The 112,500-nt window shown below is 40.4% G+C and overlaps 7 protein-coding genes and 1 long non-coding RNA gene across 9 annotated transcripts in view; 3 read left to right on the top strand and 5 right to left on the bottom strand.

Moving 5' to 3' along the window:
- Positions 1 to 1,883, top strand: part of LOC127622725 (SH3 and multiple ankyrin repeat domains protein 3-like) — a 236,979-nt gene extending 235,096 nt beyond the window's left edge. The window contains 1 exon segment of the mRNA XM_052096777.1: positions 1,116 to 1,883. Coding sequence (XP_051952737.1) covers positions 1,116 to 1,665 — 550 coding nt within the window. The 3' untranslated portion in view covers positions 1,666 to 1,883.
- Positions 1,884 to 15,439: 13,556 nt separating this feature from the next.
- On the bottom strand, positions 15,440 to 20,750 carry LOC127622772 (outer dense fiber protein 3-B). Of its 2 annotated transcripts, none has more exons than XM_052096862.1 (7): positions 20,714 to 20,750; positions 19,426 to 19,542; positions 19,139 to 19,342; positions 18,918 to 19,019; positions 17,837 to 17,958; positions 17,609 to 17,749; positions 15,440 to 15,648 (listed from the first exon to the last, which is right to left on the bottom strand). In XM_052096862.1, exons 2-7 carry the CDS (start codon positions 19,535 to 19,537, stop codon positions 15,556 to 15,558), a joined length of 774 nt encoding a protein of 257 aa, XP_051952822.1. In that variant the 5' UTR covers positions 19,538 to 19,542; positions 20,714 to 20,750; the 3' UTR covers positions 15,440 to 15,555. The 2 variants fall into 2 exon arrangements, with proteins under 2 accessions (XP_051952822.1, XP_051952823.1); XM_052096863.1 differs by lacking the exon at positions 20,714 to 20,750 and adding an exon at positions 20,393 to 20,611.
- A 7,406-nt stretch (positions 20,751 to 28,156) lies between these two features.
- On the top strand, positions 28,157 to 30,041 carry LOC127622773 (NAD(P)(+)--arginine ADP-ribosyltransferase 2-like). Its single transcript, XM_052096864.1, has 3 exons — positions 28,157 to 28,250; positions 28,690 to 28,794; positions 28,871 to 30,041. The coding sequence occupies exons 2-3, from the start codon at positions 28,744 to 28,746 to the stop codon at positions 29,579 to 29,581; spliced, it is 762 nt and encodes a 253-aa protein (XP_051952824.1). The 5' UTR covers positions 28,157 to 28,250; positions 28,690 to 28,743; the 3' UTR covers positions 29,582 to 30,041.
- Positions 30,042 to 41,734: 11,693 nt separating this feature from the next.
- Positions 41,735 to 42,637, bottom strand: LOC127622781 (uncharacterized). The gene is made up of 3 exons (XR_007968009.1): positions 42,573 to 42,637; positions 42,272 to 42,333; positions 41,735 to 42,177 (listed from the first exon to the last, which is right to left on the bottom strand). It is a non-coding gene; the product is annotated as an uncharacterized LOC127622781 (long non-coding RNA).
- An 8,738-nt stretch (positions 42,638 to 51,375) lies between these two features.
- LOC127622778 (ADP-ribosylation factor 4) lies at positions 51,376 to 59,729 on the bottom strand. Its single transcript, XM_052096869.1, has 6 exons — positions 59,539 to 59,729; positions 57,638 to 57,718; positions 57,189 to 57,298; positions 56,272 to 56,343; positions 55,981 to 56,106; positions 51,376 to 52,690 (listed from the first exon to the last, which is right to left on the bottom strand). Exons 1-6 carry the CDS (start codon positions 59,603 to 59,605, stop codon positions 52,604 to 52,606), a joined length of 543 nt encoding a protein of 180 aa, XP_051952829.1. The 5' UTR covers positions 59,606 to 59,729; the 3' UTR covers positions 51,376 to 52,603.
- Positions 59,730 to 60,823: 1,094 nt separating this feature from the next.
- Positions 60,824 to 71,676, bottom strand: LOC127622780 (ADP-ribosylation factor 4-like). The gene is made up of 6 exons (XM_052096871.1): positions 71,444 to 71,676; positions 71,108 to 71,188; positions 69,657 to 69,766; positions 69,320 to 69,391; positions 66,108 to 66,233; positions 60,824 to 63,146 (listed from the first exon to the last, which is right to left on the bottom strand). Exons 1-6 carry the CDS (start codon positions 71,508 to 71,510, stop codon positions 63,060 to 63,062), a joined length of 543 nt encoding a protein of 180 aa, XP_051952831.1. The 5' UTR covers positions 71,511 to 71,676; the 3' UTR covers positions 60,824 to 63,059.
- Positions 71,677 to 78,362: 6,686 nt separating this feature from the next.
- Positions 78,363 to 95,596, top strand: LOC127622764 (transmembrane protein 116-like). Its single transcript, XM_052096846.1, has 12 exons — positions 78,363 to 78,547; positions 78,703 to 78,746; positions 81,452 to 81,515; positions 82,719 to 82,859; positions 88,571 to 88,678; positions 89,497 to 89,543; positions 90,494 to 90,619; positions 90,720 to 90,765; positions 90,851 to 90,922; positions 93,448 to 93,586; positions 93,735 to 93,805; positions 93,929 to 95,596. The coding sequence occupies exons 1-12, from the start codon at positions 78,518 to 78,520 to the stop codon at positions 94,079 to 94,081; spliced, it is 1,041 nt and encodes a 346-aa protein (XP_051952806.1). The 5' UTR covers positions 78,363 to 78,517; the 3' UTR covers positions 94,082 to 95,596.
- Positions 95,597 to 101,774: 6,178 nt separating this feature from the next.
- LOC127622750 (neuropilin and tolloid-like protein 2) overlaps positions 101,775 to 112,500 on the bottom strand; it is an 18,998-nt gene continuing 8,272 nt past the window's right edge. The window contains exons 3-10 of the mRNA XM_052096823.1: positions 110,784 to 110,927; positions 110,334 to 110,582; positions 110,181 to 110,228; positions 107,731 to 107,858; positions 107,413 to 107,641; positions 105,344 to 105,457; positions 104,946 to 105,076; positions 101,775 to 102,999 (exon numbers count right to left, since the gene is read on the bottom strand). Of these exons, the coding sequence (XP_051952783.1) occupies positions 102,502 to 102,999; positions 104,946 to 105,076; positions 105,344 to 105,457; positions 107,413 to 107,641; positions 107,731 to 107,858; positions 110,181 to 110,228; positions 110,334 to 110,582; positions 110,784 to 110,927 (1,541 nt within the window). The 3' untranslated portion in view covers positions 101,775 to 102,501. The remainder of the gene's footprint in view (positions 103,000 to 104,945; positions 105,077 to 105,343; positions 105,458 to 107,412; positions 107,642 to 107,730; positions 107,859 to 110,180; positions 110,229 to 110,333; positions 110,583 to 110,783; positions 110,928 to 112,500) is intronic.

The following is a 112,500-nucleotide window of genomic DNA, read 5'->3' as shown; positions in this document are numbered from 1 at the left end:
TTAGATTTAAGTTCTCTTGACCTGTTCCAGTAAGGGCGTACAGTAAAGACAGAACTGACATAACTATATAACACTTTGGTGAGGCTGCAGTCAGAATATAATCCACAATGTTCTTTAAATAATCTGAAAAAGTGAACCTAGTCTCATAGAATCACATTTACATTACTACATTTTTGCAGAATGATTTGTTCGTGGCTCGTTGAACGTTATCGCAGCAGTTTCCTGATGAAATGAACACTACAACAACAATTAATTTTATTAACGGCAGATTATCAGTATATAAATACTTACTTTTCCCTCTGTTCTTAACAGAATGCTTTCTTATGACATCTAAACACTTTTACCCCAGTGCATGATTTGAACACGGTTGCTTTAGAGATTGTAGTTTTCATCACACGTTTGCTTTTTCTGACACTATTAGTTAGTTTGAGGTGTAAGGTTTAGATTAGGAAGGTATATTTTATGGATTTAAAACTCAATAGAGCATTAACCTTACAAATATGTTTGGAAAAAAACCTTTAACTCGCTTTTAGCGCCACACAGTGGACATTACCACTCAGAACTGCAGCAATATTTGCAATGATCCACGTACTATCATTTTGCAAAAATATTTCCATGTTTTCGAGTGATCAGGCAGGGAAAATCTCTCTCAATCTTGTTGAGCTTTCAATGTTAACTCTACTCTTGAATTCTTAACCCTGTTAATAAACCTGATGGGTGCTCAACATACTGACCATGAAAGAAAAAACCTCTAAAACCTTAATGTTCAAGCAGGAAGATCTGATTTCACTGTCAAGACATGATCATCTTTGGAGCATATGATGTAGACTAGTCTTACTGTCTGTGCTTCACAGAGCTGTAACACCTTCACACTTCTACTGTTATGGCTGGCCGCATAAATAAAGCTCACATTCACTAACTGGTTTAATCTGTTTGCAATCTAACTCAAAGCATAGAATCCTAACAGAGCTGATGCTGTTACTAAAAGTTGGACAAAGAGCTACTAAATAGTATTGAAAAGAATATAATATCTAGGCTCAGTCCTGCTGGTTCATTAAAAAATTTGACATGCACCTTCTCTGCCCCCTCCTTTTTATCTTGTTCCCTTTTTGTAGACTCTTCAGCAGTTTAGGGGAGCTCCATACAATCTCTCAGAGAGGCTACGGCACCACCTACACCATCCGACCTGGCAGCCGCTACCCAGTGACCCACCGAACGCCCAGCCCTGGTTCCCCAGACCGCTCAGACCCTCTGGGACCCATCCGGGGCTTCGGACTGGCCACTTCCCCCACGACACCCCCCACCATTCTCAAGTCATCCAGCCTCAGTCTCCCTCACGAACCGAAAGAGGTGCGATTCGTCATGAGGAGCTCCAGTGCGCGGAGTCGCTCTCCCTCGCCTGCCCCCTCCCTGGGCATTCCCTCCCCTCTGCTCGCCCTCCGGCCGTTCCACCAGAAACCTTTACACCTTTGGAACAAGTACGACGTGGGCGACTGGCTGGCCAGCATTAACCTGGCCGAGCACCGCGAGCGGTTCCAGGAACATGAGATCGAGGGTTCCCACCTGCCCGCTTTGACCAAGGAGGACTTCGCAGAGCTGGGCGTGACACGTGTCGGTCATCGCATGAACATTGAGCGCGCCCTTAAACAGCTGCTGGAAAGTTGACCCTTCGCTTCCCTCTGTCTGTAGCTAAACACTTTTTCTTTTTTCATTTTTGAGACGTTTCTTTCTTATTTATTTTAACTTGCTTGTCTTTTTTAATTTTTCTTGTGATTCTTAAAGGCATAGTTCACAAAAAATTACAATTCTGACATCATTTGATCACCCTCATGCCATTCCAAACCCAACTTTCTTTCATCTGTGGAACATGTGTGCCATGGGTGGAAATAACGACGCTATGTAGGATTATAACAAACTAAGGGTGAAGAAATGACAGAAGTTTCCTTTGTGTGAACTATCCCTTTAAAAAACCACACCCATTTCCTAAATCTCATTGGTGGAGTGGGCGTAGCACTCTCATAAGCCCATCCCACCTCACTGCTAGCAGCCAATCACAAGGGTGTTGTGTGTTTTGGGAGGGGCTGTGAATTGCCTGATCAGTATGGCTTTATTCACACTGGACAGAAATCTGATTTGTTGTTCCAAATCTGATCTTTAGGACTTACTGTTTTCACTTTGCAAGTGATGAAACCAGATCTGTTTGTTTAAACAGTGTAGTCCAGCGGTTCTTAACCTTTATGCAAGTGTGACCATCCAATTTTAGATGGATAAAGATTAACATAGCTTAAATTAAAACAACTTCAATGATTCTGGAATGGTTGGGCTTGGATGGAGGATACAAGGCGGTCCAGTCGTGGCTATGTATCGCAAACTATTTTCAGCCATCAGTATGGCTCTGTACTTGTTATTCTGGTATACCAGTGATGAAAAACCAGCCAGAGATGGGTCAATGCGAGTGGGAGAAGTTTTTTCAGTGCCATGTCACTCAGTTCTCGGTATTCGGCGTGCACGGATATCCGAAAATCTGCCAGTGGCTTCTCTGTGAACCTCTGCTTCAGGGCCATTTCTGTTGCCATGTCAACCAGCGACTCTTCTGGCATTCACTGTCAGTGATGTCTTTGCAAAAGTGTTTCTAATCCACTCTTCTGATACAGACACGGCTTGATTTTCAGGGAAATATTCACGGAATTGCATTTTCATTTCATTTAGGTGAGCCCTGATAAACAGACGCAAGTTGGCTTTTGACACAATGTTCTCGTTCAGAAAATCGTCCAATAACGGGAAAGCATCAAAGTTATCATTGTCCATGCGAGTTCATAATGACGTGGCTTATTTTATTTAAGTCTGCTGGAAATGTCAGCAAGGTAGGCCGGAAGTTTGAGCTAGCAGGGCGTTTTCCTCCAAACGAAAGATCCTCACCTCCTCTCGGAGCTCATAGAGTCGACTGGGAACTTTTCCTCTGGAATGCCACCGTACTTCGTTATGAAACAGCTGCTGCTGGTGTTCTGCGCCCATCTCTTGACAGAGAACTTCTAAAAGTTGCATTATCGTTTTGATCGCGTTGACTGTGCGGACAGCTTCATCCATCGCTGTTTTAAATCGGGTGACATTATCTTAGCCGCAAGGGCTTGTCTATGTATCATGCAATGCATCCACACTGCAAGTGGAGCGACAGCCTGTCCTTTTGTCACCAATCAACTGTGGTTACAGTCATTGCCCATGCACCGTCGGAGCAAATTTCCACACAGTTCTTCCAGTCAATGTCATGTTTACATACACAGGAAACCATTTACATTTGTGCATTTGGCAGATGCTTTTATCCAAAGCGACTTACAGTGCCCTTACTACAGGGACAATCCCCCCGGAGCAACCTGGAGTTAAGTGCCTTGCTCAAGGACACAATGGTGGTGGCTGTGGGGATCAAACCAGCAACCTTCTGATTACCAGTTATGTGCTTTAGCCCACTACGCCGCCACCACTCCATATGTGGCAAAATCCAATGTGGCAAAAAGTTGCACGTTCAGGAAGACCGCAACAAAACAATAAATCCTCCTTAATTTGTCGACATTTTCGTGATTATCTGCTCTTTCACATCTGTTGCCATTCGACCAATTCGATTAGCCATAGTTTCGTATGGCACTGGAATCAATGCTAATTTACCACCGTCTCTTTAGCGCAAGGTAAGAACAAATTCTCACCTAAATTGCAGGGCTTCCCAGTTTTGGCAATCCAATGAGAGATAATGAACCAGGTGCGAAGAGCTTTCTTCAGGAGTGATTTTTTACCATGTAGCTCCTGTAGTTTTCGCTGAAAAAAACTCAAGTCTCTTTGTCTGCAGCGATTCGTGTTTAGTATCCAAGTGCCTAAGCTTTTTGGAAGGTTTAAGGCTCTCCTTCGCTAACACGCCGGCTGGATCGAGCATCCCCCCATCGCTGGTCTGAGTGAAGCCATATCTTTCCTTTTGACTCATTCTCCGCTGAACACTTTTTAGTGTCAGCACCAATTAGAAATCGCTTTATATCTAATCAGCAGTCCAACTATGATGGGTATGAACCACAAATTGCTAAGCCCTTGTGACTTCCAATTAGCAGTTAATTTATTTAATGTCACCAGTAGATGGTGCCATTACGCGAGTATTTTATACAATCCTTCAAAATAAAAGTTTTCCTTCGACCGCTTTGTGACCCGCCAGGTTAAGAACCGCTGATGTAGTCGACATCATACATTTACATCTGGATATTATACTGCATTTTATTTATTTGTGTATGTGTTGTAGCCGAAACCACTGACCCGTTCATCATTGTTCACTATGTAGCAAATATTACATAGTTTATAGATAGATGTACTGCGCACTTGACACTTTGTTTACACTACGGAGGGCAAAATGATATCATTAAGTGAATATTTCACATTTTAATTAAATTATTAAATGCATATATATATATATATATATATATATATATATATATAATCACTAAATAAATCTATAAACATCCCTTGAATTTCATTTTAACGTTAGTTTACATCAATTTTCATTTTAGCATTATGTTTGGATTGATTTTTCATCTAAGCAAGAGCTTCGTGTTTTGTTTATGTTTTCTATTTTCAGAGTTACGGCTATCGGCACATAACACGATGACAGTGGGCATCACCTATCAAAGTAATCGACATTATTTTGTGCATTTTTTAGACAAACATACTACTCAACACTGCTAAGAATTGTCCACACACATACTGGAAGCGTTATTAATGTTACTATCATTTACAGCATTTATCTCTGCCAATATTTTCCTTACATTTTCTATCTGGGTTAAAATTATGTCATTGTCAACGTTTTGATTGGTAGTTTTATCTGATGGAGTAATAAACAAGATATCTCTTACTATATCAAGCTCAACCATAGTTGAAAAAACGTGCCTATACTCACAAACCAGAAATTGATAACCGTAACCCTGAAAATGAAAATCTTGTTCCTGAATGAAAAATCAAACCAGATAATGCTAATATGAAAATGGATGCTAACTAGAGCTAAAATGAATTACAAGGGACATTTGATTAATTTTGTACATATATTTTTGTTTTTTGATTTTATCCATTTCATTATTTATATAATGCTTTATTTAATTTGTTATTTAATTATTTAATTCTGAATGATTTGGCCCTCCATATGCATTGTGTCCTGAATTCTGAAAAATATTTGAAATAGATATTTCACTATATATATATATATATATATATATATATATATATATATATGTGACACTCCTGTTCTACCTGCTCCGTACGGGACTCGAACCGGCGTCACCGGAATGGGAGGAAGGTGCGCTAACAAGGAGGCTAAAGGCTACAGCCTCTAGCATCAGTTGCTAGTGCACCTGTTAAAGTCAGGAGAGTGAGGTTTAAACATATTGCACAGCTATCTATCAGCTGGCAACCGTTAAACTCACTCCCCTAAACCTCACTCCCTTCTGAGTCAATGCACCATTGTGATGCTCCTGTTCTACCCGCTCTGTACAGGACTTGAACCAGCATCTCCAGCATGGGAGGCGGGTGCGCTAACAAGGAAGATAAAGGCTACAGCCTCTAGCATCAGTCGCTAGTGCACCTCTTGAAGTCAGGAGAGTGAGGTTTATACACATTGCACTGCTATCTACCAGCTGGCAACCATTAAACTCACCCCCTAAACCTCACTCCTATCCGGGTCACGGCACCATTGTGACGCTCATGGCCTACCCACTCCATACGGGACTCAAACCAGCGTCTCCGGGATGGGAGGTGGGTGCGCTAACAAGGAGGCTAAAAGCTGCACAGCTATCTATCAGCTGGCCACCGTTACACACATATATATATATATATTATATTTATATTTATTTATTTGTTGTTGTTTTTTTTGCCGCTGTAAGACTACAAAAAAAACTCAACAGATCTGAGTCAAGTAAGCTCCAAAGACAAAAAAAAAAAAGATCATATTTTTACTGCCTGTCTGAACAAAGCCCATGTAGGACTCTCATACTTAATAATTAAGTTTCATTAGCATGAAAAAACCTTAGTTCCTCTCCCTGATTCCCTTCCCATCCAGTTTTTCCTTTTATCTGCTATCTGCATGCGTCACTCATCCGGAAAAAGGAGGGATGCTGTTGAGAAAAGGAAGTTCCGTTGCCTTTCAGAGTATTTTTTTAGGAAGTGGATGAGCAGAGTGGGCGTGGCCGGATCCTCTCTGTATGCTGCCCCCTTCTGGCTGAGGGACGTACTACACTCGGAGAATGTTTAACCAACACTAGTGGCTTTTTCATAATCAGACTCTTCCTTTGGGTCTCCAAAGGAAAAATGACAATAGCTAGAATATCTCAATGTATTTAAATAGCTTTGAAAATGGAGAGAGACCGCAACAAGAGGACGGACCGTGAGAAACCCACGCTTGTGTCTCTCCCTAGATGATTTATTCCACCAATAATTTACTCATTTTTACCAATTATATACATATATATTTGACAGAAAAAGTATATAGATATATAAATATAACATTTTGTCATAAATATAAAACTTATATATGGTATTATAGATATAAAATATGATTTTTTTGATGGTTATCCTTTTATGACGGATTGTAGCATGAAACATTACAACACCATGAGGAATGACATTGGACTGATTTGTTTAATTTGCATTGCCCCTTATTTGATCTTGGTTGTGCTGGCTTTATTTTTCAGAACCTGGTCTTCCATCTTTTATTGAACATCCCACAGTGGGGTGCGTGCTGTGTTAATGCATAAAGAGACGGTTCACCCAAAAATGACAATTATGGTATCGTCATCTGCGGCGCACAAAATGATGCTGCATGTTTGGCGTCTCGTTTTGTGTTCCACTTTTCCCAAAAAAGCTCAAATGGGTTTGTAATGACACAAGGGTGAGTAAATGATGACATATGTATGATCCCTTTTGGGTGAACTATCCCTTAAAGGTCTTCTCCTTCATGACTATACAGTAACACTCTCTCATGCACACAACCACACCAGTTTCCTGTCAGAATCTGACTTTGCTTAATCAAAAGTCTGTTTAGTCGTCTTAATCCGGTAATAAGAATCAAAACTCTGCAATAAGTGTGTGTGAGCAAATGTGTGTGTGAAGTGTGCATGACAGATCCACTGTGGGACGAGAGACTTCTCTAATATTGCAGCTGACCTCGATGGTACTGACCGGTGTTCCACAACCCGAATCTATAATTGTAAACGATTTTCAGAGACACTACATGGCTTATATGTTTAAGCACTGAAGCATTGGCCTTTTTTATTTCATTCAATTTGTATTATTATTATTATTATTATCTTATTAATAGGTGGATTTTGTAGCTCGTGTAATAAGATGCTTAGAAGAATTTTTATGAATGCATTTTAGAATGACAATTATTTAAAAGATGAAGCTTAGGACAGAAGATTTAACAAGGGGGAGATCCTAGAGATCCTACAGCTGTATATATGGACAAATAATGAAATATTTGCTTTTTATATCAATCACAAGCAATGTAAATATGATAGTTTTCATATAAATTTTTAAAAATCAAAAATTAAACAAATATATAGATCTATATATTAATGTTTGGCATATATGCATAGTTAACCACCTGTCGAAAAAGGTGAGGATTTTACTCTTTGTATGGAGTTTGGGGATGATTTGCACAAAACAAGGTGCTAGCATTTCAAGCCATTCCCATGTCGAATTCAACCCTCCATAATGGGCTCAACAAATGCATATATGCATATATATATATATATATATATATATATATATATATATATATATATATATACACACCTGTTTAAAATGAAACCTAGGGACATGCAAACACACAGATAACGATACGCTCATCTCTCCTTCAGCTCAGTGTGTGTTTGTGTGTCTGCCTTCAAAACCAATAGAAGCAACATCATTTGCATTTGAAATCAGAACAAACAGCCACGGACAAAACCACCGTCCCGATGTGTCCTTCAGATGAGGAACTCTCTCTAGAGATGTGCTTGATGAGTCAGGCTGTAACAGAATGTAGGAAATGTAAACTAGACGCCATCTTTAATTTGACACATATAAGAACAAGGCCGTGAGGGGTGGAAGTAAAGCCTGTTTGATATGGTCACATTCACGCTGCAGGTAAAAACAGGTGTTGAATGCCGAATGTTATTCTGCACAAGACAGTGTTTGGATTTATATGGGACTGATATCGTCTAGGTTACTACGTCTCTGATCTATGAGAAAAGGCCAATGAGAAATTGGCAGACAGAATTTGCATCGCTCAACTATCCAAATGTTGACCTTTGACGTACAGAGATTTTTGTTGCCCGTAGCCTCATTTTCATATGTGTCAAATTAAGTAATGCATATTAGGTTTATTACCTCATTCTAGATCCAGGCCTCTAACTTGAGTTATTCGGCCTCTGGAAGTAATAATTTTGCTCTTTATCAGAGAATCTGACCTCCCCTCATCAGCAGGGTGGTGAAACTGCTGCTCTGTGTTTGTGAACCTAGTCTGTTTGACTGTACAAGGGCTTAATTGCAGGTGTTTTGGGGCCATTTGGAGTCTGGCCTTTACGAAAACTGTGAATCTGTCCAATGCATATGAGCCCTTATTAGACACAGAAACATGCAAAGTTGATTTCTTGTTTGCGTGTTAAAATATACGGAAGCCCTGAACCACAAGGTGAAAAAAAAAGTGAATTAAAAAAATAATAATTTTCTCTCTTCAAATTTTTTTTTTCTCTCTTAAAAAAATACAATTCTTTTTTTTTTTTCTCTTCACAAATAGATTTTTTTTTCTCTCTTGGAAAAATAAAAACTATTTTTCTCTCTTCACAAATTGTTATTTTTTTCTCTCTTCAAAAAAAAATATTTTTTTTCTTTCACAAATTGATTTTTTTTTGTCTCTTAAAAAAAAAAAAAAAAATTCTCTTCACAAATATTTTTTTTCTCTCTTCACAAATAGTTATTTTTTCTCTCTCTTCAAAAAAATTTAAGAAAGAAAAAAATATATAATTTTTATTTTTTTTCACCATGCGGTTCAGGGCTTCCGTAAAAATATAACAGTTCAGTTGAAAAAAAAATACATGCACTGTCTTCTTTTTTGTGTAAAATCTTCACAGAAACTCTTGTAAGTTTTGTCATGCAATTTGGAGATGGCCTGTTGAATTTTCCCTTTCTGATTTACTAAAAAATGATCCCTCCATTAAGCTTATCCAGAGGGCAAATGAAAGAGTGTGTGCGTGTGTTTGTGAATCCCATTTTGGAATTGGCACTGCATTTCTGAGCCATATGTACTACAAAATTTCCTTCTACCTTGTGAGATGTGATCATCATCTCATACACATCACGACATGCTTTCATCGTTCATGATATTGACTTTACGTTGGAGTACATTACAGAGTAATTAGATGCTCTAGCAGGAGATGAAAGACAATGAAGACAAGAACAAATGTGCCAAAAAGTAATTATCGTTTTCAGCTTTTCAGTTTAAAGCTGTTAGAATCAGCATGACGGTGCCACCTCCTGGAAATCTTGAGTCTATTTTTGTTTCCCTAATTTATATACATTATTAATATTGTGTTTTTTTAATTATTCACACTAGCCCGTAAGTGGCCTGACTTATTGAATATCATGGACCTGTTCTTTTCTGAATTTAAAAATGTCTTTTTTTTTTTTTTTCGGGCTTGAATTGCATTAAGTAATAAGTGACTGGCTGCACATTTTATGGACACTCTCCGTGACCTTTACCCTTTACTCTTCCCCAATGTAGCGAAGACATCAGGGGTTCTGCATATTTAAAGGGAATGAAAATTGCAAATGACTTCTTTGTAATTTTACTCTATTTTCGAAAACTAATGGCAGGACGAAACATGAAATAAAACACATCATTCACATGTTCTGTATGGTTATCTATCTTGTTTTCTGACCAAACAAAAGCACAATAAAAATGACAAGAAATGCAGTATGCACTACTGTAATGAGCATTGTTTTTGGTGGGTTCATTGTGCTTTGAGCTTTGCTGGGTTGCGACCCATTACTGCCTTTAAATGGTAAATGGTCTGCACTTATTTAGCACCTTTTTAAGCCTTAGCGGTATTCAAAGCGCTTTACACTGCGTCTCATTCACCCATTCACACACACATTCATACACCAATGGTGGCAGAGCTGCTATGTAAGGTGCTAGCCTGCTATTGGAGCAACTTGGGGTTCAGTGTCTTGCCCAAGGACACTTTGGCATGTGGAGTCATGTGGGACGACCAACCCTGCGATTAGTGGCCGACCCGCTCTACCACCTGAGCCACAGCCGCCCCTTTAGTACCATTACTGATGTTGCTTAAAGGAGGTACCGAATACGACTTAAAGAAACTCTTAAAAAGTATATGTGGCAGGGCGGAGGGCGGGGCCGTGTTGTGATTATACACACCCGGTCCCTTATCAGGTTAATTAAGCCTCTGAGAGGGATAAAGGTCGACTGCGGACGGATGTGCGATGAGAGAGAGATCGTTTACGGACATGTCCATCATGTGTGTGTGTTTGTCTTTTGTGTTAAGTTATTCATTAAAATATTATTTACATTGACAAGCCGGTTCTTGCCTCCTCCTTTCCATTGGACTACGTTACACTGGTGCCGAAATCCGGGATTTCCAAGTACGCCCCATGGAGTCCTCCCAGCTGGCCGAGATCCTCCAGTCTCTCGCCGGGATGCATCAAACACACACATGACGGACATGTCCGTAAACTATCTCTCTCTCATCACACTGCCATCGGCCTTTATCCCTCTCGGGATAAACAAATATTTGATTATATCTTTTCATGTGACAACACTGAAGAAATGACACTTTGCTACAATGTAAAGTAGTGAGTGTACAGCTTGTATAACAGTGTAAATTTGCTGTTCCCTCAAAATAACTGAACACACAGCCATTAATGTCTAAACCGCTGGCAACAAAAGTGAGTACACCCCTAAGTGAAAATGTCCAAATTGGGCAGAAAGTGTCAAAACTACTTTACATTGTAGCAAAGTGTCATTTCTTCAGTGTTGTCACATGAAAAGATATAATCAAATATTTACAAAAATGTGAGGGGTGTACTCACTTTTGTGAGATACTGTATATTAATATTTTTTTCCACTTTTAATGAGTTCGTTTTTTTAACCAACATCAAAGTTTTGTTTTTTCCCTCTTCCAAATTTGAATATTTTATATTAATATTATTTTCCACTTTTAATGAGTTAATTTTTTTAACCAACATCAGTCCTGATCATAACTACCAAATATTCATTCATTTTCATGATTTTAACCCTTTAAATGCCAGTTTGATTATATCAGCCACTGTGGTTTTTACACACATACACACACATTTCTAAATACACACATACAAAACACACTCTGACATCCATACCAACACACACACACAATTTTAGCTGCATCATTTATTCATTTGGCCTGCAGTGCCCTATAATACAGCACACAGAAAATAGGGGAAAAGCTTGTATTTGCTCCACAGGCTAAACATGAGGAAAATGGCGCCATCTGGTGGAAAATATAAAACATTACAATTTTGAAGCCTGGGCTCCTGAATCAAAGCATAATATCATAGAATTCTTTAAAGGCACTGGGATGAAATATTGCCATTTTAATGGGTTTCAAGGTCCTGAGTGTAACTATTTTGTGTACTTTATAGATGTATTATAGGAAGTGAGGTTGAAATATCAAAATACCCTAACAAATGCACACCTTTGGCAAAATGCACACCGTTGGCATTAACACATCCAAAATGAACGAAAAAATTAAATTAAAAAAAATAAAAAATATCCCGAAGGTGACACAAGGGTTAAACTAGTGAGCTCTGTGGGTATTTTACAATCAGATGGGCACTTTTAAATCCTCACCTTCACCACGTTGTCCCATCAGCAGCAGAAACAAAGTAGAAGGGCGGGTTTTGTTTCTTAGCAAAGTTGAAACTCTTTTAGGTCACCTTCATGTCAGCTTATAAAGAGAGCCAACATTGCAGAAAAGAAATTAAGAAATTAACACTTACATTAACACTTCTGATAAAACTTGTATATTATTTGAGCTGTAAAGTTTTTTAAATCACAGTTTTTACAGTAATTTTAGGGTGTTACATCATCGTGGCAGCGAAGTTGTAAAATTGCTTTTAACTTTACGTTGAAAAGGTTTGTAAGTAAGGGATAATGTACAGTCAGCTGGTTGTTATTGCAAAATAAATCCGGACAGGGTGATCAGGACCCCAATGCGAAGTTAATAACACAGCTAATAACCAAATACATAAAAAAAAAATTTACTTTAAATATTGATTTGCATTGAAATTCTGTAATAATGTGAGATTCATTAAATCACTGAAACAGCTGAAATCCACCTCCTGAGTTCTGTTGGTGTTTATTTTGTAATTAACGACTGTCTGACTCCTCATTATCCATCTTATTACAAGACTACTTACCAAATAAATAAATAAATGCACATGAAACATTGATTTGAGTTGAAATTCTTTCATTAGCTTACTTGTAGAAGTAGGAAAGATGACTCGCAGTACCCGGATGAGCGGTCTGATACGAGGATGTGCGGTTGTTACTCAAGAGATATCGGACCACTAGATGGCACCATTGACCAATCAGAAATGAGCATCCAAAGTGCCATGTGTTAAGTGATTTCATCACACTAAAATCATGTTAGCACCCATATTTGTGGCCTCAAATGCTGTCGATTGAGCTTCACTTGTATTGAACCCGGAATATTTCTTTAAATCACAATCGTGAGAAGCAACAACCTTTTGCAAATGTTTTCACGCACTAATATAACCCTTTTGGGAGGATAGCCGTAGTGAACAGGGTGAGCCATAGAATTCAGAGGATCAGGGTGCAGCTAGACTGGGACAAGGGGAAAGTGATATTCACCGATTCGGCACGTAATATCGCTCTGCATGTTTTTAAACGCACCTTTACTTATTCTCTTACTTTTATATCCATTGCAAGCTACATCTGCTGAGAATAATACCAGGCAAGACGACTGTTGAAGCACACGTTTAGAGCGAATGCAACATTTGTTTTAAAGTGGTGAAAGTTTCAATAGGTAAATGGTCTGCACTTATATTGCGTCTTTTTAAGCTTAGCGGTTTTCAAAGGGCTTTATACTGCGTCTCATTCACCCATTCACACACACCAATGATGGCAGAGCTGCCATGTAAGGTGCTAGCCTGCCATTGGGAGCAACTTGGGGTTCAGTGTCTTGCCCAAGGACACTTCAGCGTGTGGAGTCGTGTGGGCCGGGAATCAAACCACCAACCCTGCGATTAGCAGCCGACTCGCGCTACCACATGAGCCACAGCCGCCCCATGTTTAATAGGTAAACTGTTCTAAACAAAATAGTAGCCTAAAACATGTGTTATGTAGTCTAAAAAGATTGTTTGAACAAAACAATTTAATGTTGTAGCTAGTAGAATGGTTGTGTTAGTAGAAATATCGGTTTTACCGATTAATCGGTGTCAATAGTTGCTTTTTGGCACTATCGTTATTGGCTGTATTCTATGCCGATAGTTGTTTTACATTATTAGTATTCATTTGTGTTCCTCTGTGGCCTGCACTGGAGGTTGCTAGATTTAAAACGGTTTCGTTGTGATCAACGAGGGGTGCTTCAATGATCACTGACTGCATCACTTCAGTCTTCTACGATGGACTTCAGAGTAGAGCTCGACCGATAGTGGATTTTGCCGATACCGATAACTAAGGTGGTGGAAAAGGCCAATAGCGATTAATCGGAAGTTATTTTATTTATTTTTTTTATGATTTATAGAATGATAAAAAAAATCTTAGTCTTTCCTTACTATGACAGACACAGAATTGAAGCTACAAGAGCTACAAATGAATAAAATCCCCAAAAGCAGTTTATTGTGCAACCAAAATCCCAATAAAAACTTTTTAGTGCTTTAACTATTTAAAAAAATCATACTCGAGGACTCTTATTTTGTATTGATAGAGACTTGGCTTCCTTACAATGCTCTATGTAAATATTTACCAAATTAAGCTTTTTACAGCCTCTATATTCATCCGATGAAGAGTTTTGTATGTGTATATTTTAACAGATGAGGTTTATTGATAAAGAATATAAAAGGAGGTTAAAAAAATATCGTCAAATATCGGCATAGATTTTTGCAGATAACCAATGGTGCCAAAAAGCAACAATCTGCACTGATTAATAGGCAAAACCGATATATCTGTCTAGCTCTACTTCACAGAGGATGACCTACTGCCAACTCCAATCCTAAGACACGGGGAACTGTCCACCATCTGCACCTCGGGCTTAGGAATGAACCGACCTCCGCCAGCATCATCTTGGTCATAGTTCTGCAGTCAGTTCAGGATGGACTTCACTTAATCACTCATCTTAAGAGTTTGTACAAAATCCTTTAGTTTAAAAACATTATCCATGACATCTACTGTTACCTTCATCAAACAAGACTTGTACTACACATACAGGTAGGTGACTAATAATGCTGCTATATTCATGCTGGTCGGCCAGAGAGGAATGGCCAGCCCCCATTTTATAGGAAGGTATTGTAATAAGCATTGATCAAGTAAATTGTTGGGTTTCCATCCAAAATGTTTCGCATTTTCAAAGCACATTTGTAGAAACTAGAGTTAAGAAAATACAAATTGTTGCATGTGTCCATGCACTATGTAATGCACGTTATCATGAGGGAGCAGCTGAATGACCTCTTCCTGCTTTGGGGACGGTCTTATTTTATTTTATTTATATTATTAAATGCATCCACAAGACACCACAGAAAAAGTGTGATATCTGAAATAGCTGTGATGCCCACACACTGCCAGTTTCCACATACTGTACCTGGGAGCGCCCGCTCTCAAAACTGTTCTGGCGGATTGTGAGGACCAGCTGTGGGCTAAAAACTTCCGAATGACAAGCGCTATGTTCAAAGAATGGTGTGCCAAGGTCAGACCTTTCGGTGGCCTAGTCAGATCAAGCTATCGCACACTCATAACACATGCACGAATGGTCAAAAAACGGCATTGTTTTGCAAATAAACGTTTCCATCACCTTTATGCAAAACTCTGTTGTTTTAGCGCCTTCAATTTTAAGCAAATTTAGAAAGTTTATTCGCATATCAAGCGTTTGCATTCAGGATATCTTATGCAAAATTGTTGGAAACCTTCCTAATGTCGTTCCTGTTTTTCCACTTGTTTGCACAATGAAATATGAACGCCTAAGTGCCTATTGACAATAATGAAGTTCTGCATCTTGTTGCAATGATCTACCATCTTATTTGAATTACACAGTAATCATCAGTGCCATCTGCCACCGTGATGCGGTTAAAGCTAGCTCGCTACGATACATTTTGGAACAGAGCTTTTTCTCGTCTCGTTACTGTGAGAACAGCACATTTAGAGACACTGGAAGCCTTATTTTATTGAAATGCCATTATTTCAAGCTGTATTTTGGCAATATCATAACATTACATGACAGATTGAAGCTCATTGCAGCGCAGTTTATTAAGACGGCAATCTCCTGTTTAGTCAGCAGCATCCACAATTATGGGAGCAATGTACTCGGAATGACGAATTCCAAAGGAGAAGCTGGGAGCTTTGATTCCAGTGAAGGCAACCTGTTCAGAAAGACAGAAACAAGTTATAGTAGAGCAACTGAAGTGGTTTCAGTATGGACTAAGTTAGGAAATGCAAAAGGGAGACTGGGCTAATTGCCACTGGTGTAATAGGTTTATATTTGGTGGTCACTTTCTGTGTAAGTCTTGGCCAAAAGTAGGATTTTGTGTATTTGCACGATATTGCCCATTAATATAGAGAGTGAGCTCATTGAGCACATGTTGGCCTTTAATGACAACTTGTCCCAATACCAGGGCACGTGGTCACAATGGAACCTACCATTAAACCAGAGGTGCATGTTTCGCATGAACATTGGGTGGTGACATAGAAAATCTCAATCATAAACCCTAATAATAATAATGCTTTTCTAGGCACTCAAAGCACTTTACATAGTATAGGGGGAATCTCCTCAACCACCACCAGTGTATTTGCACCAGCATCTACCTGGATGTTGCGACGGCAGCCATAGTGCGCCAGAACGCCCACCACACACCAGCTATTGGTGGATAGGAGAGAGTAGAGTTATGTAGCCAATTCAGGGATGGAGATTAATACGATGCCATGGTAGATAGGGGCCAATGGGGGGTATTTGGCCAGGACACCGGGGTTACACCCCTACTCTTTACGAGATGTGTAATTCTCTGGGACTGGGATTTTTAATGACCACAGAGAGTCAGGACCTCGGTTTAACATCTCATCCGAAGGATGGTGCCTTTTTACAGTATAGTGTCCCCGTCACTATACTGGGGCATTAGGACCCACACAGACCATAGGGTGAGCACCCCCTGCTGGCCTCCCTAATACCACTTCCAGCAGCAACCTTGGTTTTCCCCAGGAGGACTCCCATCCAAGTACTGGCCAGGCTCAACCCTGCTTAGCTTTAGTGGGCCGGCTGTCTATGGAGGCGCTAAAAGGGGGCGCTATATGTTACAACGTTAAAGTATCTGTAAACATAATCAGGCATATGAGGTGTCATTTGAAAGGTTAGAATCTGAACGTTTCAGACATATCCATCAATTCTGCATTTACATTACTTAAAATAACAAAATAAAGCCTCAAATCATTCACGTTTAAAGTTAGCGCCCCCCCTGAGGTAATGGGATAGAAATATTTATATACAAATAAAATTCCTTCAAATGGCACCAAAATGGGCAGGTCATATATCAAATGAAAGCTCTCATTCTCATGAATGTGACTATACAGTTATTTATTGCCCTAGTGCGACACTTCGAAAGATTTTCACCAAAATCATGGTGAAAATGATTTCTGAATGTCATCAAATACAAATGTCTCATTTATGCTCGAAAAACTTCTGCTGTAAGCCCCAAATAGCCAAAAAATGTATATCTACATTTACATTAGGACGTTTTCTAAAAATAAAATTAGCCATTGTTTACTTGTCTGTGAGCTTGTTTGGCTGAATAATCCAATGTTATATCTTAGATGTCCAGAAAAAAATATGCCATCCAGAAGGAAAAGCATGCAAAACAATCATCAGAACAATATATTTTCGACTATTGATGATGCAATCATTTATATCAACGCAAAGGGGAGGGGGAGGGGGAGGGGGGGGGGGATCTCAGCTTTCTAATGACTCTTATAACTTTATAATTGAGCTTATAGTCCACTCAGAGGCCAAGATAATCAATCAAACAACAAGAAAATTAGACTGGATGTCTGTGGACGAGCACTAAAATGCATTAGAGCGCCACCTACATTTCAGAACTGTATATTGTGATGAATGTGTCAGAGAAAAAATATTGTTTCTTGCCATTTAGCGCAATAAAATTAGACTTTACAAAGTGAGGTTGCGTGAACGGAACAAGAATTACATTACGTTTTTTCCAATCAACTTTTCTGTTTATCATAAGATTATAAACACATACAATATTATTTATGAATGATTGCGTGTGACAACTAGCCCCAGTCTCCCCTACATGTGGGTTATTGTGTGGTACGGACCATTTCTGGATGGTGGGCTCCAGGTCCTGGTTTCATGGTAGTGTCTCCAGGCATTAGGTTGCGACCAGTGATGCTGTATTGAGGGGCCTTATGTTTGTACACACAAGAGTTCACCACATGGTAGGTCCCTGGACCTGGAGTCTGAAACCAAGAAAATTATTGTCAACCTCTTTGCGAACTAAACACTAAGAGCTTTGCTTGTAATATGATGTCCTGATGCGTCCACACCTTTCGTAGGTCTTCGTGGAAACTGCCGATAGCACTACGACCGCTGAGTGAGATGTTCGGGGCAGCTGTTTTATCCACAACTTTTGGCCCGATCACTGGGGGGAGCATGTATGCAGCCGGTCCTGGGGACAAAAAATTAATGACTTCTGCCTGAGCTGCTCTGCCCTGCAAAGACTAAACGCAGTAACTTAAAAAAATAAAGAAAAGTTTTAACCTGAAATTGGACGATGGTCTGTCCTGTGACAGAAGGGTTTGCCTCAACTCTGCTCAGATTCAGAGAAAACCAGCCTGATCTCATGAAAATGATGTGACTGTGGCAGCATTCACAGGTATCGTCCCAGTTCTGAGGTGAAATGTCCACTGTGTGGCGCTATAAGCGTAATAAATGTCCTCCCAAACAGACGAGGTGTTTTTAATAAAAAGAAAATGACCTCCGTACCCTAAACCTTAAAGGAGTGTTCCGGGTTCGATACAAGTTAAGCTCAATCAACATCATTTGTGGCATAAAATTGATTATTAAGTAATTGCTGATTTTACAACTCCGTTGCCATGACGATATAATAATAATAAATGTTTTTAGAAAGTTAAAAGCTTCACATTTCTGCCTTTAAACTCTCCAAAGATTGGCCCCCATTGACTTCCATTGTAAGTGTCTCACTGTAACCTTGATTTTGGCTTGCACTAAAAAGAGTTTAGATGTCATAAGATAGCATTGTGTGAAGAACAGGGTGAAATGTAAGTGTTTATGAACTGATAATCTGCCGTTTTATTTGCAAAGTGTATAAAAGTCATTGTTGTAGCGCCTCAAGTGTTCATTTCACCAGGAAACTGCTGCGATACCGTACAACGAGCCATGCGTGTAAAAATCATTCATTTCCAAGAGACCTGGTTGGAGAGAACTAGAACAGAGTGAGACTATTTAATAACCCACATTTAACTGAACAATCCAAAAACTTTGAAGCCATTTGCTCAGTTTCAGTGTTGGCGTAGTTACTGCGTTTTGGCTTTGAAGCGCATCAGTGTTTTGGTATGTTCCAGCAAAGTCCCACTAGTGTTGCTGTGGAGATCTGTGGGCATCTACCTGGTGTTTGGTCATTACGGAACAATTTAGTCCTTGCAGACAGTGAGAACGCAGGAGCCGAGTGAAAGGTGGTCTTTGCTGCATTTTCAGGGGAATAACTGCCTGAATAAAACAAAACAACAGCTTTGACTTGCATGTCCAAAGTCTCTGATTTTGTTGATATTCATTTCCATACACACACTGAAAAAAAGTGTGTTATGTGTTTATGATGTGTTAAAGACCTGGGCCAGGAGTTTGGAAGGGCTTGATATCTCTGCGGCGTCCGTAGACAGAGTATGCGGGAGTCCCGTCAAGACCCACTCTGGTGATGTTGGAGGGAACAAGGTATCCAGGCCCCGGGGAACAGTTGGACTGGAATTCACGATGACGTGTGCCGAAGCTAAACGCTGGGCCTTTCAGCATCCGTGGGTCGTGGTTGTTCATTCCTGCACAGAAGAGAAAACTCAAAATTGTGATTTACACAGTGTATTTATTGTAACATATGTTGCATGTGTATGCGTTTATGTACCAGTTGCGCCTGGAAGAGCGTATGTTGGCCCTGGACTATTGTACATAGCAGCGATGGGACCCCGTGGCCTGTGGGGCCTCCAAGAACCCACCCATACATCCACAGGTGACATGACTTCTATAGAAAGAAACAATAGGCAAGGATTTTCAGAATTAGTTAGATACCAAATGTATACATTTTAGTTTTTTTTGCAATGGTACAGTGATATTACGCTACTTTGTATACAAATAATTGATTTGTACCATGCTACTGAATATATATATATATATATATATATATATACATACATACATTCATACATACATAAAAAAATTCTATATATTTATTTGTATTATTATCATTAATTTACTTAATTAAATTTTATTTATAAAATAAAATAAAAAAATTATATGTATGTACATATATAGAGAGAGAGAGAATTTTGCAACAAACAAAAAAAAAAAATATATATATATATATATATATATATATATATATATATATATATATATATATATATATATATATATATTTTATTATTATTATTATTATGTATTTACTTATTTTGGTCAAGGAAGCTATATATATATATATTTATTTTTTGCAAAATTATAATTTGACTTAAAAATTACGTTTAATACATACATACATACATACATACATACAATATACAAACATAATTTGTCTTATTATTATCATTTATTTATTTATAAAAAAAAAATTATATATATATATATATATATATATATATATATATATATATATATATATATATATATATATATATATATATATATAGAATATTGCACAAAAAAAAATAATATATATATATGATTTTTTATTTTTTGCAAAATTAAAAAAATACTATCAAATTAAAAAAATTACGTTTAATGCAATAGCTGGCAGCCATTGCATACGATATTGTGTCTGCTATAAAATTCATCTGAAGAAAATACAGTATGCAGAAAACCAAAGTATAGTAACTTACCGTAAGTAAAAGGTAAATGTATAGAAAGTGATCTAATTTTACAGACGCCCGTTTAAAATAGCCTTAACATCACTTCATCTCTTGTATATTAAATCTAAGCTATTTAAATCATATAAAGTGTCGATATACTCTATATCTCCACTGTTGCCGATTATTAATGAACGAAATCTAAATAAATGAATCACAACAGATGTCATTTGCCGTCATATAAACTCTCTAATCCAGACAGATGCGATGAAATTCATTTTCTAACATATTATTTTCAACCTTATTGCCCTAATAACTCAAAATATCTTAAAAACACCATCACAAAAGTCGCACCTGAAGAGCCCCGAACGAGCAGCTACTGCGATTGTTTTTGATACTTTATGATTGTTTTCTTTTGCATCACTATGACGCCGTCGCCATGGTGATGTGCTTTGATGTGCGTCTGAGTGACATTCCAGTGCTGAGAAGACATGATAGCTGCTCAATGTCTCTGTCTGCATGCAAATCCAGAGGGACTCCATTAATTATTGAGCAAATCAAGGCACAGTCTCCGTGGAGATTATGTTTTGAACGTTAGTTTAATACTCATGGTCCCTCTGTCTTTACACCTGAATAGACGTACTTTCACACATTAACACATTAAAGGAATATCCAGTTTGTTACAAGTTAAGATCCATCAACATCATGAGTTGCATGATGCAAATAATAATAAATAGAAAATTCTACTCGTCCCTTCCTTTCTTTAAAAAAAGCGAAAATATGGGTTCCAGTTGGTTAAGTGAATGGTTAATATTAAAGGGATAGTTCACCATTCTCTCATCATTTACTCACCCTCATGCCATCCCAGATGTGAACACAAAACAAGATTTTTAGACGAATATTTCAGCTCTGTAGGTCCGTACAATGCAAGTGAATGGTGACCAGACCTGTGTAGCACCAAAGTTCACATAAGGGAAACATAAAAGTTCTCCAGATGACTCTGGTTGTATAACAATATAATAGGTGTGGGTGAGAAACAGATACAAAGAGCACCTATAATGGTTTTTAAATGTGCCTAATTTTGTTTTAAAGGTCACATACAATAGATTTACATGCATCCAAGATCAATTTTTTTTTTTTTTTTGTTTGCTCATAACTTTACCTTCTTTCCCCGGTGTCAAAAACGACTCGTTCAATGATCCGATCTAAAAGATTCATTACAAACAATAAACAAATGTTTGTTTACAGTGGCCCCAAAAAGTATTTGGACACTTGCAGACTTAAAAAGGTATGAATTTCACTGCAACTAAAACAACATAATGAAACAGGTGCCATTTATTTTAAACAGAGACTTTTCAAGCAATATGTTTCATTTACATTTATGCATTTGACAGTCACTTTTATCCAAAGCAACTTACAGCGCAGTTATACAGGGACAATCCCCCCGGAGCAACCTGGAGTTAAGTGCCTTACTCAAGGACACAATGGTGGTGGCTGTGGGGTTCGAACCAGCAACCTTCTGATTACCAGTTATGTGCTTTAGGCCACTACGCCACCACCACTCCACACCACCACTTTTGTTTCACAAAAGGAAGGTTTAAAAAGACAAAACAAAGATGTGCTGTTAAAAATTATGCTTACACCTTGTTGCCTTGAGGTGATTGCAAAACTACGAAGATTAAGTAAGTTCTGAGAAAAGATACCACTTGCTTTCATATTATGTTAAGGAAATTAAATGTAAAATTTTTTTAAGTGTGGCTCAAGTGTCCAAAAAGTCCAAAATCAATTTTAGAGCCTCTGTAAACACTGAAATACAAATGCATGAACCGATAAGTCATACAATTATCCAAACATTGGTTCTTTATACAAATCTCTTTTTTAGTTTAATGCTGCACAGTGTTGTAGAATTCAGGTGGTGTTTGTGTAGGTAAAGCTCTCTCATTGTAGCTCTGAGGACCCGCAACAAGGTGCCGTTTCTCTCGGTTTCCTCTGAAAGGCACCGCACAAGGTAAACCATACACAAAGGTTGTTTATTTACTAGCATTGATTACTAAATTAAAATAAATTTGTATTACACACACTTAGATTTTCTCCCCAATTTGGAAAGCCCAATTACCAATGCACTCTAAGTCCTCGTGGGGGCGTAGTGACTCGCCTCAATACGGGTGGCGGAGGACGAATCTCAGTTGCCTCCACGTCTGAGACCGCCAATCCGCACATCTCATCACATGGCTTGTTGAGAGTGTTATCGCATAGACGTAGCACGTGTGGAGGCTTCACGCTATTCTCCGTGGCATCTACACACAACTCACCACGCACCCCACCGAGAGCGAGAACCACATTATAGTGGCCACGAGGTGGTTACCCCATGTGACTCTACCCTCCCTAGCAACCGGGCAAATGTGGTTGCTTAGGAGACCAGGTTGGAGTCATTCAGCACACCCTGGATTCAAACTCGTGACTCCAGGGGTGGTAGCCATCATCTTTAATCGCTGAGCTATCCAGGGCCCCTCACACATTTGTTTTTCTAAACTCTTAACCTAACCCTAACACAAAACATTTTGCATAGATTTTTACACACACACACACACACACACACACACTTAGTCTTGTCAAAGCTCGAATGAGTAACTGTAGTATAGCAGGTTCAAGCTGTGGAGATTGAGCTGCAACCTGACCCACACAAACCAGCAAACAGCAGATAGTGTGTCGCTGCGACTAATGCACAAACACACAACACATAAAGAAATCTGTTAGATGCAGCACATATTTAAGAGGCATATTTTATAAGTTGCAATACATTTGTTTTTATAATATTTGTTTTGTCAGACTCTCACCTTGTGCAGTATGTTTAGAGTGTTTAATGCAGGCCAGGTGAAGGTCAGCCTCTCGATGTCATCTTTATGCAGAATGAGGTGTTTGTTTTTCGCTAGTTTGTCTGTTAATTTATTTCTTCTTTTGCCCTTGTTTAAATGTAAAAAACTCAAGATGAAGATGAAAAGTTTTATGTTGTGGGTGGCTGCATATCTTGTATTGTTCCTGGCAGCGGCTGGTTTGGGAGTGAATGCAATGAGCGGCTTCCTCGTCTACACTCCTACCTCAGTGAATTTGCCAGATGATTGCAGCATACTGCTCAGGATTCAAAGGACAAAAACATGCATTAAGACTTCATCACAGAAGCGAGGATCGAGAGGAGGGGTTCTCCAAAGACTTAAAAGAAGAGGCAACAGACCTCCCTTACCGGTAATTACCCCATCTAACGTATGCTTGTTACAGAGTAAAATGGGTGAACTGACAGTCAAATATCAAGTCAAGTCAAGTGGGTTTTTATTGTCAATCCTCTATATAGCTTAGTGTAGAGCAGAGGAGGGCGGGGCCGAGCTGGAACGACACTGTGCCCCATCAGCCTGATGGGGCATGCAACGGATAAAGACTGCCGGTGACGACAGTTCGAGTGAGAGAGAATTACAGGCAGCTGCCCTGTATGTGTTTGTGTGTGTCTTTTAATTTAATTAGATATTATTTATATTGTTAAGATGGTTCTCGCCTCCTCCTTTCCCCTGAACCCCCATACACTGGTGCCGAAACCCGGGAGGGAGGAGGGATGCCCATCGTAGAGTCCTTGACACTTCCGTCCACCCAGGGGAGCATCGCTGCCATCTGCCGGGGGATGGAGTAGCCCAACCGCCCGGACGAGGAGAGCAGCTGTCGTCTGCGAGGTGAAGAGGGACGGAACTCCCCGAACGCCTGGTGCGATGGAGCTGCTGCCAGGGGTGAAGGAGTGCCCTGCCGTCCCCTAGAAATGCAGAGGGGTCGAGAGAAGACCGCTGACAATGAGGGGAGGAGGAAAGCGAATCCCGACCGCCTGGAGCGGTAGGGCCGCTCCGTGTTGGCCTTTCCCTCGTCTACCTTGTTTTGTTGTTGTTGTTGTTTTTACCCCTCCTGTCTCCTCCCAGGTCGAGGAAGGCGGGAATGACCAACCGGAGAGGAGGGGGGGGTGTACGTCATGCCCAGTATGTGGCTCACTAAAGTCCTTACAATGTCTCTTAATGAGAAAAAGGTTATGATTTGGTTAGAAAGAAAAGAAGGGAACTCAGGGGACAAATTAAGAAAAGCTAAGTGAGAATATAAGAACAAGATTGAGAGTGAGGAAGGTCTTAACACAATGATGGGAAGAGAGAGTAGTAAACAAAGATATCCTTTACATAGTGCATCCTTTGCAGAAGATCTGAATATATTCTACAGTAGGTTTAACATTAGGGAGTGCACTACTGAATGTGATAGGGTGTGCCTTAAAATTCCTTCATATAGTATGAGCCCATTATTCTTAGAGCACGACATCGGCCTCTTTAGCATTAAGCCAAAAAAGGCACCTGAAGGGTTGAAGGGGCGAGTGTTAAACGACTGCGTTTTTCAGTTGACCAGCTGTTTCAGCTTTTGTTTAACAAGACAAATGGTAAATGGTCTGCACTTATAAAGTGCCTTTTTAACCTTATAGGTATTCAAAGCGCTTCACACTGTGTCTCATTCACCCATTCACACACACACACATTCGTACACCAATGATGGCAGAGTTGCCATGCAAGGCGCTAGCCTGCCATTGGGAGCAACTTGAGGTTCAGTATCTTGCCCAAGGGCACTTCGGCATGTGGAGTCATGTGGGCTGGGAACTGAACCACCAACCCTGCGATTAGTGGCCGACCCGCTCTACCACCTGAGCCACAGCCGCCCAGGACAACAGTTCCCAGGACTCGCTACAGTTAACTGATTTCAGACCCATTGCACTTACATCTATTTCGTGCAATGCATGGAAAGTGTTTTAACAAAACATTTAATTTCCTCTGTGACTAAAGATTTAGACACCCTCCAATTTGCATAATAAAGAGCAAGGGCTGCTGATGATGCAACTTTAACTTTATGTAATTGAGATGCTGAACATATACAGCAGACCAGAATTTTATTTTTAGATTTTGGTTCAGACTTTAATACAATCAAGATAGACATTCTCTTACAGAGATGACTTGATTTACAGGGTAATGGAGGCCTCGTCTGGTGGATAAGAGATTTTCTTTCCAATCGTCCATAAAAAGTGTTTGTTAATGGTAAATTGACAAAGACAATTATTTTGAACACAGGTTCATACTTTTTCCTATTAGTTTAGTTTGTCACTACTGAAACTAAATCTCTTATAGAAAGAGATTGGATGTTTTTGCTCAGGTGGCCGAAATGTTCACCCAATAGAGAAAGGTTTTGCTCAGCAAGAACAAAAATGAGCGGGAACGTTGGTCAACATAGTCAAGTTTTCCCAACGATAGATGTTAAGTTCAACATTGTTATCTTTTGAAAACAGATGAGTGCTGATGACAGCGAGAAATAAAAGAAGAAGTATATTTCGTTATCTGGAAGATTACAACATACATTTTAATGTAATTTAGTGAACTGTGCACTTCAGGTCAATTCTGTCCAGCATGAACACAGAGCCATACTAGAGATCTTTCTGATTTCTTCTTGTCTTAAAAACAAGTTTTAAAAAAAGTTAAGTTTCCAAAACCTTCTGATGTAATCAGCCTAAATGAAGCCCTTCTGTGTTTACTTCTCAATCGGAGTTAAATGCTAATTGAATGATACCATCTCAAATGACCTTCTGTTGTCTTGTAACCTTCTTCCACCCTCAAATCGATCCAAACCTGTGCTGGTCGTATGTGCTCGATTTGTGCCGATAAAATGAATACTTTATCTGTTTCCATTTCTTAGAAATAACTAATATGATTCGGGGCTATGACGTCACTTTGCACCCCATGTTGTCTAAATCGCTCCAAAACCCTACGCTGATCGGTTTGTGCCAGTTTGTCCCGTTAAAACAAACATTGTAACTTTTTCCCCTTCTTTAGATATAGCAAAATATTTTCGGTAGTGGTGACATCTTCTCCACCCCACCTCGCTCATATCGATCCAAACCGGTGCTGGTCGTACGTGCTCGGTTTGTTCCGTTAAACCAAAGCATAGTATCTGTGGCAGGGCGGAGGGCGGGGCCGGGTCGTGATCATACACACCCGGTCCCGTATTAGGCTAATGAAGCCTCTGTAGTTTGAAGGTCGACTGCAGGGGATCGTGCGGGAGAGAGAGATCGTTTACGGACATGTCCGTCGTGTGTGTTTGTGTCTTCTTTCATTGGCTGGGCTCCTCGTCCCCCGGCAGATGGCCGCGGCTGCTCCGTTGGGGTGGACGGTAGTGGCGAGAACTGTACTACGGCGTATCCCTCCTCCTTCCCGGGCTTGATGGGATCAATGGAAAGGAGGAACCGGCTTTTCAATATAAATAATAGTTTAATGATAAACTTAAAAGAAGACACAAACACACACATGACCGACATGTCCGTAAACAATCTCTCTCTCTCCCGCACGATCCTTTAAACCTCAGAGGCTTGATTAGCCTAATACGGGACTGGGTGTGTATGATCACGACCCGGCCCCGCCCTCTGCCCTGCCACAGTATCTTTTTCCCTTCCTTAGATATAGCAAAAATGTTTTCGGGAGTGGTGACGTCATTCTCAGCCCCATGTTGTCTAAATCGCTCCAAAACCCTACGCTGATTGGTTTGTGCCGTTTGTCCCGTTAAAACAAACATTGTAACTATTTCCCTTCCTTAGATATAGCAAAAACAATTCCGGGAGTGGTGACGTTATTCACCACCCCATGTTGTCTAAATCGCTTCAAACCGGTGCTGATCATTTGTGCCGTTAAAACAAACATTGTAACTATTTCCCTTCCTTAGATATAGCAAAAATGTTTTCGGGAGAGTGACGTCACTGCTCTTAAAAAAGTTTTTTTGTTATATTTAAAAAACGATCACTGTGTAGGTTTTTTCGACAGCACAAAACAGCACAAATCGAGCACAAACGAATGACGCCGGTTTGGAGCGATTTAGACAACAGGGGGTGGAGAATGACGTCATCACTCCCGAAAACATTTTCGCTATACCTAAAGGAAGGGAAAAAGTTTGTTTTAACGAGACAAACCGAGCACGTACGACCAGCAGCGGTTTGGATCGATTTGAGCGAGATGGGGTGGAGAGTGACGTCACCACTCTCGAAAATGTTTTGCTATATCTAAGGAAATAGTTACAATGTTTGTTTTAACGGGAAAACCTGGCACAAACCAATCAGTGTAGGGTTTTGGAGCGATTTAAACAATATGGGGTGCAAAGTGACGTCATAGCCCCGAATCATATTAGTAATTTCTAAGAAATGGAAACAGATAAAGTATTCATTTTAACGGCACAAATCGAGCACATACGACCAGCAAAAGTTTGGATCGATTTGAGCGAGATGGGGTGGAGAGTGACGTCACACCGCCCAGAAAGAATGCTCCTTGTCAAGCTTTTTTAACTTTAGATGAGTCAGATACATATTGGATGTATTTTTTCTTTCAGATATGGAGAAAGCCTTTTTAGCCTCTGTAAAATCACGTACTGTACATACGTGTCTGATTGTTCTCTTGTGCAATCAAGCTGCCTAATACACATCCTGTTTACGTTTCTAGATTGTAGATTTTCATCAAGGATTTCATGTGAATTCACCATTGCGTACAATTATTATGAAATCTCAAGAAACCAGGTTGACAAATTCATCTTAGACCGACAGGAGCTTAAAGTTTGGCCAATATGAAAGCACACATAGAGAGACGAATACACACACACACACACACACACACACACACACACACACACACACACACACACATTATCAGCGATATAAAAAGGGAACATTCCTCATCTCTTAGTTTGAAGAGTCATTGAGTCATCGAAGGACTGTTCTGATCATCACCTCTCATCATTGCTCCTGAACTCCTTCAGAATCTCACAAAGGACAACTAGACAACAGGATTTTCAGGTAAGTTTGGGGCCAAAGTGAAAGGTCAGTGAATATCGGTGAACATCACAGGTTCACAAAAACGTCTATCTTGTCAGAAAATACTAGTTATATGAATTTAAATCTATATTATGTAAGAAGTTGGTGAACACAGTTTAATTGTGAGACATATTGAAGTTCCTAAACGTAATTTCGGGAGGAGCGAGTCCATCTAATCTTTCAATTAACAGCCAGAGTATATAAGCAGCTGTTTCCAGCATCCCTCCACCTCCCTAACTCCACCTTTACCCTAGGCATCTTGCCCCAATTAATCATCTCCTATTAATAGTCCCGGGGGGGACAGCAAAGCCAAATAAGTTTAACCTTAATAGCTCAAAGATTAAATGGGCAAACAAACTCGTGAATTGCTATTGGAGTGATAGATTTAGTATTTGTGAAACTCATGTTTCTTGTCTTTCAGCATCTGCGCTTCACTATATCTACAAGAGCATCTGAGGGATTTGACTAAATCAAGATGCTGCTGATCATTGAAGCTCTTCTTCTCTTCTTAGCTGCTCTAGGACAGGTAAGCTTGTATTCTAGGATGAATATTACAGACATGAATATGGATGATGTGATCATTATGATTCCTGTTGCTACAGGATCACAGAGCAGCTGCAGGACAGATATTTCCATTGGATATGGCACTGAATTCTGTTGACGACTCTTATTACGGCTGTAGTAAGAAAATGGCACATCTGGTGAACACAAAATATCTGACGAAGGAGATCAAGAACTCATATGCATTTAAAACGAGTTGGCAATTAGGTCAATATTTTGTCAACTTCCCACACGGTTACTTGACAAGGAATCATTTAATCGCCATTTATGTGTACAGTGATAATTATGTATATCGTGATTTCAATCTTGACACTCGTAAAGGTAAAAACCAGTTCAAACACAAAACATACAAATGGTATTCACTTCACTTTCTGTTAACAGAAGCGATACAGATTCTGAATAAAGCACAAAGAAAATGCTATTTCACTTATCGTGGGACTAACGTTGAGTTTAATAAGTATGTTTTGAATAAAGAGGTTCGTTTTGGCTCTTTTACATCCTCCTCTCTTGATCGTAATATAGCACGAAATTTTGGAGCTAAATCCTGTTTTGAAATCTACACTTGTAAAAGTGCTGATGTGACAATATATTCTAAGTATCCTCATGAGAAAGAGGTGCTGATTCCTCCATATGAGAAGTTTATAGTCACTGCTGTCAGGACAAAAACATATCAGCCAAATCTCTGGTGTGACACGGTGTACATTTTGAAAAGCTCTGGAAAAAGAAGTGACATGAACTGTGCTCTAGTATAGAAACCATCCAAGTACTCATGATTGTCATTGAAAAAAAGTGCTCTGAATGTATCAGTTTCACACAAATAAACATTTGTTTACGTACAACATACATTTATATTTACATTTATGCATTTGGCAGATTTGGCTTACAGTGCACTTATTACAGGGACAATCCCCCCATAGCAACCTGGAGTTAAGTGCCTTACTCAAGGACACAATGGTGGTGACTGTGGGGATTGAACCAGCAACCTACTGATTACCAGTTATGTGCTTTAGCCCACTACATGTGCACACCACCACATACAATTCTGAAATACATTTTTTATGTGACCCAATTCAGTGGCCTCAAAGTGATTTTATATGTGTCTCTAATTCATTTCTTCATTTATACTTACAGCTTTTTGCATCACATTACTGAACAAATGTAGTGCTTTGTATCTATAGCAAACTGCCAGCAAATGCAATGTGCAAAAGTGCAATGCAGCTTATTCTCAATAAACAAAAATGTTTTTGCTTCTTGTTGAACTGAATTTACTTTATATCAATGAACTTAAAATAGTCGTATATACCATTTATGATCAAATAAAATATTTTTCTAAAACAAAAGTTTAATTCTTTAAACATTACAGTTGAACTAAAGACTAAAGACCTGCATTAAAGACTAAAATTAATTAAAGCTTGTATATAGACAATGCACTTTTAAACAAACACAACTGTCAATCATATTCTTTTGCAGTCATTTGTTCAATATATCTGGAAGATTTACGACAGTTTTGCCCCCTGCTGGTCAGATCTGAGAGCAGCCCATAATAAATGCCACTGTTGCTTTGACTTGTTAAAATCAATTGTTTTAATATAACGTTACAGAAGTTAAATAACACTGACATTAGACATAAAGATTGCTATTCATATCAGAGAAGATGAAATGGTGGAACTATTATAATTTGGCTAGTAGACTATTTATATACAATAGCATCTGGTTTAGAGATTAGCATTGTCGTTACCGACATAAACATTGTTTTGTGAACCTAGTCAATGCACGCCAAATGTGTTGCTATGGAAACTAAATGCATTTCTGAAAAGCCAAGCTGATGTAGGCACTTTCGAGTTACCTTTTTGCTTGCAAACTCTTTTTGGTTCGATGTAGATTTGTTGTGATCTGCTAATATAACGTCTTCCACAGCATGTAACCGTAGCTTGACGGTATTTACTTTATTCACGATATGTCCTAAACACGCGCGGAATTATCAGTTTCCCGCGAAATCCGGCCCGACAGCTCTAAAACACAAATAACTATTATAGGCTTACCTGGTGATTCGGGATAAGGCAAAACATCAGTAAAGAAAGCTAAATTGTTATTTTGTAAATAAAATAATATGTGCAACACAATGACTATTTATAGTCAAACTAAAGTTTAATTCTTAAATCATTACACTTTTTATAAGCATTTTATTTTTTGAAATAAGAACAGCATTTCAATTCAATCCATCGCCGGTCTTGCATGTGCAACACAATGACGATGAATTTAGATCATAAAGACCGATCTTAATTTTCGCATCATATACTTGTGTAACCGAGCGTTCACGTGGAGTTCGCCTAGACACTCAGAAACAAGAAAATAACAAACGACTGCAGACAGAGTTTTAATCCGTGCTTTTCTCTTTATTAGCTTACACACCAGTAGTCGAACAAACTGAACAACCAGCCTCTGTGCGCATGCACACTCACCATTTACGGCAAGCCCCGAGGGGATAATGTACTGCACACACACATATATACCATAGAGTGTAAAGGCACTCAATGTAACAACAATTAACTAAAATCCAAAATTAAGTCTGTTACATATGTCCCCCCTACCAGAATAAACGTCCTCGTTTACATTCAAGAGCAATCAACTTGCTAAACATACATAAACACACAACCGTATAAAGTGAAACAGCAAGCTTAGTACTTTTTTTTTAAACAAACTTCAAACAGCCCTTTGAATAGAACAAACGTTAACAGGAGTCACAGTTACCTTAATACACAACAAAGTCATTCAAATGGCCAGGAGGTTTTAGAATCCTCCCTGTCCTGCTCATGTTTGGTTCTAACCCCTTCCATGAATGCAGTTTTCCAGGTGCAACACTCAGATCTTTCTGAGGAGAAATGCACCCCTCTCCTCCAGGTATATCTGACTCGAAGGAGGTGGATGTTGGCAGAGAGTCAGAAACATCGGACAATGTCTGGTTCTGTGACACGGGAGAAACAGGCAATGTATAAGGCCGCACCCTATTATAATGCACTACCTGTGCCCTTTCATCAGAGTCCAAAGGATTGACAATTCGATAAGTCAGTCCCCGTTCTCCACACGAATCCATGACTTGTACAATTTTGTAAGGTCCTTTCCAATGGGGTGCCAGTTTCATGCGGCTCTCCACTGGGTTGTTCAGCCACACCATGGCACCAACGACATAAGGCTGGTGACGCACTCCTTCATCGTGGTACATTTTTTGACGGTCATGAGCCGCCTCACTGTGCATGCGTGCACTGCTAAAGGCAGAGTTCAGTTTTGTCAGAAGTGATGAAACAAATTCAGCATGGGAACCTGTCATCCCTGAGTCCAGAGCACGGGCGGGTAACAGTACATCAACGGGGACCCGTGCTTCCCGTCCGTGGGTCAGAAAGTATGGTGTGAAATGAGTGCTAGAGTGAGGCGATGTGTTGTAAGCAAAAGCCACTTGCTTCACATAATCATCCCATTCCCCACCATAAGTTAGCAGCGTCTTAGTCAATTGATCAATCAGAGTCCTATTAAAGCGCTCGACCATACCATCCGACATTGGGTGGTAGGGAGTGGTACGTGTCTTTTTAATGTTCAGCAGAAGGCAAAGGCTCTGAATCACCTCTGCCTCAAACTGACGACCTTGGTCTGAATGTAAAGTCTCAGGAATGCCATGAATCAATACATAGTCCTCAAACAGGCAATGCGCCACCGTCAGAGCAGTTTGATTAGGTAACGCATACACATTGGCAAATTTTGTAAAGTAGTCCTCAATGACTAGCACATACCGATTTCCTTTTGTTGTCGTAGGCAGCTCCAAAATGTCCATAGCGACTCTCTCAAATGGCCGAACCGTCTGAGACCCACCCATAGGTGCTCGGTGGACTGGAACAGGACCTCGACGAGTCTGACATGCCCTGCACTGCTCACACCATGCTTTGATGTCTCTGTACATGGAAGGCCAGTAACAGAATTGTCTCAGCCCGTTCCCACACCCGCTCAGAGGAGAAATGGGCAGAGGCTGGGGCCCCATGTAGTTGCAAAAGAATGTCCGAAATCATAACAGAGGCAACAACCATTTGGACTATAGGGTCACATGTGAGAGAACAGATTATAGAGCGGCACAACAGTCCATCAATAATTGAGAGACGATTAAACTCAGTCCAAAACTTTCTTAAACATTGAGAGGCTCCTCTTAATTGTCTTCTGGACGGCCTTTGTGATTGCTCAACCCAGCTAACAACAGTTTTAATATCAGGATCAGCCTGCTGCATAGCCCTAACATCAGATGTATCATGCGATAAAGCCTTCAGAGAAAACATAGTTTCTAGATTGTCTGGTAAGTTTGCAGCAGTTATTTCCCCTGCAAAATCAGCAACCTCAGAGGAACATGGAATGTCAGTACTTGGTTGATTTGAGCTCACCACATTCACTCCCAATACCTCTTTAACACCAGACTCCACCTCACTCAGGTCAGGTGATACAGGACTGACGAGACAGTGCATCCGCGTTCATGTGCTGACGTCCATCTTTATGCACAATGATCCAATTCAGCGGATCGAGCTCCATAATCCACCTTCCTCTCCTTCCTGTTGGGTCGTCCTCAATAGACATACGCCGAAGCGCCAATAACGGTCGATGGTCGGTGATAATGGTAAATGAAGTAAGTCCAATGTAATGTCTGAACTCTCTTACTGCCCACACAATTGCCCACAGCTCACGATCAAAGGTGGACCAATGCCTCTGTGTGGAGTTCAATGCCCTGCTGGCATAAGCAACCACATGTTCAAGTCCATCTCTATCCTGAGCAAGCACCGCACCGACAGCCAAGTTAGAGGCGTCAGTATGGATTTTAAAAGGCACGTTGAAGTCAGGCAATATCACTATTGGATCAGATGACAACACTCCTTTCAGAAAGTTGAATGACTTCTCACATTCAGCAGTCCACACAAAAGCCACATTCTTTCCAACAAGCTGGTTCAATGGAGCAGCATAATTTGAAAAGTCTTTGACAAATCGTCTATAATAAGAACATAGTCCCACAAATGCCCTGACCTCTGAGGGAGACCGGGGAACTGGCCAGTTTTTAACTTTCTCCGTGTTCCTGGGATCAGGCTGAAGGCCCTTTGAGAAATTACATGGCCCAGAAAGACTACATGATCTCTGGCAAGGTGACATTTTTTCGGGTTCAGTCTCAAACCTGCCGATTGGATTCTCGAAAACACTTCCTGCAGGCTAGACAGATGTTCATCGAATGTTTTGTTGAAAATCAAAATATCATCAAGATATACCATGCAGATATGCCACGGGAGTCCTCTGAGGACCAGTTCCATTAAACGTTGAAATGTGGCGGGGAGTTTGAGAGGCCCATTGGCATGGATCGCCACTGATAGAGCCCCTGTCCAGTCGTAAATGCCGTTTTTCCTCTGTCCTCTTCAGCAACTTCTACCTGCCAGTAGCCGTTAGAAAAATCTAATGTGCTAAACCACGCAGTGCCTGCCAATGCATCCAATGTATCATCCACACGGGGCAGAGGGTGCGAATCTTTTACAGTCACACTGTTCAAGCGTCTGTAGTCAATACAGAAACGCCAGGCGCCACATTTCTTCTTCACCAAAACGACTGGTGACGCTCAAGGGCTGCAGCTCTCCTCAATGACCCCATCTGCTAGTAGACTGGCTACTTGTCTCTCTATCTCAGCACGCTTTTCGGGACACACACGATATGCCCGCTGTTTGATAGGTGTCTGTTCACCAGTTCTGATGTAATGTTTCACTAGTTTACATTTACCCTCATTCTGCATGGAGGAACTGAAGATGTCATTGTATTCCAACAGCAATGCTGAGAGTGCAGCTCTCTCGGACTCTGAAATAGGCGACTCATCTAGCAATACAGAAGGTGCTACTCCAGAAGCAGTTGCTGCCGCTATATTAACTGGAGCATGAACTAACTGAACGTCCGAGTCATCAACTGAATAAAACTCACCCAGGTGCATACCTTCTTTTAACGATATGTCCTGTCCGGTAGGATTCAAAATCCGAGCTTTAGTCAGTCCATTGTGAACAGTGGTTACTGTGTGAGCCACCACTAGACTAGAAGAATCTGCCACATTGGGTTCCAAATAGCCAACAAAGTCACTTGACAAATGAGCCACATTAGGTGGACCCACTTTAACTGGTACAACTGACTCGCAGAGGGGCGGTAAGTATATTGTGGTGGCCAGAGACACGTTGCAGCACCTAGGAACAAAGTCTTTTCCTGTAAGAAGAGGGATAGAGATGTCCCACAGTTGTAACTTCGCCCGGCTAAGGTCTAGTAAGGCATGATTTCTCAACAGAAAGTCCCACCCCAACAAAACAGGCTGTGTTGTTTCTCTCACCACATGAAATACATGCTGCCATGACTCTGTTCCGAGCTGGAATGTTATGGTGATGGTGCCCAATGTATCTAGCATCTGTCCATTCACGGCACGGGCTGCCACATAGTCCTTTTTCAGTGGGCGATTACGAAGTGCTGGAATAGACATGCGGAGATCTGCACAAATGATAGACACACTGGAACCAGAGTCCACTAACATTTGAACCTCCACACCTTCAATCACTCCTCTCACATATGACACAAGCTGTTCCTTGTCAGTGTTCGTGTTCTCATTAATGTCTTTTAAAATTGAATTACTGTCATTAGTGTCATCCCTTTGAGGGCCCACAGGCAATACAGCTGATGTTTGGGCCGCGACATCAGCTACAGTTCGTTTCCCGGCCCATTGCGTCGTTCCCCTGCACCAGGAGACATGAAACGCACTCCACGCTTCCTAGAGTCCTCCTCATAGCTGTTCCATCTGCGAGGACCAGGGCTGGGGCTGCGTCTCGTAGAAAATTGAGTAGAGTATGAGTCTTTATAACCACAAAAATCAGTACCTGACTTATGCTCATCATTGTGTTGGAAAAATTCCCTCTCAGGTGAACGGCCCCTCCGTGCACTGCCAAAGACACGTGACTGGCATCCACGGCCCCCACAGCTGCACTGGCACATTCCACTAGACTGAGGGCGGCTTCCGCCCCACTCATCCATTGCTTTAGGACTCACTTTTGCTTTCAGTACTTGGTTCTCATCACCCAAACGTCTCAGTGCCATTCTCATATCCCTCATTTCTTCAGCCAATCTATCCACTGCTCTGTGCAGTCCAACATTGTCCATTCCAGAGTGAACAGCAGCCACTGCCCCTCCATCACTATGACCGTGAGCAGCATTAACAGCCATGTAATCAGTCTTTATCACATCTCTAGCATTCTCACACCGACCTGCAATTATCACAGCCTCCTCTAAATCTGTTGCTCCTTGTTCAAGGCATTTTGTTCTAAGCACAGGATCCAGACCAGCCACGAAACGGCGAAACTTTTCTTCCTGTTGAGCCTTATCACCATATTCAGGAAAAGCTTCGTCGACCAACCTGCTGATTTCAGCCGCATACACCTCCAAACTTTCCCATGGCGCACGAGGGCGGGCCGATAGGCTAGCTCTGAAACGATCCATAAACTGTCTTTGCCCGAATGCTTCCTTGAGTCTTTCTTTCATAGCTGTGTAATCCGCCTGAACATTATCAGGAAAACTGTCCCACAGAAGAAATGCTGCGTTGCTCAAACGTGTCGGTAGAATTCTTGCCAGCTCGTAATTGTAGGAAGCAGCGCCGTCACTCTCTGTAAGCGCCCTGACCGCGACCTCGAACTGACGCGCCCAGCATAAAAACTCTGCTTTTCATCACCTGAGAACGGCGGCGGTAGCTCAATTCTCACGTGTCTGTTGCTCTTGTCACGTTCCCGTCTCGGATGGAAGTCATACTCGTCCTTACACCACATGACGACCGCCAAGCGATGAACTCGCGTGCGCTAACTATCTACAACTTGTAATACTAAGCTAATTAGTTAAACACCCGCCGCAACACTGTACCGCGCAAACACAAATAAACCAAAACCGCTGCCACCAATGTAACCGAGCGTTCACGTGGAGTTCGCCTAGACACTCAGAAACAAGAAAATAACAAACGACTGCAGACAGAGTTTTAATCCGTGCTTTTCTCTTTATTAGCTTACACACCAGTAGTCGAACAAACTGAACAACCAGCCTCTGTGCGCATGCACACTCACCATTTACGGCAAGCCCCGAGGGGATAATGTACTGCACACACACATATATACCATAGAGTGTAAAGGCACTCAATGTAACAACAATTAACTAAAATCCAAAATTAAGTCTGTTACACTTGTGTTAACCAATGAACTATTGCTGTTTTCAGGTTTGCGTCCCAACCAATGAGTATTTACTATACATTTCTAGAGATAATGGTGGTGGTACAGTGGGCTAAAGCACATAACTGGTAATCAGAAGGTTGCTGGTTCAATCCCCACAGCCACAACCATTGTGTCCTTGAGTAAGGCACTTAACTCCTGATTGCTCCGGGGGGATTGTCCCTGTAATAAGTGCACTGTAAGTCACTTTGGATAAAAGTGTCTGCCAAATGCATACATGTAAATGCATAAATGTTTGAACTTGTGCTTAAATAAACAGAAATTCAAAAATACAAAGAAAAATAACTGTATTAAATAAAATAAAACGGAAACAGGGGAATTTATTTTTACTTGGTATAAGTTTCTTTGTTTCTCTGGGAGGCTGTAGCCCATTTCAGCCCTTTCTCCACTTTAATAATGTTCAGCTCGGGCTAAAGTGGTGAAACTGGATGACTAGAGGACTGGTTAGGACTAGGAGGGCTGCATGCCTGGAATGATCCATCTGCACTGGTGGCGGTTATGTCTACTGATCTATGGGGCTTTTCCACTGCACGGTACAACTCAACTCGACTCAACTCTGCTCGCTTTTTAGGGCTTTCCCACTGTGGATAGTACCTGGTACCTGGTACTTTTTTAGTTCCACCTCGGTCGAGGTTCCAAGCGATCCGAGGCGATACTAAATGTGACGTCAAAACCCTGCAGATCACTGATTGGTCAGAGAGAATTGTCACTACCAGCGTCACTGGATTTGCGACACATGACATCAACCCGCTAGTTTTAAAGTTAGCTAAAGCGATAGCAGTATCGTTTGTTCATGCGACTTTTGAATTGTAAAAAGAAATGGCTGTGTGCAAAACCATACCGTAGTCAATAAACGAGGTGCAGACGTTCCTCTCGTTAGCAACGAACAAAATGTTTGTATTTAATAATACATGTAATGTATTATAATGAAATGAAAAAGTCTCTCAGGAAGTGTCTCAGCTGTTGGCCACACACGGCTACCACCGGACCTACCAACAGTGTAGAGAGAAGTAAAAAAAACACTTAAAAGTGACTACAGAGCCATCAAGGAAAAGTGGAAGTGGTTCGACTAAATGGACGCTATCTAGACCGGCGAGCAATGGGAGGGAGAGTTCCCTGGACTCAACGATGGAGGATGGTACGTTTTGCTACGTTAACAATATACTCTGCTTGAAAGCTTCACTTTATTTAGTTGACCAGCTACTGGAAACTTCTAAAACAACCAGGCCAATTTAACTGTTACACTTGTGTAAAATCACCATGCAACAACTGCTTTATACTGCATAAGGGAGCATGCTGTGCGAGTATGTTTGCATGTGGGTCTGCATGAACGTTGGCGTGCACGCCTGTACATGCTTGAATGGGGCCCGCTGGAGGCTGGCACTGCTGAAACCTGTTCTTGGTGGGTGGGCTGAACTGGTCCAGAGAGAACACCTCGATACTTCCAAGACCAGAATCTTGGATCTCGTTGTATCGCGTCTGGGCTTAGCTGCACTAAGCATAGGCGCCCTGGCTGGTTGCGGTCTGGCTGAAGGACGCCGAGGAGACCAACGAACAAGACGCTGAAGCAGATGTGGACTAGATGTGCATAGCACTGCAGCATTGTTTATCGGTTGGGTTGCTAGGAAGCATAGCGCTGCAGCATTGTTTATCGGTTGGGTTGCTAGGAAGCATAGCGCTGCAGCATTGTTTATCGGTTGGGTTGCTAGGAAGCATAGCGCTGCAGCATTGTTTATCATTTGGGTTGCTAGGAAGCATAGCGCTGCAGCATTGTGTATCGGTGGGTTGCTAGGAAGCACAGCGCTGCAGCATTGTTTATCGGTTGGGTTGCTAGGAAGCATAGCGCTGCAGCATTGTTTATCGGTTGGGTTGCTAGGAAGCATAGCGCTGCAGCATTGTTTATCGTTTGGGTTGCTAGGAAGCATAGCGCTGCAGCATTGTGTATCGTTTGGGTTGCTAGGAAGCATAGCGCTGCAGCATTGTTTATCGGTTGGGTTGCTAGGAAGCATAGCGCTGCAGCATTGTTTATCGTTTGGGTTGCTAGGAATCATAGCGCTGCAGCATTGTTTATCGGTTGGTTGCTAGGAAGCATAGCGCTGCAGCATTGTTTATCAGTTTGGTTGCTAGGAGACATGTCTAATGAGAGTCAAACCCCTGCTAAGCTAACGGGAGCATTGCACTTCCGAATATTGGGAAATGGAATGCATTTATGGTCGGAGATATCAAGTAGGAATAGTCCTCATCCAACTTGAATGGAACGCAGCATAATCGTGTACCCTAATGAAAGTAAATTTATTGTAAGCAACATTTAAATGGCAAATATTATTAGATAGATTTTTCCAGGTATTATAGACCTCCTTGGTAGATTCATATGAAAAATTATGATGTAGGGTGTTTTTTTTTTTTTGGTAATTATGTATGGAAACCAATTGCAGCTGACTATTTTTCATTTTTAAGACATTTCAAAAAACATTCATGCTGCAATTAAAATTAGGCTTGCTTGAGCATTACGTGCTTCAAGTTCTGGCTTTCGTGCGTGGACGTGATTTTAAAATGTCATTTGGTATTATTAGTTAGTGGTGACACAATGTATGATGCCCAAAGGCATAGGGTGTCATATTCATTGTGAAACTGTGTTTTCTTAGTGGCATGAATCACACTGAAGGCCTACACTGTAAATGCAGGGCCTGCCACTGTTCATATTCATGTGGTAACACAACCATCTGTTCTTTTGGGAGTCAGCTCAGATAGAGACACATTTTAGTGCACTGAGATCAGCAGGGCGTGATCTGTGGTTTTGTTTACAACTGTGGCCATTCACTTTCGATTCTGCTCTCGGTCATGGTTTCTTAGTAAAGACGTTCCTCGCAGGGGCGGGGCCAGAAAGGTGGTACGGGGTGGCAGCTGCCACTCTAAAAATGAGATTTTCCACCCCAACTCGGAGTGGAGAAGTTTACCAAAAATGTAGGTAATAAAGTTACAATTTACTTTTTTAATGATACAATGTTCTTGCACATTATTATCTACTGTATGAATGTTAGGGGAATGTTAATATAACATTCTGCAAACCTAAATAGAACGTTCTATTTCAGTAAAGAGAACTTTCCTGGCTAACCAAAAACAAACCTTGGGGAACCAAAAATTGTTTGCTGGGAATGTTCTGCGCTCGATCATTAGTATCGCGCTCATATTTATGGCAGTAAAATTACATCATATTCACGATTGAATCACTCATTTGAGTTGGTTCTTTTTTCTTTCTTTTTTTCCTTTTTTTTAATTCCCTTTTCTCCCAATTTGGAATGCCCAATTCCCACTACTTAGTAGGTCCTCGTGGTTGCACAGTTACTCGCCTCAATCCAGGTGGTGGAGGACAAGTCTCAGTTGCCTCCACTTCTGAGACCGTCAATCCGCGCATCTTATCACGTGACTCGTTGTGCATGACACCGCGGAGACTCACAGCATGTGGAGGCTCATGCTACTCTCCACGATCCACACACAACTCACCACACGCCCCATTGAGAGCGAGAACCACTAATCACGACCACGAGGAGGTTACCCCATGTGACTCTACCCTCCCTAGCAACCGGGCCAATTTGGTTGCTTAGGAGACCTGGCTGGAGTCAATCACAGAGCTGGACAGGGAAGAGAAATTGGTTCAGGATTTTACATAGCAACTGGCCCAAATGTTATTGTTGGGGGGGCTAGTTCGGCACATTTCGTGATCGACACACTGGCCCCTTCGGTTCTCCCAGTGGCCAGTCCGCTCCTGATCGGACCCAAAGTGTGTCAGCCCACCTGGAAAATGCCCGGTATGCCAGATTACCAGCCCTGGTCACTCAGCACACCCTGGATTCAAACTCACGACTCCAGGGGTGGTAGTGTTAATACTCGATACCCAGACCCACGTTGAGTTAGTTCTTTTAAAAGAATCGTTCATACCTCTTAGCACGATCAGAAGCGGTTCACCTTTAAATATCTCAGGTTGTGACTGTGTGAATCAAAATCCCCACTGTTAATAAATGGTAAAGATAAGTGATTGAATAGTTTTTATTCTTATATATTATTCTATTTTCCAAATGTCGGAAGGCAGCGGTATCGGTGGAGGACTCAACACACTTCAGTGAACCCAAATAAGTGAACCGAATCTATCCCTTGCCCGCCACCGTACAATATCGTTTTTCTCTTGCATGTCTTTTGGAAAAAGACGTTTTTTTTTTTTTGGTAATTATGTATGGAAACCAATTGCAGCTGACTTTTTTTCATTTTTAATATTTAATATTTATAAAAAATTAAGTATCTTAAATGTAGCAAGATGTAGTGTAATTAGCTACTTTCTCTAAAGAGAAGCTTTCAGCTTGGTCCATTTTTTCAGTAGCTTGCCCAACACTATTAAAATGTAAGCTAAGCATAGACAGGCAATGAAGCAGTAGGACTGGAATACTGGAATTACTTTGCACATATACTTTCATCTACTGATTTTTTAACTTTCTATATCTGTATCTAAAAGCAAACCTACACTTGCATACCTTAAGATCTGTGGTTTAGTATTAAGCAATTGCAATAAATGGAGCACACAAAAAATAGACACAGCACAACATGAAATTTCTGTTACATATTTTGCTATTTTTATTTTGTTTTTTAGATTTTTTCCGGGGCTTTTTGTTTTCTCAGCTGGGCCCCGGACCAACCGAACCAAGCAGTGCAGAAACCAAAGGTTTCACTTAGAAAAACACATCTTCACGTTTCATATTTGTATCAGTATTTATGAATTATTCAACAATGTATCAGGGAGTTTCCTTGGTTCACTTTTGGCATCACGTGCATTGGCAAGTTATTTTCTGGTTGGCTTGAGACTTCACAGGAGGCTTATAAGACTTTAGACTTCGCATCGCAGCATTGAAGAGCTGGCTCCCGCGACACCTGACACCAAAGCAAAACAAAGGTGATGACTCATGCAAATGCAAATGAGCCATCCCTCTGAGTCACACTGGGCCAGATCACCTACCCCTGGCAGCAGGTTTTGTGACCCCTCCTCCTTCATGATGCTAGAGCAAAAAGATCTCAATTATATAACCATTTCAATTTGATTTATTTATCCTATAGATACAGACAGACAGGCGATATGTTCTATGTACTCACACATTAGTGCTTGGGGACCAGTCAAGGATCCACAGCGTCCCCTAAGAGGTATCACCATAGACCTGTGAAAGTCAGTATAGCATGTATAAACTATGACTATACCAAATATGTAGACATAAGGACTTGTGCATTTAGTGAATTGTGCGATGATCAGATAAAGAAAACAATTTAGCATTTACAGGTATGCATCTGGCAGAAGATACTCTACCAGTTAAGCTTCAAGAACCCAAAATGCCGTTTTAACCAAGGAATAAAGAGAGAAGCAAATCATGGTGAGATATGATTTAACTAGTTTTCTTACCTTGTTGGTCCTTCGGCAAGAGGCGGATCAGAAAGGACAGATCAGAACTTCCTCTTGTGTTTTATACTGCAAAACTGCCCCACCCTCACCCGTTCTGTGGGCAGAGGTTGTGCTTCATTCGGTCTGGAATCAGTGCCACACCTCAATCCAAATCATAACTGCAAAGACTGGGAGTGTTTCACTGCACTGGGATCAGTTGGGTAGCTTCTGTGACATCAGGTTTAACACTGGAAAAAGCTGGGTACTTTCCATTCTGCTCATTGTTTCATTTCTCAGTAAGTTCCTCATTGCCTTTGTATAGCAAAGGTAATTATAAATGTTTCAATGGCAATCTGCCCGTGCCTCTCTAGGAAGGGTAATGGCAGCCTATTGTTCAGTTTCTCGGTGGAAGAAACAGCATATTGATTTGAGGCTTTTACAAAATTATGTTAAATTAACCTAAATCACTCTTACCCTAGCTTACATAACAGGCCTAATATACATGTATCTACATACAATACAATACATGTACATGCATTTGGCAGACGCTTTTATCCAAAGTGACTTACAGTGCACTTATTACAGGGACAATCCCCTCGGAGCAACCTGGAGTTAAGTGCCTTACTCAAGGACACAATGGTGGTGGCTGTGGGGATCGAACCAGCAACCTTCTGATTACCAGTTATGTGCTTTAGCCCACTACGCCACCAACACTCAATACAATGCTAAATGAAAAAAAGAAAGAAATTTGACCAATAATATATTAGTATATTTCCTTATATGTCCATATAATATAATCTGCATATTAATGGAGCACCAAAGCTATAACATGAACATAAATATTTCATTATTGTTTTAAGTTTGCCTGTGTACAGATGATGGAAAAAGGTCATTCAGAAATGAAAAGGTAAAACTTTACAATAAGATAAAATATATATATAAATATATTGTTAGTTTATGATACCTAATGCATTTCCTAATGTTGAATACAACCTTGTTGTAAAGTGTTACCGATTCATGTTTTAGGGGTTTTCTTCCACTAGAATCCCCAAAGCATTCATTTAGGTCTTGCAATGTTTTGCAATACATGCAGTGGTTGAACCAGATGGCATGCTTTTAGCAGTAGGTTTTACATTAAACATAAAGACTATAAAAACTGATTTATAGGACAAAATAATGTCGTCACACCCGAATCTGCAGTGTTTATTAAAAATAAACTACAGTACAGATAACTGATGTTTCATAACATTGTAAAAGACTCGACGCAGGTAGAGATTACAGATCCGGGCATCTGCCCCTATTTGAAACTGAAACACTGCTCCCCAACCATCTGTTCTTTTGGGGAGATGTTGTCTTGGAGTCAGCTCAGGACATGTTTTAGTGCACTGAGATCAGCAGGGCGGGATCTGTGGTTTTGTTTACAACTGGTGGCCATTTACTTTCGTTTCCTCTCTCGGTTACGGTTTCTCAGTAAAGACGTTCCTCACAGGGTCGGGGCCAGAATGGTGGCACGGGGTGGCAGCTGACACTCTAAAAATGAGAGCCAAACTTACTGGATGCTACCCCTTACTTGACTCTTGCCACCCCTTTGCCACCCCTTTGCCACCCCAGGCAAAAATTCCTGGACACGCCCTGGTTCATAATTGCTTTTTATCAGCAAGATGTTATGATTTATTGCATTTCACTGCTGTTTATTTTCCACTATGTTACAATGATGTAAAATTGCCACACTGTAAATCAGCTTGTATGAACCTATTTTAAAGAAAACTGGTAAATATACATTTATAACATTTTAATGTTTCATTTGAGGAGAGGTGAACTATTACTTTCATCTGGTGGACAATCAAGTAGGTATAGCTGCAGCCCAGAGCTCTCCAAACAGGGGCAGAATCTCCAAAAGAGGGCAGGGTAACTCCAAAAGGGGTGTGGTTACTTGAGAAGAGGGCGGGGTAACTCCAGAAGGAGGCGGGGTTACTTCAAAATGGGTTGCGCCAACTCCGAAACAGGGCGACACCTCCACAGACGTTTAGGCTTTGGGAAAGTGTTTGGTAAGGGGCTCCCTATAGCTTTGATGGCGATTTGGAGCTCCCGCCCCATTTTGGAACAAGGTAAATAAATACAAATACATTACACAGACTTTGAAGGAGGGGCCTAATTAATATTAAGGAAGCAGAATATCTTAGAGACTTGGAGATGAGCTCTTTTGACATATTGATGTTTGATATTTTCTATTGATGACGTCTAATGAGTATTGATAAAGTTTAATAATTTTTGCAAATAATATTCCTTAAATGTTTCACGTCATTTAAGCATCAGCACACTGCAGGTTTTAAAACATAACTGCATGCTAGATTACATGGCAATGTTAGGTTATTCTATCCTTAAAAGATACTTTTATTATTTTAATATGATAAAAGAAACGCAGACATTCATTTCAGTTCACCAGGTTTTCCATTTTTATTTATTTAGTTCTAAATTTATTTATTTATTTTTTTTGGAAAAGTTGCACACAGCCTTATAGATTAAAAACAAAAAAAATCTTAAAATAAGGTTGTTTTCACAGCAGGCCATACCCATAACCCGCCAACCAAGCAACAGATAATAAGAAGCCGACCAAGGGGAAAAGGTAATGGGGATAGTTTTGTCGGCTTGTTGTGGTTTTCGGTTGCTTCTAGTGTCTGGCGCTTCATTGGCAGGTCATGATGGACCTGGCGCTGTCCACTGCAGGTCCACTGAACCCCAGCCAGAGTCCCATCATAGCTCTCATCCTAAAATCAGAATGAAAACAACACAGCATCCACTGGGACAGGGCAATGGACCCGAGTGCCCGAATCCCTTGGCAGTTGGGTTCTCCTCCTCTCCTCCTAAAAATCTAAAAGTAAAGTATTTAAAGGTATATATGTTGTTATATCTAAACTTCATGTGAAGCTGATCTCAGGCAATGCTAAATCATTTATTTAGAGTGAACTACTTACAAACAGGGGCGCTGTATAGGGGGGAAAAGTTAGGACCATTCCAAGGGCCCCTGAATGACAGGGGGCCACAACAAACAGGTAAAAACTAATTTAATTAATTTAATTTTTTGTATTATATTATACACTATATAAACCATCATCATTGAGTATATTTCAAATAATAATACAATTAATTATGTCTTTGATTTTACTTATTTTGGCAATAAAAGTTAAATATCCCCATTGACCAAAAAGTAAACATCCATATTGACCAACCACCCCCCTGTATCTGCATGAAATGGTTTGGTCCTGCCTTAGCGCGCTCATCAGTGAGTGAATGACGGTATTTAGTTGCAGACAGTTAGTCGATGCGCCAGAAACACAGATTACAATGTTGAATAGTTACAGAAAATCTGGTTTCCAAAAAAGGAAAGAGAGAAAAGAGAGAGAGGAAAGACAAAGGAAAGGGTGTCAATCTGTAACCCAGTTTTTCACCTATAAAGGTGGGTAGCCTTTAGTCTGTGAGTGGTATTAACCTGTTGTCCATAGTCTATAGAGACAGAGCGTATTTAGGCCACGGAGCAATCCAACCGTCTCCATTGACTTTGCATTGCGAGAGACTGCCTCCTTGTCATTTATGACTTATAACAAAAAAACAAAACAATGTCTAAAAGCTGCTGTGTGACAAGGTATACAGCAAACAAGCTAAATAACCCAGAAATAATTTTTTATAAGCTGTCGACACCAAAAAACGGTTTGTTTCAGGACATAAAAGGAGACTACTACCCGAACTACTCTGAGAACTACGCCCACTGGAACGCGACATGATATTGTAAAAAGAAAAAAAAACATTCATAATTTTAACCATGTCGTTTGCTTATTTCACCACCCTATGTGAACCTGAGAGGAGGATTCAATTTACCCATTCTTCCTTCTGATGCTTCACGTCTTATTGCCTGTATCTACTTTTGTCTCCTTAAAGGCTGGCTTTTATGGTTCTGAAGCTGATAAAAATGTATTTCTGGGTTTAGTTAGGCATTTTCTGTTTTTTGTTATATGTCATAAATGACAAGGAGGCAGCCTCTCGCAATGCAAAGTCAATGGAGACGGTTGGATTGTCTTCCCTCCCGGTGGGCGTGGTCTTCAGATTATGACGCGTTGCGCTCAGTCTCTAGTGAAATATAGCTAGCTAGCTAAAAAAAAAAAAAAGTTAGCTAGCCTGCAGGTGTTAGCCTACATTTCATGTAGTTTAAGTTTATGACCATATTCCAAACCTCAAAACCTATTGATTTAGTGATCACTTGATCTGTTTTGTAGCACTATAATAACCCTGATGTGAAAATTCCATTTTACACGTCAACTTTATTTTGTTGTTGGCATATATGTGCAGTTAAGTTCAAAAATCTGCTGTTTTCCTTGTTTTGAGATGATGATGTTAATTTACTTTGAATAAAAAGTTAATATATATTTAGTTTTTTTCTTTTTTTTTAATAATCTGTCATTAATTTTACAAAAAAAAATACACTGAGACTGTAAAGGATTGCCTTTTTTATGGTGGCTTTTAATCTTGCATCAAAGAGTGAACTGCATACTGTATGCAGACTTGCATTTACAAATCACCAGCAGTAAATATTGTGCTAGTACTAGTATTGAACTACAAGAAACAAGACAGTTGCAAGCCTTTGATTAGAGTTATGTAAAGCTTTTGATGGCAAAATTAGGCCCTAGAGATGTGGTGACAACAGCTGCGCAGAAGGGGCCCAATTAGATTTTTTTGTCATGGGGCCCAAAATTCCTGGTGGCACCCCTGCTTACAAAAAGCTGCAAGCATTCGGCACAAAGCCAAAGAGATCCCTATGTAGCGTAGTGTCTCTTGCATGCAGTCACCCAGTGGCAACTAAAAATGAAAAGAGAGATTAATGGATGGACAGATAACATAAGAATCATCATTTATTATTAACTAACTCAAAACTCTCCATTTTGGTGTGACTAGATACTGCAAAGCCCTCAAGACGTGACTAATATATCAGGTTTTACTGCGCAATGATTTGTCATGAAGGGTGTGACTACATATGAGCATGCACCAGAGAGTATTTATCATTTTTAGCTATTGAATCAGATTAATTATGGTTCTGTATGGCGTTATGGACTAGCACAATGAAAAGTCTCTAGATCTCTCTTGGCACCAAACAGGAAAATCTTCAAGGATTTTATTACAGATTACAGTTCACTGCATTATGCAAGTACAACTTCCTCATAATGTAGCTCATAAAGAGATAACAGGAAGTTTAAGATACAAAATAAGGTTCCCAGCAATTGTCCCAGCACTGTCGGTTATAAAAGACAGATGTATGGATCACTCACCAGAATGCTGCAAACTAGATCACAGCATACTAGTGGACCATCTCCGCTCCATCTCAGGATAGAGAGGACCGATTTCTGCTTCCTCTGTGCTTTAAATAAACTACACCCATCCTGTCAGCATTTCATCATGTTAAACTCCCCCTCTTCTCGCCTCCTTCCTGCTCTCGGTCTCGGTTTCACCACACAAGCACCCCATACAGTTCAATTGGAGCTGTATGAACAATGTCAGCAAATCTTGATAAACATGGGCCATATGCATATAGCTAAAGATTACAATGTTCTTTGCAATTGCACATCTATTTAACATTGATGCACAATCACTTATTGGCGTAAGTAGATTCGAGGTTTAAGAGGACAACTTGGAGAAAACCGAACTTTTTTATCTTCACATTTGATTAAGCACCTTTGTGCAGGAAGAGAACAAGATGACAGTTCATGTTACATTTTGTGCATTTTATATTGTATTATAGTCCAGACAGTCACTTACATTTATTACAGTTTATTAGACAAATGCCGCAAAAGTCACTGTGTAATTTGCACCCTGGGCACAATATTTTATTAAGTTGTATATCCATTAAACAGTATATCAAACGTATATCATCATCATGTATCAGTGCTTCACATATTTAAAGAGCTCCTTCGCTATTGCATAACACTTCAGTGCAATAGCATCACAGGTCTCTGTGCATCAGGACACCAGTGTGAAACAAAGGTGAAGACTCGTGAAAGTGCTGAGGTCTTCCTTTGATGGGCACTAGGCTAGATGTCCTGCAGAACAAACAAGATCAGCAGCGCAGAAAGTGCAGGCAGCATTTTAATCGGACAATTTGTAAATTATGTAACTGGATCATGTATTTGAAATGTACCCATGTCTACTGCCCAAAAAAGCCCAAACACATTAACTACAGCAACACGGAAACTACTGTTTTGTTTTACTGTTTTGACTTTGCGGACAAGGACTAAGCCTAAGCGAGGGCCTCAATGAAAATGGATGGGCCGGGGCCTGGGTATCTCAGCGTGTACTGACGCTGACTATCACCCCTAGAGTCGCGAGTTTGAATCCAGGGAGCACTTTATATTTACATTTATTTTATATTTTCTCCTTTTATAGCATCAGTCTGCTCTTATAATCCAATCAGGATGATAAGAGTGATTTCACCTGACTAGTCCTCGTTCAGGTGCTGCTGATATGATTAGTGAAATTATATTAGCTGGTCATTTTGTGCCAGGGCCAAAAAAAGGGTTTTTGTGATAAAGTTAATTGTTTTGGCCATTGAAGCTTTTTGCAATTATTTCAAATGCATCTGATCACTCTGCACAATAATCTAGAAACAATGTGAATCAACACCACAACAACTGAAGCAGAAAACTTTGCACAACTCAAAATTCATGTCTCTGCCAATACTTTTGGCCACGGCTGTACATTTTGTTCTCTCCAATATATTCTGTTGCTAATAATCTCTGGGTTGAGATGGGAATATGCTTTTTATTTCATAAATATGAATGTTTTTTTCTCTCTCACTCTCTAAAACTGACCCTTAATGATGGAAGATGTTCATTGTATTGGCAAATTAAAAGTAAAGCAAGGCACATGTTAAGACTGATTTAGCTTTTGTTGATTCAGTTCCAGGTGCCATCTGCTGGATCCATGCATTAATGCAGCTTTGCTAATTGTTGACCAAATGAATGTAACACTACTAAAAATAGATTTTTGGAAATATTGATTAAATACGATTTATTTAAAGATGTTTAACTTTGTCAAAATATGAAACAAGTGTAATTAATAACTAAGAAATATGTGTATATATAAATATAATTTTTTTCTCCAGACCTAAACCCTATTGAGCATCTGTGGGGCATCCTCAAATGGAAGGTGGAGGAGCACAAGGTCTCTAACATCCACCAGCTCCGTGATGTTGTCATGGAGGAGTGGAAGAGGACTCCAGTGGCAACCTGTGAAGCTCTGGTGAACTCCATGCCCAAGAGGGTTAAAGCAGTGCTGGAAAATAATGGTGGCCACACAAAATATTGACAATTTGGGCCCAATTTGGACATTTTCACTTAGGGGTGTACTCACTTTTGTTGCCAGCGGTTTAGACATTAATGGCTGTGTGTTGAGTTATTTTGAGGGGACAGCAAATGTACACTGTTATACAAGCTGTACACTCACTACTTACATTGTAGCAAAGTGTCATTTCTTCAGTGTTGTCACATGAAAAGATATAATCAAATATTTACAGAAATGTGAGGCGTGTACTCACTTTTGTGAGATACTGTGTGTGTGTGTGTATATATATATGTGTATATATGTATGTACATGTATATACACTCACCTAAAGGATTATTAGGAACAACTGTTCAATTTCTCATTAATGCAATTATCTAATCAACCAATCACATGGCAGTTGCTTCAGTGCATTTAGGGGTGTGGTCCTGGTCAAGACAATCTCCTGAACTCCAAACTGAATGTCAGAATGGGAAAGAAAGGTGATTTAAGCAATTTTGAGCGTGGCATGGTTGTTGGTGCCAGACGGGCCGGTCTGAGTATTTCACAATCTGCTCAGTTACTGGGATTTTCACGCACAACCATTTCTAGGGTTTACAAAGAATGGTGTGAAAAGGGAAAAACATCCAGTATGCGGCAGTCCTGTGGGCGAAAATGCCTTGTTGATGCTAGAGGTCAGAGGAGAATGGGCCGACTGATTCAAGCTGATAGAAGAGCAACTTTGCCTGAAATAACCACTCGTTACAACCGAGGTATGCAGCAAAGCATTTGTGAAGCCACAACACGCACAACCTTGAGGCGGATTGGCTACAACAGCAGAAGACCCCACCGGGTGTTTCTGACCATGTCCATCCCTTTATGGCCACCATGTACCCATCCTCTGATGGCTACTTCCAGCAGGATAATGCTCCATGTCACAAAGCTCGAATCATTTCAAATTGGTTTCTTGAACATGACAATGAGTTCACTGTACTAAAATGGCCCCCACAGTCACCAGATCTCAACCCAATAGAGCATCTTTGGGATGTGGTGGAACGGGAGCTTCGTGCCCTGGATGTGCATCCCACAAATCTCCATCAACTGCAAGATGCTATCCTATCAATATGGGCCAACATTTCTAAAGAATGCTTTCAGCACCTTGTTGAATCAATGCCACGTAGAATTAAGGCAGTTCTGAAGGCAAAGGGGGTCAAACACAGTATTAGTATGTGTTCCTAATAATCCTTTAGGTGAGTGTATGTATGTATATATATGTGTGTGTGTATATATATGTATAACAGTTGTGTTTTTATTACCTTTAGCAACTATAATACATCATATAGGGGAAGGAACGTTTTGATTAAGCATTAAAGAACATTAATAGCAAAAAATATATTTTTTTAATGATTTTGATAGTTTAGAAATTAAAACTTTGCAAGGACGCAATACTCTAATTATGTGCTCATTTTTATGGTTACTGAAAGAGCAAAAATACTGTGGTCTCAAATCACCATTTAGACTCTACATTTATTTTATACATCCATTTATAAAAAAGAAATCCCATTATGGGAAGGTTTCTAGCAGTTACATTTTGTCCTCCATATTTTTCCAAAAAGTGTTAATTTCAAGTACGCATTAGAGGAGCAAATCGGTTAATTGATCATTTTCAGCACCATGAACACAATGATAAGTTCACGATTATGTTTTATTCTAAAACAATATCTTACATATAATACACAAACAAATGTGTCATTTTTTAAATGATAATTAGGGTAAAATAGATTGTATCTCTTACACACCAGTTTAACCAGACATGGAATTCATCAGTACATTAAATCAGCATTCAGGAGTCCAATTCAGTCACAAATACCATAAGCTCAAGTAACACGCTTGAGCATAAACTCATCAGCATTTTCCCAATGGCATAACAAGCATAAAACATGTTCATTTCAACTTTAAATTACAATGGAAAGAGCTACAAAAGAGACCGGTATAAATGCATTATTGTTGCATTAGAACATTATGCTCCCTTTAAACATTTCAACATTTGCCACAAGAAAAAAAACAAATAATCTAAAAAGAAAAATTCTATGACATGAAACTTTTCATGCCATGTGCTGTTGATGTGGGGACTTTCAAACAAGATCCAGAATGAAATAAATTCAAGAAGATTCATGCACAGTCAAAAAGAATGTTTAGAAGCACCACATGGGAGTCCAAGCCATTTAGTGGATAAAGCAATGTAACAAACTTTAAAAAAGCATATCAATAGAGATTGATGGAGTAGGCATGTCTTCGTTCTTCCCAATGACCCCCTTCCCATTTTTAGTGCTGTTTTGAGTGTTTTATCAACCCCCAAGCACCTTCAGTAAGCTTGAACACAGGCTCTTTATCTGTAGATCTCAAATACACACTCAAATAAACACTTAAAATGCTAAAGCTAAACCAAAAACAATGTTTTTGTTTTTACAGAGGCCATTCTAAGAAACTGAAAGAGCGGAGGAGAAAAAGGGTCTTTAAAAATATTTTTCCTCTCTGCAATACAAACAAAGTTGTGCTTTTGAAACTGAAAAAGAAAGTTAACCTTAGCCAGAAGAATATATACTATAGAAAAGGAAATCTAAGAAAGGTGCTGCATGTTTGGTGTTTTCTTCCCAGCTTCCAGTTGTGCCACACACTTAAATTCTAGGAGGAATCTTTAGCCGTCCCATTGGTTCGTACACACCATCGCCCTCCTCACAACAGGCACGCTAGCGCTTGGAGAGCTCGTTTGATAACCAGTCCAGTCCTTCATAGAGTCCAGAGCCTTGTGTAGCACAGGTCGCTTGAACATACCACTGCGAAGGCATTAAATAAAAAAATAAAAGAGAGAGATTTATGAAGTTTTGTCAATAGATCTTGCATGTTGCCATTCTAAAAATAGACATTTTAATGCTTTAGATGTTCTACTCGTGAACACATTTTTTTTTTTAGTCGGATCTGTAATGCCTCCTACACACTACACGACTTTCAAAGCTGTCAGATCGTGGTACCGTCGATATTACGCAACTGTCCGTCTTGTCACTGAAGTCATGGCGTTTTCAAATTACGCGAGGAATCGGCGACAGGGGTGAACGCATCACAAAACATTTCACTGTTGACGAATCCCCGACGACTCTGCCTGGACTCCAAATTAAGTTTCACAACAGAGTACATGCAAGAAGTGATACGAGATACGAAAACAAATGCATGATCATATGTTAAGCATTTCAGAATATGATGTGTGTGTTTTTAATCATATGTTTTATTGGTTACAATATGAAAAAGTAGCTTCAACTGAAAAATCGACCCATTTGCTGACCTGACCGTCCAAGAGAATTGGCCATTTCTCTCCAACTCTTCTCTTTCTCCATCCGGTTGTGGGACAGTTCAGAGGAAACATCAAATATGCACTGGTGCTCCTGCCAATGTTCGACTAATGTTTCCTCCATTTCTTCGGTCCAATGAGACTTTCTTGATACCGCAGCCATGTTAGTTGATGTTCTGTTGCAGGTACATCAGGACTCCTCCCACTGAAACTTCCCCCGTTTCTTGCTCTCTCATTGGCTGTAGGTCAACGCTGCAGTTGTATTCAGTCAAAACAGATTTCACATTGCACCATTTGGAGTCACAAACAGGTCCAGATATTTAACATGCTAGATATCTTGCTGATATCGGCGACACGTCGGTGCTTCTCTCAAATCACGACTTTCATTATTCATACATTGCGATCGTTGCTCACGGGAGCGGGCTCCGATTTGCCTACGATTTCAGGCTGTTGATGGCGATCTCCACAAAACTGTCGGCGATTCATGAATAAATCACTCTTATGAGCCAGTTCTTGTTTTGGATGAATCAGTCCTAACAAGGCTCACAAATCAATCTCAAACTAATTGAAATACAACCCTAATTTCAATAAAGTTGGGACAGTATGAAAAATGCTAATAAAAACAAAAAGGAATGATTTTTTTTTGTTTTTTGGTAAATATACATTTTTAAATCCGATTACTGCAACACTCTCCAAAACAAGCCTAGGGCAAGGATGGTTGAGATTTGTCAATTTACCAACAGATGCTTCAGCATATAATCCAGCACTTTGAAAACAATGTTCCCCAAAGACAGATCATGGTGCATAAAGGGCAGGACGAAAACCACTTCTGAATGCACGTGATCTCTGATCCCTTAAAGAACATCCTTCATCTGTAATGGATATCATGAACATGGGCTTGGGATTACTTTAGTAAACCTCTGTTAGTCAACACCACTAGCCGCTGCTTCCACAGATGCGAGTTAAGACTTTAATATGGAAAGGAGAAGATATACATAAGGATGGGACAATATTTCGAGGCATAGAGGCAAAACATTGTTTTCCATCCATGTGATCATAAATTAAATGACCCTTTAAACATCATAACGTCTCTATCGCTTGATTTTACCGCTACTGCACTATTTTTCTGCACTGTTTAGGGGGTTCGCACAAGGTCATTTAAGTGCCTGAATTTTGCTTTCAGAAATGTAAGTGCTGGAAAACCTGGAAAATTGCCTTGTTTTGTTAAAAAGTGCTTGAGATTAAAACGGACCATTTCTTCCATGTAATCAAGGATGAGATCCCGCACTCCACTTTCATTAAATGTGTCTTTTAATATCCTCTCTGTTCTTTACAGTTAAATAAAAAAGTAAAAAGAAACATTAATTTTAATAAGTAGGAGTGGTGGTGGCGGCGTAGTGGACTAAAGCACATAACTGGTAATCAGAAGTTTGCTGGTTCGATCCCCACAGCCACCACCATTGTGTCCTTGAGTAAGGCACTTAACTCCAGGTTGCTCCGGGGGGATTGTCCCTGTAATAAGTGCACTGTAAGTCGCTTCGGATAAAAGCGTCTGCCAAATGCATAAATGTAAATGTAATAACAGACATTTACAGAAAGATGCACTAAAAAACTGAGACTTCTCTTTAGTTGAATGAACGAACAGAAACACTTGTGTGAGTCTGTGAGATGCACGTTAAACTCTTAAAGTCACAGTACCATTTTAGTGCTTGTTGTTTTATGTTTTTCCTCCCCTTTTCTCCCCAAATTGGAACGCCCAATTACCAATGCGCTTTAAGTCCTCGTGATGACATAGTGACTCAATTCGGGTGGCGGAGGACGAATCTCAGTTGTCTCCGCGTCTGAAAACGTCAATCCACGCATCTTATCACGTGGCTTGTTGAGCGTGTTACCGCGGAGACAAGCGCGAGTGGAGGCTTCACGCTATTCTGCACGGCATCCACGCACAACTCACCACACGCCCCACCGAGAGCGAGAACCACATTATAGTGACCACGAGGAGGTTACCCCATGTGACTCTACCCTCCCTAGCAAACGGGCCAATTTGGTTGCTTAGGAGACCTGGCTAGAGTCACTCAGCACACCCCAGATTCAAACTAGCGACTCCAGGGGTGATAGTCACCGTCAATACTCACTGAGCTACCCAGACCCCCCCATTGTAGCGCTTGTTATACAAATAAATGTAAACTAAATGTTATTACTTGTACATTGTACACGTGATTTCAAACATTAACAGCTCATATCATAATTATATATACAATGTCAAGAAATAGCATTAAAGAAAAGTGTGAACCTAGGTTCAATACAAGTGAAGCTCAATCGACAGCATTTATGGCATAATGTTGACTACCACGAGATTAATTTTGATTTGTCTCTAAGAGGTTACAGTTAGGCACTTACAATAGAAGTGGATGGGGACGACGTTTGGAAGGTTTAAAAGCAGAAGTATTAAGTTTATAATTTTATAAAATCACTTGCATTAATTCTTCTGTCAACTCATGTATTATTCAAGCTGTAAAGTTGTTTAAACCATAATTTTACGGTTGTTTTAGGGTTTGTTGGCATTTCAACATCATGGCAATGAAGTTGTAAAATTGGCTATAAGTTTACACAGACAAGACAAAACAAAATGAAAATCTTGTTTTTGTTGAGCACAAAAGTAGGTGAAGTAAAACTGTTACTGTAATCATTAAAGGAACACAAACTGGAATCAGAATTTGCTAAATTTCTTAAGATTCCCATCCCTGCAGGGATCATTTATATATGCAGGTGTGCGTGTACCGTTCTGCTGCGTAGACTCTGCAGACCCAGTTTGTCTGTGAGCTCACTGACAGCCATGGCGTTAGGCAGATCCTGTTTGTTAGAGAAAACCAGCAACACGGCGTCCCTCAGTTCATCTTCCTGTAACTGCATTAGACACACACAGGAAAAGATACTGATGAGGTAACTTAACCGCACTATGCAACCAAACAAAATCATTTCAAAACACAACACTGCCTCAAATCTCTTACTCCATGACATGGCATTTCTAGTGTTTGAGGAGACCACAAAATCAGAATCACAAGTGCTTACCATTTTCGAAAGCTCCTCTGCAGACTCTGCCACTCTCTCTCTGTCATTACTGTCCACTACAAAGATCAAACCCTGAGAAGTAAAGGAATAAACAGAGAGAGCCATCAGTCTATGCATAGACTAGAATAACTGCACTACGGAAAGAGCTAATGGTCTGAAATGGTAAAAGGTCTGCACTTATATAGCTTTGGTAACCTTAGAGGTTACCAAAGCGCTTTACAATGTGTCCCAATCACCCATTCACACACACACACTCATACACCAATGGTGTTACACAGAGGCCTGTACTCTGGAGCGGGATCAATTTGGAGGCGGAGGGTCTGTCACGGTCTGGGGCGGTGTGTCACAGCATCATCGGACTGAGCTTGTTGTCATTGTGGGCAATCTCATCGCTGTGTGTTACAGGGAAGACATCCTCCTCCCTCATGTGGTACCCTTCCTGCAGGCTCATCCTGACATGACCCTCCAGCATGACAATGCCACCAGCCATACCACTCGATCTGTGCATGATTTCCTGCAAGACAGGAAGGTCAGTGTTCTGCCATGGCCAGCGAAGAGCCCGGATCGCAATCCCATTAAGCACGTCTAGGACCGGTTGAATCGGAGGGTGAGGGCTAGGGCCATTCCCCCCAGAAATGTCAGGGAACTTGCAAGTGCCTTGGTGGAAGAGTGGGGTAACATCTCACAGCAAGAACTGGCAAATCTGGTGCAGTCCATGAGGAGGAGATGCACTGCAGTACTTAATGCAGCTGTGGTTTTTGTGATCCCATCACAAAATGTTTTAGACACCGTATAACCTGTATTTAACACTGAACACTTGTGATGGTATTACCCAAAATACAGGTGCACCACTATCAGGATGTATTACTATGTGAAATATTTTACATATTTAGTTTTACTTGTTTATATTTTCCTACCTGGGTGTTCTGAAAATAGTGTCTCCAGAGAGGACGAATTTTGTCCTGGCCACCGACATCCCACACGGTGAAGCAGATGTTCTTGTATTCAACAGTCTCAACATTAAAACCTGACCAATAGAAACACAGTTCTCAGAAATGTAACTAAACACTGTACAATAGTGGAACTTCTCCAATCTCCTCATTAGGAAACACTTAACTGGTGTAAGAAAAACCATCAGGCAATCATGGAGACCACAAGTATGATGACAGACAGAGGATGTTGTAACATAACAGAGGAGGACCAAAGTGCCACTACTAGATATTGCAACACATTGCCGAGTGAGTACAGGGCATTCGTGTGACTGTTGCAATGACCTCAACTTCACATGACTGCATAAAACTGCAACAAGTCTAAGATCATAAAGTCAAACATTAAAGAAAGTCTCATCACAGTCCCATCTTTTTACCTATGGTGGGAATGGTGGTCACAATTTCTCCAAGTTTCAGTTTGTACAATATAGTGGTTTTGCCGGCAGCATCCAGTCCCACTGTAAAACAACAAAGACACATAATTGGAAACGATGCGTTTATGCATGCCATAGAATAGGGCAACAATCATACACCTCTCTTTAATACTCTAATTTAGGATGGAACATAAACGACAATGTCCTGTGCTGGCAAATAAATTATACAAAACTATACAAGAATAGAAATGTACACTATGATTGTATTAAAGTAAACTTGCACTACACTAACCTAGAATATATGCTAAAGTGTCAAAACCAGTCACAACTGGTTTTGCTTCGGGACCGATTTTACATTAGAGGTCAAGCAGCGACCCACTATAGTAAAATCGTAACCTGTATTTAATGTATCCTGGGTCGCATTTCATTTTATGTTGCATATTTTTGTTCATGGTTTTCAAGAATAAGCGCAAGCATCAAGTGACATTATTTTAGTTGTTGACGTCAACAACAAAAGCGACGAAGTTTTCTCTCCCCCTTTTAAAAATTGAAGAGCATATTTACTTATATGAGCCCATAATATACACATATTACACAGGAGGAAAGGCTCCTCATTACCATGGTTAGGTCAATGTAGCTAGTCTTAAATAAAAGCAATAATAATATAATAAATTATAGTAGCCTATCGATGAAAAATATACTAGCTGAAACACATTTTGAAACTTTAACTACAACTGCCACTGTTGATTTAATAATAAGGCCTAATAGATTCTACCTATAGATTATTTCATATATAACAGTTAGTTTTACTTGTGTATAATCGTGAAACTTTATAAAGGCGAGTATGTGTATCGATTCGATTTGATATTTTAGCTCATAACAGTGTTGCTCTTTATCCTCCTCAGTGCTGTTTGCCTGTTTGATGGGTTTGACTTCCTCTGTGAACAATTGAAATGGGTCACGGTCAGTTTGAAGTACTATGCTAAATAAACGACACATTCTACAATAGAAATGTATACTATACAATTCTAAAATCTCAAGTACACTACAGTAGAATCTAAATTATTTTGAAATAAATATAATATAAAATGCCACTATTAAATAGCATACTACATCATTAACTAAACCACACTAGAATATCTTATAGTGCATATTATAAATCGACAGTAAGCAGTGTTACATTACATCTTTTACAGTGTAATTTGATTACTGTACTAATTACTCTGTCTGAAACGTAATTGCAGTAATTGCAGACCCTGATCATCCTCAACAGGATGAAAAATACAAGGATAGACATGAAACTTGATTTGAAATTCTTTAAATTAATACAAAAATCTAATATATTATTCATGAATTGGCCAACGAATTTAAGGGGGCCGTGTTAAATTATATAGATTTGTTCTAGAGCCTATACAGTATTTAACGCAATTACATCATAAGTAACTGTAATTAAATCACTGAAAAATTAAGAGTAATCCCTTACTTTACTTTTATCAATGAAAAAGTAATTGAATTACAGTAATTCATTACTTAGTAATGCATTACACCCAACACTGACCGTACGACATACCATACTACATTACACTAAATATATGCTGTATATACCATATTATATATTGTAATATAAATTGACACCAAGATATACCAAACTACACTACACTAGAAAATATTATTCCAAATTATATGGTATACTTTAGAAGAATATAAACTAAATAAAGCTATCTGTGGCTAATTCATTCCTTCTCGTGAATTGACGGTACATTTAATTCTTAATCACACTCATTTGTTCAAAGCTTGTGGGTTCATTTCAGCAACAGCGTCATGATTAGCAGGTAAAGAAATGCTGACTTGACTTTGTTCAATGTCTACATAGAATTGTGAAAGTTGATTTAGTACTCACTCACCCATGAGAATTCTCATCTGTTTCTTTCCGAACAGCCTGCTGAACAGCGACGACATCGTCAGACCCATGATGAAGCAGTAAAATCGCCTAAAACTACGCGATTATTCCTTACAGTTTAGTTTTTTTTTTCTAGGTGTGATGCTCGTCGGAGTATCAGGAAACAGTATGGACTGTGCGCATGCGGGATGCCAAGTCAAGGCCGCGGTGGAAGATATGACGTCATTTCCGGGCGCCGGGCTTTTAAGAATGTACAGATTTTTATTTTAGCGATTATTATAAAAGCACGTTAGTACAAAGAATGCTAGATGCTAGTAGCTAGTAATTAATTACTTTTCAGAGTAACTTACCCAAAACTGTTCATTATGTTTTTAAAGTGCTAGAATAATTAAGTTTGACTAGGGATCATGGCCATAAGTGTCTAAATCTAGCACAACATGAATCACTTTTAAATGAAGTGCAATATCTAATTTTCTAGTTTTTAAAATATACCATCGATCCAGAAAGTTTGAACAGTGCCAAAATATATTTTCGAATATTTTTGGTTTGTTATTGCAATTGAATATGTTATTGCATTTATATCCTCGTCTATAATAATTCAATAAAACACAACATATTTGACTGGATAAATACGAAGAGCAATTTTTGTATAACTGGTCGTTTTATTTGTGGGAATCAATATAAGAATCCAGGAGTCACTATAACCTGATGGTTTTGTGAGGAGTTCATGTTTTTCAATGCTAATGTCCTCAAAGGTGCACGCGGTAATTTTTAACGCACGCTGTCTGGGACTTACACTGACACCTAGGGGTGTGGATACAGTGTCATTCAAACACAATAGTTTTCAGTTATCAATGCCACTGTAGAAATTCACAACTCACCGTAAGCCATGATTAATTTAAGCTACGAGTGAACGTGTCCAATAACAGAGCGGTTACAGAGAATAAACCAGTGGTATTAAACTGGTCATGTGACTCAAACATGGCAGCCCCCATGAGGGGACCCTCTCCATGTAGAATAAAACTGCTTCCATATGACTGGAGTCTTCATTTCATGTGAGTGATAATGATTGTATGCATGTTAAAAAATGACCAATTCCTTTGAGTAAAAATTGTATTAATGAGGAAATAAATGACAGAGTGCACCTTTGAGCCTATGAGAGTTTACTGTAGTCCAGTGCATCTTTAAAGGATACGTTATGCTGCATATTTAAAAAAACAAATGCAAGAGCTAATTTTCCATTGCCCAAATACTGTACGCATACACATGCTTAAAACAGCCCACTCTTCTGCCAGAGTGATCACTGCAGTCATTGAGTGAGACTCTGTTGCATCATATTTCAATGACATTACAAAAAATGTTTTTTTCTTAAAACCTAAAACAATTTTTGAGATGCTCTGGAATGTACTGTGTGAGTGTGTATCTGTGTTGAAACTCCAATAACTTTGTTATTGTTTTAAACCTGCATTTGACATGTTTTTTACCATTTATAACCTGTAAATAATCAACACTTTGTGAAGCAATGTAATGGTATTTCAAACACATTTGTATTGAATGTGTAATTGCAGCATAAGATGCAAATTAAAAGCGGATTCAAATGCATTTTGTTTTTACTTCATCAGTATATTTGGATGAGGGCATTAAAATCTAGCAGACATACGGTGCAATTAAAGAGACCATTTCCGTATTCAATTACCCAGTGTAAACATGCAATATAAAACAAGCCTATAAAGAAATAATGTAGGTTCAATACAAGTTAAGCTCAATCGTACAGCATTTGTGGCATTATGTTGATTACCACTAAAACTGGTTTCGATTCGTACCTTCTTTTCTTTCAGAAAAGGCAAAAATTGAGGTTACAGTGAGACACTTACAATGGAAGTCAATGGGGACGATCAGTAAACAATAAAATACTTTTTCAAAAGTACAGCTACAAGTATATGCATGTTAACATGCTTTTAGTGTGATGAAATCGCTTACTAACCTTTTCTGTGCTAAGTTTATCCAACTTGTTGCCATGACAGCATAACACGGTAAACCCTAAAACGACCGTAAAAACGATGTAAACAACTTTACAGCTCAAATAATACCAACGTTAATGTAAACACTTCCATTCAATTTTAAGCTTTACATTTCTGCCTTTAAATCCTTCTAAAATTGGCCCCATTGTGGTAATCAACATTATGCCACAAATGCTGTAGATTGAGCTCAACTTGAATTACACCCGAAATATTCCTTTAAGGTCTTTGGGCATGAAAAGCCCTTTTGAAAGGCAACTAATCTTACCAGTGAAAATCAATGAACCCAATCAATATATTGATCAGATCCAATGTGCAAATAAATAAATCAATATTGAGAATTCAAGTGGTCCGTTTGATTTTTATCAGTCTTTATTCTCTCAAAGGGGTGGACCTGGTGGCACAGTTCGAGCAAAGGTAGGGCAAACGCCAGCATGGGGAAATGTGGATCACAACAACCCTCTTTTGGCTCAGCCTGACCAGAAACAAGGGCCTTATTGGAGTGTCCATACAAAACTTCTTACCCAATGCACCGTTTCCAAGGTGCCAACATGCATCCATCCTTTTAACAAGTATGAAAAGAAAAGACATATGGAGCAGATTGAAGCTGCATTGTCCAGAATTCTGGGATTTTGGAATGGTGCATCCCCGTCCAATCCCAAACATGCAATGCCATCAAACCTCAGAAAATCAAACAAGGTACGTTGAGCATTTAGGTCATTTAGTTCAATGGAGGCATTTGACAACACAGGAGGTCAATTGGATGGTTCCATATTGCTGTCAATACTTCATGTACAAAACATCTCAAACAATCAGTTAGTGGTAAAGACCCCGGAATAAGCCTTTTGCAAAATGACTTCAAGGGATAGCTCGCCCCAAATAAACAAAAATAAATAAACAAATCGGTCATCATTTACTCATACGGGTCACTCTGGATTTAGAACGACACGAGGGTGACAAACCGATGGCAGAATTTGCATTTCCAGCGTGAACTATCCTTTCAAGAGCCTTTTGAAACAGAAGTTAAAGTGAGGCTTTGCAAAACAACCCACTAGAGTAAAATGACCTGCCATGAAAGGGAATGTTCATAGAGCAGCGGGTCCCGAAACTTGGAAGAGTCCGGTTAGGCGACACTGCAACCGGGAGCAGTTACACTACTCCAAACTTGCGTGATACGGTCCCCTCTACCGAGAATCCCACCCAAACTTCCTCTCTCGTGCCATAATGCTCTCATAAGTATCAAGAAAACGTGCAATTTAAGCATGATCTTACAGTCATAGAAAACAATCAAGATTTATAAAGGAAAAAAATTAAAAGGACATTAGAAGGAATACAGCATAGAAAAAGACAGATAGATTAGAGTGATGCTGAACACTTGATAGCTCCTCCACACCTGTACATCCCAAACACACACACACACACACACACACACACACACACTTGAGGACAGAGTCTGTAAGCTGACACCCTCTGCCTTTCTAAAGTTCACACGCATCTCTCCTCCCCGCTAGTGTTTGGAGAGCTCGTTTGATAACCAGTCCAGTCCTTCATAGAGTCCAGTGCCTTGTGTAGCACAGGTTGCTTGAACATACCACTGCGGAGAAAAGACAGAGGGATATTTAATCAAAGGCCAAATGCATTGGCGTGCATAACAATATTCCAAAGTGAATCTGAATTTGGTCATATTCCAATTAAGTAAACGTTATAGAAATGCATTAAACTGATTGCCGTAACCAGATTAAACCAGAATGACAGTTTCTAGATTCTGAATATGTCAGCTGGTGCACCCCTGTATTAATCAGAAGATTGGGTCTTATTCAGAATATCCACTGTAACTGAACATTCATGTATATCTGTGCACGTCCAAACAGAATTCTGGGTAGTATTGGGTACTGTAAATTAACATTTCCATTATGGGGCAATATTTGCCTCTCGAGTTTGATTTTCAGGGGTATTTTCTAATCACATATACGAAATATGTAGCATGCAGTGTTTTTATGTGAAATACTTCCAATTAGGGCTGCAACAGATAATTGATGAAATCGATAGTGAAAATCCACAACCAATTTTATTATCGATTAGTTGGATGTGTGTGACGATAACGGAGAGGCTCCGTCAGTAGCCTAGTTTCCATCCATTCTCTCTTTCGCGCCATTTTGCTGTCGACAAAGTGAAATTGTGGAGAAATGTTTTTTTGCGACATCCAATCCTTCATCTAATCAAAAATTCGCCATCACAGCTGCATCATGTCCCGCATATTTCTCCAGCAACTTTTAACCACCAACGGAACTTGATTATCATCTCAAATCAATTTTAGCTTCATAAGGCAAATTATATTTTCTGAAGAAGCAGTAAATGCGATCTGAGGTAAAGAGGGTTAGATTTAAAATATTTAATCATTTAAAATGTTCAAAAACTCGTTTTCTGAAAGTGAACTCAGCATTGGACAAATAGTTCAGATAGTTTATAGTCTTGAGGAAAGTCTAGAACATTCTGAGAACATCATTCAGCCGACTGCATTCATCTACAGGACAGGGTACGGCTAATTTAAGTTTGTGTAAAGAAAAGGCATATATAGGTCTAAAAATATATATATTTTTCGTTTGGTAATTAATTTGTTTAATTTGATGCTTTTTTCGTTTGGCAATTAATTTGTTTAATTTGATGCTTTTTTCGTTTGGCAATTTATTTTATTGGGGATTTTGCCGGCATTTAAAAAAAAAAAGTAAAACTAAATAATAATTTAATAGTATTGTGTATTTATTCTTAATTTAAAACATCTTTGTCTGCAGAAATGATGTTTTTTGTACTGTGGAATAATTCTGTGTCTGCTATCTATTTTGAATGGTGTGAAAAAGCAACTTTAATAAATAAACGGATGGATACAGCGATTAAATTAATCACAAACAGTGGCCATTCATTTGTTCAATGTGCACCAGATATTTGTGTTGCACTCCTGAAAGTGTCCCGTTTGCAGATCGGATCTATATGCCGTAAAGATCAATCCATAATCACGTACAATAAATTGGCTTTCAATACTGTCGTCATGACAACACTGTTGGGGCAAACTCTGTCATGTGACACAAAATTTTGCGTTAATGCCAATTTTATCAACAAAGTGTTTCCAAACCATTTTTTCGCGACATTTAATGTATCGACATCGAGTTTATGCGCTTGAGATAAACGGAAAACTATGAAGTCGACATTTGTGACATTTTAGCAATAATGTGCATTTCCATCAGCTTTATTATGATGCGCCAAAACGTTTTTTGCAAAAAATCCTTGGATGGAAACGCAGATAGTGACATCACTTTACAGCCCGGTGAAAAATGCATTGCATGAAAACTCGTTTGAAAAGCAACAGAGACAAGTTCAAGCGTAAAAACACACTCTAAGTTGTCCAGCGCACGAGAACACTTTATAAACACTTCCATAATAAGTACATTGTGTAATGTGCGCGTCAACCGCGTCAAACCGATCGCAACAGAGAAAGAAATTAATAAATAAAATATTAATTTAAAATACTTAAAATGTAATCAGTGACAGTGTACATGCATATATGTATCTAACATAATGGGTAGAAATATTCATATCTCCATTGTCCTCTGCTGGGCTGATTTTGTAGTCTCACTCCATCCCCGATGGATCATTTTACTCTTTAATGAATAGTACCATTTCAGTTTTATAAGTAAAGGAACAGTTTTGCATGTAAAAAATATTTATATCCAATTAATCTAAGATTGATCGATTAGTAAAATAATCATCAGTTAATTGGAATTTAGTAAATTATGGTCCAAAATGAATAAAATACAGCGTAAATACAGGGGAAAACATGAATGAGTGCATTTACATGCACGCTCTTACACTAGTTGTGCTTAATAAGCAGACATCAGGTGTGTGGACATGTAAATGCATTAAACAGCTTTCCTTTATCAATGCAAGGTCATACACGGCTTAAGAATAAACACATTTTTACCCATTACCCGATTTCACGTTGCATGTAAAACACCTTTACAGCATTCTTACCGGCTAATCCCATGTCTGCAAATGTTATGTGCATGAGATTATTTCAAACGATTCTTGCCTAGTCAGATTTTTTAAATATGCAATTTTTGGGGAAATATCACTGTATTGGTGTGCATGCAAATGGGCCCAATGTCTTGGGTTTATTCAGAATCTGTGCATTGCATGTATACAGGAATATTTCAATTGCTTTGAAGCACGCAAATGTCTTTTTACCAACAAAGGTTTAAAGGAACAGTACATCCAAAAATGAAAATTTGCTTATACTTGCACTCAGGCCATCCCAAGATGTACGAGTTTGTTTCTTTCTTAAAACAGTATTTAAGATTTTTAGGATTTTATTTCAGGCCTCCTCCTTCAAACAACGGAAGTGAATGTACTCATGTTTTGACGGTCCAAAATGCATATTTAGAGTGCATCAAAATAATCCACAGATTATTTTAGAAACAAAACAATATACTTTTAACTACAAAAAAACATGGTCAAAGTTAAATCAAGTGCATGTTGGTTCATTCGAGTAGTGTGCGTGTACCGTTCTGCTGCGTAGACTCTGCAGACCCAGTTTGTCTGTGAGCTCACTGACAGCCATGGCGTTAGGCAGATCCTGTTTGTTAGCGAAAACCAGCAACACGGCGTCCCTCAGTTCATCTTCCTGTAACTGCATTAGACACAAAAGCAACAGTCATGAGGCTGGACAAGCTGAATGGCAATACTGTGATTTCAGGACATATTTATACATTACAGGTCTGAACAAAAATGGACTTTTGAAGAGTTTCGTCCAGCTGACAGGAACGTCACTCGCCCCAATCAGACCAGTGCTGCATTGTCACGAAATATTACATTCATTGCTCTTGTACATGTGCTTTTATGCCTCGCAAACTTAAACTTTAAATGTTTTTGTTTGGCTGGCTAACATAGATGAGGTATCGTCGAAATTGTGAGAATGACTCGAGATCGTTTAATCATGTTTTCAGGTTTCTCACCAATGATATTCCTTTTCTATTTTGTCCCCAGACTTTTCCAGTTGTTTGCGTTTTCTGGAAATTGATTATTAAAAATTATTTTGATTCTGATTTCCTAAAACAAGCATTAAGATCGATTTGTGAGCTATTTCACACCAAGAGATATTTTTGGGTGATGAAATATTTTACAGCAGCGTAACTAGAAAAATGTATATTAACTCTTTCCCCTCCAAACACGGAATTTTCCGGGTTTTATGAAAAAACGCTTCCCCGCCATTAAAGTTTAGCGAAAATCGTCAAAAACCCTGGCGGTGGCTGGCAAATTTTTTTAAAAACACTGGCGGGGAAAGAGTTAAATATAGAAATTTCCATGCCACAATTTTAATATTCCATAATATTCCCTGGATTTCCATGATTGTGGGAACCCTAAATTTGCTTTGTATGGCATTTTTTCCAACTAAAGTGTATTCATAAATATATAGCGCACATGCAATTATATAATATAATCTATATAATAAAATGCAAAAATATATATATATTGACGATAAATAAAATAATTGAAATAAATAATAAAAAATAAATAAAATACGCAAAAAAAAAAACAACAAATTTTTTTGTGATTGGTGCAGTGAAAATTATTATTAAAACCTTTAACCAGGATAAACTCTGAGATTAAAAATCAATTTTACAGGAGTGTCCTGGCCAAGATGGGCACGGCAAGTTCAAATCCGAAATATAGAAGCTACAGAGCAAAAATAAATTGATACTTTTACTCTGATAAATTTCTCCAGATCCTTTCATTGCTTTTGCGACTGAACAACGCAAAATGAAACAACAGCCGTCCGTGCAGAAATGCATGCAGATTGGTGATAGTCATGTGTGATTCGTTGAAAGAATCAATTGAGTAGAATCTTTTAAATTTGATTCCTTTGAACTGAACAAAAAGACTTAAAAAGCGGTCTGAATGATTAATTTAGCGAATCACGAATCAAAATCGTAAGTGAAGCACGCACCAGAGTATGACTGTCTCCTCTGGGGAAGACGAGAAACTGCTCATGTGAGTGTCATTTGTTATTTTTTTTACTAATTAATTTGATAAGTTTAGGCTTAAACATTATGAAAGCTGTGAAATAATGACGTTATGTGCGATCAGTCTCCCGCCTTTCCAGGAGACCTGTTCATAAATATGTCAATCACATGCGTTTACATTTTATATTTAAACAAGGTTTGATGTGTATGAATAAATACCAGCGCTCATGAAAATGTCCAACAATATTTTTTTTTGTGAATAAATAAGATGTGAATGGAATTTGCATAAGCAAAACTAGCTTTCTGGTGGTTGTTAAAGTTATATTTGCTTTGTAGCACATTTATGCTACAGCATGTGCTGACTAGGATTATCTGGATGGTTGCTAGGGCATGCTATATAGTTGTCAAGGTGATCACTGCTGTGTGTTTTGGCGCATTGCTACAGTATGTGGTTGCCAGGTTGTTGCTATGCTCTTAAGTTGTTTTAACTGTGTTTCAGCACATTGTTATGCAGTTGCCAGGGTGTTCTGGGTGGTTGCTATGCTGTTAAGTTGTTTTAACTGTGTTTCAGCACATTGTTATGCAGTTGCCAGGGTGTTCTGGGTGGTTGCTATGCTGTTAAGTTGTTTTAACTGTTTCAGCACATTGTCTATGCAGTTGCCAGGGTGTTCTGGGTGGTTGCTATGCTGTTAAGTTGTTTTAACTGTTTCAGCACATTGCTATGCAGTTGCCAGGGTGTTCTGGGTGGTTGCTATGCTGTTAAGTTGTTTTAACTGTTTCAGCACATTGCTATGCAGTTGCCAGGGTGTTCTGGGTGGTTGCTATGCTGTTAAGTTGTTTTAACTGTTTCAGCACATTGTTATGCAGTTGCCAGGGTGTTCTGGGTGGTTGCTTATTGGCCCAAATGAAAAGAGCCCAACCCCACAAGTCTCTGTTCTGTTAATAATATGACTCAACTCCCTTCTTCAACGTTCCAGTTTTTATGGTTCATTTACACTCATCCCATAAATATGTACATTCTGATGTGACTTTAATGCGCCATTAAAGGGATAGTTCATCTTAAAATGAAAATTCTCTCATTTCGTCACCCTCATTTGATCCATGATGTGTATGACTATAAAAACATTTCTGCAGAACACAAACAAAAAAAGATTTTCAGAAGTATATTGCTGTTCTGTAGGTCAATTCATGTGTAAGTGGATGGCGGCCAAACCTTTGAAGCTCCAAAAAGCACATAAATACAGCATAAGAGTAATCCATAAGACTCCAGTTGTTTCACCAATATCTTCTGAACGGATCCAATTGGTTTTGGGTGAGTACAGACCAAAATATAACTCCTTTTTTAACTATAAATCTGGACATTAGCAGTCTCCTTGGCTATCAGAATATCCTGATCAGATCAGGATATGGATTTAACCACTGTAGTAGTATGGATAACTATATGCTCCCTTAATGTGCTTTTTGTAGCTTGAAATATCTGGTCACCATTCACTTGCAATGAAATGACCTATAGAGCTGAAATATCCCTTAGAAATCTTCATTTGTGTTCTGAAGATGAAAGAAAGTCATACACATCTGGGATGACATGAGGGTGAGTAAATGATGCACACCACCAATCAAATAAGTTGCCACGGGTTTAATGAACTCTTTCAATGATACTCAAGTATGACAAATGGATACTTTACAACACTGTTACTTTGTATAAATAAGTTTTAAAGCTTAAAATCAAATCGGGTGACGGAGCAATTCTTACCATTTTCGAAAGCTCCTCTGCAGACTCTGCCACTCTCTCTCTGTCATTACTGTCCACCACAAAGATCAAACCCTGAGGATAAAGTAAATAAAATAAAATAGCACCTCATTGGTCAGCAATCGATGCTTTAAGTAGCCAATCAAAAGGAATATCAAAGTTAAATCAACTGGAGACTATTTTGCATTTGAAAATGGCAACACAGGAGCATCATGGGGTACGGTGCCTGTAACTGAACCACCGTGAGATGCTTTGGATAAAAGTATAAGTACCAAATTACAATTGAATCACTACAGCACAACACCTTTACCGGCTAATTGTACCTATATCAAGATCCTACCTGGGTGTTCTGAAAATAGTGTCTCCAGAGAGGACGGATCTTGTCCTGACCGCCGACATCCCACACGGTGAAGCAGATGTTCTTATATTCAACAGTCTCGACATTGAAACCTGTTCAGGAAACAGCAAAAAGACATTCAAGGGAATTCATAACATCAAATATATTGCCTTGGGTTATAATAAGATTAGTACGTCAGACAGGCCAATTAGAGTCTACAGGCATCACAAATAAAGCTGTAAATCTTCTTGCAGTGATATTTACTGATCAGACTCTACAAACAAATTCACACAGATCGCATTGAATGTTTAACCCTCGTGCGACCTTCGGGACATTTGTGTTTTTCATATTTGTTTTTTTGTTAATGCCAATGGCATACATTTTGCCAAAGATGTGTATTTGGGAGATCATTTTGATATTTCAACCTCAGTTCCTATAATGCATCTATAATACACAAAATAGTCACACTTAGGACCTTCAGGACAAAAATGTCCCCATTGAAACGGCAATATTTGATCCCAGTGCCATTAAAGCATAAAATCATGCATAATATCATATTATTCTTTTATTCAGGAGCCCTGACTTCAAAATGTATGTTTTATATTTTCCACCAGATGGCGCCATTTTCGTCATGTTTAGCCTACGGAGCAAATACAAGCTTTTCCCCTATTTTCTGTATTATAGAGCACTGCAGGACAACTGAATAAATGATCCAGCTAAAATTGTGTGTTTGTGTGTTGGTATGGATGTCAGAGTGTGTTTTGTATGTGTGTGTGTAAAACAACATTAGCATTATGTAAACAAACTGGCAAATCCTGAAAAATGAATGAATATTTGATAGTTATGATCAGGACTGATGTTGGTTAAAAAAAGTATTAATAAATGTAATATATATATATATATATATATATATATATATATATATATATATATATATATATATATTTATGGCAGTTTTTTGATGTGGACATTTTTGTCCTTTAAGGTCCTGAGTGTGAGTTTTTTCTTTTCTTTTATCTGACACTGCACGAAAAATAATAATGCATCAAAATCAATGCTGCTAATCATTGACATTTTTGTCATTGACAAATCTTTTTTGTTTTTTTTTGTTTATTTGTGTGTTTTTATAAAAAAAAAAAAAAACAGTGGCATTATGTAACAAACTGATATTTAAAGGGTTAAAATCCTGAAAATGAATGAATAATTGGTAGTTATGATCAGGACTGATGTTGGTTAAAAAAATGTACTCATTGAATGTAGAATATAATATTAACATATCATATTATAGCAGTTTTTGATGCATTATTGTCCTCCAAGAACATCTGAGTAACTTTTTTACATTGACGAACAAGGGTTAATTATAAGCTACTGCTGTAATAAATTAAATAAAAAGTAAAGTTTCGTGAAAGAGCAGAAAGAGGTGAACAATCACAATCATGTTGGTGTAATCTCACCTATAGTAGGAATAGTGGTGACAATCTCTCCCAGTTTAAGTTTGTACAGTATTGTCGTTTTACCTGCAGCGTCCAAACCCACTGAAAAATCAAAACACAACAAGATATTAAACCCTAGCTGTCAAATTCATCTCAATATTGTGATTTTATTTTTCATTTCATCTATTCAATCTCAAGCATGCTAACATTAGCCACAATCCAAGATTTTTTGGTTTCCACGTATAAATGATTGAAAAAGTTATTATTACTTAAAACGCATTATTCTTAGCTTCTAAAAATGTATTTATCACATAAAAAATATCAGAAATACAGAGTCGAATATCCTTTAACACTCACCCATCAGTATTCTCATCTGTTTCTTCCCAAAAAGTCTCCCAAAAAGCGATGAGATCGTGAGCCCCATGATGATTTAAAAGAAGGACTTGAACTGTATCGATAACCAAAACAATAACGCAAATGTAATAATGAATTTAATTAATATTCTGTCGCTTTGTGCTCAGTGTGTCTCTCGCCGGGTGCTTGACACGTTGCCACGTAAGAACAGGAGCCACCGTGGAAGACTTGACGTCACTTCCTGGTCCACTCCAACGCTAGGGAGTGACGTCATAATTATTCATAACATTCGTTTTTTTTTTTGTGGTAACGCCCACTCATAGCCTACAACGCTCTTATACTTTACCCTGCCCACTTAAATAATTATTTAATTATTATTATTACTTTAATAATTATTTATAATTACGATTTATTTCTTAATAATGTATTTAATAATTTGTAATAAAATACATAATTATTTGTATTTGCACTGACCAACTGACTGCTCAAATGTCCAACACGGTGTATACATTAAATTAAAATAGTAGATTAGAGTGCAAAACACAAAAATAACTGTTTTGTGAGGCTTTCTGTGACTGTTAAGTTAAATCATGGATTTGTATCATAATAATAATAATAATAATCACATATGCACCAAACCATAATTAGAGAGTAACGCTTCATAGTAACTTTAAGTCATTAACAAACATTATATTATGTTTAATAGATTAGATGTTCATATACTATTGTAGCCAATATGTAAAGCAATTATAGTTTATAATTTTTTAATAATTTGATTGTGTTATGTTGTGTGTCACATGGACGTAAAGTATATATGTCATAAGAGGCGGGCAATTCAGGTGGATGGCAAAATGTCAGAAGACTTGGGGTGGCGCAAATACGATACTTGGCTGTGGGTTGTTGTACGCACTTCAATTCCACTTAAATGTGTACTAATCCTTTGGAGTCTGCCACTGTTCTTGTTACACGCCCCAAGTCCCACGAACTTCTGGGAACAGTTTCATCCCCTATCATCAAATTTTGCCATGCTTTATTCCACTTTTGGTGCTCCTGCATCAACACAAGATACTCTTTTATCCATTTTTTTTTAAGGTAAAACACGGTTGACTCATAGTTGAAGGATATGGTTTGGGGTCAATGCCTCAAGGTCATTTGGATCGTACGAAGATGGTGTAATTGTACGGTCATTCAAAATGGCCAAAATTTGTATTCCATCCTGTGTTGGGGCACTTTGGATTTTACGTCGATTCAGTTCTTTCGAAGCTTGTTTCAATTCCCGATTAGTTCCATTGTCAGACCTGATCTCTTTGACTTGGCCTCTTCGACATATGAACCTTCGAATTACATTAATGCAGGAATCAGTGTCAAGAGTACGGGCCACTTCTTGGTGTATTGCACGACATGATAAGCAGGTAAAAATGACACCATACCTTTTCACAATATTCCGTCCTCTTTTAACTTCGATTGGCCTGAAGTAATCCATTCCAGTGTGTGTAAAGGGAGGAAGGTCAGCAGAGATCCCGTCAACAGGAAGATCAGATATTTCTTGCTCACCTGTCATTTGGAAGGGTCGCTGGTAGACTATGCATTCCTTGATTACTTTTTTGCATGCAGCATTGACGTGTGCTATCCAATATTTTCCAGAGTTGACAGCATGTGATTTCTTCCTCTGTGACCAAACTTTTCATGCACATGGTGCAGAATGAGCTTTGACACATGACTGACTTTGGGCATAATTGCAGGGTATTGTTTCTGTAGGTACGCCTTCCACCAACACTTTATACTCCATCTACAATCACTGGGTCGAGTTTGTACAAATTACTTAATTTCTTTACATCACGTTTGCATAGCACTGTAATGTCCTCTTTGAAGAACAGTCTCTGCACAAAGTGCACTATTGCTTTCTCCTCAACTGAAAGTCCTAATGTGGCAGGATTTAGGTGACTGAAATGCACCCTTTCATTTTGCCAGACATTTTTGCCCTGAACAAGAAACTCCTGCACCCTTTTTTGTTCTTCTTTCCGCTGTTTAATAATCTTTATGAACCTCAGTATCCATGCCACTGCTTTTTTGAGGCTTGTCCATTTGGAAAAATAGTTCAGGAGTTTGCTTGTGGGACATTCGTCTTGGCATTGATATTAATGTCATTTCTCACTTCTGGATCATCACCCTGAATCACAGTTACCTCTGTGGTTCCTGGCCATTGAGACTGTGATTGGGAAAGAAAGTTAGGGCCATTAACCCAGGCTTTAGGCTTAAGAAAGACTTCAGTCCTCAATCCTTGTGAGGCTGCATCCGCAGGATTTAGCTTGGAACGGTTCTATTTCCAATATGTTACTAAGATTAAGATTCAACTTTATTGTGCAGAGTACAGAGCCAATGAAATGCAGGTGTTTTTGCATATCTCTACTGGTGGAGTAGTGGACTAAAGTGGACTAAAGCACATAACTGGTAATCAGAAGGTCGCTGGTTTGATCCCCACAGTCACCACCATTGTGTCCTTGAGCAAGGCACTTAACTCCAGGTTGCTCTGGGGGGATTGTCCCTGTAATAAGTGCACTGTAAGTCACTTGGGATAAAAGCGTCTGCCAAATGCATAAATGAACTACATTTATGGGGTCAGAGCGCAGGGTCAGCCATGAAACAGCACCCCTGGAACAGATAGGGTCAAGGGCCTTGCTCAAGGGCCCAACAGTGGAATCAGTGCTAGGGCTTGAACCCCCAACCTTTCAGTCAGTAACCCAGAGCCTTAACCGCTGAGCCACACATGTTGTCCAGCAAAACAAAGCTCAAGCATTGCCAAAATTGTCAGACAAAAGAGTAAATCCACATCATCTTACAAAACAACTGATTAAAACAGAAGTAGAGCTCACTCAAACAACAAGAAATCAAGATAGAGTTGGCTCTGCTAATCTGGCAAATAATGCTCTTGTAGATGTTACGAAAAATCTAAAGGAAATCACTAAAATGTTGGTCAGGCAACAACAATTATCTCTTATTCCGAGGAGGGAGATTCCCTGTTTTTGATGGCAACCCACTTGAGTATACAGCATTCATAAAGACCTTTGAACAAAGCATTGAAAGCAAAACAGTCAATATGCAAGACAGATTGTATTATCTCGAACAATTTACTTCAGGGCAACCTGAACATCTCGTGTGTCGCTGTCCGCACATGGATCCTCATACAGGTTATGAAGAAGCAAAGAAACAATTGGAATGTAATTTTGGAAATAATGATAAAATAGCATCCTCATTCACTGGTAAAGCTTTTAATTGGCCTGGTATAAGAGCAGAAGATGGGACCTGCTCTGAGATCTTATGCACTCTTCCTAAGAAGCTGCTTCAATACAATGCAGGAGGTCGGTTATGGTGAAGATCTGGAAACGCAGAAAATTTGAAACGTATTGCATCTAAGCTGCCCTTTAAACCACGTGATAAATGGAGAGCCGTCGCCTGCAGCATACAAGAAACCGGCAAGCAAAAGCCAAAGTTCAAAGATCTCCTTGAGTTTATTGAAAGGCAAGCATGAGTCGTACTTGATCCAGTTTTTGGAGACATTCAAAGTCCAGTAGATAATAAAAGACTTGTTAAACCAAAGCCAACAACCTTAAAACCCAACATCAAACCGGCCAGCAGGGGGAGCAGTTTTGCCACAGCAATCACAACAGAATTGGAGCAATCAAACTAAACTCAACCTCAAAGAAAGACCAAAGAGGACCTTCTCAATTGCTGTAAAAACATCTTGTGTATTTTGTGATAAAGATCACTCACTGGAGTTCTGCAACATGTTCAAAAGGAAATCCAATGAAGAAAACGTGGAGTACATGAAAGCCAATGGAATGGGCTTTGGGTGTTTAGGGGCACATGAGCAGCAAATGTCAAAAGCGTTTGTCATGTCAGATTTGTCGCAACAGCACTTCATATTGATCTCATTCTTCAAATGAATCTCAAGCTAGTAAGTTTGAATCAAAATAATCAAGTGCTTTAGTCTCCATGGTTACTGGGAGTCACATTGGGGCCGGCTCTAAAGACTGTGCACTCGCTATAGTCCCAGTAAAAGTAAAGTTGAAAAATGGAAATCAAATTATACAGACTTGTGCCTTTCTCGATCCAGGCAGCTCTGCAACATTTTGCACTGAAACCTGAAGAGATATGTGAATGCTACAGGATGAAAGATGGAAATACTTTTGAAAACAATGGGTTAGGAGGATATAAAAAGGTGGATGTGGCAGGGAGGAGGACGGGGCCGGGTCATGATTATACACACCCGGACCCTTATCAGGCTAATTAAGCCTCCGAGAGGGATAAAGGCCGATGGCAGACAGTGGTGCGACGAGAGAGAGATAATTTATGGACATATGTGTGTTTGTCTTTTGCTTCAATTTTATATTAAACTATTATTTATATTATCAAGCCGGTTCTCGCCGCCTCCTTTCCATTGACTGCTTTACACTGGTGCCGAAGCCGGGAAGGAGGAGGGATGCCCGTCGCAGAGTCCTCGACACTGCCGTCCACCCAGGGCAGCGCCTCTGCCATCCACCGGGGGAGAGAGTAGACCGACCGCTCGGATGCGGTGAACGGCCGCCGTCCGCGAGGCGAGTGGGAACTGGACTCCCCGACCGCCTGGAGTGATGGAGCCGCTGCCAGGGGCGGGGGAGTGCCCTGCCATCCCTCAGAAACGCGGAGGGGTTGAAGGAACACCGCCGTCTGCGAGGGGAGGAGGGAAGTGTCTCCCCGACCACCTGGAGTGGTAGGGCCGCTGGCAGGGGCGGAGGAGTGTCACCACGAGTCGCCGAGAACACGGAGGGGCGTTCTGATCACAGGGGGTTGTGAGTCTGACTCCGGTCCGCCCGGGGAGAAACGGCTGTCGTCCGCCTGAGAGAGTGGAGAAGTGATCGAGGACCATGCAACGGTGTATCGGAGACCCGTCGAGTAGGTTTTTGTTTCATCTCTCTCTCTCTCCTCTCTCTCTCTCACTGCTGCTCTGCGTTGGCCTTTTCCCTCTCCGGGGGCTCCCCAGCCTGAGAGAACGAGAAAGGAATGTGGCAGGGCGGAGGGCGGGGCCAGGTCGTGATCATACACACCCGGTCCCTTATCAGGCTAATTAAGCCTCCGAGAGGGATAAAGGCCGATGGCAGACGGTGGTGCGAGGAGAGAGAGATCGTTTATGGACATGTCCGTCATGTGTGTGTTTGTCTTTTGCTTCAGTTTTATATTAAACTATTATTTATATTGTCGCCGCCTCCTTTCCATCGAACAACGTTACAGTGGAATTACCTGAAGGATGTTGATTTAACCTCAATAGATGCAAGCATTGGGCTGCTTATTGTTGTGAATGCTGCAAAAGCTCTGGAGCCTTGGAGAATAATTAATAGTGAGGGTAGTGGACCTTTCACTGTAAAAACACTCCTTGGTTGGGTTATTAATGGCCCACTGAGCCTTGATATAGATGGGGACGGGTGGGATGCTTCAACACTTCAAGTTAACCGAATGTCCATTGGTATCCCGGAAGAGCTGTTAATCAGACTGTATCGGCCATCCAACATTTACAGTGGCCTCAAAAAGTATCAGGGCACTTCAGCCCCACATAAAATGAATGAAAAGATTACAAAATATCAAATCATGCAGCATTTTATTTAAAAAAAAAAAAAACTTTTTAATTAATAAGACAATGCATATTTAGTATTTGGACTTTTCTAGTTGTCAAACATTATTGAAACAAGTCCAGTTAATGTAATGATTTACAACTCTGGTTATAATGTGTGAAGTTTAGGGTAACTAATGTCATAAATCCATAAAAAAATCACCTTTGCATCTGTTGGTTAAAAACAATTGCAATAATGGCTAAAATAGTGAAGCTAGTCTCGTATGATTTGACTGTGTCATTTGTAGATGTAAATTCATATAAAGGATTTTATTTTCCTGTTGTTGTTTATTTTGAAAAGAAACAGTATAGGGAATATACAGCAAAGTGCCAGCCTAATACAACATTTAATAAACAAGTAAATAATAAAAATTTGTTTTTATTTGTATTCATTTAATTGATTAAAATGTAAATATAACGTATTTTGCGGGGGGCCTGGGTAGCTCACCCTTGGTGTGCTGAGTGACTCCAGCCAGGTCTCCTAAGCAACCAAATTGGCCCGGTTGCTAGGGAGGGTAGAGTCACATGGGGTAACCTCCTCGTGGTCGCTATAATGTGGTTATCACTCCCGGTGGGGTGTGTGGTGAGTCGTGCGTGGATGCCGCGGAGAATAGCTTGAAGCCTCCATACGCGCTACGTCTCCATGGTAACGCGCTCAACAAGTCACGTGATGAGATGCGAGGATTGACGGTATCAGGCGCGGAGGACACTGAGATTCGTCCTCCGCCACCAGGATTGAGGTGAGTCACTACACCACCACGAGGACTCAGAGCGCATTGGGAATTGAGCGTTACAAATTGGGGAGAATAATTTTTTTTTATTATAAATAAATAAACATATTTTGCTCATATTTATTTGCAAATCAAATTACAAATATAAATAAAAAAAATATGTAAATAAATCGATAATTCTTTTTAATCATTTACTCTTTGGATCCATCAAACTGAATTGTGCGTTTTTTATTTTGCTATTAAATATTTCGTTTTTTTATTTTATTTTATTAAAGATTACTCAATATATTGAATTGAATTTCAATTAATGAAATTTTTACTACTTTACTAATTTCTTACTATTTTAACACATAAGAAATTAATTATCTTTATATTTTTAATGATGTATTTAAATATTATTATTAAGTTTATAACATATAGAGCTTGACCTCTATGTTGTATCTCCATGTTGACAACAGCTACACGATACTTGGCCATGGTCCAAGATCTGTAATGTAATGTGTACCTGTGGTTTTTCCCACAGGGCACATTGTTATGAAAGCGCCAGTACAGGTGAGACTACAGACACCACATGATCAGAGCTGAGGTTCAACGTCCAGGTGAGACGGCAGCTGGCAGTCAGAGAGCTGCTGTACATGACAAAACAACACAGATCTGGCATGTAGTTAACAGAATAAAGCTGATTCCTCACACACAGGCGACATGGACTCTGGTGGATTAGGGGACGAAAAGGTAATGAATCACTTTGCACACCTGAAGTATATCGGGGGGGGCAACTTGTTTAACAAGCCAACAATCAGCCATTACTTTATTCTGATAGCCTTAAATACTTTGATTCCTGACCTACTTTTGATTTGATCTGATTTGGCTTTTCTTCATTTCCTCAGATTACTGTTTTGTCTTGGATATACGTGTCGTCTTTAAGTTTAAGGTGAGAAAAACATTCCAGTTTTAAGGAAATTTGAAATGTTCTGTGACTCTGTATGCCTAGCGAAACACATTTATAATGCATTACAGGTGCTTGAAGAACAGAAAGATTCTCCTTCAACACACGGTGATAAACAAAATGAAACTAGTGCAGTTTTAAGTTATGCGTTTGATAGGGAGTAACTTGTCTAACTTGCAATGTGACTTCTGCCAGATGATTTTAGGAATTTATATTTGACAAGTGAAGTCACGTTCACTCAGGGCACCCTGATCCACGATCCCCTACCCAAATTCCAGCACTGACCCCTTGGACAGCGATCCGCTCCGTGTACACTCATGCTCATTTTGAACCAGTGGCAGGGATAAAAGTGGGACAGAAATTCACAAAGCTTACAATGCAGGACTGGTCAATTGAGTTGCTTAAATGTTAAGCAAAAAAATGTGCTTCATGTGGTAACGTCTGAATGTATTGTTTTGATCTAGTAAAGTAAACAATGTACATTAAGTTACCCCAACAAAACTCATTTTTAAGAGTTAGAACAGGTAGAAATAGCTTCTTAAGTTTGTAACTGGAAACCACTTTTTTACTCACCCTCATGATATCCCAGTTGTCTCTGACTTTAGAAAGAAAAACAGTAAAATATCTCTGCTCAGTAGGTCCTTAAAATGCAAGTGGATGGAAATTCGACTTTTGATGGTCTAGAAATCACCGACAGTAGCATAAACGTTATCGATACGACTCCAGCGGTTAAATGAATGTCTTCTAAAGCATCACGTTCACTTTTGGTGCGAAGAAAGATCAACATTTAAGTACTTTTTAACTATAAACCATCACTTCCGGTAGCTTCACGAGAGCACTGAGTTCACATTGGCATGTTACAGACATAATCTCACGTTGTTCTCTCGGTTGAGACATCCAGGTTAAGCACACATTTACATTTATGCATTTGGCAGACACTTTTATCCAAAGCAACTTACAGTGCACTTATTACAGGGACAATCCCCCCGGAGCAACCTGGAGTTAAGTGCCTTGCTCAAGGACACAATGGTGGTGGCTGTGGGGATCGAACCAGCGACCTTCTGATTACCAGTTATGTGCTTTATCCCACTATGCCACCACCACTCCGCACCAACGCACAACACACAAACACACCATTGTGAAAAACATACAGATACATATACAGAGTGGTGGTGGCGTAGTGGGATAAAGCACATAACTGGTAATCAGAAGGTTGCTGGTTTGATAAGTGGTTGTTAATAAGAATTAACATTATTTATGTTGTTTTGTTGCAATTGGTTGTCACCATTAAGGTGATCTGTGACCCATTTGGTTAAGTTGGACCCTGTTAAAGGAATATTTACTACAAAAATGTATTTTGACTCGTCCCTCCTATTCTTTAAAAAAAGCAAAAATCTGGGTTACATTGAGGCACTTACAATGGAAGTCAATGGGGGAAAATTGTTGAATGTTAAAATACTCACTGTTTAAAAAGTATAGCAACAAGACACAAACAATAAGTGTGTAAACATGATTTTAGTGTGATAAAATCACTTAATAACCTTTTCTGTGTAAAGTTATAGCCAATTTTACAAAGTTGTTGCCATTACGATTTAATGTCAACAAACCCTTAAATGACTGTAAAAATGACCGTTTTAACAACTGTACAGCTCATATAATACACATAATGTAAGTGCTTTTAAAAATTATAAACTTCACATTTCTGCTTTTAAACCCTCTAAAAATTGGCCCCATTGACTTTCATTGTAACCTCCATTTTTGCTTTTTTTAAAGAAAAGGAGGGACGAGTCAAAATTAATTTTGTGGCAATCAACATGATGCCACAAACGCTGTCGATTGAGCCGGAATATTCCTTTAACACTATCTCAGTTCTCCTCGTGTATGTGCAACTAAAGATATATATGCACATCAGAGGAGAATTACATTTATTTAATAACTGATCTAGAATCAGTTATGATCTTCATTATATAAGCTGTGTTACTGTATGACCTAAATTTGAGTCATTTCAGTTAAAATTCTTAATTTGAAACAACAACATTAAAATAGCAAATCGGAAGATTTAAGTCTACTTGCATCTAATTGCTTCACTTAAATAGTTAAAGGGAGAGTTCACCCAAAAATGGAAATGATGTCATCATTTACTCACCCTCAAGTGGTTCCAAACCTGTACAGATGTCTTTGTTCTGCTGAACACAAAGGAAGATATTGTGGTACTGTTTGGTTACAAACATTCTTCAAAATATCTTCCTTTGTACAGGTTTGGAACAACTTGAGGGTGAGTTAATGATGACAGAATTTTCATTTTTGGGTGGACTATCGCTTTAAGTTCATTCTACATGAACACCAAGTTAAGTTGACGTAATTACTCAAGCTTTGGGGACGCCATTACTCAATTCAGTTGAGGCAACTTTTTAGGGTTTTCATCGCTCCATATAGAGAATTTCAGCCTTAGGTCTGATAAATATATTTGGTTTCTTTTGAGGACATTTTAGTTTAAAGTTTTCCCTTGACAGACAGTATGTTCGCTGTTCAAATATTGTCTATTGTGATCGATCTTCTTTCGTGCATTTATTTGCATTTATTTATTAACAATCTGCTGTTGTTGCACTGCAAATAAGTTGCATATGTCGCCACATTCGACGTGGATTATCTGACATGAATGATTGGATGACATTTTCTTTCTGTTGCAGTTTGATCGGTAGCAGTTCTGTCATGGTCGTGTCTATCGTAAAGAGAAGACATCTCAATGAACAGGTGAGTCACTCACTGAGTAACAGAGAGATGTGATTTGGAGGTAGAAAATCATTGCCATCGTACTTGAAATCGGTGTATGTGAATATCCAAAATTGAAATTTGCTGAAGGTCTTAACCATAGACTGTAAAAAAAGATGGACGACGCCCCTTCACTCTTTTCCATTGGTGAGAACTGAAGCCGCCAGTGTCCCGATATGGCGCTGACATCTTGGGACTTGAGTCTGCGCAGTTGCGATTTCGGGACCAGACCTGCGCAGTAGTGAGCAGGAAGTAAAGCCGTGAAATCAAGGCCCCGCCCTCACTCTCGCTGAATCAATCGCAAGGACACGCCCCTGCACTTTTGACTTTTGACTTATGACGGTGTGAAATTATTAATTATAGAAATTTAGATATTACATGTAAAGCTCCAATCTCCTCAGTCCTCCGAAGATCCCGAAAAAAAAGTCAGTTGGTGCTTCAGTGACTACTTCGCTCAGAGGACCTGTCAATCACAGCTGTCAATCATGATGTCACAGCACCGTTTTTATAGCATCAAATAACTAAAAACAAACTTATTTTGAAAACAAACACTTGAAATGACATCAACGTGATAGAAACGACAGTAAATGACAGAAACTATCTTTGGAAAAAAGATATGTGAAGTGTAATTTATTTGTTTAGTTGGTCTCACGTCCCGTTGAATAACATGGGGAGGCGGGGCTTATGACCTATACTAGGACCAGCCACCGGGGGGCGATCAAAATGTTTTGGCTCCACTTTTGAGGGCTTGTGCGGCACACTTGATCTAAACAGGCACATATAAATCCCACTTGAGTTCCAGCTGATTTGGGGTTTCCAATAGAAACTCGCCATTTTGAACGGTCTAATCGGCTGCATAAAACAGAATTTGAAAGATCTACATTCCCCAGGTGAATCACACGTAGAGCAAATATGTTCTGCGCTATTGTTGCATTATAAGTCAATAGTGAGGGTCAATATTGGCTCATAGTGTGCCGTTGTACACACACACAGGCTATGAATGAAAAATAAACCTTCTGATTACATCACAGCTTACAACTCTCTCCTTTAGAACAAGGTTTTTCCAGATAAGTTCATCACTTCATAAACATTGCTTCAGCAGTCTCAGTATGCATTATGTTCCCTTTAATGCTTCATTGGACAACTTGTGCTCAAGATATTGTACGTTATGTTTTTGTGTTGTAGGCTAAACCTCTTCTCCAGCTAGCCCTGGCAGATTTCCTGGCTTCACTTGTTTTGATGGGGACCGTCTTAATAAACTTGCTATCCTATGAACGTTTGCCAAGAAGTGAATGGTTCTGCAATAATGGCTTGCCTTTATCTTTGGTGAGAAAACACTGACACAGAAACACACATCACTCTTACGGTATATGCTCAGACACTTATTAAACTACTAAGGACACTCAGCAGTATTAACATTCAAAAACTATGGTTCAACTCCATTCTGATTGGATGAGCTTTGTTCAAACCTGTTGGGAAATGCTTGTAAACACACACCTGTGCGTGCAAAGCCTCTATATTAATGCTCCTACATTGCATGACAACTGGAAACAGCTAGCAATTAGTCTAATGAACAACATTACAAGGCAGAAAAATAGTTTAGTCCAGTTATTAATGATAAATGTAACAATTTATTGAACATTAGTGTCTTGTATCATGTTGCTGTACACTGTAAAGAGTGGCAAAATGTTTTACTCGATCTAACCGGTGGTCAAAAGATTAAATCCACTGTTAAGATGCTGTTTATATTTCACCACATCTTTGGAATGATCAGAGTTGGCTCTGCTTCCCTGCCACTCTTGTGCACAAGCCACTTTCACAGAGTACTGACATGTTTGAGAGTATCGGTTGCTCTGAATTCAATCCATTGTATGCTGAATGCGTAACACATTGTCACCAAACAGCATCTCTGGGAGAGCCAGCATGTGCATCTCTTCTACTAACCTGTGTTTAATTGTTGGTGTGAGAGGCAGACAGGCAGGAGAGCAATAATGCAGGCAAGTAGGCAGGTAGGCAGGCAGGTAGGCAGGTAGTCAGGCAAGCAGGCAGGTAGGCAGGTAGGTAGGCAGGCAGGTAGGCAGGTAGTCAGGCAAGCAGGCAGGCAAGCAGGCAGGTAGGCAGGTAGGCCGGCAGGCAGGCAGGCAGGCATGTAGGCAGGCAAGTAGGCAGGCAAGTAGGCAGGCAGGTAGGCAGGTAGGCAGGCAGGTAGGCAGGCAGGCAGGCAGGCAGGTAGGCAGGCAGGCAGGCAGGTAGGCAGGCAGGTAGGCAGGTAGGCAGGCAGGCAGGCAGGCAGGCAGGCAGGCAGGCAGGCAGGCAGGCAGGTAGGCAGGCAGGCAGGCAGGCAGGCAGGCAGGCAGGCAGGCAGGCAGGCAGGCAGGCAGGCAGGCAGGATGGCAGGTAGGCAGGCAGGAGGCAGGCAGGCAGGCAGGCAGGTAGGCAGGCAGGCAGGCAGGCAGGCAGGCAGGCAGGCAGGCAGGCAGGCAGGCAGGCAGGCAGGCAGGCAGGCAGGCAGGCAGGCAGGCAGGTAGGCAGGCAGGCAGGCAGGTAGGCAGGCAGGCAGGCAGGCAAGGCAGGCAGGTAGGCAGGCAAGCAGGCAGGGCAGTGAGCAGGCAGGCAGGCAGGCAGGCAGGCAGGCAGGCAGGCAGGCAGGCAGGCAGGCAGGCAGGCAGGCAGGCAGGTAGGCAGGCAGGCAGGCAGGCAGGCAGGCATGGTAGGCGAGGCAGGCAGGCGGAGAGTATGCAGGCAGGTAGGCAGGTAGGCAGGCAGGTAGGCAGGCAGGCAGGTAGGCAGGCAGGCAGGCAGGTAGGCAGGCAGGCAGGCAGGCAGGCAGGCAGGCGTAGGCAGGCAGGCAGGCAGTGTGAGAGGCAGACAGGCAGGAGAGCAATAATGCAGGCAGGCAGGCAGGTAGGCAGGCAGGTAGGCAGGCAGGCAGGCAGGTAGGCAGGAAGGCAGGTAGGCAAGTAGGTAGGCAAGTAGGCAGGCATGTGCATCTCTTCTACTAACCTGTGTTTAATTGTTGGTGTGAGAGGCAGACAGGCAGGAGAGCAATAATGCAGGCAAGTAGGCAGGTAGGCAGGCAGGTAGGCAGGTAGTCAGGCAAGCAGGCAGGTAGGCAGGTAGGCAGGCAGGCAGGTAGGCAGGCAGGTAGGCAGGTAGGCAGGCAGGCAGGCATGTAGGCAGGCAAGTAGGCAGGCAAGTAGGCAGGCAGGTAGGCAGGCAGGTAGGCAAGCAGGCAGGCAAGTAGGCAGGTAGGCAGGCAGGCAGGCAGGCAGGCAGGCAGGCAGGCAGGCAGGCAGGCAGGCATGTAGGCAGGCAGGTAGGCAGGCAAGTAGGCAGGCAAGTAGGATGGCAGGTAGGCAGGCAGGTAGGCAGGCAGGCAGGCAGGCAGGCAAGCAGGCAGGCAGGCAGGCAGGCAGGCAGGCAGGCAGGCAGGCAGGCAGGCAGGCAGGCAGGAAGGCAGGCAGGAAGGCAGGCCGGCAGGTAGGCAAGTAGGCAGGCAGGTAGGCAGGGAGGTAGGCAGGCATGCCTACCTGCCATCCAAGTATGATGGCAGGTAGGCATGCAGGTAGGCAGGCAGGTAGGCAGGCAGGCAGGCAGGCAGGCAGGCAGGTAGGCAGGCAGTTAGGCAGGGAGGTAGGCAGGCAAGTAGGATGGCAAATAGGATGGCAGGTAGGCAGGCAGGTAAGCAGGCAGGTAGGCAAGTAGGCAGGCAGGTAGGCAGGCAGGTAGGCAGGCAGGAAGGCAGGCAGGTAGGCAGGCAGGTAGGCAGGCAGGAAGGCAGGCAGGCAGGTAGGCAGGCAGGCAGGCAGGCAGGCAGGTAGACAGGTAGGCATGCAGGTAGGCAGGCAGGTAGGCAGGCAGGAAGGTAGGCAGGCAGTTAGGCAGGCAGTTAGGCAGGGAGGTAGGCAGGCAAGTAGGATGGCAGGTAGGCAGGCAGGTAGGCAAGTAGGCAGGCAAGTAGGCAGGCAGGTAGGTAGGCAGGGATGTAGGCAGGCAAGTAGGCAGGCAAGTAGAAGGGCAGGTAGGCAGGCAGGTAGGCAGGCAGGAAGGCAGGCAGGTAGGCAGGCAGGTAGGCATGCAGGTAGGCAGGCAGGAAGGCAGGCAGGTAGGCAGACAGGCAGGCAGGAGCAGGCAGGCAGGCAGGCAGGCAGGCAGGCAGGCAGGTAGGGCAGGCAGGCAGGCAGGTAGACAGGTAGGGAGGCAGGCAGGAAGGCAGGTAGGCAGGCAGGTAGACAGGTAGGCAGGCAAGTAGGCAGGCAAGAAGGATGGCAGGTAGGCATGCAGGAAGGCAGGCAGGCAGGTAGGCAGGCAGTTAGGCAGGGAGGTAGGCAGGGAGGTAGGCAGGCAAGTAGGATGGCAGGTAGGCATGCAGGTAGGCAGGCAGGTAGGCAAGTAGGCAGGCAGGTAGGCAGGTAGTCAGGCAAGCAGGCAGGTAGGCAAGTAGGATGGCAGGTAGGCAGGTAGGCAAGTAGGCAGGCAAGTAGGCAGGCAAGTAGGCAGGCAGGTAGGTAGGCAGGGATGTAGGCAGGCAAGTAGAAGGGCAGGTAGGCAGGCAGGTAGGCAGGCAGGAAGGCAGGCAGGTAGGCAGGCAGGAAGGCAGGAAGGCAGGCAGGCAGGCAGGCAGGCAGGCAGGCAGGCAGGCAGGCAGGCAGGTAGGGAGGCAGGCAGGAAGGCAGGTAGGCAGGCAGGTAGACAGGTAGGCAGGCAGGTAGACAGGTAGGCAGGCAAGTAGGCAGGCAAGAAGGATGGCAGGTAGGCATGCAGGCAGGTAGGCAAAAAAAAACTCAAGGTTTTAAATTCAAACCTGGCTCCTACATAACCCTTAAAATATATTTTGTTGGTGTAACATAATGTATTCAGGTTGATTCAGTGATGTTCAAATATATGTCTGACTTGAATCAAACCAGTTACTGTAATTTAGATGTTACTCACCACATATTACACATTTAAGAAGGTTCTTTCTCTTTGCTTAAATGACTGTAACACAGGCATTCGACGTTTCCTGTGAGAATTTCCTTTGGGCTTTTCAATCAATAGAAAACCTTATAGAACAGGTTCTGACACATTTGCTGATTAATATAATTGTAACAACTTCCTTGAGCAGATGAGAATTGCACTGTCATCCTCAGAGTGAGAAGTTGTTGTCCAGTTACAGATCGAGCGTTTATACAGTCTTTTCCTTTATGACTGTGTGCAGCTATAAAACGATTGAAAGGAGTCATAAATGTTTGTTCAACTAGGCCTGCCAATCATATTCCAAGGATATGCTTTCCTCACACCCTTGACGATTCTTCCGGCATCCCTCCTCCTCCACATCTCCAACTTTATATTTCATAAAGCCTATACCAATTATTTCAAAACTGTCTTTCTATATCTTGCTTTAGTCAGATCGTCCAGAGTGTGGATCTCAGAACTCTCAGAAGCCCAGTCCTGTGCTTGATCCGGCCGTTCTGGACAGCACACCAAATACGTTTAACTTTAAGGGATAGTTCACTCAAAAACTAAAATTCTCTCATTATTTACTCTTGCTCACCCTCATGATATCTCAGGTGTGTCTGACTTTCTTCTTCAGCAGAACACATTTGAAGATAAATAGTAAAATATGGAGTAGTGGTGGTGGCGTAGTGGGCTAAAGCACTGAACTGGTAATCAGAAGGTTGCTGGTTCGATCCCCACAGCCACCACCATTGTGTCCTTGAGTAAGGCACTTAACTCCAGGTTGCTCTGGGGGGATTGTCCCTGTAATAAGTGCACTGTAAGTCGCTTTGGATAAAAGCGTCTGCCAAATGGATAAACATAAACATCTTAGCTCAGTAGGTGCTTAAAATGGAAGTGGATGGTGATCAGACTTTTGAAGCTCCAAAAATCACAGACAGTCAGCATAAACGTCATCCATACGACTCCAGCGGTTAAATGAATGTCTTCTAAAGCGACACGACCGATTTTGGAGTGAAAATATCACTATTTAAGTACTTTTTTAACATCACTTGAAAGTGCAAGTCCATCCTCAACCAAAGCACAAGCACCAGTCTTCTTGTGGGCAGCTGTGGTTCAGGTGGTAGAGCGGGTCGGCCACTAATCGCAGGGTTGGTGGTTCGATTCCCGGCCCACATGCCGAAGTGTCCTTGGGCAAGACACTGAACCCCAAGTTGCTCCCAATGGCAGGCTAGCGCCTTGCATGGCAGCTCTGCCATTATTGGTGTATGAATGTGTGTATGTGTGTGTGTGTGTGAATGGGTGAGTTCAGAGTGTAAAGTGCTTTGAAAAGTACTAAGGTTAAAAAAGCCCAATATAAGCGCAGATCATTTCACCACAATGGTAACCCGCCAAACAAAAACAATTATAAAACAGAACAGAAAACATGAACAAAACTGACACTGTTCTTATCTTGCTCAAAAATGCATAAAATAACTCTTTAGTCCCCTGTAAAGCATACTGGGAAATGGAAATCCCATGGCGAGTTTCATCAGTGCTACAAAAAATACTAATGTAAAGACCTTACTCAAATGGATTAAGTAAACGCGAATACGTCACACGAGAGACCGCGTGAACTCCACCCTCTCGTGCAGCTGACCGGAAGCATTGGATTATAGTTAAAACATACCTAAATATTGATCTTTTTTTGCACTAAAATCAGTCGTATCAGTTTAGAAGACATTAATTTAACCGCTGGAGTGGTATGGATGATGTTTATGCTGACTGTCTGTGATTTTTGGAGCTTCAAAAGGTCTGATCACCATCCACTTCCATTTTAAGGACCTACTGAGCTGAGATATTTTACTATTTATCTTCAAATGTGTTCTGCTGAAGAAAGAAAGTCAGACACACCTGAGACATCATGAGGGGGAGTAAATAATGAGAGAATTTTCATTTTTGGGAGAACTGTCCCTTTAATGCGCTCCAGAACCTTCAAATCAGCAGGTCTTTAGGATCATGAGAAACATACAGTATATTTGGACAGATTTTCTTTTGTCATGGCAGTTTGATCTCATCATTGTAAAGTTCTGTAAGCATTAACTTACTGTCTTTAATTCTAGACATTCTACTGCATCTCTTTTCTGCTTGTCATCATTTACGCCTGTGAGTCAGCGCGTGCATTTCAAGTATGGAGGGAAAAAGCAGAGGAGGAGGGGTTTGAAAACCAGGTGAGCAGGGTTGTGAGGGACACTCTCACACTTTCTGTCACATGTTTCAAAACTCAAACCAATGTCACAGCTATTACCTAATATGACAGTAAAACACATTTGCTGACACGGAGCCTGCATGCTTCAGCCGATGAAATCTGGGATCAGTCCGGCTGTGCAACATTCCTCCCTTATTTTCTTTCTTCAGTGACGTGCACAGACAGTTAACTCACTGGAGTGTGTTTCTGATTCATGCATTATGATTTAATGTGGTTCATGAAATGGCAGTTTTACTATGCACTTGTCTGGCATTGTGTGGCTTGTTAAGGAGAGGTGTATGTACTTCAGGGTCAGAAATGAATGGGGGCAAAAATGGCACAGAAAGTGACAAAAATGCCACCAAAATACACATTTTAGGCACAATATGCCCCCATAATGTTCTATTCTGCATTCATAATATTGCATGGAACATCAGATATTACTCAGAGAATTATAAGAATATATTTAAAGTATTTGACATTTTTTATGTATGTATAATTAGAAAACATGTGCTCTTTTAAAGTTGAAAATACCCTTAAAAATCAAATCCAGAATATTGCCTTAGGTTTTAGGCCTTGTGAATTTTGGTTGTCTGATGATAACACAGGTGGAAATAATCCTACAGGCCCCAAGGTGGGTTCCTTTGAGTAGGAAGCACCCAGAACACCCTAGCAACTGCATAGCAACACATTAAAAATCCCCTAGCATTTGTGGCATTTGAGTTTTTACGGCCAAACAATTATTTGTAGCTATAGAGTGTAATTCGAATGTACTCATTTTTACTCCATCCATTTCCACAGATACTGCGCAGAAGGAAGTGGTTTTGTCTGATCTATATTATTGTGTGGTGAGTAGTTCTGCTTCTTAGTCTTCATAAATGCAATGCACAGAAATGGATTATGAGTTCTGGATCATGCTATTTGTTAATGTGAGAAAATAGCTGTTATTTTTGCATTACATTGACTTTACTTTGCATGAAATGTCATGCGGTGTAAATAAAATGCATTAAAATACTTTCCTTGCACGTTAAATACACAACTTAATCATTCATTTCATATACGTTTTCAAATATATTTTGCAAGGTGGAAAATATTTTTTACAAATATCATGAATTTTTTAATCAAGATGTTTTCTCAGGGTTTTTCCATATGAAGTGAACAAAATGTGACTTTTCATAAAAACCTCAAAATATTGCATGAATATACATTTTGCAAAAAGTTTTTTTATTTTTTTTACTTCACAATCAAAATCCTCAGTTTTTTTATTTGGTTATTTCTTTCTTTATTTATTTATTTTAAACATTATTTATATTTTAAAATAAAATTGTTGCACAGCTTTTTTTTTAAAAAAAAATGTTTTAATAAAAAAGAAAATAATTATTCTGCACTACTTATGCCAAAACATTTTTTTTTTTTCAAGAATTTCAGCTTTTAATGAGACTTTGATTTGTGTTTACTGTCTCTAGACGGTTACACCACATTAAATGTGGTGAATGGTGGTGGCGTAGTGGGCAAAAGCACTGAACTTGTAATCAGAAGGTTGCTGGTTGGATCCCCACAGCCACCACCATTGTGTCCTTGAGCAAGGCACTTAACTCCAGGTTGCTCCGGGGGGATTGTCCCTGTAATAAGTGCACTGTAAGTCACTTTGGATAAAAGCATCTGCCAAATGCATAAATGTTTTAATTTAAGCTCCAGACAAAATATGAACATGACTTTGAACTCCGTAGATGAAAACATGTTCATCATAGTAGATGTGCATTCAGTTAATTGTTTGGTGTGAACTGCATTTCTACAGGGTTGTTCCAATTATTGGATTCGCCATCTATGTAAAAACTGTCAAACTTATGCAAGCTACTCTGGTGCCAGCATTCAATCCCAATGCACACAGCAGAGGATGGCCCACTGCCAGGTTCTGCAACAGGTGAGAATATGCACGTGTGTGTGTGTGTGTGTGTGTGTGTGTGTGTGTGTGTGTGTGTGTGTGTGTTATTTTACTAAGCCCCTTTCTGTTTCCTTTTCAGCTGCATTCTTTTCCTGCATATCACAAATGACACCTGCACAACTGTGGTGAGCAATTTACAGACACTATAGGGCTCTATAAGCTCTGTACAGTTGTGATAATCAACCCTGAATCCTGTGTTTTGTCCAATAGGATGCAGCTCACACTGAGTTCATTCGAGATTTCACTCTCAGCAGTGTGCTGATCGTCCTCATCAGCTGCACAGTGAGTACACAAACGTAACTAACAATACCTTTAAAGTCAACCTAGTCTCATAGAACGAACATTTCTATAACTAAATATACTAAATATTTGCAAATATACTTTTACGAGCCGCATTCAACGTTTTGCCGCAGTTTCCTGGTGAAATGAACGCTAGAGGCGCAACAATAACAGTGCGTTTTATTCACTTTCACACAATTCACAGCTATAACAGATGACTGTAACTTTATAAAGTTAGTGGTTCACACGTGAGATGAAACTGTCATAGATCTTCAGAAATTGTCCGATTCATGGTGCGTTTGCTTTTAGGACACTATCAGTTAGGTTGAGGTTTTAGGTTAGGGAGGTATGTTTTAAGCATTTACACCTCACCATAAAAACCTCGTCTGATTACAACATAATTTTACTCACTTTTGGCGCCCCCACCTGGACATTTCACTGAGAAACTGCAGCGAAACGTGTAATGAAGCACATAATTTGTTTCGCAATAGTGTTGCCATGGTCACGTAATGTTAATGAGATCAGCCTGGTTGAAGGTCTTTTTAACTTGACACGGAGCCTAAAAAACACGGTGCTAATATGTGTGTGATCACGTGTGTGTGATCATTTCTGTATGTGTGTTTGTATGTGTGTGTGATCATGTGTGTGTGTGTGTGATCACATGTGTGTATGTGTGCGTGATCACATGTGTGTATGTGTGTTTGTGTGTGATCATAAGTGTGTATGTGTGTTTGTGAGTGTGTGTGTGTTCATATGTGTGTATGTGTGTTTGTGTGTGATCATATGTGTGTTTGTGTGATCATATGTGTGTATGTGTGTGTGATCATATGTGTGTTTGTGTGTGTGATCATATGTGTGTATGTGTGAGATCATATGTGTGTAATTGTGTTTGTGTATGTGTGATCATATGTGTGTATGTGTGTGTGATCATATGTGTGTATGTGTGTTTGTGTATGTGTGATCATATGTGTGTGTGATCATATGTGTGTTTGTGTGTGTGATCATATGTGTGTATGTGTGTGATCATATGTGTGTAATTGTGTTTGTGTGTATGTGTGTTTGTGTGTGATCATATATGTGTATGTGTGTTTGTGTATGTGTGATCATATGTGTGTATGTGTGTTTGATCATATGTGTGTTTGTGTGATCATATGTGTGTTTGTGTGTGTGTATGATCATATGTGTGTGTGATCATATGTGTGTTTGTGTGTGTGATCATATGTGTATGTGTGTGTGTGATCATATGTGTGTAATTGTGTTTGTGTGTGTGATCATATGTGTGTTTGTGTGTGTGATCATATGTGTGTATGTGTGTGTGATCATATGTGTGTTATCGTGTGTGTGTGTGATCATATGTGTGTATGATCATATGTGTGTATTTGTGTTTGTGTGTGATCATATGTGTGTATTTGTGTTTGTGTGTGATCATATGTGTGATCATATGTGTGTTTGTGTGATCATATGTGTGTATGTGTGTGTGATCATATGTGTGTTTGTGTGTGTGATCATATGTGTGTATGTGTGAGATCATATGTGTGTAATTGTGTTTGTGTATGTGTGATCATATGTGTGTATGTGTGTGTGATCATATGTGTGTATGTGTGTTTGTGTATGTGTGATCATATGTGTGTATGTGTGTGTGATCATATGTGTGTATGTGTGTTTGTGTATGTGTGATCATATGGGTGTATGTGTGTGTGATCATATGTGTGTATGTGTGTTTGTGTATGTGTGATCATATGTGTGTATGTGTGTTTGTGTGTGATCACATGTGTGTTTGTGTGATCATATGTGTGTATGTGTGTGTGATCATATGTGTGTATGTGTGATCATATGTGTGTAATTGTGTTTGTGTGTGTGATCATATGTGTGTATGTGTGTGTGATCATATGTGTGTATGTGTGTTTGTCTATGTGTGATCATATGTGTGTATGTGTGTGTGTGATCATATGTGTGTTATCGTGTGTGTGTGATCATATGTGTGTGATCATATGTGTGTTTGTGTGTGTGATCATATGTGTGTTATCGTGTGTGTGTGTGTGTGATCATATGTGTGTATGTGTGTGTGATCATATGTGTGTTATCGTGTGTGTGTGTGTGATCATATGTGTGTATGTGTGTGTGTGTGATCATATGTGTGTTATCGTGTGTATGTGTGTGTGTGTGTGTGATCATATGTGTGTGTGTGTGTGTGTTATCGTGTGTGTGTGTGTGTGTGTGATCATATGTGTGTTATCGTGTGTGTGTGTGTGATCATATGTGTGTATGTGTGTGTGATCATATGTGTGTGTGATCATATGTGTGTTATCGTGTGTGTGTGTGTGTGTGATCATATGTGTGTTATCGTGTGTGTGTGTGTGTGTGTGATCATATGTGTGTATGTGTGTGTGATCATATGTGTGTGTGATCATATGTGTTTGTGTGATCATATGTGTGTGTGTGTGTGTGATCATATGTGTGTGATCGTGTGTGTGTTTGTGCGTGACCATTTAGCTAACCCGTTTGACTGATATTCTCTGTCACTGCAGGTGGTGTACTGTAGGTTAGAGAGCTGTTATAGACATTATGAGAACGCAAGCATGTTCACAATGTCTCAGAAACATCCAGGTGGGATTTGGTCGTCAGCTCGATACATGATCCTTGTGATCATCTTCTGCTGGGCACCAGGTCGGTACAATAAATACACACACAGCGGTGCGCATCTTTACCATCCACACATAAAGTCACAAAAGAACTTGTTCCAATCCATTTATGTCATTCTCCAATACACATAACAATGTTTGAAATGCTGATTTCTCTTCTTCTTTTTTACCAGCTCTTCTTCTGATCTGTCTCTCATTCACTTCACCCAGAATACAAAATCTCTTCCCTCTGTATGTCATACAGGTAAAAACAGCTCTGATTAACCGATATCAAATGATATTTTTTTACTGTGAGTTTTCAAGAGTTGTGAAATGGATGTTATTCACATGATTATTAAGCGTGTGGCATGTATCTGCTGTTGTGCAGGCGCTGTCAGTGTCACTGCAGGGTTTCATGAACAGTATTGTGTACGCATGGAGACGAAGTAATTTCAGAGACGCTGTGCTGGGAGAGCGTGTGCCGCTCATGGATTATTCTAACAGAGCCTTCTTCGAACAGTCATTAAATGAGCCATCATGAAATCAAACATGAAGTGTGTGTGTGTGTGTGTGTGTGTGATCATGCGTGTGTGTGTGTGTGTGTGTGGGATCATGTGTGTTAGATCATGTTTTTTTTTGTGTGTGTGTGATCATATATGTGTGTGTGTGTGTGTATGTGATCGTGTGTGTGTGTGATCATATGAGTGTATGTGTGTTTATATGTGATCATGTGTGATCGCATGTGTGTGATCATATGTGTGTTTGTGTGTCTGTATGTGTGATCGTATGTGTGTATGTGTGTGTGTGATCATATGTGTGTGTTATCGTGTGTGTATGTGATCGTGTGTGCGTGTGTGTGTGTGTGTGTGATCATATGGGTGTGTGTGTGATCATATGTGTGTGTTATCGTGTGTGTATGTGATCGTGTGTGTGTGTGTGTGTGTGTGTGTGTGATCATATGGGTGTATGTGTGTTTGTGTGTGTGTGTGTGATCATATGGGTGTATGTGTGTTTGTGTGTGTGTGTGTGATCATATGGGTGTATGTGTGTTTGTGTGTGTGTGTGTGTGATCATATGGGTGTATGTGTGTTTGTGTGTGTGTGTGTGATCATATGGGTGTATGTGTGTTTGTATGTGATTGTGTGTGATCGCATGTGTGTCTGTGTGTGTGATCGTACGTGTGTTTGTGTGTGTGTGTGTGTGTTTGTGTGTGTGATCGTATGTGTGTATGTGTGTGTGATCATGTGTGTATGTGATCGTGTGTGATCGCGTTAGTGTGATCATAAATGTGTGTGTGTGTTTGTGTGTGATCATATGTGTGTGTGTGATCATAAGTGTGTGTGTGTGATCATATGTGTGTGTGCGTGATCATAAGTGTGTGTGTGTGATCATAAGTGTGTGTGTGTGATCATATGTGTGTGTGTTTGTGATCACGTGTGTGTGTGTGTGTGTGTGTGTACGAATATTCAGACGTTGCAAAATTCTGAGAGCTAGAAATTTGCTTTATATTTTGTATTTTTATTATTATTTATATATCTTTTTTTTTAATGTTGTAATAGTGATACTTCTTGACAGAAAAGTGAACGTGTTACTGTCTGTATAGTAAAAACATTATAAACCATACTTGAAATGTATAGAATCATCAAATCTGAATGAGACCATTTTTTTCTTTAGACATTTAAGCCGATTTTATATGGAAATATTGTATTTCTGATGTACACATTTAACTACAGCTCTGTGAAAATAAACATTTGCATCATAAGAATTTGCTCTGTCATCACATACCTCACAATGACTCAGCAAGAAATGTCATGTTGTTAGTCAAACATTGAGACGTCTCAGACTGTCGTGCCAGAGAGGGATGATTCTGCGTCAACCCATGTCTAGAACAGAATGTGCTTAACATTAGAGCTGGATGTCACAGCGAGTAATCATTATGTCACATTTTATAGTCTAGAGAGTTCACGGCATGCATGTTTCACTATAAGTCAATAGTTTTATTTTGTACTGATCTTTGATTCTGTCATTCGCAATGCTTCATTTGAGTAGTTCATTAAAGGGCTTCCCTGACTCAAAAAGAAACATTTATCACTGATTCATTGAGCAAATTAAACTGACCTAATTTCATCATCAGTCTGATGTAGCAATGATCTATACACCTTCTTATCATTTAAATATTTATTGCTTTGATAGCAGGGATAGCAGTGCTGGTAACCTATCTACAATTAGTGTGTGCATACTGATAGGGTCATTTGTGCCTGATGGATCTTAAATTCACTTTTGAGGGTCCCGAACCACTTATCAACCACCCAGAACACCTTAGCAACTATCTATCAATGTCCTAGCAACCACCCAGAACTGCCTAGCAACTATCTATCAATGCCCTAGCAACCACCCAGAACTGCCTAGCAACTATCTATCAATGCCCTAGCAACCACTCAGAACACCCTAGCAACTATCTATCAATGCCCTAGCAACCACCCAGAACACCCTAGCAACTATCTATCAATTCCCTAGCAACCAACCAGAACTGCCTAGCAACTATCTATCAATGCCCTAGTAACCACCCAGAACACCCTAGCAACTATCTATCAATGCCCTAGCAACCATCCAGAACACCCTAGCAACTATTTATCAATGCCCTAGCAACCACCCAGAATTGCCTAGCAACTATCTATCAATGCCCTAGCAACCACCCATAACTGGCTAGCAACTATCTATCAATGCCCTAGCAACCACCCAGAACTGCCTAGCAACTATTTATCAATGCCCTAGCAACCACCCAGAACTGCCTAGCAACTATCTATCAATGCCCTAGCACCCACCCAGAACTGCCTAGCAACTATCTATCAATGCCCTAGCAACCACCCAGAACACACTAGCAACTATCTATCAATGCCCTAGCAACCACCCAGAACACCCTAGCAACTATCTATCAATGCCCAAGCAACCACCCAGAACACCCTAGCAACTATCTATCAATGCCCTAGCAACCACCCAGAACACCCTAGCAACTATCTATCAATGTCCTAGCAACCACCCAGAACTGCCTAGCAACTATCTATCAATACCCTAGCAACCACCCAGAACTGCCTAGCAACTATCTATCAATGCCCTAGCAACCACTCAGAATACCCTAGCAACTATCTATCAATGCCCTAGCAACCACCCAGAACACCCTAGCAACTATCTATCAATGCCCTAGCAACCAACCAGAACTGCCTAGCAACTATCTATCAATGCCCTAGTAACCACCCAGAACACCCTAGCAACTATCTATCAATGCCCTAGCAACCATCCAGAACACCCTAGCAACTATCTATCAATGCCCTAGCAACCACCCAGAATTGCACTAGCAACTATCTATCAATGCCCTAGCAACCACCCAGAACACCCTAGCAACTATCTATCAATGCCCTCGCACCCACCCAGAACTGCCTAGCAACTATCTATCAATGCCCTAGCAACCATCCAGAACACCCTAGCAACTATCTATCAATGCCCAAGCAACCACCCAGAACACCCTAGCAACTATCTATCAATGCCCTAGCAACCACCCAGAACACCCTAGCAACTATCTATCAATGCCCTAGCAATCACCCAGAACTGCCTAGCAACTATCTATCAATGCCCTAGCAACCACCCAGAACTGCCTAGCAACTATCTATCAATGCCCTAGCAACCACCCAGAACACCCTAGCAACTATCTATCAATGCCCTAGCAATCACCCAGAACTGCCTAGCAACTATCTATCAATGCCCTAGCAACCACCCAGAACTGCCTAGCAACCTTAAAGCAACACGTTAAAGAATCATGAAACCCCAAAACACATTTTTGACATGTTAACAGATATGCACATGCTACACATCATTGAAAACAACGATTGCACTCATTGTGTTTATTGTTTAGCGGAAAGTACCATTTTATTTTATTTATAATTTTTTTTCATTTTACTCATGTACCTCAGTAGATTCTGAGCATTTCTCCACATTATTCATGAGAAGGAACGCTCCCTCATGCATGAGCTCGCATAGACCTTATTCATGCCATCGCCATCTTTGGTTTTTAATGGGAATGAGAATGAGGATGTGAGGGTGTGGCAGGGTGGGGGGCGGAGTTTGGTGCTGAATTAGGAGGGTTTTGTGACCCTTTATGTACTATTCAAAACACCTAACTCCAAACTCAAAAGTGAAGTTTGAAGCCACTTTTTAAAAATATGTTGCTCACAAGTTGCTCAATAAGGACTTTCTTGAAGTCCACAGTTCTGAAAGTGACAGAAGTTCATTCAAGTGGCGACTGTCTCATGTACAAATGAGTTATGCTTGTTTTTCCTGTTTTTGATTTCTGCTACACAATAATAAAACATCCCCACATCACCTGGCTGAAAGGGCCATTCCAGGCCAGCACTGACTGAATGTGGAGTCCATCAAATCTAAACCTGCTGCTGTTGTGCAGTGTGTGGGACAGACATGCCAAAAATGTGGCATGTCTAACGAAAATTGAACCGTGACAAGTATACGTGTGTAACGTGCAGCCAAGTGAAGATTTGTGGAATTGAAAGTAAAAAGTTGTTGCCTACACAAAACTCTCCATAAACGAAAATCTAGAAAGCACAATGTGACTTTGAGACAATGAACTCAACTCGACAATGAACCATTACGATTAACCAAAATGGTCAAGGAACAACAAGAACATGAAACAGAACTTCAAAATAAAATACACCATAAATACACCATAATACAGTGTGAGTAAGAGAGAGGAAGAAAGGCATGAAATTAAAAAGATGTGTGTGTGTGTGAGAATGTGTGTGTGGGTTTGTCTGTGAGAGTGTGTGTGTGTGAGAGTGTGTGTATGTTGTATGCGTGTGTGAGAGTGTGTGTTGTGTGAGAGTGTGTGTGTGTGTGAGAGTGTGTGTATGTGTTTGTGAGTGTGTGTGTGCGTGAGCGTGTGTACGTGTGAATGTGTGTGTGAGTGTTTGTGTGAGTATGTGTGAGTGTTTGTGTGTGTGTGTGCGTGAGTGTGTGAGAGTGTGTGCATGAGTGTGTGTGAGAGTGTGTTTGTGAGTGTGTGTGCGAGTTTGTGTGTGAGTTTGTGCGTGTGTGTGAGCGTTAATGTGTGTGTGTGTGAGTGTTTGTGCATGTGTGAGTGTGTGTGTGTGTGTGTGTGTGTGTGTGTATTTATCACTTTGTGGGTACCAAATGTCCCCATAAGGACAGAAAAACCCCGAAGTTTTGACGTTGTGGGGACATTTTGTCGGTCCCCATGAGGAAAACAGCTTATAAATCATACTAAATTATGTTTTTGGAAAATGTAAAAATGCAGAAAGTTTTCTGTGAGGGTCTATATTTCAATTTTTTACATTAAGAGGAACCATAATAAGCAAATAAAGCATCTTATACCTGTAAATCTTGGGAAGGATTTGTGGAAAAGTATGCAATGAGGTATGAGAGCCCGTGCTATTTTGTGTATTTAGTATTTAGGAAGTGTCACCAACCTTTTTCCAGCTTCTTGACCCGTCAAGATGAGCTCTGCTTCTGCCACAATGTGACTGTCTGTTCGAGGCAATCAGAGTCGCCTGTAAGCACAATGAGCGGCGCCTCTTCATTGACAGCTCATCCAGGAGCCTCAAAGCCGCGCTGCTCCATAATGGTAACAAGTACCCGTCTCGTACCCTGGCACACTCGGTGCACCTCAAAGGGGTTTACAACAACTTCAAGACCTTGCTGGACGCCTTGAAGTATGATGAGTACGGCTGGGAGGTCATAGGAGACTTTGAAATGGTTTCATTCCTGATGGGTCTCCAAGTTTCCCTGATATCTGTGCCTTTGGGACAGCAGGGACGCCTGCTTCAGGTTACATTTCATTCATACATATACTGTATTTCGCTTTCCTGTATGACTTATATGGAACTATTAAAATTCTTGCATGCATATATCTCATAAATGTATTTATTTCTGTTCTAAGGGTAGATTTTATATGGAGTACTTCATGCTGAAAATGAAAGAAAGTGTCAAATAACTGTTGAGACGTGATGTTCATTGTCACAGAATGGCTCAATATTCAAAGACAACCATCTTGGTAATCCCATGTATGCTACATCATAAACAACACTTGATTGACTCCTTCACGGTGCACCGCGCCTCCTCTATCATAACAAACACACCATTAAAACAGACACGGTGCACTCCAAGCCAACTCAATTATTGGTTAAAAGGAAAAAAGAAAGCAAAAGCAAATCTACAGCCCATCCATCCACCTCGCCATGCTTTAGTTAGTGTCTCATTAAACGGATAGTTCACCAAAAAATAAAAAAGTCTGTCATCATGAACTCATCCTCATGTTGTTCCAAACCAGTATGACAAACAAAATGACGTAAGGCATAATGACAGCTTCAGTCACCATTTATTTGTTTGTGGAGGCTCATGCTACTCTCCACGATCCACACACAACTCACCACACGCCCCATTGAGATTGAGAACCCCTAATGGCTACCCTCCCTAGCAACCGGGCCAGTTTGGTTGCTTAGGAGACCTGGCTGATGACATGCCTTTTTTATTATTTTAATATGTTCCTTTAGGTTCACTTATAATAATAGTAAAATACATTAGTAAAACATGATCATATTCCACCCTCATTCTGACCCTCTGTCAGAAACGTCCAGTTTCGATGCTGCTTCTCCTTTAAGACTTGACAGTAAAACACTGTTTTGATTGGCTCTCAGCTCTTGATTGACCAGCTCTCTCACTGTTCACCACTACTGGGCGGGGCTACAGAAGTGAAAGGGTAAAGTAGACGTTGATGTGTTGTTGTGGAGGTGGTCAGATGCAAATGTACACCACGGTGTGACATCACAATGTGGAGGAAGTAGAGAACGAGTCGTTTTGGCTGCTTGGTTTCAACAGATGCACTTTTATCAGTGAGGAGGAAGTTTTGAGTTCTGAAACTTACAGTGTGTGCTTACAGCCCAAAGAGGAAAAGGACCATCCAAGCTGTTATCAGAGTCAGGTCCAAAAGCCAGTGTCTGTTTGGGCCAGGGGTGAGTCAGTGCCTATGGCATGGGTAATTCACACTGTGAGAACACTATGAATGCAGATGGATATGTACACATTTTGGAGCAACATATACTGCCATCCAGCACCGTCTTTTCCAGCTGGACAACTTCAAACCACATACTGCCTGGATTACAGGTGCGTGGCTGTGTAAGCAGAGAGTGCGGGTGCTAGATTGGCCTGCCCGCAGTCCTGACCATCTCCAACTGAGAATGTGTGGCGCATTATTAAGCGCATTAGATGGCGACGAAGACCCCGTACAATTGTGCAGCTGAAGACTTGCATAATGGATGAATGGGGAAATATTCCTCTTTCTAAACTTAACAAACTTGTGTCTTCAGCGCCCAAATGCTTAATAAGTGTTATTAGAAGAAATGGTAATGTTTCACGGTGGTAAACACTCGACTTTTTCAGAGGGTGTCATCATCAGATTAGTGCTTTTCGTCACTTTAGTTTTCGTTCAAAAGAACCACTAATAAGAGTCATTCATTCGGGAATCGGACTACACTGTTAACACTGTATGTTTAATGGTGTAGACTCAAAAGAACCGGCTCATAAGAGTCATTCATTCGGGAATCGGACTACACTGTTAACACTGTATGTTTAATGGTGTAGACTCAAAAGAACCGGCTCATAAGAGTCATTCATTCGGGAATCGGACTACACTGTTAACACTGTATGTTTAATGGTGTAGACTCAAAAGAACCGGCTCATAAGAGTCATTCATTCGGGAATCGGACTACACTGTTAACACTGTATGTTTAATGGTGTAGACTCAAAAGAACCGGCTCATAAGAGTCATTCATTCGGAATCGGACTACACTGTTAACACTGTATGTTTAATGGTGTAGACTCAAAAGAACCGGCTCATAAGAGTCATTCATTCGGGAATCGGACTACACTGTTAACACTGTATGTTTAATGGTGTAGACTCAAAAGAACCGGCTCATAAGAGTCATTCATTCGGGAATCGGACTACACTGTTAACACTGTATGTTTAATGGTGTAGACTCAAAAGAACCGGCTCATAAGAGTCATTCATTCGGGAATCGGACAACACTGTTCACACTGTGTGTTTAATGGTGTAGATTCAAAAGAACCGGCTCATAAGAGTCATTCATTCAGGAATCGTACAACACTGTTAACACTGTATGTTTAATGGTGTAGACTCAAAAGAACCGGCTCATAAGAGTCATTAATTCAGGAATCGTACAACACTGTTAACACTGTATGTTTAATGGTGTAGACTCAAAAGAACCGGCTCATAAGAGTCATTCATTCAGGAATCGTACAACACTGTTAACACTGTATGTTTAATGGTGTAGACTCAAAAGAACCGGCTCATAAGAGTCATTCATTCAGGAATCGTACAACACTGTTAACACTGCTGATTTAACAGCGTCCAACTTAAACCTGTTTAGATGCTTGCAGTCTGAATATATACTATAAAATAAATATCAAAACTAATTTTTCAAATCTGATCCAAAGCATATTTCTACGTTGTTTGAAATCCAATTAATATCTGAATATTGTTCATGCATTTCTGAATGTTAACAAATCACATTCCAAGTTGTATTATGAATTCACTAATTTACGTTCACATATCCTGCTAGCAAGTCATTATTATAGCAACTGATGTACAGTAGATACACTGGATATTAACTCCACTGTCTCAACAATAATATCTGATGCCACCACTTGACAAGTGCGAACAGTCAGTCTGAAAATCAGATGTATGTGCAGTGTGAACAAAGCCTAACTGATGTACCAAACGAGGGCTTTAAATGACATTATGAACACTGATGGTGTGGGCAAACATGATCAATGAAGGGAACATTTACAGTTATGTTTGCATTCATGTATGCATTGTATTATTGTATTTTTACATGTGTCAGCTCACTTCTCCATCACTCAGAAGTCCATAGATAGGGAGCGCTGCTGAACAGGGTTGGCATGGTTACGCACCATAACGACACGACCTCCATGGGTGTAACCATCACTGTACCCAATCTCCTCCATCACCCGGCCCTGCAGACTCCCCTCCTTGTCCTCTAACGCCTCACCCAGGCTCTGTGCGCTGTAAGCATGCGCGTGCGGACCGCGCGTGAAAGCGTTCGCGAGTGAGCTGCTCCTGCGTCCGTGCAAACTGCCCCAGCCTCTGGCTCCTACAACCCCGCTCAGCTCCTCAGAAGCCTGCAAAAGATTATGCGCTCTTATGGAGGCGTTGCCCTGCATGCCACAGTGATGCTCATGGACGCAGCGGGATGTGCTGGAAGACCGCCGGAGTTTCTGCAGGCTCTCCAGCTCCTCCGGCAACTCGGCTTCCCGCATGGAGAACAGCTCGTACTGAGGCGGCTCCAGCACCTCCAGCATCTCTGTGGCACTGAACAAACTCTTACGATTCAAAACCTGCAGGAGATAAATCAGAAAACAATCATTTTGGTTCGTTCTAAGCAGGAACGGGGTTATTTTGGGCCTCTTTTCCACTTCCGTGAAGCTCATCTATAGCCACAGCGCCAACAAAAGTGCCTCTTCATTTGAACAAATTTGGTTATATTTTATATTGTTATGACTGTACAATACGCTTCTGTTCATTAACATTAGTAAATGCATAACCATATATTTACTGTACATTATCATATCGAGAATAAATGTATTCATGCAAAACCTGAAACATGTTGCTTTCAGAGGCTTTATATGCAGTTAGGATGAAAATAAGGTGCATTACTAGCTGTTCTGAGACCAGTGCAGACAGACAGCACACTGGAGGTTAAGTCATTCACTAAATAGGGAGCAAGGGTGCATCCTATAGCTCTCCTATAACTGTTCTGAGACCAGTGCAGACAGACAGCACACTGTTAAGTCGTTCACTAAATAGGGAGCAAGAGTGCATCCTATAGCTCTCCTATAACTGTTCTGAGACCAGTGCAGACAGACAGCACACTGTTAAGTCATTCACTAAATAGGGAGCATGGGTGCATCCTATAACTCTCCTATAACTGTTCTGAGACCAGTGCAGACAGACAGCACACTGTTAAGTCGTTCACTAAATAGGGAGCAAGAGTGCATCCTATAGCTCTCCTATAACTGTTCTGAGACCAGTGCAGACAGACAGCACACTGGAGGTTAAGTCATTCACTAAATAGGGAGCAATGGTGCATCCTATAGCTCTCCTATAACTGTTCTGAGACCAGTGCAGACAGACAGCACACTGTTAAGTCGTTCACTAAATAGGGAGCAAGAGTGCATCCTATAGCTCTCCTATAACTGTTCTGAGACCAGTGCAGACAGACAGCACACTGTTAAGTCATTCACTAAATAGGGAGCATGGGTGCATCCTATAACTCTCCTATAACTGTTCTGAGACCAGTGCAGACAGACAGCACACTGTTAAGTCGTTCACTAAATAGGGAGCAAGAGTGCATCCTATAGCTCTCCTATAACTGTTCTGAGACCAGTGCAGACAGACAGCACACTGTTAAGTCGTTCACTAAATAGGGAGCAAGAGTGCATCCTATAGCTCTCCTATAACTGTTCTGAGACCAGTGCAGACAGACAGCACACTGTTAAGTCATTCACTAAATAGGGAGCATGGGTGCATCCTATAACTCTCCTATAACTGTTCTGAGACCAGTGCAGACAGACAGCACACTGTTAAGTCGTTCACTAAATAGGGAGCAAGAGTGCATCCTATAGCTCTCCTATAACTGTTCTGAGACCAGTGCAGACAGACAGCACACTGTTAAGTCGTTCACTAAATAGGGAGCAAGAGTGCATCCTATAACTCTCCTATAACTGTTCTGAGACCAGTGCAGACAGGCAGCACACTGGAGGTTAAGTCATTCTCTAAATAGGGAGCAAGGGTGCATCCTATAGCTCTCCTATAACTGTTCTGAGACCAGTGCAGACAGGCAGCACACTGGAGGTTAAGTCATTCCCTAAATAGGGAGCAAGGGTGCATCCTATAGCTCTCCTATAACTGTTCTGAGACCATGGCCACCATGGACTGAAGCCTTGCCACCCCACTCTCAATTGCTGTTTTAGCCATTTTTGTGGTAATTTTTTGGCACAATTTCGTTCTTTAGAGGTGAAATCATCTCTGCACACTAAGGTCGCCGCACCTCTCCGTCCCGGATGTCATTGTAAGACAATGCAATCAACCCACGCACTCGCACCCCACGCCCTTTAGGCCACCCCTTTGAAAAACTCCTGGCTCCGCCCCTGTACCTAAAACAGCTTAATGATATGAGAGTGAAACAGTTATGAAACCATTTTCCTTTTTAGGTGACCTATTTCTTTAAGTGCACTTCTGGCTACCCATAAGAAGCTTGTAAAAACGTGATCTATATAGTCACCTTCTTTCTCGGCTGCTTCATCTGTATGAATACAGATATGATGAGGAGGAGACAGACCACTCCGGAGGATATTCCGATGACAGTGACATGAGTTTGGCTCATTTGCAGGAAAAACCCTTTAGACTTCTTTTCTGAAATAGAGAGATTAATATAGAAACTGATCATTTATCAATAAAGATGAAATATTTAACTGATTTGTTTGGGCTCATTCAGATTTAAATTCCTCATAACATAACCGTGGTAACCTATTTAATTTAGGGAACATCAGTCCATTGGTGCCGAGCCCCTGAAAGAAGCAATCCAATTTTCTGATGTATATGTGCAAACACATCCGTTAAATGGCACAAATAGTCTAGTACTTGTCATTAGCAGGATGATAGGAAAGCGCACACTTCTACCTTTGCAGTTGTTTTCATCCCAGGGGAACACACAGTTCTGAACGCCATTACAAACCAGAGTGTTGTTGATACACATGTTGCTGTGGCAGAAAAATGTGTTGGCCAAACATGGAGCTGCAATGGAGGCAGTATTCAGAAAAGAGCCATTCAGACATGCAATACCCACAATGTCCACATGGTGGAACACTTACACAAACTCTTGATAGATTGCAATTAAAGCATTTGATTTGACTGTGTGTCAATACGTGCAATGTGAAAAGACTCCTGAGGCATTCTGATCAATTTTGGGTAGTTTGTGATGTTATACACTCTTTAAAAATGGTCATAAATAACGTTGGATTAGGGTTCATTGGCTTGTAACAACAGCAGAACCATTTTTGTGTTACAGTGATTATGACATTTCTGAGTGAATCTCACTCATGGGTGTACAGGTAACATTTAAGCTAAAAAAATCAAACGAAAAAAAATAAATAAAACTAACTAAATAATAATACATTAGATTTTGCATACACCCTACAATTAGGACTGTTTTTGCATTTCAACATTTTCATGACAATAAAGCCATTTTTTTTCATCATTCTAATGCAAAATACAGTCTCATTCAGAACTAAAGTAAGGATGGCTCAAATGAATAAAAATAAAAAATAGAATTGAGCAGAAATTGTATTCAGGAAATGTCAAAGAGGCCTGGGAGGGACTGCACGTAATGATGGGGGGAGAGAGAGAGGGTAAAACAAAATATACAAGCTGATGATTGTGTAAGGTTTATTAATGAAAGTAATTATTTCTATAGTACTTTTGATTTAATAGATGCTAAAAGAAAAAGTGTAAAGGTCCACAAGAAAATGTTGACAGGTCCAGCACCTCTTCTGTTAGAGCAGGAGGTAGCTGCATGTTTAGCCCTTATTAAAGTAAATAAAGCACCAGGCCCTTAAGGGTTAAAGAGGAGGGTGTTAAACCTGTGAACACAGCTTGATAAACTGTATTTGATGCAGTTCACAGAAGCGCAACGAGAGTTATATCTGATTCCACACACCCACTTTACCCTGAATTTTTAATGCTCCCATCTAGAAGGCAAAGGGTCCCCAAATCTCTTAAACATTTTATCAAAAATATTTTATACCAATGGCAGTTAGAGAACTGAATGACAGGAAGTAAGGGTAGCTTTTATGTGATCATGATTATTTTTTGTTTATGTTGTTGTATGATTATGATTATAGTCTGTATCCTACATGTGTATGTGTCTTGTAATCAATCAATCAATCAATAATTGTCATTAAAGTAATGTTACAATGCAAAACAATTATCTTAAAGGTACAGTTCACCCAAAAATAAAATAAAAATATTTGCACGCCCTCATGCCGTCCCAGATGTGTATAACGTTCTGTCTTCTGCAGAACACAAATGAGGACTTTTAGAAGAAAATTTCAGCTCTGTAGGTTCAAACAATGCAAGTGAATGGTGACCAGAACTTTGAAGCTCAAAAAAGCCCATAAAGGCAGCATAAAAGTAACCCATAAGACTCCAGTGGTTTAATCCAAGTCTTCTGAAGCTATGGTAGATATGATAGAAATAGATGAGAAACGGATCAATATTTAAGTCCTTTTTTACTTAAAATTGTCCTTCCTACCCAGTAGAAGAAAGTCGCCAAAAACAAAAGAAGAATGTGAAAGTGAAAATGGAGATTTATTGTATAAAAGTACTTTTTTTAGTAGTTTATCTGCTTCTCACCCACACCTATCATATCACTTCTGAAGATATGGATTAAACCACTGGAATCTTTTGGATTACTTTTATGCTGCCTTTATGTGATTTTTGGAACTTTTGAGTGCTGATCATCATTTACTTGCATTGTATGGACCTACAGAGCTGAGAAATGTTTCTAAAAATCGTCATTTGTGTTCAGCAGAAGAAAAAGTCCAATACAGACCCAAAATAAAACTACATACTGTTACATCCTATTACATTCTTTTAAATGTGTAGATCTGACTTTCAAAATTGTTTTGTATTCATGCATGAAGAACTGAAGTATAAGATTGCAGAAAATGTAAATGTAGCAGGATGCTCACGTTCAGCAAAGACCGTGAAGAGCAAACGGAACCGGCTCAGTCTGCTGGTCTCGTCAGCCCACATTCGAACCACGCCCACAGCGTTGTCAACCGTGACGTCATTAGCAACAGTGCTACAGAACTTGGCCTTAAGGTCTTCAATGGCATTGCTGCCTTCGTAGATCGCGACAAAGTTTTTTTTACACTCGTTTGAGTTCTCCAACTGATAGTCCAGGAAGCGCAGGTAGATCTGAGTATTTGTGAGAGTTAACAAACCATTGTTAGTATACATAAGGGTTATATAAAGGTATATCTGTGTGAGAGGAGGAGATGTCTAACCTTTGACATCGGTGGAGCTCGTATGGTCCATATACAATCTACTGCGTCCCCTGATTTCACCTTGTTTTCCTCCTCAACTTGACCAGATCTGATTATACCATCTGATCCAGACATTTCAAACTGACAGTCTGAGAAAAGGAGACAACAGAAAAGACAAAGATTTATTAGCCGCTGTGACTGGGCGGAGGGCGGGGCCGGGTCGTAATGCTGCACACCCGGCCCCTAATCAGGCTAATCAAGCCTCGGAGAGGGATAAAGGCCGACTGAAAGAGAGAGAGATTTACAGGCAGCTGTCCGACACCTTTGTGTGTTTGTCTTTTTGTTTAGTTCTTCAGTAAAATATTATTTATATCGTGAAGCCGGTTCTCGCCACCTCCTTTCCATTGATCCCTGAAGGAGGAGGGATGCGCCGTAGCTTGGTTCTCGGCCACTCCTCCAACCTCCAACGGACAACAGCCGCGCCTCCCCGGACGGATCAGAGGCAGTCTTCCGGACCCTGGCAGATGGGACACCCCGCTGTGTTCTTAGGAAACAGAGGGGGTGTCCACCGCCCCTGGCAGCGGTTCTCCAGCTTCCATTCGTCCTTTATCCCTCTCCGAGGCTTGATTAACCTGATTAGTGGCCGGGTGTGCAGCATCACGACCCGGCCCCGCCCTCCGCCCTGCCACAGCCGCTAATAACATTGAAATATAATAACTATTACTAAAGTCACATTTTTTTGACATTTTGAGGCCTAAAAACCACCATTTGAAATTGACGCATATATAAATATTTGCTGAGAAATAACAATAATTTAATACATAATGATTAAATCATTATAAATGGTTAACTATAAATAATTATAAATGTAATATATATATTAAAAAATAATAATTTGGTTCATTAAAATGCATTACTTTAGTGTGGCAGACGAGTAAAGCATTGATAATACAAAAAGTGTCTTTAGAAGGCAATACATTTATTTCAATATTATTTAACTTAAGCCAATCATTTAATCTTTTCTAAGGGTGCATCAATGCACACATGCATCAGACGGACCATTTTAGAGCATCATACTTTGGTTGAGTTACATCATAAACACTTTTTTTAGATCACTTTGTCAAGTTAGACCTAGTTTGAAACTTAAAAATAGAGATTGCATGCTCATCTAGCGGGTGGTTTCCTGTACAGCTGCGTGTTGCCTCTGTAAAGCCGCGAAATCAAGGCCCCGCCCTCACTCTCGCTGAATCAATCGCAAAAAATAATTTAAATAATTAATTATAGAAATTTAGATATTAAATTTAAAGCTCCAATCTCCTCAGTCCTCCGAAGATCCCGAAAAAAAGTCGGTGCTTCAGTGACTACTTCGCTCAGAGGACCTGTCAATCACAGCTGTCAATCATGATGTCACAGCACCGTTTTTATAGCATCAAATAACTAAAAACAAACTTATTTTGAAAACAAACACTTGAAATGACATCAACGTGATAGAAACGACAGTAAATGACAGAAACTATCTTTGGAAAAAAGATATGTGAAGTGTAATTTAATTGTTTAGTTGGTCTCACGTCCCGTTGAATAACATGGGGAGGCGGGGTTTATGACCTATACTAGGACCAGCCACCGGGGGGCGATCGAGACGTTTTGGCATCACTTTTGAGGGCTTGTGCGGCACACTTGGTTCCGATGGACAGAACATTCCATATTATGGTCCAGGGACATGACTAATGACATTCATTTTCTTAACTCGTTATTTTTTTATACAATTAATCACACAGAATTAACGAGTTCCTGGTAAAAAAATATTTCACCTATCCAAGCTTAATATGCAGAGACAACTACAAGTAAACCATTCATAAGTAATGGTAAATGGTCTGCAATTATATAGCGCCTTTTTTAACCTTAGCGGTTAGCAAAGCGCTTTACACTGTGTCCCATTCACCCAATCACACACACATTCACACCCACACACACATTCTCACACACACATTCACACACACATACCAATGATGGCAGAGCTGCTATGTAAGGTGCTAGCCAGACATTGGGAGCAACTTGGGGTTCAGTGTCTTGCCCAAGGACACTTCGGCATGTGGAGTCATGTGGGTCGGGAACTGAACGGCCAACCCTGCGATTAGTGGCCAACCCGCTCTACCACCTGAGCCACAGCCGCCCCAAAAGGTATATATATATATATATAGATAACTACATAGTCCTGCCCAACACAACAACACTGACTCAACCAATGGCGTGAGTTGGAGGTGGGACTATCTGTTTGTTTGGAAGGTTGTTTGAAAACAAATATTTATTTTTGCAATTCTGTTCAGTGGCGAACAGCTTTAAGTGCCTTGATTAAGGACCCAATGGTGACAGTTCATGGATCATCCCTTGCAAAGCTTTCAGTTACTCATGCAGATCTTTTATCCACACTCAACCCAACCCCACAGCAACTATCAGAGTTATCCATTTACCTGGAATGGGATTCAAAAGTCCTCCGACATGGAGGTGATAATCAGGGTCTGGAGGCAAATCAAGAGCAACTAAATTAATAACACAATGTAAATGGTTCAGACGGAAAATTGTCGTACAGTAGCAAGATGCACTTCAAAAGAGTCTATGTTTACCTGCAGTAAATGAGTACTCCACCCTGAAGCCCAATCCTTCCAACTCCTCATCACTGGCAAACCTGATCCACATGAAACGTCCAGAGGAGGTGACCAGTCCTGGACTCTGTGCCCCACAGAAACGATTAATCAACGGAGAGAAAACAAACGGCCCATCGCGAATTTCAATGTTGTCAAACCGACACTGAAAGGACGGTTCGATGTAGTAGATGTCATCAAACTCGAGCTTGATTCTCTTCCGTGGATGGGCTGATGAAACAGCGAAGAAGAAACATGATGACAAGCCTCAAATAAATGAATAACTTTAGGATTTAGAGATGCCCACTAGACAGAGACCTTTTTAAAAATCACCTTATTTACAAAAGCAAACAAAAAAATGTACAAAACCTCATGAAAGAACTGAGACGTACAGAGAACAGATTAAAGGACGACTAATACAAGTACTCATACCCTCCAGTATGTACACACACTCCTTATTAGGTGGGTAGGTCTTGGGGTAGTTTGGAGAACTGAATGACCCTCCATTTGCAGTCTGGATCAACGTTCCACAGTGAGCAGGTTTCTTATCCTCAACAGCCACATTTTGAGGCAACGCTAACGGGACACACACACACAGGATAACGTGCATTAAAGATATATTCTAATGTACAGTTATTAAAGGAGCACAGAAGCGACAGACTCATATTTTCACACAATTAAATTATATCAAATGTTCTGATATACATATATACACTCACCTAAAGGATTATTAGGAACACCATACTAATACTGTGTTTGACCCCCTTTCGCCTTCAGAACTGCCTTAATTCTACGTGGCATTGATTCAACAAGGTGCTGAAAGCATTCTTTAGAAATGTTGGCCCATATTGATAGGATAGCATCTTGCAGTTGATGGAGATTTGTGGGATGCACATCCAGGGCACGAAGCTCCCGTTCCACCACATCCCAAAGATGCTCTATTGGGTTGAGATCTGGTGACTGTGGGGGCCATTTTAGTACAGTGAACTCATTGTCATGTTCAAGAAACCAATTTGAAATGATTCGAGCTTTGTGACATGGTGCATTATCCTGCTGGAAGTAGCCATCAGAGGATGGGTACATGGTGGCCATAAAGGGATGGACATGGTCAGAAACAATGCTCAGGTAGGCCGTGGCATTTAAACGATGCCCAATTGGCACTAAGGGGCCTAAAGTGTGCCAAGAAAACATCCCCCACACCATTACACCACCACCACCAGCCTGCACAGTGGTAACAAGGCATGATGGATCCATGTTCTCATTCTGTTTACGCCAAATTCTGACTCTACCATCTGAATGTCTCAACAGAAATCGAGACTCATCAGACCAGGCAACATTTTTCCAGTCTTCAACTGTCCAATTTTGGTGAGCTCTTGCAAATTGTAGCCTCTTTTTCCTATTTGTAGTGGAGATGAGTGGTACCCAGTGGGGTCTTCTGCTGTTGTAGCCCATCCGCCTCAAGGTTGTGCGTGTTGTGGCTTCACAAATGCTTTGCTGCATACCTCGGTTGTAACGAGTGGTTATTTCAGGCAAAGTTGCTCTTCTATCAGCTCGAATCAGTCGGCCCATTCTCCTCTGACCTCTAGCATCAACAAGGCATTTTCGCCCACAGGACTGCCGCATACTGGATGTTTTCCTTTTCACACCATTCTTTGTAAACCCTAGAAATGGTTGTGCGTGAAAATCCAGTAACTGAGCAGATTGTGAAATACTCAGACCGGCCCGTCTGGCACCAACAACCATGCCACGCTCAAAATTGCTTAAATCACCTTTCTTTCCCATTCTGACATTCAGTTTGGAGTTCAGGAGATTGTCTTGACCAGGACCACACCCCTAAATGCATTGAAGCAACTGCCATGTGATTGGTTGATTAGATAATTGCATTAATGAGAAATTAAACAGGTGTTCCTAATAATCCTTTAGGTGAGTGTATATACATACATACATACATACATACACACTCACCTAAAGGATTATTAGGAACACCTGTTTAATTTCTCATTAATGCAATTATCTAATCAACCAATCACAGTTGATTAGATAGTTGATTAGATAGTTGCTTCAATGCATTTAGGGGTGTGGTCCTGATCAAGACAATCTCCTGAACTCCAAACTGAATGTCAGAATGGGAAAGAAAGGTGATTTAAGC

This window comes from Xyrauchen texanus, chromosome 29, assembly GCF_025860055.1.
Source record: "Xyrauchen texanus isolate HMW12.3.18 chromosome 29, RBS_HiC_50CHRs, whole genome shotgun sequence".
NCBI lineage: Eukaryota > Metazoa > Chordata > Actinopteri > Cypriniformes > Catostomidae > Xyrauchen > Xyrauchen texanus.
Note: the sequence above shows the minus strand (reverse complement) of the source record. Positions and strands in the feature narration are given on the sequence as shown.

What these genes read in the sequence shown, in the direction of transcription:
- LOC127622780 (XM_052096871.1), bottom strand. Translation starts at nt 71,510, where the DNA reads ATGGGGCTCACGATCTCATCGCTTTTTGGGAGACTTTTTGGGAAGAAA. An exon ending in ACTATTTTCAGAACACCCAG is followed by an intron (nt 69,392 to 69,656) that starts GTAGGATCTTGA and finishes CTTTATCCTCAG; the next exon opens with GGTTTGATCTTTGTGGTGGA. An exon ending in CAGAGGAGCTTTCGAAAATG is followed by an intron (nt 66,234 to 69,319) that starts GTAAGAATTGCT and finishes TGTCTAATGCAG; the next exon opens with TTACAGGAAGATGAACTGAG.
- LOC127622773 (XM_052096864.1), top strand. Translation starts at nt 28,744, where the DNA reads ATGCTGCTGATCATTGAAGCTCTTCTTCTCTTCTTAGCTGCTCTAGGA. An exon ending in TCTTAGCTGCTCTAGGACAG is followed by an intron (nt 28,795 to 28,870) that starts GTAAGCTTGTAT and finishes CTGTTGCTACAG; the next exon opens with GATCACAGAGCAGCTGCAGG.
- LOC127622778 (XM_052096869.1), bottom strand. Translation starts at nt 59,605, where the DNA reads ATGGGTCTGACGATGTCGTCGCTGTTCAGCAGGCTGTTCGGAAAGAAA. An exon ending in CAGAGGAGCTTTCGAAAATG is followed by an intron (nt 56,107 to 56,271) that starts GTAAGCACTTGT and finishes TGTCTAATGCAG; the next exon opens with TTACAGGAAGATGAACTGAG. An exon ending in AGAGTCTACGCAGCAGAACG is followed by an intron (nt 52,691 to 55,980) that starts GTACACGCACAC and finishes ATGCCTTCGCAG; the next exon opens with TGGTATGTTCAAGCGACCTG.
- LOC127622764 (XM_052096846.1), top strand. Translation starts at nt 78,518, where the DNA reads ATGGACTCTGGTGGATTAGGGGACGAAAAG. An exon ending in GTGGATTAGGGGACGAAAAG is followed by an intron (nt 78,548 to 78,702) that starts GTAATGAATCAC and finishes TCATTTCCTCAG; the next exon opens with ATTACTGTTTTGTCTTGGAT. An exon ending in TCCCTCTGTATGTCATACAG is followed by an intron (nt 93,806 to 93,928) that starts GTAAAAACAGCT and finishes GCTGTTGTGCAG; the next exon opens with GCGCTGTCAGTGTCACTGCA.
- LOC127622772 (XM_052096862.1), bottom strand. Translation starts at nt 19,537, where the DNA reads ATGTCACCTGTGGATGTATGGGTGGGTTCTTGGAGGCCCCACAGGCCA. An exon ending in CGCTCTTCCAGGCGCAACTG is followed by an intron (nt 19,343 to 19,425) that starts GTACATAAACGC and finishes TCTTCTGTGCAG; the next exon opens with GAATGAACAACCACGACCCA. An exon ending in CTTCCAAACTCCTGGCCCAG is followed by an intron (nt 19,020 to 19,138) that starts GTCTTTAACACA and finishes TGTTTTATTCAG; the next exon opens with GCAGTTATTCCCCTGAAAAT.